Genomic DNA, 144,179 nt, shown 5'->3' on the forward strand with positions numbered 1-144,179 from the left:
AAGAGTTTAAGAACGATCATTTATTACAATATAATGCATATAATTCACTGTATAATAGTCTTTGCATTAATACAAATGCGTTTGTATCATTTTCCCTTGTGTTTAAAGAACTATACGTACAATACAACAGCAGTAATTTTCGTAAGATTATGGGAGACGGTTGAAGAGCTGGTAAATGTATGCAAAAATTCAATGCTATGCAGGTAGTGCTGTTTCGCATTCATCGCTTTCTTGGACGAATTTTGTAAGCTTCTATCAGTGACTGAGAGAATGTAACATGAGGTCTGTTAGAGCGGTTAAATAAGTGCTGCGGCGAAATTGGAGGAGGAAGAGAGAGAGAGAGAGAGAGAGAGAGAGAGAGTGGAGGAAAGAAAGGAAGAGAAGTGGAGAGAAACAGTATATAGAATCAGTAATTTTAGACGATACCTGAATATACACATATATATATATATATATATAATACACACACACACAAAGAAGATTTTTAACATTATTTTATTAATAGCAAAGAAATATACATTAGTCATAAAAACACACAACATGCAAGTTTTATCTTCTAATGTTAAATTTAAAAATAAAAAAATGTTTTCATTTACTTTTATTTTCTTTTATATTTTTAATTTTTATCTAAACGCATATAGAAATATATGTTTATATATATTTTAACAATAAAATGTTCTACACTTATTTATGTTAATCTAATTATATTAACTAAAAAAAAATAGCACCTTATTATGCTGTAAAATTAACATAAATGTATATTTTCTATTTTGAAAGGAATACGAATAGTGCACGTAATTATCGAATACAACATGACATTTTGTTTGAGGGACACAAGACAGTTCGTAAATTTGCGGTCATTTGTCAACAATGCGTATCAATATATGCAAATATGTGCATAGTAAATTGCCCTATCATTTATTGTTTTTTTTATGTGAGACGACCAATGTGTGCTTTCGCAGAATTTTAATATTATAACTTTACAATCTTCACAAATGCTTAATGTAGTAAGATAAACCGTTTATCTTTACTGCTTTAAGTCTTATCTAGCTCACTGCGCAGTCTTAAACTATTAACGGTTTATGAGGGAGATACTTTCGAGTGCACATAGAAACTCACGGAGTTTGTTTAAATATACTAGAATAATAGAAATAAATAGTCGCATATAATATAAGATATACAGAATAATAAACGAAGTGTAGCCAATAAAAAATTAAATTTTTTTTAATAAAAAGGAGAAGGAACATTTTTATCATATCAAATATTAATGATGTAATATCTTATATTTTTGATTTTTCAAATAAAAATATAGAAATATATTTGATATATTAACATATATAATATAATAATGTCTGTTTGTTTATGTTAATCTAATATATAATTGTATTAATCGAAAAATAATATCTCTTTATTATAATAATGCTCGTATTAAAATAAAATTGAGGACAACGAACTGAAAATACAAATTTTAGAAATTTAAAATTTACATAGCATAAATTATTTAATAACAATATATTAATAATTTGTTCGTTTGCGATACAAGACTTATTATGCAACTAATTTTATCAATATTTAATTGTGTAGTTATAATAAAAAAATACTAATTAACATTCAGTGATTGAATTAGGAAATCACTATTTAGCGATAAATGCACTGCGAATGCAATGCTTTGCTGAAATTAAATAATATTGCATGTAATTATTACATCGAGATTTATAACGGTATTTCCACTGATATTTATAAATTATAACCTGGGTTTGCGAGAGAAGGCGATGTGAATAATCGTAACTTTTAACTTAATATGATATTATCGTAAAGGATATGTACGTTTTAATTTTGTTTTTGGTGTGCAAGTCGTTTCGTAAATTGCACCATAAATTAGACCAGGAAAATTTGTAATTAGCATAAATACATTTTTGAGTGCATAAAGATATAAAAATTGTATGTTGTGTTGTACGTTATAAATGATATAGTGCACAAATAATTAATACAACAGACATAAAACAATTATGATTCTTATTTATAATACTATGATAAAAGTACTATAACTTATAAATTATAATCCAGGTTACAACCGATTAGAAACAATGATTAGAAATTGTTTTGCATGAACGATTTACCGTATTGAATCGGGCATATCGTGCAAGTGATAATTGCGTATCATCATTTGGCCATAAACTGCAATATGGATCGTACTGTTATAACTGTTACAGTAATAATGATAAGACGTTTTAAAAGCTAGTGACACAGATAGTAATATTTGTCAGGGTCGTGGAGGGATCATTCAAAAACTATGATATATGTGTACGTGAGAGACTTGATACAATAGTGGATATTTAGTCGAGAAATTTATGAGGCTCATCTCTCTTTCGTGCTTGCGCGAGTGTTTATCATTTATATTGTAAGATGTAAATTTATATGTGTAGCCTCTCTCTCTCTCTCTCTCTCTCTCTCTCTCTCTCTATCGTAATATAATTTCCACTCGAAAAATACGCTTTAATTTGTATGATATCGTACCGAAAAAAATTTAAAAGAATTAAATGCAGATTGCACGAGTTCTTTTCGCATCCCAATGATCGTGCACAGCTTTATTACGTCCGACAGACAAATCGTGCAGTGGACGATGTGACCGAAATATATTTCTATAGTCTCGAAAATAATTTACGAGACTTCGTAGTGTTACACTTTAACATATTTTGTGTTGATGGACACACGTATACACGCACGCATTTGCGCATGTGTGGTACAAAATACGATGCGACGAGATCGGATACGATCTGATCGACGACCCGCTATTTCTGCCGGTACAGTCTTTGGCAAAAGATTGGTGAGGACCAAACTGACGAGCAAGTTCGCCAGTGTCCCTCGACCACGGTAATAAAATAACATTTTATCGCTGGCCGGTCGTACAGTGGTATTTGATGCGTAAAATGTTGAATCAATTGCCTTCGTTAATAAAGCTTAAAGGAATCCCAACGTAAAAAATTTGATTTCCGCCAATAAAATTTAAAATCAATAAATGTTAAAAATTTTTTCTTGGAAACCTAATTTTATTAATTTATATCCGAAGCAATTTGTTGTGCAATAAATATAAAATAAAAAGGAAAGATAACGTTTTTAAAATTATCTTTAACAATTTATCTATTATGAAAAATAGTAAAAGTTCTTATAATGTGTGTGTGTGTGTGTGTGTGTGTGTGTGTGTGTGTGTGTGTGAGTATATTAATCTTCATTATCTTGTGATGAAAAATACGATATACTAAAAACTATATTAAATAGAAATCTGAATTAATTTATACTTTTTGTTTAAAGATTGTTTATTGTAAAAAAAAATTATAGGTTGATTATTTTTTATGTTGCTCTATATTGCATGTTTTAACTCTAAAATAATTAATCATTATGAATAACATAAAAATAATTTTTTTTTATAAGCACACATTCGCTTAATAGAATAGTTTTTCTTACAAAAATATATTTATATTAAAATAATATGGTTAGTAGCATAGCATTTTGCTGATTTATTCTTTACAATTAACAGCAAAAAATTTTAGATATTCTAATTTCGTAAGATCGGATCGTTGACACTTTCAATGTTTATAATTTAAGTATATAGAATTATAGCTTTTTTGCATTTCTAAGGAATAAATTGTTTTTAAAAGATGAGAAAAAGTCATATAATATTATCATTTCATGTTCTTAATGCTTTCTAAGATACTTTCAATTCTTCTGAACAATGAGTAAAAATATATGCAACTGTGTGATTGTAGTTATATATGTATTAATATTCAATATTAAAATTTCTATCATTTATTATCTAGAAATTCACATTTCACATATCTACAACATATATTTGTATCTTGAATTCTGTACTAAATTAAATACAAATATATCCTAATGATCTTGAATATAATAGACATCCGAAAAGTAATTGCATATTAGAGGAAGGGAGGGCAAAGCGGAAGGAGAAGGCAAAACGGAAAATATATGGCAGTAAATTTTTTAAATGCCTATTCCAATATCTGAACGTGCCGCGGTCCGGACCTCAAGTATGCGTACGAGTCGCTATCTTATTTCGTAAGATAGCGATTTGTAAAGTCGCTCGGACATTTGATAGGTACATGATATTTTTCGCTTTGCTCTCTCCTTCCATCTTGCTCTCTCCTTCCTTCCCCTATTGCACAGTTGCATATAATACGTATTATATATTGGTAAATTAATAGAATGTAAATTTTACGATAATCTAAAAGATATTTGTATGTGTACAATAGTAAGTCACGATCACATATATTGTAATATCGTATAGTATAAAATAAGTCGAGGACGTTTTGTTATAATGCGCGTGTGTACAAGAAATTGATCGCATGAAATTTCAAGCGACTAATATTCAAGCAGCTAATATTCATAGGAAGTGAATTTAAAGAATTACGTAGTCAGTCGGTATATCTATTTTCTTGAAAATTATATAAAAATATATAAATGATAAATTAATGTTCTTGTATGTCTTACAATAATATATTACTTCCATTAGAACATCGATCATTACATAAGTCTAGAATATCATTTTCTTTATACATTGAAACTTATTCCGTAGAGGTTTATACAACGGAGAGTCCGAGATTTTTAATTAATTTTGAAATATAAAATTGTCTCTTAGGGGGTAACAAAATTTATCTGTCGATTTATTTGTTAAAATAATCAGGTTGCACTTGTACTGAAACATTTTGCACGCGCGAAAAGGTATCTATTAATTATGTTATTATTTACGTAACGTTGTAGTTTTTCAAAATAGTTCAACTTATTTCTTCGAATGTAAAAAGGAAGAATAGACAGAGAAGATTAAAGAATGAAATAAATATGTTAATCTTATTAACTAATATTCGATTTCTTTTCTCTTTTTATACAGAACGTGATTTGAATACGTAATCCATATACAAAGTACATTATGTAAAAGAAAGAAATTAAAGTATCAAAATTACATTTTAGTGTTAGAAAATGTCTTATTCAAATATTGCTCGCAAGCACGCTTAATTGGAAATTGTGTGTAAACATATTGACATATCGATTGATTTGTGAAAAATACATAAGAGAAGTCTTTCCTTTTTTATGGAAGATTCCGAGAGTATAAATGATACGGTTGATCAAATAATCGTATTACGTTTATGAACGTTCTTACGTTTATGAACGTATTAATTATACGTGTATTCAATCGTGAAAGTTGACTTTTTCTTAGATACTTTGCCGAATTAAGAACAACTTCGAACGTGGGTATACCGCGTGAATATCTTTTGATGGTATTGTTCGAGATACGATCTCCGATACAAGTTATTCACAATGTACCGAAACGTCTATCAAACACGCTTAAAGGTGAGCAGAAAGAGCATATATTCCTGGTCGAAATTCGTCCTCGAGCGATGCGCGCAGCACGCAGAGCATCATGCATACGTGAGTGCGTGCGGGCATACGTGATTGTATAGCGGTTTACACGCACGTGTACATGAAGCGGTGGTAACACGAACGTGGCAGAAACACGCGGTTCGTTGCGATATGCGTACACCCGAGGAGTTGCATGCCGGTCGTTTATGGGTAACTAAATACGGCTGGGAGGAACGGACGAACGGGAGTAAGAAGGAGAGCAACTCTGTGGAATTGTAAGGAGTAGGGAGAATGAACCAGATAGAGAGACAGGTAGAGAAATCGGGAAAGAGGAAGTGAGACGGTAAAATCGGGCGAAAGAGAGAGAGAGAGAGAGAGAAAGGATAATACCTAGAAAGAAGGTGGAACACAGAAGATGAAGGAGAAGAGACGAGAAGAGGTATAACATCGTATTTTTCATTCTTTTTTTTTCCACTTCTTTTTTTCATATCGCCGCAGAGGAGTTTATAAGCAGCGAAATGCCAAAGTAATACTCGGCATGCACGCGAGAAACGCGATAAATCGAAGGATATACCAATGCACGAAAGAGTTCAGGAGCAGGTTTGTCGAGGGAGAATAGAGGCGCTCCATTTTTTTTATCATCGCGTGTCGCGTCGCGCCAAATGCGATTAAATCGCTCTCGCGCGTTTTCTACCGAGAAGGATTTCTGCTCAAGAGGAGATATTTCGTACGCGGCATATACAGAGATATGCAAAGTGCAACCTTATTTTTCGAAGGAAGATAGTCTCAGATGGCTTTACGGTAGCAGTTTTATTAATTTTGAAAGATTGGAACTACGGATGTGTGTTTGCATTTGTCGAGAGATTGTTCAAATTCCTCGCATCTTTGAAATAACACTATTGAAATATTTTGAATCAAGACACAATATTAAAACCTGATGTACACATTTTACCGCTCGATTTACATATTTTTCAGATAAAGATGCTAATCTAATTATGCTAATCTGAACAATTTTAGAACTGACTAGCATACATTACGTCTCCTTATGTCGACGTAGCATTTGCATAGGGAACTGCAGTGATCACATAGTATTCGCTTACCTTAGCGCACGTGTAATAGTTCCATCATGGGCAGATAGTTACCGCATTACAATTTAGAAAATCGCGAGTGGACATAATAACATTGTAGTTCGCGTCGTACGCGTACATTTATCGCTATTATTCTTGTAATTTTTTTCTCTCATTAATGCCATCGTTAATGTGATACTTTCGAATGAAAATAACCGATGTTATTATGTGACTGGAAAGAACAAATGGTAGGAAATTTATATATGCAGATACGGAACACACACACACACACACACACACACACATTTCGTCGCTCTGCCTTTTGAGCAGCACACATTGTTTTTGTTTTAAAGTAATTAATATATTCAGGAATGTATTGCCACATTTTTTTAAATTTAAAATTTCAAGGAGACATTTGTCTCGTGATTTCTAAGAAATCATTTTAGAAGAAATGAATAATATAATATATTTTTCAATGCTACTAAAAATTATCGTTCATTCAAGGATATATATAAACAATCTCTGTTTAAACTTTTTAATGTACTGCTTTGTTATTTATGATTTGCCATAAAATTGCGCAATGTGAGTGCATAACTCAAAACTCAGTTAATCTGTTTGATGTTTTTCATTCAAACTTTACTGATAAAATTAACTGTCGCCTGTTTATCTTGAGCTTCAAAGATCAAGGTTAACGGCTAATTATCAAAATGCTTAAGTTATCCGAGGCTCATTCATTCAGGAGACGAGAAGCAGCTATAATTCGGCTACTTTCTTTTAAGTGCTATCATAAAGCAAGTAATGTTCAGCCAAGGCCGTCGACTGGGGAAATTACAGGGCCGATATACAGTCGTCCATACTGGCTTGTGGTGCAACGTTGACTCGCTTTTGGCCGAACGGCACTTACCTATAGAATAGTCCCGGCATTCTTTATCGTTCCTCATGTTCGTAAGGTTCTCCGCTTCTCCTGAATTTTACGTAAATGATGGTGTGCTAACCGACCTGGTAGCAGAGTCTGTTGCCGAAGGCAGCGAATTAAACCATTGACGCCCACTGGCAACTCCGATTACTGCGCACGATGTTAGGCGTCATCCACACGCAGAATGTCGCTTTAAATACGACGACAATTCTAGTAATTATTTATTGCTAAGACAATATTTGTTTTTGCATTTTCTATCGAATGATGTCGGGTCAAACGGCCTGTATGGTAGAAATAACGATTTCTATATGATTACGTATTTCATGTGCAAAAATAAACAGTTTTGCACGACGATTGAAGATCGATATATATATATATATGTATATATAATATAATGTGCTCAGCCCGCTCTTCGAAACACAGCCCGGATGATGTTAACATTAATGGGAGCTGTTATTAATGCAGATGAAGTTTGCGAAAAAAAAGCCGATCATTTTTCATTCGCTACTACATAATCTCTCAAGAGAATCTAATTATTCACGATTCTCCAACTTGCATCGCAAACTTATAGTGGCTAATGACAATTCTACCAGTCCCGAATGCTGATAAGCGTATCCGCATTCTCTGCATTAATTCTGCTAAAGATCACTTTTCAAATGATTTTCGTTCGATATACATTCTTGATCGGATCCCTTCAATTAGTCACACATAAAGACGAACCTGCCTTTAATTAAGCGCCAATTGAGAAATCGTCGTCGAGAGGGACGGCTGCAAGAAGCGATCGTCTGCAGGTGCAGGTCACAACAGTTACGGAGGAACCTGTTTCACGTGTCGAATTTAATGTAAAAAATAATTAGATCTTCTTCTCAAATATATTTACGGATTGCGTGTAAATGGCTGCGTTTTTCGTTATCAAGATTCGATATGCGTGCAACTTTCTCGCCGCGCTACGACAAAGTCTTGCAAAATATTAATCTTACACTTAGATGTTTCTTTGCTCGATATTATTCTTACATTGTGTCTGCAAAATTGCTAAAAACTATCAGATATAGATTTATATTTCCGAAATTGTATTATAATACTTGTGTTGATAAATATTAATAAAGTTATTATATTGCTTAATAATGCTTGAAAGTTTTCTGAATAAATATACATTTATGCTAATACGTACATGTATATTTATTTGTGCATAAATGTATACTTATTTATGCATGAAATCTTTATTTAGATATGAATTCAAAATCAATTTTTAATATATTATGTTCATTTGTAAATCGAAGCGTATATTGATCTGCCTTGATGGAATCGCTTGCTTGTTAATATTGACCTTGCGTTGTTTTTCCTGAACAGAAATGCACGTTAATATCACGTTCGAGTATTTTACGCTGATCATATTGCAGATCATGGAGCAATTTAATCGACACATATGCACCTTCTTTTACTTAATTCAGTTCTCTTACGCTTATGTATTTTATTGCCTCGCCCTCTCTGGCTACTTGCTTATCCTGTTTATATCGCATCTTTGAGAGTGCAACGGTTCATTCTTTTTTATTTCTTCTTCCGCGAGATGGTGTTTGCTGAGTTTTTTTCTCAACGTATTTGCTCACGTAACGTGACATCGACAAGAATTTAAAAAACGCAATGTAAGTTTTTGCTGCATTTGTTCTTCGAAACGTTTCTGCAGAAATATTTATCTCGTATAGTAGATATTTAATATTAAAATATTTTTTTTACAATATTTTACCAAAATAAGTATATATATAATATATATGTTTAATATACACACATTTTTTTAATCTTTAAATAACGAGGATCTATTTTCAAAATCTTTTTTCAGAAAAAGTTTTTCCTGTAATATTTGTTACAAGTTATTCTTTCAAATTGTATTCCTCGCCTCAAAATATGACACTGTTTCAGTAGTCTCTATAGTGACTTTATTTGTAAAGATTAAACGGTATATCGAAATTTTGATAAAGTAACTTATTGTTAGTCATATTGATTGACAAAATAGAGCCGAGTGCTTCTCATTTGATATATGATATAATTGTTTATACATATCATGCAACTGGTATGTACACTTTAGAATAGATAACGGCGAGATGAAAATGGTTGACAGAATTGTTCCTGCGACTTAAGCGAACAGGCTTCGAGAGTCGAGAGAAAGTTCTGAAAGGTTGAGAACCGCAAGTATATAAAGATGCGAAAGTCAGTATAAATATGCATGCTGCTCAGTTCGGAAGGAAACATTACGAGTTACAAGTTTTGAAGGTGGTCGATAAAATTATGCATTTCGGCCGATTTTGATTCGTATCAGCCATAATAAAAATCGATCTTGACGATGATTATATGATTGAATACGTCCCGTTACATCCTTGCTCTTCGTGTAATGCTCATCAAGTGTCTTAAATCGAATTTACTGACTATAGGTATACGTATCTTGCAAAATGCCACGTGCATACAATTCATAATTCCTTATCAGAACGATTCGGTCTCCGTCCAATCACGATGTGACGTTATCTTTTTTGGCTGTCTTCCTTGTCGCTGTTATACCGTATGGAATGCGCTATGCCATCGTTACAAGCGCACAACATTTTCAATGGATCTCAGACCATATCGCGAATCCGCTGTCTTGATAACTTGACACTCGGCTGGCGTGTACAGTTCGATATCTTTTATCACGTTTTACTCTTGTTACCTGTTTCTTAGTACGAAACTTAACTTATTACGAACCTAATATTCCGCTTGTCACGCAATATGCTGTCGAGCAGTGCTCTGTTATTAAAAATTACACTGCATATCGTGACAAAGTCTATCAAGTTTGTCAAGCTACCATGTGCTTCAAATTTTCTTTTTAGCAACAGAATTGAGATTTTGACAATTGTTTTTCTAAGTGGTCGTAATGTGACATGTCGTTCCAAAATAAATAAAACAAAATAGATTTCTAAATCAAACATTTGAAAATTTACTTATATAAAAATATAGGTTATTGGAATAGAAAAAAAAACAAAAAGAGAAGAGAATGATATAATTTAAACAGATTTATCAATAGTGTTTTAATTAAGTTAGAGAAATTCTATTTTTGTGTATTAATATTATAATTGTTTGTCAATAGTAATATATTAATACGCATATCAGTGGTAATATTAATACACTGTTCATCAGTTCAGTTAAATTGCGAAACAGATTTTGATTTTAACAATTTAAATTTTCAAAGATTGTTTCTTATTATGTGTCTTTACCAAGAAAATGAACATAAATGTGGTTCGATTTTAACATACTTTATTATTAACGAAAAGTAATTTATAATCGCGTATACAAAAGATGTAAAAATGTACGAGACATAAAACTTATAAAGTATAATAAGAATTCTGTCACCATCTTAATTACTCGAGACATAAAACTCAATAACGTTTTTATGAGAGAGACACGCTAAAGACGTGAACATTACTTTTTTTACTGTCGCATGCCCAGTTTCAGCGAGATTAGAGTCCTGATTTCAAACTCACTCGTTTTATATCGAATTGAGCTCGAGAGATTTACGATCTTTTCCCGAAACAATTCGGTGCTGTCGTCCCATGTGAGAACACTTCCGGTGCTGCGCCGGCATCTCCGGAACGCGTAAAACCCGTTTCTACCGCAAGAACGGTCGCCGCGGTTCAATCAGTAAATTCAGTTGCAAGTGGAGTATCAACCATGGCATCGCATGTGTCTGTATTTATTCTGTCCAAACGCTGACTATCGCACCCTGGATCTATTTTGTCGACATTTTACGATCATTCTTATCCCGCTATACGTCTCCTTCCCTCATTCTACGTTTGCTAATAACGCGGTACTCTCTCTGAAGTTTTTTCTCTTCGATAAATAATCACGACGGAGATTTTCTTGACTGCTCTCTTTACGATTGAAGACAAAATATTTATTGCAATGAGATATGACAATTAAACGATAAAGAGAGTATTAATAAGAAAGAAGAATACTTTATTTGTACATAATTTTTTTCGCGAAAAATACGAAAATGACATAATAAAAAGTTTAATTTTGTCATCAAAATTAGTTTACAAATTGTATAGGGTGTCCCAGAATTTCTAACTTAAAATATTAACAAGATGGTTTTCAAAAAATTAAGTAAAAATTATTTGTAAATTTTTATTTTAGATAATTTTTTCGATAATAAGGATTTAAATGTGGCTATTTAAGACTACATTTAGAAAAGTTTAAATGGTCACATGTCCGTGAGTTGCGCGTGTGATGGATTAGTGAGCGCTGGTGAGTGTGAACTTCAGCACTCACTGATACTCTCAAGTAATCATCTAAACCCCTAGTCTGTAATTAGTCATATTTAAATCCTTATATTTCAGAAATTGTTGTTTAAAATACTTAATTTTTTGAAAACTTTCTTACTGTAGTATTTTGAGTTGCGAATTTTGGGACAGCCTACATAAACTTTAAAAATTTTATAATATTACTACATATACATGTGTACATTCACATGTGTTATGTGCAGAATGGAACCGATTTGATCGTATTTGTTCTTAATATTAAGATTTAAAATCATCGCAAATTGGATGAATTTATTATGTTTTCTTTGCTATGGATATATAATTAGGACACTTTTCTATTTCAAGATTGCGCGATATTTACAGACAAAAGTAAATATTTTTTTTATTTAATGTCTGAGGCATTACTTCAAGAATTATTGCTCTCTGAAGTGTATATTGATTCATATGTGTGTTACGCGTTGAAGAAAAATAATCGATTTTTATTATCTAACTTCTAATGAAACAGTGTGTATAAATTATGTTGTCGAAGAAGAAACTCGTTGAGGAGGGATATGCTTTATATTTTAACAACATGTTACTTTCAATATTATCATTTCAATGACTGTTATAACTGATCCTTGAAATTGTCTGGTAACACCTAATAACGGCAATCATAATGCGAATAATGCGAAATAAAATATTCAATGAATAACTACGTAATTGCTATACAACGGCTGAGAAAATCAATAATGGGCCGTAAATTCAATAGATATAGACGTGGGGCTGGCGTGTTTTACCACTTATCTAACCATTATGGTGGTGTCGATCTCTTCGGTTATATTTGAATAAAAAGAATTTTATCGGAGAGAGAAGCCCACAGTACGCAAATACTGTATGTAAAGGGTATTAAACACACACATACGCACACACACACATTTATATGTACTCACATATATATGTATATATAAAATTCTTTTCCACGACTAGTTTCGTTTTACGACCGCGAGTTATTCTCACGAACATGTCGCACCACACGCACTTTGAGTTTCATTCTCTACGTATTTCCGTATATGATATACGTGCTTTCAGTTATTCAATTTGTATTGTCCGCATATGCTGTACTTAGTACGTTACATGACAATTTTTAGAATGCTCTTTGTTGTTAATATGACGAGTCTCTTGAAGATAAAAGTCTGGGAATGCGTGAGGAATAAAAAAAAAAGGAAATATTATAACTTCTGATGTCACATAATCGAAATATATTCGGGATGTAAGTGTTGTCAATAAACTAGTGTAAATTATTGTTCGCCCATTATGCAACGGAGAAAAAAGTTTACTATGGACGCTAATCTTATGCCGCAACGGCAACAGGGATCGCAAATTATTTGCAGATGCGTAACAAATATTTATTCTTTTTTGTACTCGCTACAAAAATTATTCGCAACAAATGCAAAATATTTGTCAGATATATGATGTTTGCTTATAAACAGCAAACGAATTTGACAATTTAATTTTGCAATCTTTTTGTGCGTTCATAGCAAAATCATTTTTCTCAAATTCGTATGGAACTTGGAACAATATAATCGGTATACAGTTTAAGTCTCCTGTTATTCTTCGACGTCCCCCTCCCCCCTCCGTGCATTTCATTCATTTATAAAGACAGCACTATAACCTCAGGGAATAGTAACCCAAAGTCAGGTTGCGACGTCAATCGATTGCTGTGTTCGCCTGCAGTATCGGCAATCACGAACGATGCATTCGTAGGCGCGAAATAATGTTTGATAATATAACAAACTGTTACGGGCAAAGTTCGCAAGTGTCGACTTTGGCCATGCGATTGGATTGGGCAATGTTGACATGGCCCGGGCAATGCTGACATTGTACAGTAGGCAACTCGGGCAATGTCAACACTGCCCATTAAGCGGACTTTGCCCGTACCAGCTTTCCGCATCTTGCAAGTACATATAGAAATTCTGAATCTTTTATCGAAAATATTTCCGCTTTAGATTATTTTCAATCGGCTTTTGCTTGCCTCAATGATATTCGGAACACGAACGTCAATGATCATTTTACTGGCGTTCCACTTCTGAAAACAGTGTCGCAAAAAAATGACGTTTGTCATCGTTGAAGTCATCTGACGGTGCGCTCTGTGCGCTGTGTGTCGGCTGTGTCGCATAAGTGCAATATAATCTACGCGGTTGATCGTTTCTGTCGGTTGAACGAATTCAATCGTAAAACCTCAACGTTCCGTTCAAAGCCGCGTGCTACCTCCATCCGGTCAACCACTACATCGTCGCGCGAGAGCTATCCCTTCCCTTCCCAACCGTTCGTTTCCCGCGCGTCGCGCACCCCTGATACGACTGTCGTGTCCGCTATCCTCACCGTGACGTACTCCCACCCGTATGTCGCCCGTGGCCAGCACGTATTTCGCATCGTGTCGTCGCTACCATCAGATCGGTGGGATAAGACAGAGAAACTTTTTTACGCATGCGCAACCGTGTTATATGACGTACGCGTAATACCCAAGTATATGATCCTAAGTAGCGTACGTGCTTCACAGAAATACGTGGTGTTATTTAGGCCCCGTCAAGGAAATAGGAAGTATCAGGGTGACACGCGCAGGAGTTGCTAATGACCAAATAATGTAATTATGACTGATCTGCAAAGTCATTTGAGTTTATTATTAGCAAATCCACGAACTCTCGAACTCATATTACATTGCGAACATTCATATATATATTTACACATCATGTTCAATCGCATATATTTTTATACGTGATGATGCAATTTAAGAAAAATATAAGCAAAACGAATAGGAAAAGTTAAAATTTATTTTTTAATTATATTATTTAATCTTAAAAACTTGTTATATTATTATAATGACATTATTAATTTTTTTGAATCTACGTAATAAATTTCACATCTAGACGGATTAAAATTAAAATGTAACGTTTGTTTTTCGTAGCTCATGCTTTCTGAATTTCTAGTGTATAACATCCATTTGAAAAAAATCTTATTTAAAGGTGTTGTGTGAAACTTAGGAAAGGTAATATCAATTTTATGTGCTAATAAAATAATAAATTAATTTTATTTATAATACATGTGTACGTATTTATCGTTTTTTATATACTTTTACAATATAGTAAAAAAAATTGTCGAAAAATGTATACGGGGCCCTAATAGCGCCCTACATTCTACTTAAGTACGAGACTGTCGAGCCAGTCACGTGGTCTCTGCTGCACTTGGTTAAGTGGTGGGAAAAATCCCTCCGTTCACTACCCCTGGTTACCAGCGGTCTTAGTAAGTTACCGACTGCATGCAAGTGCACATCGATCGTATTGACAGCTGTCTCTCGGCTGATCCCGACGGTGTGTCTCGTTTCGCTTTGCTGTTTTTTTTTTCTTCGCCTCCGCGTTACAATCTCACGCTAGTACCGTTGGAGTCTCACCTCGCGCAGCGATTTCCCGAGAAATCTCGAAACTATAAGTTCGGAGTTTGCGAATTTGTCAAATCGCGAAGATTTGTTGACAACGACGGATAAAGAAGAAACATACACGTATTTAAAGAACGATCCAACAGCGATAGTCCAGTATGATATGCGCTACGGAGAAGAAGCGAAACCTTGGACGAAGTGCGCCTGTGCGACAAGAGTACCCGCGGTTTTGCCGCCCGCTTTAATTGTTGCGCTACTACTTATCTTTCGCCAGCTTGCACCTTCGTGTTCGTAGATTGTATCTGCATGGTACAAAAAAAAGAAAAAGGTTATTCGAAGGACGAAAAAGTATTCAGTGAGGTATACGCACGTATCTTGCTTCCAAAAGAATAAAGCGGAAAAAAGACGCGCAAGGAGATACGAGAAAGCGTGCAAGAAAAGTGGAAAAGAGGAAAGGATTGTTCATTTCCGGAGGCGGAGACTTCCTGCCGCGTTTTTCCCTTCCCTCTCTTTAATTCCCTCCTGCTCCCATTGCTCGTATTGCGTACGTGAAATGCCCTCGCAACGTGAGTGTACTGCGAAGCACACGTAACGAAGTTAAGCGGCGCCACGATAAAACGCTTATACTCGATGCATGTGTGATTCCACCTAAGGTGCTGTGAACAAATTACGCGAGAATTCCACACGCGAGATACAAACAGAGTAGAGGGATTCTTCTCGATCAAGAGTGCGCCGCGCCGAGCCGCATCGGCGAATTTCGCGTGATTACTAGATACAGTGTTGCTCGCGTGTGACGAGAGCCAGTGGACCCTCACGCGAGCACCGTCAATTTATCCAAAGCCTTCATTATACGAAACAGCCAGGGAGAGCCAGCGAAAAGGGAGAAAGAGAGACAGGGTGAGTTCCTTCTATCGTAAAGAATTTGTTTTTGCCTGTCTGCTTATAATTGAATGTAAATGCTGCGCGCGCTTACTTTTGGTATAAAACGATATAAGCTATTATCAAAGGAAAAGGAGTTGCCATGAGAGCAACGCGTACTAATAAAAGAAGTAAAAAAATAAGAAAAAACATTTAGGTTAAGAATTAAATTGACATTATTATTTTCAAAAATCTTTACACGTGTTATCGAAGTAAGTTTCTTTATTTTTGCGCGCGCAGCTTCATTCGAAGTATTAATATATATAGTACCGGTATTAACTTTCAACTACTTTTCTCATGGAATAATTTACAATGAAGAAATTCATTTTAGTATTTTGGCATAGTTCTTCTGTGGCAATATATCATGATATCTGGCAACGATATTATAAATAGGATTATTGAACAGAACAATTATTGACATAATATTATTGAAAAAAATTATATATTACATACATTCGCTTATAAATAAAAAAATATGCTTTTTTAAATTATATACTTTTTCTTCTATAGAAATTTCAGAATTGTTTATAACAACGAAAAAGAATGAAAAGTATTCTATATTGTCATCAACGAGAAAGAATCAAAAATATTCTATATATCTTATCTACAACTCGTTTATTTTTTAATGACTGTGCAATAGCAAGTATTGGCATATTCACATAAAAATATACAAAAGTCGAAGGCACGCTTCAATTCGAATCAAGCTTCAATCTGGAGAAATCTCGCGCGCAAATTTTACGACGCAGTCGATGTCACGTAATGTTGCCAAATTCAGTGACGCGAAAGTTTCAATTGCTTATATGCAAGAAAACTTGCGAATGTTATATAATTCCGTTTTATTTTGCACTTTTGACTCGTAGTTCCTAGTTTATGAAATTATCTCGGTCTTGTCACGTTTTAATTATCGGTTGTTCGGAGTTTTTTTTCGGTTTTTTTATTTATAGCCGTTGACATTTGTATAAGAAAACTATATAATATTCGCAGATCAACGATATTTGAATGTCGACATAAGAAAGATATCCTAAAAATGCATACGCAATTCGCGTTTGTAGTATCTGATAGAATCTTCCTGTTATCTGCAATGTTTTACGAATATATGCTAACGCGACTGTCTTGGAAACTTTAGTTTTTTTTAAAGAGAAATTATATTAGGTTATATTAAAAATGCATTAGATAGGTACATCTCTAATAATCTCATATAATTAGCAAAATATTTTCTCAGTATATCAAGAAATATACTGTATCGTATCATATTCTATAATTAACCAACTGGTATTAATGCAAATTAATATATGTATACATCATACCAGTAACCTCAGAGTTAGGAAAATTATTTTGTAAAAATAACTAGTTATCGTTACAAATTGCCAACTCTAAAAAGTAACGAGTTACAGTTACTCAGAGAGTAACGTTTTAGTTATTTCTCTGTTATCATTATACTTATGTTGACAAGTAACACTTTACTACTAGGATTGACAAAGAAAAGGTTTGATTTACGTTTTCACATGTTATACTATTTTATTTAAAAGATAGAAAGTGTTAAGTCAAAAACACATAGAAGAACGTAAGGTAGTAAGATGTAAGGAATGAGCGAATCGGCCAATCACAGTAGAAAATGTAAGCCGTTTTTACTGCAGTAATTGATCGCTTCGCTTACTGCTTACGTCTTATGCCTTACGATGTTTATACAGATAATAGCATTGACAAGCAGGATTAAATTATAAAAACGCAATTATTAAAACGTAATATTTGTATAGATTGTAATTTGCTTACGAGAGATAAATTGAAAATAAGCAAAATTAAATTACTGTTTGTCTTCTAAATGTAGCCTTTATCTTCCATAATCAATAACCAATAGCGCAACTATTCAAATTCTAACCAATCACATTAAATTGACATAAGTTTAAAATGCTTAAAGTAACTGTAAAAATAACTCAAATTAATTACTAGTTGCTATACGAATTGTAACTAATAATAAATTAAATTATAGTTATAGCGAGAAAAAAAAGAATGAAGTTAAGTTAAAATAACTGGAAAAAACTTTAAGGTTTAATGAATGGAAATCTCTTGGTAATTTTTAATCTTTAGGCAATCATGTATTGTGAAAACAGAACTAACTGTAACTTATATAATTACAAGTAACTAGTTTTTAACCTTGTTAGTAACTACATTGGAAAAGTCCAATTGTATTAATTAGAATTTTGGTTGAAAATATACAAAAATCAGATTTTTTTGATTGAATTTATTATAATTACACTTGAGATAACTAGAATTCTGATATGATCAGAATTTTTTGGTTCGTCCATTTTCAATCAGATATTTTTCTCAGTGCAATAATAAGTACTTTACTCATAACTAATAATGATGATGGTAAGGATGATAATAGTAATAATAATAATAAAAAAACATAACAGAAAATTTATTAGATAAAAAGCTTAAACAAAATAAGAACAGTAAATGGAAATAAGAACAGATCAACAGGTTAAAGTGTGACGGTGACGACAACATTAGAATAAAGAAATCTGAGTTAGATTAGGCGAGATCTCTCGCGCGATACAGTCATTTGCGAAAGTATTGAAGCAAGTATTAAATAGATATATATATATAAAATATATATATATATATATATAAACATAAAAATGAAATTATATTTTAATATAATTTCAACAGTTTTATATTATCCGAAATGTACATTTAAGTTAAATATACAATATAAATTAAACATGTAACTTAAATGTTCTTTATATTAACACACACCTTATTAAACAGCAGATTAGTATAAAATAATTAGACAAGAAAGTTCAGGAGAATGGTGATAATACGAAAGTAATATGTACGAGAAACTACAAAAGTTATGTTAAAAGGATAGTTTTTCATGACTCGTAGTTTGGCTGAAAGTACGACTTTTGCGAATGACTGTACCGATGGCATCTCTGTCGACGTGCCAGGAAGTCATCGTTAGTTAAAAAGTTGCACGAACGAGATACAATATAACTAGACGGGATATATTCGCTTCCTACCACAATGTGATTGTGCTTCTCGCTATATCGCGAATCTATTCGCGGAGATCATGTCCGCGATGATATCCCGATAACACAGCATACGCATAATTTATCTCGAGCTTTTCTCACACTGCGTATAGTTTGAATATATTATATATTATAATTTTAGCACAAGATATGTTTTCAAGAAAGTTTAATTTTGCAGATGTCTGCATATTATTTATATATGCAATGCTAGTTATGCGTATTAATAGTCGTGTAGGACACATCAAGGAAGCGATGAACGGACAACACACATACACATGATGCACGTACCTAGCCATACATAAACAAACAATTATGAAAAAAATCCGACAGCTTATTGAAATAGAGGCTCGACGTCTGTCTGTCACCAGTTCAAATCTCAGGCGCTATTATTTCCATAGATAAAGGGGCACACCTGTGTTCTTTCACGTTAAACCGCGGGATTCGCTACATCTTTATTTTTCGGGAACCGCCAATCGGGAAACGCACTCGGTCGAGCTCAGTCGTAATTTTGAAGTCGTTTGAAATCGTTGATGCCAGTCAATCGTTTCGCAGTCGTAGTATCGAGAACACATATCGGAAGACTCTAGGCAGTACTTATGTTGCAACGACCCAAGGCGATGGCCTCAGGCTTAGTCGTGTCCGTCCAACTGTTAGGTGACATCCCCAGGTGTTGCCATAGAGTGGCTCAGGGTGTTTTTCACTCAAACGTCTATGCAGAAAACGCGTTGTGAATTGTAAGGCGGACATCCCCAGGCGTTGCCGCAGTGCTGCTCAGGGTATGCATAGATAGATCACGTGTCGCGACATGAACAACATTTGATTGACATATGCGAATGAACTGAGTGTCAGAGACTTTATACTGAAATAATTAAATAATATATACTAGATTTGTACTGATGTGTTTTGTGAATCGTAATATACCTTCCCACACAGACTTGGGTGACTTAATGTGAATAACACGCGAAAAGACAATACGATCCTTAACGCCTATTCTACAATATGGTAGCAAGCCGTAAGCCATAAGAAATTAACTAATCGTAATCGATTATTTTTTTCATATTCAACTATGATTGGCTAATTTCTTACGGCTTACGACTTACAATTCTATTGTAAAACAGGCATAAATGGCTCATGTTGAACTACATAATAGTTAGACTGAATAGAAATGTCATAAATCTCTTTGATAACAAAAAAATAAAGCGTGATTGAAGAAAGAATGATTACAGAAATATTTAGAATTTCAGAAATTTTTCTCTAAAAATAGTTCCTTTTAAAAATCAATTTAAAAATCACGCAGTTAGTTACATAATTATTTAACTTTATTAACTAGATAGATATAATAATAAATATATCCTTTAATATTATTGCAGGCTCAATATCGTGATATTAAAACTGTTAGGCTATTGGAGATTTTTTGCGATTCTATGCTGAATTGTGTTGCCTCAAGTTAAAACGGACCGATGTATATAATTGATTGGTTGAAACATCGCGGATATGTGAATTATTTAACTGTATGAGTGATACTCGCGTATCAGTACACATGAATTTAAAATTCTCGCAGCCATTATTATTATCGCAAAGAAAAGCAACGATCATTACCAATATAACTTGTGCTAGTTGTGTTATAAGAATTATATCATCGCTAACGGTTTTCTACAACGTTTGTAATATCAAAATTTAAAATTTACAATGAGCTAAATGTTTAAAAATGAGAAGCAAATACGGGTAGCAACGAAATATATCACTAAAAATGCTGTTCTTTTAGAATTACGAGAGGAAATATAATATAACATTTATATATGTATATTATAAATTGAAGAAATAATATAATTTTAATCTCCAATATTGCAAAGAATATCTGTCATTTAGTTTGAATATTTATCACTGGATTTTTATGCATAGAGATACACATTTTACAAATATGGTCCAATTGTATCGATATTATAATTAATTGAATATTAACGATTTACTATATAATCACTTTTTAAAGTTGTCAATTTATAACATTTTGTAATGATTTATACTGGAGAAATTGAGATATAACCACGCATGAAATATACAATAAGAGGTATAAGAAAATTGTATATAGTTGTTCGATATCATTACAATTACGTACATATGACGTATTTCTAAGCGACTATAAGAGTCTCTTGTCTTGTGGTGTAATAGAAAATAATTTTTACAAAGATTTTTATTTTTGGATGTTTTATAAACATTAACATAACAATTACGTGTATATATAAAATAATAAATTTTTCTGCAATTATTATTTTTAACAACATGATTTTATTTTCTTGCTTTCTCGGTAACATATGACATAGTGATTTGCAACTTAGTTATTCTTTAGTTTCAATAGGAACATATATATATATGTTTATTTTTCTAAATAATAAATACCTTCGTGATTCCATGTTTCTTAGAAAATGTAATAAACAATTGTTTATGCACTGCGTTTCTGCATAAAATATGTGTCTTCTATGGCATTTTCGCATTCGAGAGAGCCTATATTTGAAGTTAGAAATAACTTATTCTGAGAATTGTGCTGAATTGTGTCCGAATTGCTAGGTTTACGCCTGAATAATAAAATCGTAATAAACAATGCGCTAAAGAATATTTAAAAAAACGATTTTTAGAAACTAACTCCTTCCAACTTGCGTTTTTTTTTTCATTTTTGTAAATTGTGCTACGTTGTGTCATGTCGTGTTAACATTATGCTGAAGTATTATCTTTAAATAATAGTAACAACAGAAGTTATAACAAAAAATAATTTTTAACAATTCTGAATCAATCAACGTTTATGTTTGCATCAATTATTCAAATATCATAAAACTGCACACTTAAGTTGAGCTAGCTAAAATCTTCATTATAATGACATTAAGCGCATTTTACTCTTGTGCTTTAAAAGGCCGCTATGCCGAGGACTTTAAAGGTTATATTGACTTGTGTTAAGCTAGCTTATTGTTAGATATGCAATTTTATGCTATTTGAATAACTGATGAAAATTTGAACGTTGGATGTATTCAGAATTGTCGACAATTATTTTTGGTCATGATTTCTGTTATTATCATTATTTAAAGTAATGCTTTATCACATACGTATTTAAATCGATGTTTCCATTCAAGCTTTCTACATTAGATTCTAATATCTGTAGATGATCTCTCATGGTTAAATACATTAAAATTATTATAACAGAATTAATAAGTTTTAAGTATCGCGCCGTGTCTTTCTTCATTATTAATGCCAACTTTTCGTGAATCATGCCGTTCACTTCATCAGGGAGAGGGGAGCAGTATCAGTGCACGAAACGTTGGCATTAATAATAAAGAAAGACACGGCGATAACCCGTAAACCTTCTGATATAATTGAAGAAAATATCATACCTGTGAAAGCCTCAAAAGCAAAAGTTTTAAGTAAGTAACACTTTTTTGCAACGCTTTATAAAATCTGGATTTTGTTTTATTATTTTGAATAATTAAGTTATTTCTTGTTTATCTTAGATTTGCGATCTTTTATCTTTAGATGGAGTTACAAATGTTTAATCAGACAGGTTTTGATGTAGTTTCTTTAGTATAGCGTATTTTTTACATGACCTCACTTGCCATGGCTATTTGCAGCGATGCCAAGAGAAACATATCTTTACCTTCAAGAGGTCGTGACTCCCTGTCCTTCATAAGTAGCTGTAGCTGTGTCAAGATTTATCATGACTTTTATAGAAATGCAGAACTTATCTATTACCTATTTTAGCCTATCTTTTATCTCGAGACTTGAAAATATGAGTAACTAACCAATAAGTTTTGCCAAATTTCGTTGTTGCGCTTGTTTAGGACAGATAAGATAAAATATATTTCTATAATATTTCGTCAATTCTCTAGCCAATATCGACAAGTATGTAAGGTTTAGGTAATTTTGCTGTTTAATATTAGAATACTTATACGAGCACCGCTAGTTTGCTCTCAATATACTATGTGCCAATTACAATACACATAAATTCATGCGATTTATTGTATTACGTTTTTTTAATCAAAGATTTTATTGTCATCTGTTTCAATACTGACAATGAGCATTATATTATATAAGTAATAATAGGTATGTTTTTGTTTTTTAAGTGACGTTTGTTGTTGCATAAGTTAATCAAATTACGTTAATAGACTCTTGATTATTATAGTTATAATTATTGTAAAAATAAGTTGTAGAAGTTAAACATTGCATCTTGAATTTACGTAAATAGGGTATGTCATTGATTCTTGACGATATATTGTATATTGATCATGATGATAGAATAAAGACTGGCATACATAGTTGATATTATCATATTATTATGATTATTTTGTGAATTTAAATGTATTAAAAAAATCACTCTTCATAAAATCAGTTTTCATGAAATCGCCTTTTTTTATTTTTTTCGTATCTGCTAGAACATGATTATTGTCACAATTTTTAACAATTCTTTAATTTAAATTATTCGTTATTATTTAAACCATCAAAATAATTTATTGCGTATTTCAGAAAATAGAGTCATCTGGATATCTGGATGGCGATACAAAGGATTTACAATTATGCATATAAAGTAATGGATAAAAATTATCGCCGTTATCTCATTTGAACGAAACCAGATTCGTTCGAATCTATTTCTTCGATCTCAATAAGAAATCCGATCACAATCATTGTGACAAGGAGACAGGAGATCGGTTTTTAATCCATTAATATCAAAAAATTCTGTGAGCGGTATGGGCAAGGTCAAAAAGAGTCCATCTCCGTTAAGAGAGGCAAAAATTCCTAAAACGATGACTGGGCGGAAAGTCCCAAAATGCGGGCGATGCTATATTCATGGAGTGGTAATTTTGCTCAGTGGACATAAAAAGTATTGCCAATTTCAAAACTGCGAATGTCCACGTTGTTATATTTTTCTGGCGGAACAGAGATTAGCGGCAGACAAAATAGCTCAGAAACGAGCGTATGAGTTGAGTAAATTGAAAAAAATTAGTCATTTAGAGGTTAGTATCTCTCTTTTCTGTCAAAGCATAAGATCTGTTAATAGAAAACTTGTGATCATTGCGGTTGCAAAGATTGATTAGATATTCGTTGATTTGATAATTGGAAATATATAGGGATTTTCTTTCCTTTGTCCATATCAATTTAGACAGCAAAAAAATGCGTATTTTTTTGTTCTCATACGTAATATTAAAATGGAATTTTTTATTTTCATACATAATATTAATGCAATTTTTTGTTCTCATACGTAATATTAAGATATATATTTTTATCAAATTTTAATATTAAAATCATAACGTTTTTCAAAAGATAAGTGTTTTTAAGCGATCTCGTCATTTACATTTATCGAAATTGTCTTTATTTACAAATGACACGCATAAAAAATTAATGTGCATTTCTCGCCTATGACGTTACAATTTCAACATGGCCGTCGCGATTACTCCAGAGCCTTAAATAGCATAATTTTTTTATGATATATATGTTAAAATACTTTTTAAAATTAATTTTTAATTTTTTCCCCGGAAAAGAAAGAATTGCAAATTATAAAAAAACGTTGTAATGTTCTTCGATTTAATATCATTAAAATGAGACTAGTTAGAAAATGTAATATCTTTGGGAACCTTTCGAAAAAATAGAATAAAGTATTATATATATATTCAATATTACGTATAGTTCTTCACGCACTAAAGAGGCTTGTCAAAAACTTATTGATCGACAATACATGAGTACACTATTAATTAAGGATTGGACTAAATAATTGCTATTAATTTTTTATTTTTGTTAAACCTAATTTTAATATATATATAATTTAAGAAATCTAAATCTATATTTATGAATACATCAGAAGCTTTATTTTGTTACTTTGAAAAATTGCGCAAATAAACTTTGAGTTACACTGATTTATATTTTTAACGTATTTTTATATTGAAACGGAACCATTAATCTGAGAATAAACAAACTTTTTATTTTGCTAATATGCTGCACATGCAACCGTAATGTAGTTTTCATTTATGTAATATATACATATATACATATACACGTATATAGATTATTATTACTTAAATATTATTGTTCTTTTTCAGCGCGAGGTATCACCGACAACTTTATTTTATCCGACCATGAAAGAAAGTGAGTATAATATTAATACACACACACACACATACAAATTGCATGTAATATATTAGATTACATTAATATTAATTGCAGTAGATATCATTTACATTATCTTAGAAATTTAGAGATATTCTCTTCTTTTTGTGTCTCAATACGTTACAACATAGTCAAGATTAAAGTCATCCGGCAGTTGCGCTTTTTTTTGTGTAATTTTACCGAAAATGTTAATATAATCATTATATTATAACATAATTAGTATTGTGAGGGAGAGAGAGGGAGAGAGAGTGCGTGTGCGTGCGTGTGTTTATGTGTATGAAATTATGGATAAGAAAAACGAATAAGTAGAAATATTTATTTATAAGTGTGCTACGACAAATTAAATTAATTAAAAATAATTAGCTTATATCTATGTTGAACTCATTTTTATTCGCAATGAAATTCATTTTTATTTTCACGTTGTTTTATATTGTTTCATATTGTTATTCACCCGATCCTTTAAATCATTCAACGCGCTTATATACAAGATTTGTCTGACATTTAAATATTTCACATAGACCGTGGCACAAATAATTCATCCGTGCGACGCTATGTGAGTGTCATTAGTAGGAATAAAGAAGCTACAATCACAAAATATTATGATTATAAGATTATCTAGCACGTGCAGAATCATCGAAAGTCCCCGTATAAAGTTGCAAATCAAAATGTACTTGAAAATATACGTTTTGATCGGATCGCAAGTTTGTTCTAGAAAAGTGAAATTCCTGTTCTTACCTATTGGCAATTATTTGCGGTTTAAACATATTTTGAATAAGATATAATTTTGAAAACTTACGAGTGTGTGAAACTTATAAAATTAATTATAGAGAAATAAATTTATGAAATTATGGAGAAATGAATGATTGATAGTCCTGTGTATTTTTATATTAACTCAATCAAAATGTGTCTTAACGAGCATTTGTCGAAATTCTCGAATAATTTTGTTAAATCTATATAATGTTCTAAAGAGAATTAATTTATTTACATTTTGCATTTTTGTAAAAACATTCTTCTCTTTGTCAAAGCGAGTTTTAGATTTTTTAACGATTAATTTTCTCGTATGCGCAATTATTTATTTGTAATTTTATTATTTATTACAATGGCGTAATAATCGAGTAATGTATCATAAGCAGCTTGTTCTACTTCAAACTTTGATTTCTTTTAAGAACTATGTATTTTACATGCGCCCTTTTAAATCTAAAATTTTTTATTTATTTACGAAAAGTAGTATTTTTTTTTTAATTAAATGTATTTTATACTTGCATCGCAGAAATATGTCTCGATATGCATGCTAATCGCTTATTTATTATTATATATCTACATGACAAACGCACACACATATACGTTTATACAACGAAAATCGAGATTGCCTACCTGTTGCACACATTCTTCTTTGATATCTTTCATCTTTAGTGTATTTGAAAAATGCAGCCCTTACTGGAGGTAGCACATTTTAACTCTGTTATTTAAAAATTCATTTAACATTAAAAAATTGCAAAACTTTTGTGTTTCTAATTTCTGAATGCGATTTCTAAGAGAAGCTTTTGTCATCGTTCAGCGCGTTTTTAAAATTAGGAATTAGTATATATCTCAGACACAAATAAATAACCATTATTTAAGGAAGAAAAGATATTTAACTGTTAACAAATATCATAAATTATATAATTTATGTAAGTACATATATATATTTATTTGTAGAGGTTTTGACTAGCGACGCTGAACTAGCGTCAGTCTGTCTCTCTCTCTCTCTCTCTTTCTCTCTCTCTTTCAACGTAATTTTACAATATAAATCGTGCTTATATATAACTGTTTATTAAACAAGAAAGATCTAATCATTGCAATGCTTTATTGCGAGAAACGGTGATCCATGAATTTTGTTATTTATTCGCGACATTTCCTTTGTACACATAGTGCTATATGACTCTTTGCGGTTGTTTGGCCTTTTCCCAGATGATTCCTGCAAAAATGATAGAACGTTAAAGTTCACGAATGGCGATAGTAGTTGGCCGCATACTCCTGGTACGTACAGCTCTATAGTTATAATCAAGCGAAATAATTATAGAATAAATTATAGTAACGAGATAGTGAGACCTCCTCCGTTGCAGAATTTAGGAACAAAGATCGGCATTCAGTGCATTCAAGCAAGGAAGGTTGTTGCTTACCCCCACGCGTGCTCTTTAAACCGTTATATGGTACACGAACATTCAAATGTCATTCGATGAAGAAGAAAGAGATCGTTTTTCGTGGAGAAACAATTCTTACATTGTCTTCGAGATTGCCTAATCGATCAGTGCTTTCAACATTCTCAATTTCTTTGCTAATTTTTTTTTTTTTAATAGATTTTGAATAGAAGCTAGAATTTTTCTCTTGCAAATAAAGTCATATATATTGTAAGAAGATTGAATTACAGCGATTCATAAATTCAGCCGAAGGATTAAGATTATAAAATTTTTTGAAAAGCGATTTTGCCGTTTTGTCCTGTTTGTCGGTGATAATACATCGCGTTTGTTATTGTCACCTTACGCGCAAGTATTTAATGTATAAGTGAACGAGTGTACTTATAACGTCGTTCACAGGGATTCCAACGAAATTCAAGCCACTCTTTCACTTGACAACCCAACCGAATGTTAACCCTGGTTTTACGAGCGTCCCCATTGGCCTGCGGGCCATGCGAACTCGGCTAATATAATACGAACTTATAACCAAAGCCGAAACCTAGGAGCTTGCTCTCGCTTTTACGATCTAGCTCTCGTTTTTAAAAGTTATCGTTATTTTGCTCATTTTTGGACGAAATAGTTTGTTCCCAGACGTAAATCGGCTAAACCTAAATTGACAACACATTTCCTTTCCTAAAGAGAGAGAGAGATAGAGAGAGAGAGAGAGAAAGAGAGCATTGCATACATCTGCATCTACAATTTCCTATAGAGATATAATCATAGCATATAATTATAAAGCCTTTTTACAAGAACAAATGTGATGAATAAGAAGAAAACATTCTAGTAAATGATATGTTTTTCACTGCATTCATTCTTTCATTGTGGTATCTTTATTCGCATAATTTCTTCTGATGCACAGCTATTGCGAATCTATTATTTTGCATTGTTTTTGAAAGTGATTTCTGAGATAAAAATAATTTATTGTGTTGTATTTGAGTGTACTGGGAAATTTTGCTTTTCCTTATACGTAGACTCCGAAGTACACTGCCGTTCGAAGAACTAATCATGAATGTGAATTAATTAATTTACAGCACATACTCGGATTAACCACCGGGGTTAACTATCGAATTTAACACATCTTCGTGGTATCGGAATCGATGATAATGTAAAAGCAACACAGCATCCGATAATACGAAAAGTCAGCTCTCGTTGTAGCGTCGTAGAGATGTTATGCCTCAACTCCACGGGTGATTATGACGAGTACATGGTTATAAAGGTTATTTTTACGATCTTGCATTTCGAGACATTGAGTACAGGCTTTTAATAATGTATCGCTCGTCGTTATTATAGAGCGGCTACGTGTCTTACAAAAGTAACGCGTGCTCATTGCTTCACGATAATTACCTAAATTAAATAAGAAATTTGTTGGTTCTTGTGTGCTTGATATTTTCAGACATTAGAATATAGATATAATAGAATTTCTTATACACGATAGTCTTCCTCATATATAAGTATCTTGAATTATTGTTTTATTATTTAGTTCTGATATAATTGTTTTATTAATATTTTAAAAGTATAATTATTTTTGAATTTTTTGCATTAATGTATGTGCAAATATTAAACACATACAGCCTTTAATGCTTTAATACGAGATAAAAATTGGCAATACATATTCAATATATTCTTTTTTATTACTTTATACTTTTCTATTCAGTTAGTAAATATAAAACTCGAAGATGTCTCGAAAGAAGAGAAATCTAAGCCATAGATTTTTAAGTATATGTTTTACGAATGGATCTAGCATCGTTCTCAGAAAGTTAATCGAAGGAAAATGGTTGCGGTTACACTGAAAGACGCGGAAAGAATTCTTGTATTCCCATATTGATCATCACGAGACTTTTATGATCGTTAATTCTCTTTCGGTATAGACCTCACCGAAAATCCTACTCATAAATCTCACTTGGACCCTGGTGTTGGTTTCCTTTCTTGCTTAGCTAGCGCGTGATGACATTTCGTTTAGACTAATCATTTACAAAATTCGTTTCTTGCGGGTTCTTTGATGAAACCGAGAAAAGTAGATTTATTACGTGAAACGTTTTAAAAATAGAACTGTGAATAACACATACACACACATAGATATTACTAGTATAGAAATAAAATTATATCGTAATTTTTTTAAATTTCAACACAAATATTTAAAAAATCCTTAAATAATAATGTATTCAATATTCATATACCTAAACTATTTTCAAATATTTGTGTATTTTCTCAAATGACATATAATGTCAAAACATATATCTCATGGAATTCTAATTAAGATGTAATTTTATTGTCACTTTGTGTTAAATCTAAAGATATATCAATAAACACAGATACTGAATTTACGAATAATTGTTATATCACTTATTGGATCTTGTATCGGCATTGAGTTAATTGATAGAAATCTATTAGTTATGATACACAAGCGGATTATCTCTCATTCCAGATAAGTATATAGTAGCGATTGTTTTGAAATTTTCGTGAACACAAACAAAACTTCGTGTTTTATTACTTTTACTATTTTATACGTATATTAATTAATTAATTTATATTTTTATTTTATCTGAGTTATTAGTCTCAATACTTTGATTTCCCTGCAAAACACACACGTATTATTCTCAATATACATATATTTATATTTTCCGATAATGATACAACTTTTATTGATATTTTTTTATTATTATTTAAAACGCTAATTTATACACGTACATTCTTATAACCTTCCATGTCAAAATTAGTTTTGGGTTTGATGCTATGCCATTGCGATGAATTACTTATCAATTCGATCAAGATATCTGTAGTCATTGTACGTGCAAAGTGCTTGCTTTATGACTTTATCGTACAAACACTATTAACAGGCAATAAGTTTGTGATTAGTTTGAAGTACACAATGACGTTTTTACGTGCTCAAAACGTAATTATGATACAGAAGAAAACGTCTTGATGTACACCGCTGAAGGATAAAGAAAATATAATTCGCGATTAAAACATCGCCGAGGCATGAACGGAGTATATTGCGCTATATCAGTTTTCATATGACGTTTAAATATGATTGATTCACTATGATTTCGCAATAATGTAAGTTGATAATGTTAAAAATGACAGAATATTGCGGGCGTTACATTTATTTATATTTATACATATTAAAAACATGTATCATAAAAACTGTTTAAGACTTTATTCTTATCAAAATATTATATTACGTTTGATTTTAACAAAGAATCTTGTCTCTTTAAAATATACGTATAATATATCATTAAATAATATATTGAGGAATTTTATATATTTTGCAAAAGATTCATTATAAAATGATTTATCAAATATTAAAATTGCGTATTATTTCAAATTTGTGAAATAAAAGTATTATATAAATGTACAGGATGTGCGGTAAGTTTTGACAAAGCGCTTGTGTAGATAAAGCAGACTAAATTAATTGTGTGTGTTATGTGAGTCAAAAAATTCTCTACTTTTTACAATTTTCGCAACTTTTTTTTAATTATCTAATGTGCACTGTATGCTTAAAATCGACGTACAAAACAACATTAAAATATCTTTAAGAGTTCTTTGAGAAACATCTTTAGGATGTTTTATTAAGAACTTTGAAATCTTTTAAAGTTGTCTTATGTATCGATTTTACCGACAATTATTCGATAATTTTTAGAAACTAATATCTCGTTTACTATTGCGAAAATTGCAAAATATAAGTAGAGGATTTTTCGATTCGGTTTAGTCCGCTCTATCTACACACGAGTGCTTTGTCAAAACTTATCGGACATGCTATGTATACAATACATATGTATGCACTTAATATATTTTAAGGACGTCATATCCATGACGAAAGTACAAAATACGATTCGACAAACCAACACGTCGCATGGATTACGATCGTGGAATTTTTGCTTCGTTGACTTTACGATTATGATACAAGCGTCAAAAGCCTGTTAGGCGAATTCTTCGCGTTAGCAAGTCGAGTAGTTCCCGCATCAGTTTGACTCATCTCTCCTTCTCTTTTGAAACCACCCTTTGTCCCGATCTTAGTTATTGCCATCGTCGTGTCACTGATGCGAAAGTTACGACTCACTGGCGACGATATAATCTACAGTATAACCTACAGTGCACACCGACAAAAATTCAATCTTTCACCTTCGCTTAACGTTAGGCATTGTGCCGATTTATTAATGCTACGAAGATTTTTGTCTTCCTTTCGACTCTGTTTCGTTGCTTTGTTGTTGTTGAATCTTTATCCTGTAGGAAAAGAAACTTCAGGTGTTCCTTACGTTTTACGACTACGATGTCTTTGCCAAACGCGCCCGATTATGATGTTCTTCCATAGTGCAGATTGATTTATCTCGTTTAACTGTCTGCAAGTAACACTCTTAATGCGTTCCAATTTCTTATAGTTCGCGATGCTCGACAGATGATTAATGACAGATGATCATGCTCGACATGATGGAGCAGAGAAAGCTGTAAAAGCGATCTATTCAATCTGAAATATTTGTTATATTCGTGTAGAGCAGAGTGTTGTTTTAGCAACGTCGTTTTACGCGTTGAGTTTTTATTTTGGTTTATTTTGATTGAATTAATCAAATTATTCGAAAACCATTTATGTTATGAATTTATTTTTTAAATTTAATTTCGTAACGTGTATAATAATGCTGTAGTATATATCAGAATTAATTTTATTATTATTATATTTTTTTTTAACTTTTAACAGATCTTTCTAAAGATTTTAAATGAAAAATCAGGATATATAGAAAGAAATTTAACGTGTCAAAACCTTGATATGCGATATCTTACTATTAGGTACTCAAATGTATAAACTGCATGAATTAAATCAGCTCTTAGGTTTAGCCACGGACAGCGGGGCATGCTTTGGCACCTGATAGCAGGGTATTTCAATAGGCAGGAGGGTGCGGAGGGTGGGTAATAAAGTTGGTCACAGTCTAGCGAGTCGAGCCGGTTCTCTTTTACGAGGCATAGGGTTAAATGATCTGTCACTTTCTCTCCCTTCTCGTACCTCTTTTTCTATCCGGAGCAGTCTGCTACTATTACAAAAATGTCGTAAAAAAAAATATTATGATGCCCAGCGGTTGACAGCGATCTGACGACAGTGTACACACTTGCATACAAACGTTCGTTGTAGCGCGATGCACGCTTTTTCTTTAACCACTCCTCTCGATCGATGCTTACTCGATGCGAATCGTGAAATACGTTGAAGGAAAGAATTTATAGTGGAAACGGACCAGAATGCTTCATTTTCATTCTCGCGAAACGCCACGCGAGCCAACTTCGCGTGTCCAAAGAGTCCTAAAATCTTTACGACCTTCGCCTTCTCTCTTCCGAGAGGGCAACGATCTTCGCGACATCTCGAGCAGTCTCCGGGTGTGTTTATGGTTTCTTCGTCTCGTTCTCGTCTGTGTCACTCTTTCTCTTTCTGCATTGTACGCCGTTCGCGCATCAGTAGATAACGTTGCTCTGTGTAGTAATACATACGTGCACGAAACGCACAATTACTTCGTCTCGATACTCGTGAAACGTGTCATTATTTTCTTTATTGAAAGTTCGATGATATGCAATAATATTATTTGCAGTGGGTTTTCTTCTTAGAATTCGTTGTCATTTACATTAACCTAATTTGTTCTAATTTTATAAGCTATTAAATTATGGAATTAACAGATATTGATAGAACTAATTTTATTACGAGAATGGATAAAATTTCTCTTTTAAATTTATTCTTAAACGCAGCGCGCGTGGGATTGAATTTTTTACTGCTTCACTACTTCATTTATTTGATTCCATTTCTACTTTAATAGTACAAGTCTTTACAAACGAATTAAATATTAATTATAACTAGAGAGAGAGAGAGAGAGAGAGGGAGAGATTACTTTAGACAAATTTGATATAGTATTGTTTACTTATTTAATTTTACAACAAATCAACAACTAATTGTAAGAGGCATGAATTCATAGCATGGATAGGCTGTGTAAAACGAAGAATGTGTCTATTTTTTGTAAAATGTGTGTCATATATGCATAGTTATATAAAATAGATCAGCTTGCAGAATATATCATTGCGGAACATTTGATTAATATAGACAGACGTTTGCCTTACGTATTCGGAGGAGGGAAGCGTTTATTTTAACGAGGGGTGTTTTTATGGTTGTAAGTAATACGACGTATTACAAACGTATGAGTGACATTAACGAAGAAACGTCATCCTCTTCTACGCCACCCACATCGCGGTCGTCTAAGCGATCGGCGAAATCACGATTACACTTATCTTTTCTCTTTTTGTCATTCGCGAATCGAGAGTACGCACGCGTTACTTACTCCCCTTGTGTTTGCGCCACGGTGGCTGACGAGCAAGGATTTTATGCGAACGCTTGACAGGATAGAATTTTACTGCTTCCGAAATGTCGTGTCTCGTAAAAGCCGTTGCGTTCACGACCGTTCCTTCATTCGACTCTTTCCGCTGGAACTTATTGCAATTTCGCGTTTACTATTTTTATAGGCGACGCGGAAGAATTGTTGTAGAGTCTTTGGTTATATTTATTGAAATAATGTAGCGCTCGTGAAACGAGGATGGTATTGACAGACCGAAGATCTGTGTCTATATACTGTTTGATACATATATGTTTTAATAATCAGACATTTTCAGCTCTCCCGTAAAAATAGTTATTTGTTTTAGTTTTAAATATTTCGAATGGGTATTATATCGTTTAGTTTTAAATTAATGAATTAATGATAATTTACATGTGCTTGTATAGGTTGCTGTTATACGTCCATACGGTAATAGTGCGCCTCTTTTCGACGAAACGAAACTTTAGTTTTAAATTAATGAATTAATGATAATTTACATGCTTGTATAGGTTGCTGTTATACGTCCATACGGTAATAGTGCGCCTCTTTTCGACGAAACGAAACCCTCAGTCGTATCATGACGGCGACGCGACGCTTGGTTTCGATTACGCGCGGTGACACAACGGTATCATTGCTACAAAGCTCGTATCAACCCCTGTATGCCTCGTGATACAACATCGTGTTCAATGCTATGCTGGACCGTGATCCACATGTGAGGGAGGCACGTTTGACTGTGTAATACGAGCTCCTCGTCCGTGACAAGCTCGAAATATGCTGATACTCTCGACTACTCGTGTCAACGAGTTAAAAAAACGAGTCGTTACTGCTGTTATAGCTGCTGCCGTTGAACATCTTTGCCGTCGACATACCGGTTTATATTACGATTAGAATAGTATCTAGTCTTGGAAATACTTTTCAGTCACTTAAAGAAAGTAAAAAAATTAGATTAAATGTTACCAACTACTCTTATTTTTTCTTGCGTTTTTTTTTTTACTTCCTACAATCTCTTGCGCTTTATATTTTCCGTTGAGTCATGTAACTTGGAGGTAGTTTATGTTGAAATTGTTCGAGCGCGAGAATAGCAGGATTTACGACGGCCCGGAGGTCTTACGATCCTTTTATATGAGTCGGACGCACGATTTACATTCGATAGCAACAAGAAGCCATAATGACTTTGGGGATTAAAGTTTGCTAGCGGCACGATTCACCACATAGACTCAAACTTCCAGATCTTTTGGGTTAACGTTCATACTGGTCCCGTGATATTGGAAACAGTTTTACGAGCGGTGTCTTTCATAGTTAGTTTTTTACAACATACATTTCGACCTCAAGAAATTTTTCGTGGCATAAATTGAGAAATACGACGTTTTACGAGGATCTAACAAAGTCGGCGACACTCTATCTTGGTTAGGGATGAAACTGATACGGTACCAAATTTAATGAGCTCTCGTGTAATCAAAGAATTCATTGCTATAAGACTCACATAATTATCTTTATTAGTTGAACAGATTAAAGCTAATTATTGCTTTTTTATGATCTAACGCTAATTACGATATATCGATAAAATAATTACAGTGCTATTTTATGATATTATTTGCTTATTATAGGTTAAACTTGTGTATGATATATTGGTTAAATATTGATTTGATATGACTTTAAGTTAATTACTTTTTTATCAATTTTTTGTTGATTCTGTAACACCTTCCCAGTTTTTCTGATGCGATTATAGGAATCTAATTCAAATGGCACTTCTCTGACAATATTTTATACTTTTTGTAGAAGGTAGCAAAAAAGTAAATGTACATTATTTATTTATGATAACATATCTTTATAAAGCCGATAGTACTCCGATAAGATTATGTTTTTATATTTTACACACACATGCTGCTTTTATTGCGTTTAATAATATCTTTATTGTCTTAAGATATCCTCTTAAGATAATATTTTTCTATTTTAGAAATGCGCGCTTTGTCGTGGGCTTTAAAAATAATATATTTATTTATTTTACTATATTTATTTATTTTCTAAGGATATACATGAAAATACTTATCTACTGGTTTCAAATTTCGATGTTGAGTATGCACTTCCTTAAAGCGACTTCAGACAACATGACCAGTATATGTTGACATTAGCAAATATATTAATACACATACGTACCTTTGTGTCTAGATGTCGAATACCTCCTTTATATAGAACAAACATATATAATATTTATATTATATATATGCGTATACTTATTTAAAAAACATTTTATAGATATTATTTCGAAAATATGTTACGAAATGAGATTTTGTTTTTTTAAGTGACTTTCCCCCCTACTTGTAGCAGTATTTATTATATGAACATTAATTCAATAAGCTCCTATATGCATGACTTCTTCCTCTTTTGTTATACAGGAGAGAATTGCTGAATGTGCGTTGGAATCATCCCTTAATATTTTATTAACCCTATATTAATTAATAGGGATAATAAATTACTTTTATCGTTATTTTTTTTTATAATAAACGGTTTGATAATGACATTGCAATTTTTTATAATGTAACGATTGTAATGATAACTAATTACACACTAAAATTGTGCTAAGATTGGAAAAGTCATTTTAATAAACGGAATCAATTAATGATTCCGTTTATTAATTTCATATTCTTAATCATATTTATTCAGAAATTTAAACTTTTAAAGAAAATACGATTTAAAAAACCTACAGGTTTTATTTAGGTAACCGGTTGCCTAAATCTTATCTTTTGCAGTATTTTACAAAAAGACATAACAAATTATTATAATTTGTATAAGACAAATTGTTATATTAAAATTTTGTCATTGATAAAAATTTAAACATGTAATTATATATAAATGTCTGAAATATCAAATTACAATCTAATATTAAAAATTTAAAAATAAAAATTAATAAGAAGGCTCTAATATTAATTTGTAAACAAAGGATATTGACTCCTTTTACAAATCATAAATAGAAAATACGAAAAAATATCTTAAACAGTATGCATTCAGCAATTTTCTACTACTTTGTAATTCTCAACCGAAAGGAAGCTTACCTTATCACGGGTTTAAATTCACTCTGTTGCTATGCGATTCTCATTGTCAGTAATCTATGCTCTTATTATCGGCAGGTTCGATTACGTAATATGAGGAGTGTTACGAACGATATCATTTGGTTCCGTGAACGACACGACAGGATAGACAACTGTTATGCATATTTCGTCACGAGACGTTTATATTCGTTTCTTATCTGACCGAATCCTTTCGCAGAAGAGAAACCGAGTAGTGTATATTAGTTAAATGCGGGACTGTTGAAATAAGACTAATGATATTTGGATGTGTCTTTATAAAGTGTAGAAAGAGTTCTTATATCGCGCGATGATGACAACTGCTATAAATGACTCTACCCGTACTCTTTGATTATATATTGACTAGACTCTTACAAAGAAACGTGATCCATTCATGAAACACTAGACGGCAGAGATAATTTCATATTGTAGTCATATTTAAAATTTTAAGTATCTTTAGTATTGGTCAGCTTTCTTGCGTTATTCTCGTAAATCTTTCCATATCTTTTGGATCCTATCGTTTCGAAGTTAAATGGTATATTTAAAGTCAAATCTAGCAAATAAGCGCAAACGAACAACTTGCCATGAATAACTTAATTGTTTTCAATATAGAATTGAAAATAGTGTAGCTTTAAAAGGACGTACTAATATTCAAAGATAATGTAACGATTAGTTCCTAATTACAACTTAATTAAGTGAAAAATTATCACTAAAATTATTTATATAAAATATATTATCATTTGTTTATTTGTTAAACAAAGTTACAACGTTTGATTGTTTAATTTGTTAATAATTTTACAGTTAATTTCAGTTATCAATAGAGATGTGGTATAATATATATAAAAACATGAAATATTAAATTTCATAAAGATTAAATGATACATCATTTATGTGATTGCTTAAAGTTCAAGATTGATTGCAGAGGATTAATAATAGACTTTTAAATGTTTGTTATATTATATTACGATGTCCTCCTTTACGCGTATTATAGTGCATTTAATGTAAAATGGCGTCGCATGGAGAAAGTTCGTGGTAAGCAGTGTATACTTGGAGAACGGAAATAAGAGAGTTTCCGGGTAACAATTTCTTCTTTGCTTCGTTCTCTTACGACGCAAGACGAGTAAAAAATGAAAAAGAAACCTTAATTCTTCAATCGCCATGTCATGACGTGGTCACGAAGTAATATATTGATAGGAATATAAAATCTTTTTTTGCTCACACAAAAAATTGTATCATTTTGTATTGCAATACGTAAAGTAAAAAAATCTTACAGAAGTAACATTATATACGATGAATATAAAATCTATCTAGCATATATAATTGATATCGCTGATATATCATTGATATCGTTGATATAGCATATGATAAGACTTCATAGTACATGAATCATCAGTCAGCCAAGAGAAAAGATGACATTGCCTCTCTCAATCCTAGTCAAAAGCTTGAATTTTTGTTTAAGAAAACAATCTCTCTTGTAGTAAATTTTAATACACATATGGGATTAATGTTCTTTTAAGTAGTATTGTAGTTCAGTGGGCCAAACGCACCTGCGCGCGAACTTACGTAAAAGGCACGTTGCACCCCTTCTCCATATCGACGGGCTCCTCGTCCTTTTCCCCGGAACCCTTCCCGTCTCGGCTCCTCCCCCATCGCTCTCTATTCTTCCTCTCTCGCTCTCATCGTGTGCACACGCGCGCACAGTAGAATGTGGTTGGCCGGGTACACCTGGGTGCGTAAAAGGAGGGAACCAACACCAAGCGTTCCAGCACTTGCATCGCGCCGTTGTCTATTCCGCTGGGTCGTACGGTCGGGTTCTCAGCGGTAGAGGGAGAAAAAGGGAGCTATCGACATTAACTACGAGTAGGACAGTATTGGTGTTCAAGAATAGACGATTGTCGAGGGCATGAAAGGCAAGGGGCCATTTCCTTATTTTTAAAACGATCCGGGACTCTTTAGTAGGCGGAGTCACAACTACCAGATGCGCTATCATTGGTTGCCGTAATGTCTAATATGTCATAACGTAACTGTCGGAGAACTGTTGTCCGCGATTCTATTGGCTTTAAGACTCCATTTATCTTTAAATCCATTATTAACCCTCTCCACAAATTCTTTTAGTTCAGATATCCATGCATATATTTATTCAACACGTATTGATCACATAACATATTTTTCTCACGTTTGAATCTTTTTTGTATTTCAGATGGTCTCTCGAATTTACTAATATACACATTGCATGAGATGTACAAATCTTTCACAGTGTGGCGTAATCCCTCAAAGATAGAGCGAATCTTACGCATTCTCATCAAGTATGCCTGTGAAATAGACTCGAGGATCAAATTTAATGGTTTTTTGGAATCTGCTAAAAAGTGGATTCTTCAAGGTAAGACATTTTTTAATATTTTTGTTAAGTGGTAAAGAAATAAAACACTTTTGAAAAAAGTACTATCAAATACATGTTAATTTTCTATTTTAATTTTTAAATTAATTATATTAAGTGAGATCTAAATATTTTTAAAAAATGTGTTTTATTATATAGCAATAAATGATAAATATTATAACATATAATGAGATGTTGAGTATAAAATATTTCAAGTTAAATGAAGATTTTTTTATCTGTTACTATATAGTAAAAAGTAATAAGTGTATGATAAATAATCCAATATTAAAAAATATTAACTTGAATTTTTCTTTTTCATAGCCTCAATAATTCGTCATTCGAAAATTATTCACCAGAATTTCGCGCAAAATGTAATTTTACTATGTATTATATATTTAACATATCCATTTTTATTTAAATATCATTTATTTCCACCTTGAATTATGTATAATTACTAAATTTTCGAAACTTAACACGTTCTATTAATTATTGTCGAAGTTCGTAATTAGATTTGATTACTTCTTGACAATGCTCATTTTGAATTCCATGGAGTAGTAACGAAAATTGATTATGCTTAAATTAAGTGAAAATTCATTTAAAAATTGATACAAACTTAATTGGAACCAGCGCAACAACAAGAAGATATCTTAAACATTTACAAATGTCAGATGTAAATCATATTAAAATTGATGTATAAATACTAAAAGTCTAAATACTGAAATCGTAATTTTATTAAAAAGTTGAAGCTTTATCATTGTTATATGTAAAAGGTCGGAACAATTTTTTTTCAAGAAAGAATAATTGTCTTGCTTTATAATGTCAGTTTCATACAATACATTAAACTGTACTTAATGTAAAATAGAAATATTTGCAGAAGGAACTACAGTAAATAATTTATTCTTCATTCTTAAATTACTTAAATTTTGACTATGAATCGCACGTGTTTATTTCTTTTTCTCAAGAGCTTTATCAACTTTAATATGAACTCTGTTTCTGCATATGCGGAACCTGACATTTGTAGGAAAATATGTTCTCGAAAATGATTTACGAACGTATGTATTTTGATATAAGCTGACGCTTGATAAGTATTATAAAATACTCAATAATTATTGCAAAATTAATAACCCAAAATCAGTAACACGTGAAGACAACTTTGAAAAAGATATAAAGAAGATCGATGAAAAATCTTGGGTTTTTCGTCTTAGAAGAAACATTTACGATTTCATCATTGAAGATAATGCCATGTGGTGTCATGGAAATCACGTAAACATGTGAGAATTTGTTTGAAGTCGCGATGGTACATTTAAAATACCATCACAATATAAAATACAATTTGCAAGTTCCATCGTACTTGCACACCCGATATTTTTAATTCCATTTTATTCTCGAAACGCTTCACGGAAAAGCTTCTCGTCTTCAATACCAAAGTGGATAATATATGAATAACATTATTAATGTGATTTTTTACACCTGAAGATCTTTTTCTTGCATCGAAAGTCTCGTTTGGAACAGTGTGTGATATTGCTAGAGAATAATTGATGATTTTACATATATAAAACTTTACTCTGAGAAAAGTGGTTTGATTGAAAATTGCTAAATCAGAATCTCTTTTGGTTTATTCATTTTTAGTCAAATCATTTTCCTAAGAGAGAAGTGAGAGAGTATTCACGATCAAAAGAATTAGAAATAATATTACTCACAAGTGAGAATTACCTGCAGATATAAATAATGAATAAATAGTTTAGATGAACCTATTTACTTTCCATTATTCACTTTATTAATAAAGCGTTTTACTAAAAGATTTCATCGGTAAATATTTAGTTTGTAGGATCTAAATGAGGGGAGTTGCCAATAATATATCTTACACATACGACTATATTAGAACGTGCCTAACGTACAAAACTAACATATTATCGTTGCCACTTAAAATACTCCGCAGTAAATATGCGAACTGTCGTGCCAAGCAGGAATCGTTACTGGATATTTCTGCAGTTATAATGTATGTAGTCATTACATACTCGTCTCAACTCTCCAACGACTGCTAAATTTTACTATTGGATAACAGCCAGCGTAAACGAAAATTAACTTCGCCACTACGTCTGGTTTCAGTACATTCAAGGTCGATATTTTATTTCCGCTTCTTAAAAACATATACTATACGTAAAAATGATACCTACAAATGGTTGCCTAAAGGAAAACGAGAAAATCGATTAGGGTTCGTTAAACCACTTCAATATTCTGATAAGAATTTTTAAGAGACCCGATGTAAACTGGCGATGTAAAAAGATACAATTAATTGGCTATTAAAGTATGCGCCGCAGATCCTGTTTTATCCCAAAGAGAGTAAGAAACGATCCAAGGCGTCAAAGAAAGGTACGATGCTTTTTTGCTAACTATGACCGTGGATAATCGATACTCGAACAAACCTTCCTTCCTCCATCGTAAATTGCCTCGGTTCCGGATCACTGATCATTCGCCCAGAACCGTTGCGAGATATTTAACGATTATCGACCAACGATTTGCGGCAGTGTTAAATTTATAACATCACTATTGCATCGTGTCGCATTTAACAGCAAAGTTGTTGACGACTATAGTATCATCGCCACAGATCTCGCAATCAAGTACGTGATGTGCTATTTAATAAGCTCGTGATACAGCCTCGTATAAATACCACTTTGTGTATGACGTATTTTTGCGTGAGGCTGAAGCCATTAGTTTCAATCTATGTGTTGGTGTCATAATTACGCCTTTGAGTAAGTTTGCGTGTGTTAAAAATAGAATTATAAAAATTAATCTTAATATTGTCTAAAAATTAAATTTGCAATGTATATTTTTATTGCATTTTGAGCGACGACTAATTAGAAAGTTTGTAAAATCGTCAAGTTATTGATCTCAATCACGAATTTTCTTACACATTTGGATTGTTCTGTTCATAAAGAAGATTTGAAATCGTCATCTGTAGCTTCAATAATTTTACAGTTTTTAATTTTTCAATTTTATAATAATAATTAAATCTTTTATACCACACATATCAGATATATTTAAAAGGTATTTTCAATTAAAGGTATGTATTTAGTATTAAATTTATGAAAGTAGTTGAAAGAAAAAGGAATGTGTGTCATGTGTTAGCAGCCAATTGACTGATGTTTGCTCTACCTAACCATTATAAATTGCTTAAGCCTCTTATTTATTCAAAAGATAGAGTTCATAATTCAGAATAGATTATCATTTTAAAACTATCTAATCATATACAATACTTGTTGCAAATGATATTCAAAATTAAATATGATTTTATGAATTTTATATAGTGGAAAATTTTATCAAAACCAAACAAATGTTTGATTATTATTTATAGTCTATAAATCTCTGATTAACGAATTTACATTTATAATTTTATTATTTTCGTTATAATTATAACATAATGTAATAATATATTATAATAATATTATAATTTTATTACAATATAGGATTCTTGTTATATTCTTATTATTTTTATATATTTAGATCAGTTATATTACTACTATTAATATTTTTATTGATTACTGTTGATTATTGTAAGAAAATCATATTCATAATTTGTAATGAAATTAATTTATTTTTTACAAACTTTCTAATTAGTCGTCGCTCAATAAATATTTTATTGTCATTGTATCGTTAATCCCAATCACTATCGTTTCGGAATAAACATCACAAAGAATCAATGCAATCTCGATCTCGTTTACCCGCTACAATACATTTAAGTCGACGCGAAAAGCGACATTCCAACCACGACGGTGGTATGAGCAAGAAGATGATTAATGGCTTCACATCTCATTGAGCACATGGTTACACATTGTTACTAACACTTGTATGAAACGTATCAACACAAGTATCAAATACTATCTGACAAAAATAACGTAGAAATAATAATATACAATATTAATATTAGAATATAAAATGGTCGGTCAAGATTGAAACATAAAAAAAACTATCGAGAACTTATAACAATCAAGGTGTATATTTTAATTAAATTAATTAAATTAAAATATTTAATTACTATATAATTTAATTAATTAATTAATTAAACTTAATGTACAATTCTCAAACGTGATTTAATTATACGAATTTTACAGAAATACATTTGACAAATGAGAATATCCCAATTGATGCGATCGTATTGTCTTTCTGGAAAAAGATATGTGCCTTTTGTTGACTAATTTGACATATAACCAGTATGCACGCGTGTGTCTGACAAGTCTAAATGCATTGGAATGACACTCACTTAAATAGCGGATGTCCACACCTTTGCGCACGTGTCAGAGATTAATGATGCTCTTCGTGGAGAAGTAAGAATGCTTTGCCACATAAGAACAGTAATTGCGGCAGAAGTAGCGGTCTAGTGTAAATAATGAATCAGCAACACTAATGTGCTTATGGTGCACACTAATTGCCTGCTACATATATCGATGTAGTCGCTGCATATATGTAGTTAGCACGAATGTAAAATAAACACATTAGAACGATACCACTTTTGTCGTGTTTGAGATAACTTTTTATGTGTGTATTTTTTTATCAAAGATAATTATTATATATCTCTTTTTTTCAATATGAACTTAATTTTTTCTTACAATTAAATTAAAAGTAAAATAAAAATAAATTAAAAATAAGATACTTAATTGATTATTTGCGAGAAATAATTAGGCTGCAACTGGATTGAAAAGAAAAATTATAATGTTGCTTCAACGTGTAAATGCTCTCAAGATCAAGTCGTGAAATGATTAATAGTTCGTTACCGCGACTGACATAGTTTTACGCAGTTACAGTGTAGCATAAATATCGTAATTTAATGATAATTGCGTGCCGATAATAATATCGATAATAATATCGAAAAAAAAGATGAACTCGCTATGTTGCGTAATAAAAATGCATTCGATTGCTCTTTAGTTGCCAATTTATCAATTGCTGTTCCAGTGAAATAAATCGGATCATTTAATGTGCGATTAATACAATTGCATAAATGATAATTATATAAAAATAATAAATAATTTAGAATTTGTACGGAATAAATATCGATCAGTTGCTACAGTTATGATTACACTGCATAAAAAATGATAACGCGATCGTGGTACCGCTAATAGGAAAGTATTTGCGTATTAGTCGCACTTGTTCTTGCATGCGAGCGAGTAGTGATCGTCTCACGCTGCGCCACGAAAATATATTTTCATACATCTCAGACGAGGATACTTTTGGCACGCGCTAGGCGGGTACTTAGCGCTTACGATCGGACTAACTTGACGTGATATAATTGAGAGACACGCAACGTGTACCAACGTGATGTGCAAATAATCTTGATATTGCTATTCACCGCATTGCTACTAATCTTTCCATTTACCGTGGCGTATTTGATGTAGTTATCATATCATATACGTTTTATACATATCTGAACAATAATTTCAAAATTTTATAAATTTGAAAAGACGAAAAAAAATTAGAAGAGAAATACGTATTAATCATGAAAAATAGAAATAATAGATATTTTTTTCAAAGAATTTTTTAACACTTTCTTTGGTATCTAAATAAAAATAAATATTATAAAAGAGTTTTCAATATTCGTGAGCATATGTTGGTTTTTTAACAGAATCAATAAAGTTTATTGCATCAAAAAAAAGAATGAGTCTCGTGTTTTATTGAGAATATGTCAGTTAACGTCATTACAGATCGTTAATATATCGCGAGGCTATTGCGTATCACACGCTGAATCTTGACCACTTATGACGTACTAGAATCACTGGAGATACGATTGACCTTGCAAGTGCACTCTAATCATGCACTGGATATATCGTTAACAATAAGTATTACACGCACGTGTTTACAATTGTCAGAAGTAAAATAGAAAAAGTTTAAATATTGTAACGCAAATAAATGTTCGAATAAAGGGAATGATTATAAATTGTTAAAATCAAATATTAAACAAATAATGTTGCTATGTGCAAGTTGCGAATGTATATCTTTATGGTACAATTTTGTACCATTATGCAACATATTGTTTAACATGCATAAGCATTATACAAATTAAACAATTTCAACAATTAAGTTACAGAAACTATATTAGCAGATAAGAATCTGTAATTGCAATAATACGATGTAAAATTAGGTATGTGTTAATAACATATACATCAGCGGTATAATGTTCTCTTCAAGCGATGAATCAAAAATTAGAAATCGGTTTAAATGAGTTTAATAGCCTTAAGGGCTATCTTATATCAAAGTAGAAGGCGGCCTTTATATATCCAGACAATGCGTACAAAGATAACGATGATGTCCACTTAAATAATAATACCGTATGATTAAGAGTTTGATTGTGCTGATAATTATTAAATTAAAATTGAATGTCGTTTAATAATCAAATATAATGATTGAACACAGAAGTATGACTAGTAAATAGAACAACGTCGTGGTGAATATAATTTATATCAGAATTATATTATCTTGCTCTAACGAAAAATTATAAAAGTGCTTTTTATAGCAAGCAGGCGAAAAATTCGCGTAGTGTTGCATGGCCTCATTCAAGTCCAGTATTTTGCCTGGAGAACATGCATGTAATGGTTTATTTAAAACTGACACTACCAGTTCCGTTAAGCACCTTATAATGAACCGAATGATCTTTGAATGTGAAATTCACGTCGAGAAAGTAGGAGCGACATTAACACGGATTATGAAGATGCAAAAGAATAAAATGTAGCACAAACGTATATAAATTCTATACACTTTACCAGATCCAAATTGTTGAAACTGCACTGATTGTAAAAAAAAACTAAGAGAAAGTTTTTTTTAGTATTTGTCACTTATTAATTTTGACAAAGGTCATTAGCTTTAACATATAATATTTTTGACGTACTTTAAATTCTGCTAATTTACAGTTAAATAATTGATATTTTTTATAAAATATCTTAAATTAATGTTATATAAAAATATGGCAGCACTTGTATCGCGCATATCTAAGCAATGCACGGTTCATCAACACATCACGTATTGCGACATTACTTGCATAATACGATACACGCGCTTCGTCTCACGAAACATTAATACGCGTGGAAAAATTGCCTTTTTATACGAGCCTGACGATTATTGCTATTGACTTGCGTGAAAAAGTCAACATGTTGGTGATAATATTCCATACTTAAAAAATTTTATATCGACGCAATCTATACGACTGTTTGAAAGCCGGTGAGTTTTGTTTCCCAGTGAATTGTATCCGCCCTTTTGCGCATGCAAGCAAAAAAACGAGCACCGACAGAAAATGCCGTGTCACGCGGAATAATGCACTGTTGAGTAGGCTGAGCAATGGCGGCAATACCGGCCAATTAACTTGGGTAATTAGATTCTCGCGCTTTACTGTCGTCTTTTTGCTATCAATATCGTCTATCGACATCAAATTGCACGACGAAAGCAGTATACAAAACGCAAAATAAAAAACGCAGTAATGTGAAGTAGGAACTACTTACATTATAGTTGCATATATTTATGAAGAAGTATTCTTTACGTTGTGTTAACATTAATTGATTATCGCGTATACCGTGTATTAAAGAAAATCTAACACTAAATTTTTCTAAATCTGCAAAGAGAATAATTTTGTAAAAATTGAATGTTATTTTACGAATATTTATTACAAGCTGTTCGCCATTTTTTTTACTTATGTATACAACTTTCTATTATAATAGAGAATATGATCAATATTATATTTATACTTATAATCGCTTTAACCTCAACGATCTTTTATCGTGAAAAAAGAAGCGATTTTATTTCTACTTTTATTTTTACGACATATTCGACCTGCCAAAGATATATCGTGCACGATTAATGCTTGGCAGTACTCTAATTGGTGTCTATAATATCTTCCTGGAATGTGCACAGTCACGTGAGATTGCTTGTTCCAAGTTCAAGTTATTACTTGCGTTAATGAATTTCTATCATAAATGCATTGTCCATTGATGAGCACGGATGAGTAATGAACTAATATATTATATTATAAAATCCAGTTTTATAATCACATTATTTATTTTATTTAATGATATACAAGGTGTCCTATTTTAAATAATGCATTAAGATTTCTCGAAAACTATGATAGATACGGAAAAAAATGTTACAAGCAGAAATCGTATAGTTCGGAGGGGTCATAAGAAGGCATCATTAATTTGACTTTGGATGGCGTCGTTAAGGTCAAGTCACGTCGATTTTTTTAAATGGAACCTCTCATTTTTTTCATTATATATTCTTGGAGTTTACTTTAAAAATTTTTCAAATTACTATGATAAAATTCTTTTTGAAAGAAACGAGAAATCTTAATGTATTATTTAACATAGGACATTCTGTATATATAAATCAGATTCAATGCACATGTTATTTCGCTTTTAATTGTTATTTATTTCATATATTTTGATAGTAATTGCTATATGGCACATACAATTTTACAGCATAAATAGTTGATTATGATTTTATGAATATTTATATATTCTATATAAGTATAGAATATTTTATCTAGAATATATGTATATTTTTCTCATGTAAACTTATACATGACAGCTATGCATTTTTTTTTTTTTGATAATGAATACTCGGAATCCTCTTTGATTATATTTATTGCTAACTCGTGTGTAGTTCGTGTTCACATGAAATTTACACAAATAGCATATTCATTGGCGTGTTGGTTATCAGTAACCTGTGATACTCCTGTATATGTCATTGGTTAATCAATATGAACATATCGGTTTTTTATCGGTAATCACAATCCAGATTATTTTCATTTTCTTGCAAAACCGGTCTTTTTCCAGTAAACTTAATTCACGAAATGTATTCGCAGTATCTTCAAATTGTGCACACGTAATATTTCTATTGAACCTGACTTTTTTTAGCATAGTTCAAGAGTGCAAAAGATTTCTGCATTGAATGCATTCGTGAACGAAGACCTTGACCATGCTGTTAGACAGCAACCAATACTCGCATCAAATTTTATAGTTATTAGTATTACTCTTTATATTGCAATTGCATGGAAACATTTTACATACACAAGGAATGATGTTATACAAGCTCGAAGTTATTTTATTTTTTTCAACATTATTTATTGATCAAAAGAAGTAGGATACTGGAATAGTACATATAAAAATTTTGCTCATTTTATCTAAAAATTTGGAACCCGCTTACAGAGAAAAATCATGCGACAAATTGTAAAGCATAAAGAGTAGAAACTGCATAAGTGTCAATAGTTAAAGCTGCTTAGTTAAACAGATTAGTGTCAAAGGCTTATCAATGAGGTATATTAATTTTGCTATTTACGCTTACATGTTTTTAATCGATTTTGTAATTATATATTAATTGTAGATACAGTCGTTTTTCAATTAAAAATACTTCTAGAATCTTTTTATTTTATCTACCTTTCTTGCTTTATGGAATTTATTTTTACGTCCAGGATATCTCCTCACAGTAACGGCATTATAAGAATGGTTGCCCGCACTCTGTAGCTGTTCCCACATTATGTTACTCATTTAGTATCTAATTATAAAGTATATCAAATATCTCTTGCTAAAAACATTTTTTGAAAAGGATGTTAGTAACATATTTTTCAACTGTGATAAACTCTGATAAGCTACTAAACGAGTAAAGCAAAGTCTTAAAAAGTGTGGAACTGCTTTCGATAGAGATTGATGATATAAAATTACCTAATTTTTGATATTTTTTTTTCTGATGTAAAATTATTTTCTATTGTTATTATCTAAAATAGAGTTATAAATAACACAATTAATAATTCTTTGATAACACGTTTGCTGGCTTAAAATGAGCACAGTTTTTAACAAGTTATGAAGACGTCTTGTGGTAATTAAATTAAACTATTTAAATTACAAATTATTACAATTTTGAAATTATTAAATTTGAAATATTAAAGTTGTGATTTCGCGATTAATTGCAGATAGCTATCAGATTAGATTGGTTATTTAAATTTTTTATAATTTACTATTTTAGCCTTACAGGTATTTAAAAACTAGTCAACTATACGTGATTCTTTAAATTATTCTGATAAATCAAAATGATTTTTTTTTCATAAACGGAGTCTAGAAATTACGTTTCCATATATGTCATTTAAAAATGCTTATGTAACAGAGTTGTCATCCAAAGAAAATATTTGAATTGAACTCTATAAATTGATAATAATTTTCATATAAATTTTTCGCGAACAATTATCTTTATAACTGCTTTAATGCACGGTAGAAGAGTTTATTATTCGCATTAAAACAGAAATGTATATTGCAACGATAAAAGTGGCTGTTGAAAAGCTAATGTTTGTTTTTATCTAGAATTGCATGTCAGTGGCTTATAATTAACTTTAATAGCCCAACTATGCAATTTGAAAAAAAAAAAGAAAGATAGTCAAACTTTTTAACATTGAACAACTATGACGAATTATTTACATAATAATGTGTTAAGTATTTTATTAATTTTTGCTACTGTTATTTATCTTTTCGATAAATACAGTATGATAAATTGTCATTTATGTATCTTAGCTCTACTTTGATATACATATATTTTGAATTTTAAATTTAATCATATCTTAAGATTGTTTGCAGTTTATATTTTGAAAGTATAATGTGTAAATGATTTTTTTTTAATAATATTGTTTCCTTTTTATAATGCTACCGTTCTGTATATTTTATAGTTGCAAATGTATTTTTAAAATCTAGATATTTACAATTATGTGAAATATGTAGAATGTAAGAATTTAGGAATAAACTTTCTTCTTCTGTATTCGTTTTGATAAGATTTTTTCATGAGAACAAAATGTTCATCATTGATAAAATAGACAGAAATTACTTAGATGCTGATTTAATCATTTACAGTTAATTTATTAAATTGTGAATATTGAGAACTATATGAATTTAGAAAGAAAAAGATATGAAGTTTTTAGGATAAAAAATATAATGTGAGAAAGTTGTATCCTCGGTTATATCTCACTGATTATTTTGATTTTTATATATAATAATTATATGAAGGACAAAGTCCTGAATCACGGATTTTTCTCAAATATGTTACTTCAAAATTTTTTACTTTTTAAAGTTTTGAATTTAAATTATTCGTACCACCTATAATATACACTTGTAAATAAAATTAATAATATTATTAAAGGGGGAGGGGATTACATATATTATTTTGGATAAATATTGCGAAGAATATTATTACGTCAACCCGCCTGTGCGAAGCTGGCCCCCCAATATTAAAAAATCGATTTTTTTCTTCATGCATTCATTTGCTCATTATTTGCTCACGAATGCTCAGTTGAAATTTTCGTTTGTTCACCCTTAGTTCAAAAGATAGACGAAAATTATGTTTTGGGGGGCCAACTTCACACTAGCCCCCCAATATTAAAAAATCGATTTTTTTTCTTCATGCATTCGTTTGCTCATCGTTTGCTCACGAATGCTCAGTTGGAATTTTTGTTTGCTCACCCTTAGTTCGAAAGATATAAGAAAATTAAGTTTTGGTATCGAATTAAAAAATCGATTTTTTTCTTCATGCATTCGTTTGCTCACCGTTTGCTCATCCTTCAAAAGATATACGAAAATTCCTCGCAATCGCTCGCCCCATTTGAGAACTTATCTAGAGAATTAGTATATCAACAAACGACAGCTAAAGTCTTTTAAATATTATTTAGGGTTATGATAGCATATGTCAAGTTCATCGAAGTTGATCCCTTATTCAGTACCTATATTTATATATTATATTAAAGCAAACTTTGAAGTGTTATTATATATTTATCTTAGAGACCAACGAGTTCGCAATATGATTCAAAATGCGCATGATTTAGGAATATCCTCTAGATTATATATAAAAATCGAAATAAAATCAATGAATGTAATCTTTTCGCAATTTGTACTATTTTTGGTAAACAAAATTTCAATAAAGAATGAGCGATATTGAGTTTTTCAAAAAATTGCAATCAATGTAGAAAATGTCTAACTTGTGACAGCAAAATATTACAGTAAGACACCGAATTTATATATATAGAGAGAAATTAATTTGACGCGGATTTGAAAAGAATGTCAGAACGAGGAAGGCTTAGCAAAGCGCGTAGGCGAATTTCCATCAGCGAATTAATGCTGACGTCTTAATACGTCTTCGCTAATTCCTTCCGAACAGCCGCGCATTCCTCGGTTTTCTTAGATTCTCATTCGCGATCTGTTACATTCGTGATGTGTCTTCGCTTTCTTAGTCTGTCTAGCAACAAGCGGGACGCGGTCATGGACGAAATTAGACGGACGGCGGTGACTTATTCGGCCGGCTGTATTCTCGTATCCGGATCTCCTTTGGTATTGCTTATAATGATTCACTTGACATGAACGACTTTTGCATATAAACAGCTCTGTACGTTGATTTCATCCAACACGAAAACAGAGGTGGATATATAATTATACTGGTAACGTCAGATGATAATGTTATCCCTATTTTGCTGATGTTTAGAGTTCTATCTAAAATTCACCAAGTATGTAGAATTAGCTAAATTAATAACGGAGAAAATGTTTCGGTAACTGGAGATGATAATTCTCGTCCATCAATACATTTTGATTGTGATAATCGTAAGAGACAGCATAACCATTAAAATATTAATATCTCAATCTTACAATTATCACACACACAATCGCACTATAACCAAAAAAATTTTTTAACAAAAAATGTATTGATGAGCGGCTTTTGGTCGTGGCAATCGTATATATAGCTATTTTTTTTGTGTATCGAGTTAACGTTAATTTTCAATGAAAAAGATTTTATTTATGTATACTTGATTCTCGAAACTTTTTCATAAAATACTTAATGAATTAATAATATAAAGATATATTTTTTATTTATAATATATAACAATGTGTACAGAGAGTATCCGATAACAACGTCTAAAAGTAAATTTCTGATATAATTTGAAACACTAATACCAAATGTGTGTGTTGTGTGTCAAGGCTATAATAGTTTTCAAATTATATAGATAAGCATTTAAAGTTATCGAATATTATGCTATTCAGATATAATATAACGGAAAATCCAACCACACCTGAGCGTGCGAATCTTTTAATTTTATGCGATCTAATTCGCTAACATTAAGTATTATAAGTGCTATAAAGATCTTATATATTTTCTTATGTCTTTTTTTCAGTTTGTTATCTTTTATCACTGATGACTTCTTCTGCACATATCCACTGATATATGAAATTCTATAATTTTTAACGCCAAATCCAAACGACTTTATCAGAAAAGGTTGTCGTAGTAATTACTCTCGAAAGTTTGTCATTGCCTTTCGATCGGAAATAACGATCAATTCTGATATATGCGTGTTCTAGATTTGAATCAGGATCTTTAGCACAGAGATCAGCAACTCTCCACGCTCAGCAGTTTTCTTATGTAAAATAGGATTTATTTTTATTTTATTGATATTTTTTTTTAACCTAGAATGGATTGGAAAAAAGCATTATCGTGTACTTTTGTAAGAAGTGTTCGCGAAATAGAGCAAGAGATTTGAAAAGAACGAAAGAGGATGGAAAAAGAAATGAGATAAAAAAAATATATCACTTTGTATCTCCTCGAAATTTCTAAAATTTTGAGACTATATACGATGCGTCTATTCGTGATATTGCAATTGGTATTAAGAAGATGAGTTCGCATTATAAAAATACATGCTATTATCGAAAAACCGTTAGAGCTAATATCATTTTTTTCTCTTGCTATGTTTCTAACTGGATCAAAATCGACTCGGTCGTTTTCGAACACCGATACATATACCGTTAATACAATTTCTCATTTTATCTTGAAGTATACAAAAATTACGGTAGTCGTTTTAACTTTTTCCCGATAACGTGATAACACAAGCTGTGTAACTATCGCATATCCTTGAACAAAGAACTCAAGAAGTAAGGCAAGTTGTAAGAAAAAGCTTAGTATAAATGATTTTATGATTATTTGGCAAAAGGTAAAAAAACATTCTATTCGTTTCAGTGTTCATTTGTTGTATTTTAATAAATGTCATTTTTTGACAAAATTTCGAAAATGTTATTTAATTTAAAATATGTCAAGTTATTATTTATATTTCATTATACTGCATAATATGCCGTGATTAATTTGATATTAAATTAGTTTCTTCATTATTGGGAAGTAGCTACTTCAATCTACTTTATAAGAAGCGGATTTAGAATTAGCCAGATTGATTAATTTCACAGTACTTTTGAAACTTTTAGTTTCTCATTTTTTTTTTATAATATGTCTGTAGAAAGATTTATACACGGAAAAACGTTGCTATAATAAAAAATAATGATATTTTTCGTTCATCAATACAAATACAGTAATGGGAAACGGGGCCTCTACGGAAAGTTGCAATGAGTCTCCCAGAATTAGGAGATGTGGCACGAAGTGTTAATGAAAATGTTTCCATGATACTAGCAACGTTATTTTCTAAAGCTATCCTGTAATTAATTGATTCGTTCATTGTACATATCAAAATTAATAGATAAAAATTCTGTTGATTAATTAATCAACGTTATTTCTAGGCGTAAAAACGTAATGGCATAAAACTTTGAAATTTTTATGGCATATTGTTAATTTTATTGTGCAGATATAAATTATGCAAAAGTAACGCCAGTTACTTTTATTGCGACTTGTTCTAATGTGTGGCAATCTCCAATACATTAATATGCTTTCGTAATCATTATCGGTTTGTCGAACATTCAGGCAGCATGATTATAGATGCAAATTGTACAGTATGGACGAAAGTACATATGTACATGAAAAGAATTTTTTGTTATATTTTACCGCAAAATTGGCTGCAGATACCATATTTAGTGATAAATGTAGAACAATTTGGCAACCTATTAAATATTATTGGTAATGTTAGAAATGTTTTAAATATACAAAACATTTTATGAACTGCATAATATAAATTAACAAGCAAATTGTACATTTTTAAGACAAAATATTTACAACACGATTTGTGAAATTTACATTTCGTTACAGATTAATTGGCATTATTTTGTCACATATAACTTTTGAAAATCAGATCTCTGAATTAATTTTTGTATAAAACTATAGGTACTCTTAAAGTACATCTCTTATTTACTTTTGTATTTGAATCCAAGGTGAATAATTTTGTAATGCAGCGCCTTCTATGCTATATTGTTTTAATTATGAAAAATTGAACACCGTCGCATTTATCAGTATCGGATACTGTTCGCTGATAAGCAGCTAGTATTTTTGTAAAAATACCAAATTAACTAATCGGCTATTGTTATATTCGATGGTGATACAATGTATAAAAGATAAAATGTTAATTTTAACTTAAAGACGTATAGTGGACTTTCTGAAACATGTTAAAATTAACATTTTTGTATGCTCAGCAGGTTTACTATACTTCTTTAAGTTAAAAGTAACATTTTATTTTTTACGTTGTATCACCATCGAATATAACGATAGTCGATCAGTTATCATGCTACATCCTACATGCTATATACAAATAAAATTATCATGAGCGATCATATTATACATGTAAAAATTAAAAATATGTTTTATTATAAAATTCATATAATATTTTATATGTATATTTATCACTTGGTATCTATATATATTCTAAAAAAATAAAGAATCATAAACTATTTAACTTATTTTAAACTTGCTGAAACTTTTATCATATCTTTCAGTAAAATTTATTCAACATATTTTTTATATTTGTTGTGGAAATATTAATAAATCATGAAAAAAGAGAATTACATAAAATTCTTTAAAATGTCATGTTTTGCTTACTATGATTTTCAGGATAAATTCTAATTGAAAATTTCCTCGATGTGTGTGTATGTGTTTGTTTGTGTGTGTGAGTGTGTGTACATATTTACGCTGCGTGAAATCTTCACGGAGTGGTACGCAATAAAATAAGTGTGTTAGCCACATGACAAAAGAAATCCGCTGATTTCTATGTCGATACACTGACGTGACGTGAGTAGCGGTTGCGGATTCATAACGGCTCTGTATCGCATGTCTCTGTGTGCAAGTAAGATTTCGAGAGGTGTACAGAAAGACAGAAGCCACGCCAATCAACAAAAAGATCTGAGACCCAGAGAGGTTCATGGCGGCAAAAAAGAAAAGACGAACTTGGAAGGCCCGAAAAAAAAAAGAGAAGAAAGACGGTAGATTCGTGTTCTGGGTACAGAAAGGAGTGGTATGAAACGAACGTAAGAAGCCAGCCAACGGAAGTAAAATAAGAGGAAAGATCATTATAATCTCTACACAGACGAGCTAATATGTGTAACTTAAATACGATGCTAGCACAAGGAGGAAGATTGTCTTTTTATTAAAGAATGACGCGAGATGGGAGCCGTAGTTGCAGGAAGACGAGGCTGCGCGAGAGGATGAGCTGTCGAGAGTCTACGAGCAAGCCGGTCGAGAAAATTGGCAATGCACGCTATAAGATTGCATAACCGCAAGCTGAACGCAGAAAAAGATAGGGAAGAGGAAGAGGGACACGACGGAGGCAGGATGAGGCATTGGTCTGCGTTGCACTTGTAACGCGACAGAGGAGGTGGAATGACACGTGCACTAACACTAGCGTACGAGTGTGTCTCAACACGCGATGCAGTGGCAAGCGATATGCGCGAGGCGTGACTCGGTTTTCCTTGACATTAGCGACTACTATATGTGTAGCATTTGAGCGGCATAAGCGCACTGCGCTTATCTTATCTAAGCAAGCGACTGCCTGCTCGGTAACGCGAACCATGTACATACGAATTGCGCGAAGTCGTTCGGTCACATTCGGCAGAATTTAATTTGAAACATATTTTTGCAATACACAATACACATGATAAAAATTGCGAAAATTCTCTCTTTACTTAATTTACATCTATTAAAATTTAAGATTGCTTAATGTATGTCGCGTGTACGTGTATTGCTTTTGGGAAAATTTACTCTAAAAACACCTTAAAAAACATACTAGAGAAAATTTTCAAAAAATATGAAAAATAAATTTGGACATTTTGAACTTTTGTTTAAAACTTAAGAAAAAAAATCTAAAAGAATAATTTAAAGAATTATTTTTTTATTAACTTTTTCCAAAGAATAAATTAACCGAAATTATTACGTTTTAAATTGGATCCAGTTTTGTCGATCCGGAAACAATCACGCGCTTACACACAAATCCAAGATACTATTATATATGTGACGTGTAAAGCTTTTTTTAGACAGTGCTTTCGAAACTATAACGTATTCACGTCAAGGCTGTTTCCTTTCAATTGTATATCTACAATTAAATATAAAGTTCGTTTTCCTCTTGTTTTTTTTTCCATTTGCAAAATGAAGCTTAATGACGTATGGTTGTAATTTTCGAATTTAATATATGTATACTCTTAAAGGATTAGTATAGACTTAACACTGCTGGTGTGGATATAATATGTCCATATGGTATAAGTATAATTTTCACTTTTTCAATTTTAGTGTGAATATTAATAATCCCTGATAATCATATCATCGTGGAACATATGGATTCAAAACCCATGATGTTAAATCTAAATAAAAATGTTGGTGCTTATATTAACACCCACATAGTGAGAATTATTGTATATAAACATCGCATGCTGTCAAATTCATACAGCCATTTTTTTAGAATGTGTACGACTCTTTGTAATTAAATTTCAAATATAAATTTTATTTAATTTATATTTTAAATTTGTATACATATATATATAATATGTATATGTATATGAACATTTATATGATTTTATACAGCGTGGCCCATGTAAAGTATTACACGCTACTATTTCTAAAAGTATGTGTCAAATGAAAGATATGTTTAGACAAAAATTTTGTGTCTTCGAAAGGGAATTAAAATAGAGCATTGTAACACTCTTGCGCTTAACCGAATTAGACGAATACATAAAGATGCTCCTGTTTTCAGACATTCTATTACACAATTTCCACATTTACACAAAAACAGGAAAATCAATTTCTTCGAACAAATTGTATCACACCATGTCACTTAGACCGTAAGATTATGCTTTTATCTCGATGACATTGTAACATCGATAAGAATCGCTGAAGATCCGTAAGTTCCAAAACGTTCGATATTATTTTTATATTATATATTTTTTACGTATTTTATATAATTTATTTTTATGTTGTATTAACATTGTAAACTAGAATTTTATTTTATAAAAAAAATCTTGTTACCGCTCGATTTAGACCATTTTTCCTTTATACTTTGAAAAAACGAGCAAAATGTAATTAAAATGGAACTATCGGTTTAACCTTGAGTGATCTTGTCAAGATCAGGACAAGTCAATTTTAATATTTTAATGGAACTCCCCACTTTTCATTACATATTCTTGTAACACACTTTGGGAGCTTTTCAAAATACTATATACTTTTAAAATATTTTTATAAAATACTTTTTGAGTTATAAGACTTGAAAGTTACAATATTGCCGGCAATAACATTATCCAAGATGCCCACAAATAACGGATAAAATCTCTTGAAATCTTGGGTAATGCAAATGCCAGCAATACTGTAACTTTCAAGTTTTGTAATTCGAAAAATACTTTATGAGACAACACTCTTAAATCTATAGTGTCAAATAAACTAATGTGATCCGCCACTGCTCCTACTCCATTATGTCGTTATTTCATACTAAAACAATGATTATATTTGACACTATACAGTATTAAATTGAGACACAATATAATTGTCAAATTTAATTTATCGTTTTATCCTAAAATAACGATATATTTAGTAGGAGCAGTAGCAACTCGTATTAGATTAAATTTAGACACTATAAATTTAACAGTGAATGTTTTATTATAATGCTTTGATAAACTTTCGAGGAGTGCTACAAGAGTGTTTAATGAAAAGTGGAGGTTCCACTTAAAAATTTTAAATTAATTTTGCCCTGACCTTGACAAGGTTATCCAATGTCAAATCAATGTTACATCTTATGCTCCTCTCGAAGTCAAAACTTTTGTCTGAACATATTTATCATTAACACGTACTTTTAGAAATAGTTTGTAACGTTTTACGTGGGCCACCTTATGTGTGTGTGTGTATCAATACTTGTATAATAAGATGCGAATATTCGTTACGTTGCATATAATACGCACGTGTACGCAACGTGAATCTCACGAGTTCATCGAGTAATGCGAATTAAATAATGATCTCATGCTCCTTGAAGAGTTACGTTCACAAACTCAGCTGAGCTTTGATGTATTGTATGAGTATCGCGCTTCTACGAAGATAGATAATGCTCACTTTATAACGAGCATGCGTCTAATATGCGTAATTTGCGTACGTTATATGTGCATTATCATATACATCGTGATAAATAATTTATCGATATTAAGCACGGACTCATACAGTTTTTATCGCAATTAATGCAATTCATTTTTTCTTGGCGTGAAAATAAGCTACATGCTCTTATTAAAACGCGCGCACACATACACTAACATACTTGCTGCTTTCAATTTAATTAGTTTTTAAATTCAAATACGAGCTCTAGACATTTAATAACAGTATGCGCTTCATGGTCAACTTATTCAAATTAACAGCTACTTAATGTGAGATTTGCACGTCGTTTATTTCTCATTTAGAAACTTCGCGTTTTAATGAAAAATATAATAATAAAAATTATTTTTTATTTTCTTATATTGTGTAAAATATTTTCGTTAATGATTTACAGAAAAATATTATATATATTAAAATGCATATAATCTGATTGTTTAAAATATCATTAAATATCTTTTTGTATTATTATCGTTGATCTATTTTTCTTACATGAACATAATGTAAAATTTTCGCTTTTTATGATAAGATTGTCGACAAAAGTACGAGCTTAATGAGCATAAAATAGTAAACACAATCTGTTTGTGATCATACTTTTATAAAATATAGATAATTATACAATATGCTCTCTCTCTTTACAGATATACACACACATACATTACCATATATGCATATAATATATATTTTCATAACATTTTCTAGATTATTTTTTTTAGAATTGATTTTATTCTTTAATAAAATATAATTTAAAGCGAGAAATACATTTTTTTAAACTACATGTACAATTCCAAATGTGTTATTATTGCAAGATGATTATAATTTTGCCTTTTCTTTTCAACATCAATTCTTTCATCAAAATTCTTACAAAAATGTACAATTTTATTATGACTTTTATTCTCTAATGGTTTTTTTTTTTTTTTTTTTTTTTTTTTAGCAGAGAAGGGGACCGGAATTGTAGACTTAAAGGCTCCGAGAGCATAAAATGGTAAACGGCCCTTTGCACTCGGGAGACATAACAGCAGGCAAGCCGATTTATATGCGCTCCTTAGCTCGCGCGTGCACGCACTTTACGATATGTAAAACCACTAGGACCAGCATTGTGCGACGTCAGTGCTCCGTCGTAAAACCGGCCGTTCGAACCGCCTCAACTTTGAAAGACTTTCGAATAATATTACAACTTTTGCATCACGCTTGGCCGTTCACTTTCAACGCTTATAAGGGGGTTGTATGTGCCGTTTAGGACGCTGACTTTTCCTCGTTCACTCCTTTCTGCTTATTTGTTCTTTTGCATCTTAATATCTTTTTTGTATGCTTTTCTTTGAATTTAGAAATTATTTTGCGTGCATTGTTAAAAAATTAGCAATATTTTTGGACTGCTATATTGAAAAAAAATTACAAGAATTAAATTTTATTTATACGATAACTTGTATAATAATGAAGGATCGCACGTTAATTAATTAAAAATATTACATTTCGATGAAATCACAGTTAGTTTTCACATATAATGTAATAAACAAAAAATGTCATAGTTTTTGAGCTGTGATGTAAAACATTTTTTGTTTATCATTATATGTGAAAACTATAACTATTTCACTGGAACACAATTTTCGTAAAATTAATATGGAGTTCTCTTGATTATTTTTTAATACTTTTAATTTAACATATCTCTCTCTCTTTGAAACTCATAATTTTCAATACACGATATACATCTTTTTGATTTATAAGCAGGACTTCAATATTAAGCGGAAAAGTAGGTATCTTAATTTTTTATTTACTAAATGTGAAAATTATTTCCCGTATTTCCTACTTTATTATGGTAAACTGATTTGAAAAATTTATGTGAGAGCCTTCACGTATTTATTGCTATACATTTCCTTTAAGGATCTATAATTTGTTACTAATTGGTCTTAGTTGTTCTGTAGTAATTAATATGAATCAAGCCAGCGACTGGAACGGTACAATTTGTGAGGATTCTATAATTATTTTAATGAATTACGCATATATAGTTTTGTGCATATGCGCAAACTCATGCGATAGATGGCTCCATCAAGAAGGATAATAATATTACCATCGAGAAAACCGGTATTCTTAATACAAGTAAAATCTATGTGCTCCGTAAGCTTATATACGCATAGTTCATCATCGATGAATTACAGAGATTAAGTTAAAAAATAAAGAAAGAATGTTAAAATGATATACTATTGAAAATATTACAGTGAAAAACGGCAAGCAAACAGATGATTGATATATAGAAAGTCGATATATACAGAAATCATTTATTTGTAAAAGCAATGTCGGAGAATATAAGATTTTTTTATTAATTTGTTTGTTCCATACATCGAGGACATTGAAAGAAAAATTAAAAAAAGGAAGAAGTGAATGTATCCTTTTAAGATATGTGACTCGTAAATAAATTCCACTTTATATACGTTATTACAATTTTCACGTTGCGCTTCGATTTAAGTATGATATTTTTGTTTGGACTGCTATTATAATACACACATGTTTATACTTAAAACGCAGGCTCGATTTTAATACCCGACAACATCGATAAGTAATAAAAATGAAGGATAAAGATTGCACTTCCAGTTTTTCGAGCTTTATATTTGGCATCATTTCGATCCGCGATGGAGGTAGGTGACGTCACGTAATTCTAAGGCAACCGGAAGTTGTGGCGATTAAGTAGGAGCGAACACGCAGCTGCGAATCCTATTTCTGAGCACGTTTGATCCGTATCCGTTAATATTCTGTTACCCTTAATATGTATCGGTTGAAGTTACTATAAAACAAAGAAAATTAAAATCGGCCAAATCGGAGTCGGCGCGGTAGAATAAATATTTACTAAAACATATAATATACGTAATTATATCAACGATTAAAATTTCCATAATTGAATCGATATTTAATATTTCCGGACGTTTCGGCTATACATTTTAGCTATCCTCAGTAGAACATTAACGATCAATCACACAGTGTCCAACAGGAAGCACAATTATCCTTTGATTTGAATCGCTTTTTTACACAGTCGGTTTGGACTCAATAATCGAATTTTGTGAATTTTTCTTTAATCTCTTACTCTTCCTCTGTAAAAAGTAGTATTATAAACTGCGTGAAAATGTAAAAATCTCGAATGTGATTTCGTTTACAAGCGAGAATGTGGCGTTAAAAAAAAAACATGCGATTGCGGACACATCTCTCGCAGCGAAAGGATCGGGCGAAACGAGCATGTACGCAAGGCTATGCTGTTGGATGTAATTTACGAGGCAAGCAATATTTTTACGGCTGACTTACGAGTATTCTCTATGTTGCTTGGATTCATCTTCCAGATTGCATCTGGAATAAATCATTCCTATATCGAGTAGTGTCGTGTCTGAAAGGTCACCAACTTGCGCCTTCTCTAGTCTCGCAATTCCCACGTAATATCAAAGAAAGCGTTAATATCCTAATTAACAATATTGAACGATTATTTTTCGCAAACTTGTATAGTTAAATCTATTGCGAATGCAATCTTATATAAATATACCCGATTAAGTGTTACTCAATTCTTATACTTGCCATCTTTAAAACAATACATTCGTAAAAAATATGGACAAGTATTTTTTGCTGATGAGTACATATATATACATATGAAAATTCCACAAACAATCTTTACTGAGAATTATGTAATATAATATATAGATCGTTCTATTTTTCTTTTATCTATCTCTTTATATAAACATGATTACTACTGAGTATTTAAATGATAGTAGTTAAAAAGCAAGAAGGTTTTTTTGTATTTTTAATACAAGAAAGAAGAAACAAATCAGAGAACATTGTGCTTTTTGATAAATATCTCTTTTTTTGCTATTAACTGCAAAATTTATAGTGTCCAATTTTTTAAATCTCTGTATTTATATCTTTCCGTAATAAATAAATTTTTTATAATGTATATCGCCTGATATCGAGTTATCATTCTTGCATGCGTATTGATAACTGCACGGATGATATCTGCGCAGATGTGCCTTGGAAAGTTTCTTACTTACGACGCACAGTCCTTGATGGGAGTGAAGGTACGTAGAGAACAGAGACCCGTAATAAATCTTGAGAATACGCTTTCTGCGCGGGCACAAGTTGCAGTTTGTTGATAACCGCACCGCTTGCCCGGGGTGTACGGCATAAATATTAGAGTGGCCGATAATGTTTCGGACGTGCATTTGATGCAAAACACCAAGACGTTACTGCTAAGAAAATTGTTGCCTCAAGCATGATCATCGTACATAATCATTGATAGACCTAAATCGGAACTGAGCAAAATATTATATAAATATGTGCATGTGTGTGTGTGTGTGTTAAAATATATGTGATTACACACATACACACACATATTATATACACATATTTAATTTTCTTGTTAGGAAACAAAAGAATAAGTAAGAATTGTCAGAGCTCTATTATATGTGCTTTATTATTTTTTTTTATTCGGTTCTGGAAATATTAAATATTATTTAAAATTATATGTTCATTATTGTGTTTTTTAATATAAGTGCAAAAGTTACGTATGGATTTATAAAATAATAACCAAAAACAATTACAATTCATAAGTACATGTTACTATATTTATATATGATGCATTAAACGAACAGGTTATGCAATTGAAAAATTGTATGAAATATAATTTCTAGATCCGAAGTTTACGATGGTGTAAACTTTAACTGCGATTATTTGCTTCAAGAGTATTAATAATAGACGAAATCACTGATATGTCGTAAAACTCACTGATGCTTTTAGTATCAGAAGCATTGAAACTTCTTAAAGACGAGCTAATATAAAATATAAAATAAAATAACTATGCAGAGATGTTATCCAAAATTATGACATGTATTAGATGCGTTACAAATCAGTCTGCATAAAATATCAGCAGAATACATCTCCACAATCAAACAATATCACTTGCAACAAATTAAATATAAAATTATTGGATTTAAGTGAGAATACTGTCGCTTTGTGAATTGAAATTGTTTCACAATCTTCAGTATATAATAAATTCTGCAATCTTACGCATAATTCACCGTAATTTTCAAGTACCCTCGTAATCAGTATGCACGCGTAGTAAGAGCCTACCGCAATTAAGTAACTTGACGTAATTTACGTCTAAGTCATACAAAATTTATGTCTCAAATTAAAGGATAAAAACATATCGTGTTACAGATTTACGATATTTTTTTTTAAAAGCTTATAAATCTAAATTATCCCTTTTTTTAGTCTTACTTTTTTTTTAATTAATTTTGAAATAATAAACATTGGATTAGCTTTGAAACATCTCAATTAGTATCATCCTTGCAGTATATAATAGATAAATATGAATCATCTTCCGAATTCACGTAAATGCGCGAAGTGAGGATTTTTTAAAATAAAGTACGCGATGTCATTTTAATAACGTTATAACAAGTTTAATTCAGTTCAATAGATACTAGAAGTCTATTTCGACAGTTAAAGGGGTAACTAATTTATAATAGAAGAAAGAGAGATCACTTATAATACTACTAACATTATGTTACAAAGAAAGTTTAAAAAAAAAAAAGGAAGCTCGATATTTTCTCTCTTTAGATATAATTACTTATTAAATACCGTAACCAAAATCTCAAAATTTAGAAATGTTTTTTAAATTTGATTGAACCTAGCAATTAATCTAAAAATTAATGAGATATTTTGTCATACATTTACAATAGGAAATAATATTATAATAAAATAATCGGAAAATACTAACTAAGTAAAAAAAGAAAACTTTCCTCTTACGTGACACTTTTGTGAGATGACATAGTATTATATTGCTATTGTACTAGCGAATAGTTTTTAATCTGTTAAAAAATTTAAAGTTTCTTGTGAGCTTTTTCTGAATTAGATCAATTGTTGTTATTTTTCTTTCTTAAAAACTTATGTTGCGAATTAATTACCAACAAGAGTAATTAATTCACAACATAACCTGTAGGTAAGATATACGGTTTGCATTTATTGTAATTATCTTTATCATTATTAAAATAAAATTATTTTAATAATGTAAATCAAATTATTCTTTTTTTCTTCTTTTCCAGTCATTTATGAAGAAGATCCAATGTCATTCATGACATTCCAACAAGCGACATGCTGTTATGTCCCGCCAACAAACGTCTTGAACACTCCGTACAAGGAACAGCTTATTGGAATAAGCTCACAGTATCCATTTCAAAATTTGGATTACGCATCCCAAAATTTGCCAATTTGGTCCTCTAATTTCTTATCAATGACAGCGACAAATACGTCTCTTGAAACACTTAAATCTCCTTCTGAACTATCTACTGAATCTTTTAATGATCCTTTTATTAATTCTCCTACTGAACCTTCTACTGATCCTCCTAAGGAATCTCCTCCTAATTCTCCTACTGATCTTTCTGTTAAATCTTCTACATACTGTTGGTAAGTCTACTTTGTTATCTTATTTTTTCATAATTTTGATAAAAAAATATTATACAGACATAATTAGTTATGCTAATTTAAATATTGAATATTTGGAATACTGAAAAACTATCTTATTATTTGTCAGTTACATGCAAGACGTCTGATGAAATCAAATTTGCTATAAGCGTTAAGTGTGTGGAAAAGGATTAGTTTTCGGTTTAGAACACATAAATCGTGGTTTCCATTATTTCTGGTGTTCTTCCTTTGTTTGGATCGTCAAGAGACATCGAAAGAGGGTCGTATTTGCAAATCCAGTGCACATAAAACAGAAGCTATAAAATTTCCTTTCGTCCGAGAGTTAAGCAAACCGCGGCATTTAGATCAGCAAAGGGCTGCTCATCTCCGTCCATTACTCCACCTCTTTTACTTTTTTTTCTTTATTACAGGACATTTTTTATTAAATTTCTGACTTTTGGCATCTGTAATTATTATATCAAAAGCAATCATTTTTTATTTATCGCGCTAATATAATTGTTACATAATATTGTCAAAGATCAAATTCATTGATATGTTAAGAATTATAATCAGTATTAGCAACTGATTTTGAAAGATTATAAAAGATTATGAAAGGCATTGAAGCCGTCAAATTGCATCAACTTACATCTTTAGAATGAATGGCAAATTATACTGTAGTGAATTTTATATTACGTTTTCTTCAAAGAAATCTTTATTAGTATCAATTTTGCTATCTTCAAAGCAGCCGCTCAAGAAATAATGCATAAAGCGTGCGGGAACTCAAAGATGCGTCGCGTCGGTTGTTCCACCTTCCCAGTTCCAGCTTAAACGGTGGCGACACTATAAAGAATCGAATTTATGAGTGTTGGCCAGTTTTCTCCATCCCATTTTTGTCCATGACGATACTCGGTTATCGTCCTTATTCGCCAATTTGAAGAAAACAACTTTTGCTATATGTGAGAAAGCAGGACTCAAATCCGACGCCAGTCGGCTATCTGGGATTACGCGTGTTGCCTTAAAGATAAGCTGTCTACGGTATTTACATTTAATTCGTTCTCGTATATTTGCTGGCGCCCCAAGGAGATTGCGGCAAGTCTTGATTAATTACTGATACATTCTAGAAATTCTCGTATTTCGCGTAGTTTGCATATTTAGATAAACTTTGAATGAATGCATGTACATGAACGTATATATTTATTAAATGATTAATTACAAAATTTATACATCCGGGAAAAAATGAATTTCAAATTGTAAAGGCGTGAATTTAAATTATTGCTTTTCATTACATAAATATATATAGAATTACTTTAATCAATTTAAATTATTTTTACCTTTTACATTTACTAAATTTAAAATTATGAAAATATTGTTTTAGACTTTAAAAATGATATACTACTTGTAAACTTTGTATTATTTTTCAGTAAAATTTACTGAAAAGGAACAATCTTGTGCTATTTATAAACGATAGTGATTTTTTATTTAAAAAAGAGTTAATAAATTCTTAGTTATATACACGATTTTCTCACATTAGGAGTGTTCGATCTGTATCGAAAAAATGTGTACGCAATGCAAAGGAAATGAAGAACAAATTTAATTAGACGTTCTTCGAACTAACGTAATAAGATACGTCACAACAGGATGTATATTTTTCTTTTCTTAATCTTATATAGAATTGACAAGAAAAGTGGCGTATTAATTCGGTCACGAAATAACGCATGCTCTGATATGGAAATACAAGGGAGTAAGATGGTGACAAGTTGAAAAGGAGTCATAAAATATCGTCATGCAAGATGTCATTAAAAAATCTTAATATTGACGATGCATTCTCCTGTTTAGAGAATAATGTTAATAGGAATTAGTATTCATTTATGTTTAAAATAGTTCCTCGAATGCTCTAGTCACTTCCGGCAGGATACTTTAATATGCAAATATAATAACTTCTATTTGTTTTAGATATGTTTAAACAATCGGTATCGATCATTTTATTATATACACAAAAAATCATTTTATTGTAAAAAAAAATAATGACTCAATTTATTTTTTTATTTTCAAGTAACGGTTATCTTAATTATTTTTTTATAATAATCTTAAAATGTACTATATATATAAATTTTAGAAAAATTATTATTATGTACTCAAAACAAAAGATTTTTTTTGTGAGGAATATTACAAAATTGATCAAAGAAACTTTATATAACATGCAAATCGAGTTTGTTTTATAATAAACTTACTAGAGAGAGAGGCTTTATAGAATATATTTTGAATAAATATGATGCTTTTGATAAATTTATGATAGATTTGCGGATATATGAACTTTCGAAATATTTGAAACACGTAATTATTACTTGCATATAGTATGTGTATGATACTGTACATACATATACGTGTCTAAATTGAGAAAAAATGAAGATACTTCTTCGTAATATAATATGTGGTTACATTTGTGGTATGTTTCCGCAAACCGCAGCATCTTCATTTTCGTCATGATAGAAATGCAGTTTCACCATGCTATTCATGTATGCGAACGTCTCAATCTTCCGCATGGGGTAGCGGTTATACTTAAACATTCATAAATTTTCACGGTGAAAATCACTGATGTATCAGTTCGTGTCTAAAATTCTGAAAAACTTGTACGGCGCAATAACTAGTTGTCCTTATCATATGAATTATTTAATAGTTGATACGATAGAGTATACAGAGGAGGGATAAATCCAGATTTATCGGATGCATGCGATCCGTCGTTAGAGTCAAGAGGGCATCAACATTGCGGCGTAATGTGATCGTAAAAGAACCTAAAAATGCACGGCTAAACGGCACGCGGCGATATCCGCGATATGAAAATGGAAGCGGTAATTAAAATGTCGGCAAGGTTTGTCGGCTATCTCGGATACTGATTGCTTCCAGTCTGTGATTAGGGCTGTTAAAAATGAGTCGGTCTCTTCATCGAACGCTCGCTCTTCGTACTGACTATGGCCGAACGATGGAATCTGGTGATCAGTCGCGCACTTGACTCTTTGCTTACACTTGTATAATGTAAACACACACACACACATTCATATATATCTCTCTTTTCTTAATGTAGGCGATAAGCGATGCTCCGAATTTTTATTGGTTTTGTATTAATTCTTATCGTTATATATTTTTAAAAATGTTCGCAATATAATTTATAATGCAACAGATACAATTTCGCATTATGATGTTTTTTTTTCTATATATAAAAATATATAATCAAGCGATATATTCGTGTGATATACGATTTTTCTTGATGTTTTTATTTTAAATTATAACCGTGAATCGATTCGGCGAAATATTCTCGGCAACCTTTGCGTGCAACGGACTCATTAGAGCAATTACATACGTTAATACTCGTTTCTCGACTCGTCGGCGCAAAAAAATCGATCGTCGTCGATTTAATGTCACATATACGACAGAGCGAGGATCGCTTCTAATAGTTTCGTGATCGCTTCTAATAGTTGCAGCAAGCGTTCGGCGAATCGTCGGAAGAATTAGTCCCGCTTTTGCAGTAAGCAGCATCAATGTAATCAGACAGGTTGCTCAGAGTGGCCTTAACGACGGTCGTAAACGCGGTTCTCTTTACAGCTCGGTGGGTATTTTTTCTTTTTTTTTTACGGTCTTCTCCTTCTACCTCGTCATCGTCGTCGCTGCCTTCTTATTCTCCTTAAAACCCTTTCTACGTTTACCATTGCCGCAAAGCCGTAAGTGAGGCAAACTCTTCTGCTTATTTTGCTCCGGGTGCAGTAAACTACCAAAGTTTATGTGACAGATGTTAGAGAGAAGTCGAAGTAGTCTTACGGAAAGTCAATGATCTAACTAAAATTTTCACAAATCTATTTTTAATAAGTCATTAATTATAATTATAGGATAAAATTGCTATATTTTACTTTCAATTAAATGGTTGGTTAACTAAACTTGAGGTTAAATAATCATATTGAGTGTTATTGATGACTCTTACATATAATTACATTGTTGCTCTTATTAAATTTTTTAATTCTTTATTTTTATATAATTTTTTCAATCAAATTGTATGTATATCGTGATGCCTCATATATAATTTTTTTTTTTAATATCAAATAAGTAAAATCTCTATATATATATGTGTGTGTGTATGTGTAGGTATATATAAACTTATTATTATTATTAAATTCATAATTTTCTTACATGACATTTCTATGTAACGTATACGTGTGTAATATATCATATACTCTTACACAAGATAATCAGACTTAATAGAGACGTGTATTCAAAACTCTCCTCGAAACTCTCTATTCCCTATTTAAAGACAATCATGACTAATTAAAAAAAAATAGCAGTAATAGCTCTTGTAGATTATCCGTTTGTATTGCAGTTTATTGTTCAATTTGTTTATTTTATTAATCATCAATAAAACAAAACGCGTCGTGGTTGTGATGTAATATTTTGTAGGTAAATAATTGCTTCTTTTAATTACTAAAAGATAGTTATTAGTTTTAATAATTTATGTTATTGTAGGTAATTATACTTTACAACATTATATATTTAGTTTATATTTTTTTCATAACGTCTTGTTTATAATCAAAGAGAAGAAACTATTTGCAAGATAAAATTCACATAGCCAACTTAAGCATACCAAATATACATACATCGATTGTGATATTTTTTGGATTTTTTGTTGCTTCTTGTTATTTCAGATCATAAATTCTAATTTATCTGTTAAATATCTTGAAAATAAATAGATTATAAATAAATAAGTAGATAAATCCATGTTTGGAAAAATATATTTTTCAATAAATGTATTTTTGTATGTCAATTAATATGTCAACATGTTAATAAGCTTATAAAGTAAAGACATTGGATCATTTTGGGATCTTCCATTTAATAATTTAAGTTGACACACACACAAATAGTTTTATCATTACTCATGAAATGCAAACAAAGGTAAAGAGGCATTTATGTCACTAAATGAAAGGGATCCCTTAGTTTTCATTTTTCTAATATACTCGTTTACGAAAAAAAAGAAACATATAGGTACTTAGGTCATATTAAGTATATTACGTGCGGATTGCTACTTTTTAAAAATCTTATCTCATATTTTTTATTAACGTTCAGAATTCTTTCTTTTGAATGTGACCGCAAATTTTCAATTTTGGACTCAGTAAAAAATTAGAAAAAATTTTTTTACTCATTAAAAAATTAAAACAAACCTTAAATTATAGATATTCATATTTTTTATTAACGTTCAGAATTGTTCTTTCTTTTGAATGTGACCACAAATTTTCAATTTTGGACTCAGTAAAAAATTAGAAAAAATTTTTTTACTTAGTAAAAAATTAAAACAAACCTTAAATTATAGATGTATACCACATGTGCATAAAACTTTGAGAAAAATATTGCAATTCTTACAACAAGATTTACTACGATGAATATTTACTTCGTTATTTGTTATTTTGTATCCCAAAATTTCCATGAAAGCTCAATGATAAAATTATATGTAGTTAATGTTTATTAATCTATGTGTGTGATTGATAAGTTATTGATTTTTAAATATTATTTTATTAAAAAATATAAGTTTTATGATTATCTGTGAAAAATGTCTTTTTTCAAAAGTAAAATATTACAGTTTCTTAAACGCAGAATATTTTTGCAAAATTAATACTTGCTGCATGCAGTTTATCATATACTTCGACAACGCACCTGCTGCAATATATTTCATAATTGCTACTACATATTGGCACGCACAGTCCTCTCATTAATAGCACGTCTGTACTGACACCGCTGAAATTATCGATAGCGATTAGCCAACGATCAAATTAACGAGACAAATATCTCTGGCCTTGATGGAACAACTATCCCATCAAGGCTTATTCTTTAAGGACGGATCCGCAATTTTCGAGACAAAGCAATAATTAGTAGTGCCGAAGTGATCCACTACGAACACAGCGGCTGCTTCTCTTTCTCATCATCGTCTTTCTCATACGTAACCAAGAACCGGGGAGCGTTAAGTAGTGTAACAGACTCGGCATGGTTGGCAAAAGGAGTTTTACTACTTTCTAACCACAGTCGTGGGGTACAATTAAACCTCCATAAACCTCGTCATAACTTTTTTAAAAGCGACCGGCTGTGCGCTCGCGCACGCTCCGTTCCCTTTGCTTGCTGAACAAAAGCCCGCCATATTGCATCCTTAATGAAGCCCTGAGACGATACGGGTACCGGCTTCTTCCGGTCGACCTTAAAACCTCCTCGTCCGGTCATGTCATTCGTCTAAGATTTTTGCGAAAACGGATCATCTATTTTGAAAACTACAATGGTCGTCGAAGGCGTATGCCGCATAATTTACGCGACCTAGATGAACTTTAAGACGACTTTCTTATAAAAGCTCCATAGCTAATGACCGGTAATTTACACGTGAAACTTTCCTTTCCTTTCAGAGAAAAAAGCTAATGTCGATATGCTGTTTACAAGCTGTCCTAGAGCTGATCGATTCCGATCGATATACCAAGTTTAGCGTGACATTAGAAGAACGGACAGAAGACAAAATGTGACTGACATAATTCGCGTCGTGTAATCCGCGACGAAACTTTATTTCTTGAAATATACAAAGGGAACAGGCGTTGCCTTCTCATGTAGGTCCCTTTCGTATGCTTTCTCATCGGTGTACTTGTCAAGAATGACGTCCTTCAGCGGTCATGCCAACAGCTCGGGAATCGTCGGATAAGTTCACATAATGCTCACCGAAGACCTCGACTGCTCGAAGGCAAAGGCAGAGCGAAAGGAGTTAGAGAAAATGAGAAGAAGAAGAAGAAGTCGACGGCTAAGCGGGAAGGTTGAGGAAGGAACCCTGGCAACCCGGCATGCGGGACTTTAGCGGAGACTGACGTTTACGGCTCGGAGCGATCGACCTAGCGCCAGTAAAACTTAAGAAGAAATACAAGCGAAGTCCACATCGACAGTTAAAGTCATACGCGCGAAAATGCAACCAGGCTTCTATGAAATACGACGTACTTGCCCATCTAACTCTAGTGAGCGAAGCCACCGGGGTCCACCCGGGATACGCGTCTCGTTAATGAACGAGAGGCTGCGCCTCTTACGGATCTGAGATCGCGATCGATAAACAAATTCTTTACGCAAAACACTGGCAGAATAGTTCATGTATTTGCGAATAAATGAGCCATTTAGTTCCTCTAGCGAAATTATTGAATCCTATAAACATAGGAATGTCTTTATTTTGAAATGGTTAATGCTATTTTTATGCGTTGCATAATAACGATGTAAATTAACAAATTAGCACATCGTTATATTCAGCAAATCATTTTTTTCCCTAAATGACGAATTAATTTTTTAAATACAATAACATGTGTGAATTTAATAAAATTTATATTACCTGCAAAAGTGTTATTAGGGGAGATGCAATTAACAGTTAAAAAAGAAAAATTACAGTGTAAAAAATATATTAATTATTATAAATAAGAAAGAATTTCAATAAAAGAGATAAAACAATCGCTTATTCGTTAATATTCGGAATTGAACGAGTTGAGGCTAACGTAGAGTGAATAGGTATTTCAAGCTTTCGCAGTGATTTTACGGTCTCTCTTTCCCCCCTGCCCACCTAAACCCTCGTCAAGGGTGGTAGCGCACGGGTGGAGGTATGAGAATCCGCGAAGCACACTTACTAGCAGATGATAAACTTCCACCCACCTCATCCGCAACCGCCGCGACCGTTTCCATTTTAGTTATGTGCTATAGGATGTCTCCTCCTTAGACCACATTTACGACTTCTCGAGCAGTCACTGTTCGTCTTGGAATCTGCTTAGATCATCCGGAAGAGACCCTTTATCGATGAAAGCTTTCCTTCCCGATTATGCGGATGCGCTTGCGCAGACATTTTGTATAATAACACAAATATAATAAAGGCTATCTTATTGTACAGATAGTATTTGATCAATTTAATTGATCATAGTCAGTGATGTAAATTAATGAACGTAGAATGATTTTCAAAATTTTATTTCTATCGATTTAAAGAATTATCGTTGATGGATCGAAAGTCTTTTCTTGTCGTACATCATGTATTGTTTAAACCGTCTGATCAATAAGTTCCAAGTTAGTCTCCACTAAAGTTCATCAAATTACCTAGGTGCAGAAATTGTTGAATGGGAACAACGTGGATATATGTAAATCATTGGAACATAAATAACGTAGATTACGCAGCTAAGGATATTGTGAAGCGGTATAGCTATAAATCATATTTTTACGAGACACTCTTTAGTCGATTAAAGCAAAGGGTCTTTTGGAAAAAATGCAAATATAAATTATGAACCGATGCCTCCGACTCATTAGTATACTTCTTTATCTTTTTTGTCGCTTTTTTAATAGTAGATATATTACTATTAGAAAAGAAGGTGGTATTATTATGGCCAGTGTAAATATAATGATCTCTCTGAATATCTTTACTTAAGTGACGAATTCTAATGATTACTTATAGAGAATTATTTGTTTAATTGCTCGCCATTATACCATGATGCTAATGACAATAGTCAGCATTTATTATAACACATTTTTACTTTCAAGCACTTTGAAACGTTTTTAAGGTACATTTTAGCATTTAAGTACATATATTTTCTCATTCTTGTCGAACTTGAACGTATTATATGAATACATGTACCTTTGAGTGCGTTCTTTGTTATTTAACATATTATTAAACTGTACATTTTGTGTTATGCAAAATTAAATAATAATATGATATTTTGTTAACGTAACCTCCTAAACGGGTGTTGATTGCTGAAGGCCTTTTTTCAAGATTTTTAATATCAAAATAATTATTTCATAAATCGATTGCTTATATATTACATAAGCTCCATTGTTTATATATTACATATACACAGATTTTTAGTACTAAGCAGCCTATATGCGAAAGTAATTATGTGTAAATACATATATTTTTTTGCAGAATTTAAATATATACACTCTAAAATATTTTTTTCTGTTAATTTGGTAACCAAAAATACACACTGTGTGTTTTTGTAAACAAACCAATTTTTTATATCTATTTTTGTGGAAGGCCATATTACCACCCCTATTTTATTTTGAACCATTATACATAGTCGCTATATTTTTATAAATAGCATCGCAAGCAATAAATGTTTCGTAACTTCAAGTCTAGAATTGATTAAGCAACATTTTGACAAATGTAGGTAATTGTTAAGTTTCAAATTGTGATTATTAATTAAATTATTGTATAATAATGTTGTACAATAATTATTATATAACTGTAAATAGTGTACCATAATAACCACTCTCTCTTCTATTTTATTATTATTATGACGATTGTTATAATTAATTATTGTTAATAATATGGAGAAAGTGCATGTTTTGCATGAATATTTCTGTTCTCAATGAAGAATTTAATATATAACTTTATTTATAACTTGGATATAAAACTTTATAACGTTTTAAAATACATGCAATTGCTACGAGATACACTTGCTAATATATCATTTTTTCTTTAAGCAATGACGCATAATGATACATAATAAAAGGGTATTAGAGTTTTTTTTTAGAGAGGAATGTATAATGAGTCGGTAAATGTACTGGCAACTTAAAATACATGCAAATCTTACATTTATAATGTGCAGTGATTGTCATATCTGAAAAACTATATAAAGTAAATGCAAATACGGTCACGTATAGACTGTACGTAGCACGATAAATTTACGTCATTCGAGGCAACTATTGGCTTTCGTGCTATTTGCAATCGGTCATCGAATATTTCTTGAAAGCGCTCACATCCTCTTAACACGAGTAGATCTTGCGTTCGTCGTAACGCACCGTTACAGATACGTGTACTTAACAAAGTGGTTGGCACTTTGACGAAGTAGTCGCTCGTAAAAAAAGACCCAGGCGCGGACGGTTAAAGCCTCATGAAAACGAGATGACGAATCGTGTACCGGCACAAATCCACGAGCTCTAAAGCGAGAGGGGAAGAATGTGTATTGCAACACGACCAGGAACGACATAACACCCGGTCTCGCCCCTGAAACGGCATCAAAGTAACTGTCGATCGTTAGAGGGATCGTTTTACGAGTGGAAATAATATTCCAAGCGTCGTCAACTGGTTAAATATGTGTAACAATGATGGATGACTACGATTATACCATCGCACGCGTATCAACAAAGTCGGTTTTTTTTATTATTTTACTTAAAAATTTCTGCTTGAAAATGGAAGATTCAGAAATCTTCTGGTTAAATTTAATAAAATTCTAGTTAAGAAAATCAGAATTTTAATTGACACAATATTTCTGGTAAAATCCATTAGAATTTATATATAGGGTAAACTCGGGTATTATGGCCATACGGAAAAGATGGCCATAAGTCATAATTTCCCCAATAATTACTAAATAGTGCATTTTTCTATTCTTTCTTATAAATAATCAATATTTACAGTAGTTTATGTAAATACACTATTCAAAATAATAATATTATAAATATTATCTAATATTTTTTCTTTCGACTATCTGCAAAGTTTTCCAAATGTCTGCTAAAAACTGTTATAATATCAAATAAATTACAGTTAAGCTGCTGTAATCGACATTACATACACAATAAATGTACGTAAATTTCAATGTAACCTATAATTAATATTTTTATCTTCACTATTTATTTATAAATACTATGGCTATCTTTCCGTTACAGTTAGGGTAAGATGGCTCACTTTTTTTCGTAGTAATGTGAAAAGGATTATAAGTTCACAATGGAAAAAGTAGATTGGATTCAATGCATCCGTTGCAAACGGTGGTTACATGAAACCTGTACATCATTTGTTGATGTTTGTCAAACGTGTGGCAAAATTATTTCAAAAACTGATAAGTAATAAACATAAAAAACATTGTTTTTTTTATTATAAATCTTTTTTTATTATCAATGATAAAAGTCTTTGTTTGGTTTCCTTAATAAATCTTTGTTTGATTTTTTTTAACATAAAATATGTATGGTCAGCTATCCTATAATATCATGGCCATCTTATCCCTAAAAATCAGATAAGATGGCCAATGCTTACTTTGTAATATTTTGATAATATTAAAGTTCTGTTAAGTGTTTTCTCTTTAATTTCGATAGTATTTGTTACTTTAAGCTTCAATGAAAGTAATATCCCAAATATTATTAAAAAGTAACAGGAATAAATGTATGTTTTTTGCATTTTAAAAAACTATGGCCATCATACCCGAGTTTACCCTATTAATATATTTTTTTTTACTAGAATTAATCAGAATTCTAGTTATCTCAACTAAAATTTTAATAGACTTAATCAGAAAATTCTGATTCATCGCTTTCCATCAGAATTACTATTTAATTTAATCAAACCTTTTGTTCTCAGTGCTTTTGTCATGTTCTCTTACGTATATCTATCGAAAATGTTTTTTTTTTTTAAATCATTTTTCTTGTGTTGTTGGCATATATCCATTATTTAATTCGACAGTTTACAAGTTTGTCGGTTTCTCGAAGCTATAAAAGTCGATTTCGCAATAATATATCTACCGCGTAATCGTATTTTCGCTGAAACCACTTTTGCGTTTCTCGTGTATTCTTCATTCAAGTTAGAGCACGATTATGTTTTATTAACGAATCTTTTAGACACGCTGAAGCATTGGCGGACAAAGGAGTCGATTAAAATGATTCTAAGAAGAGGTTCGTGCTATCTAACGAAAGATCCTTTCAAAGTCGATCTTCTGGGATGTGAACTGGATCTTTATCGCCTCTACTCTTTCGGGACGTATATCTGCGAGACGTACGTTTTACGAGGCGACCAGGTTTTAGTGTCGAACGATGTTTTGCTTGGTCAAGCTTTTTAATGTCTATCTTGTACCGCTCTTTGTTTACAAGTTATTGCTTCGTGTATCAATCAAATAAAATAAAAGGTTCAATCAAAATACTATATAGTACGTCATCGATCAAATTAAAAGGATCGACTTCTTGATTTTCCACTTTCCATGACTTTATATCTTAATCTTATTAATTCTCTTGATTTATTTGTATTTATTTTTTAGACGGATAAATTTTTGAAACTGATGACGTATTAAGTCGCAGCGATCTTGAAAGTAAAACAAAATTGTAATGGAAAACCGTTGAAAACGTCATGATTGCGAGGTTTCATCAAACAAGATTGATTCGACAGAGATGTCCGATCTAAGTACCAATGCGTCTAGACTTTCGAAAAAGTCTGTTACAACCTGCTGTCGTAGCGGGCAGGAAACCGGGTCTGCCATTGGGTGCACGTATGAAAACTAAGTCCGGGTTTCATTTGACTGGCTTTACGAGGGAGACATAAAATGGATTTTACTGTCGGCTAGTTCGCCAGTTCTCGAGTTGGTAACATTGCTTTAGCGAACATAATATACTCCTCCGCGTCCTTGTCGCTTCTTCAGTCCTCTCCTCTTTCTCATCCGTTCTTTTCTCTCTTGCCATCTTTCCATAGTGGATTTTGTTTTACGGCGGTGGACCTCGTCCGCCTTCTTCCCCTTCGCATTCGCAACTCGACGATCTTTAAAGCATCGCGATAAGTTTTCCTCTCGTCGGTCGTCTCTCTGAGAAAACTTCTCGAGAATGAGAAATGTCCCGCTACCAGATTTAATATCCGCTGGATGAACCGACATGACGGTCGTTAACTTCTCTCCATTTCTTAGTCGGCGGTTTCCGGCATTCGGTAATTTTTTGCGTTAGTACTGCCGCGTTGTTGCTTATACAATATTGAACGATTAGATTGGGTTCGATTTCCTTAGGATCGCTTTAATAAAGACTTGAATGATAACTTTGTGATAATTTATAGCTCTGAGTAGTAAACATTGTTTTTATATTATAAACTTTTGATAGACGGACAATGTGTAAAATTACGGGAGGAAATTCTCGAAGTGTAACAAAGAATGCAAATAAGCGGTGTTTTCGTTGATGCCATAAGTGCAGTACATTCTTGAACGTAGTTGAATGTAACGCTGCGTTTTTACATTGCATGTCAAGTTGTTTGGCAAACGTGCATTTATGTCAGTAAACGTTGTCAGCGGCAATAAAACAACGCGATTTACCTGGTATTATTACGAATCTCAAATGGCATAGAAAGATATGTCTATATATTTTTTATTCCCTCATTACAGCTGGCACTTTAATCACAGCTGTGGCAAATAGCAATTATACTTCTTTTTCCTATTGCAGTAATATACAGGCGATAATAATTAAAAAGCGATTGTAGATCATAATTAAATCGGAATTATTACTATTTTGAAAATAATGACATTTTTAATAGAAGGATGTGAAATTACGTATCTAAATAGATACGATATTGCATTGGTTTTATTACATTTTCAAGCAAATTACATATAAACTACTACGCTACTTCTTTGAATCTCGGAAACTGTGCGTCGTAGAATTACACGTGACGTGTTGCGTAAATCTTATTGCATAAGGCAGAATCAATTTGTTTACGTTATTATTCTTGTGATGTATAGATATGATCTTAACATCTGACAATTGTTATAGCGATTTATCACAATAATTACTTTGTGCTTAAATCCTTTAAATTGGGAATAAATATTGAAAACAAATGTACGAGGAGGTAATCAATGTAATCGTATGTGGAACAGTTCCAAAAATCATTATAAAATTCGTATAATATCCCCGCATGTATAATCCGATAATTACATATGCAGAAATTATTATGTAATATTGGTTTTTTTATTTTACCAAATGACTTCATGTGTAGTGAAGAAAATTATTTAATTTTCATGTGAAAAATCTTATGAAATTAAATGAAATTATCTATGTAATAATCTTTATATTTCAGATAATATTTTAGCTAGTGATTACCTCCTCGCAAAAATATCTAAAACTTTAATCTAAATTAATAAAGTGAAAGGAAAAACATTATACACAAAAAAAATAAGAGGATGTCTTTATTTGAACATGTCACACTTATTATAATATTTATTATTGATAAAATACTTCTATAAGATACAATACCTCTCGATGACATATTGATACTTTATTAATTAAAATTAGAAAAATGAATATTTTATGACAGGTGAAATTAGAACGAACATGTGTATAAAACACGATTGTGTAAGAGATTTTGGAAATGAACATTAGTATTTGCCATTATTATTATCATATTACTGTTACCATCCAATTTTTCTGCTTTCAGATCGACCGCTAACAATCATTGAAGTAAATCGACGAGGAAAACGTATAGAATCCAAAGAAAATCGTGTCGCCTCCAAAGTGATAGGTTGTCGGGACGAGCACTGAACCTGACTATCAATCATTGCCAACTCGTTTCGAACATCGCTTCGCAAGGTGTTCAGTCAACGCTGCTGCATATTCAGTGGACTGAGCAAATCGCAGTCAATCAAGAAATTTTTTTTTAAATTCGCGAAAAATTATTGTGTCGATTTCGCAGCAAGTTTCCAGACATTTTCCATCCTTTGCTTTTAATCCCCGACCGTGATCGTGATCCTTCGTGAAAGAACGAAAAGTTAACGTTTTATTACGAACAATCTCATAATAGATCGACGCCATCGCGATAGTAGATCTTTTGCGATAATGGATCGAACGTTCGTGGACGGTGAAGCGAACAACAAGATCGCAGAGCGTAACTTCGTTCATTTTTCAAACGATCACTCGCGTTTCCTCGGTAGGCGGACGGTAGGTTGTATAAAATCGCCGCGTTCGGATTTTCGTTTCAGGCGAAACGAAATCGACGGACCCTGACGTTACGCATGGGCGATGCAGCTCCCGCAAGGCAGCTTAATCAAGCATAATCTTGGAGAATGAGAAGACCGCGACGTACCGCTTCTGACATCCCTTGAGCTTGTCCGGCGAGTTCATGTACCGCGTCCTCCTCACGTGTGTCCATTTTAAAATTCGGTACGAGAACGCGATGGCAAGATGCCGATCTGCGAAGAGAAACGACCGTAAGCACGACAGGCAAATCGTTAAGAAATCTATCTGATCATAAACGCGACGATTTTATTTGCTGGCTTCTGTTCAACGACGCGTGTGGCCAATATTGCGTGTGGAAAACCAAACACAGAGGATGACGGCGATGGCTGCGCAAGCAGGCGAAGCGTTGGTCGAATTAATCGATGGCGGACATAGTTTGATGCTTTCTGCTTATTCATATATATTATATAATGCTGACTTGCTGTTTTCTCAATTTATACGTGTTATTAAATATTATTTGAAGATATGAGACTTGCAGCCACACGCGCATGATGGAGAATGGTAAGACATTCATATACACAATATTAATCATAGATTGATTACGAATACTTAAATTTATTCGACAAATTTTTCAATTTTTCCTACTTCTCAAAAGTAAACAGAAATATCTCTTTCTAAAATGCGCTCATAGAAATCATGTTTGTCCAACGCTCAAAGATCGGATACATGACATTTTTTGTATTTAATATATTGTAAAAGGTAAGCGCACACGATAGATAAAATGTCGTCCGACTGTTATATGTCGTTTATGGAAAACAATTAAAATTGTTTTCCATGTGTCATACATGAGTTACATTATACGTTGCCAAGGACTTTCCATCCATAAACGACACAATAGAGGCATGTTAAGATTCCCATCCGAGTGCTCCCCGAGTGTCATATCATCCTCGTTTAACATTCGGTAAACAATAAGGATGGAATGATATCTGGGTGGCACTCGAGTGGGAATCTGAACATAGCCCAGTCGGCCGACACTTTGTCTATCATGTGCTCTTACCTGAAGAAGTATCATTATATCGTAACGATTAACATGAGTAAATCTTTAAATCTTGATGACGAGTAAAGCGATTAATCTTGGAATACTGTGAATTAATTCAGTCTATATTAAAATTCTTTTTTCGCGCCGTATACAACGAATTATCAGCCGCTATTCTATGATAATTATAATTTTTCACACAAAGGCGAGTGCATCTGCGCGCAAAATCGCAAAATCGGCGGTGTCAGATACGTGGTGCAATGAAATAACCGCTCAAAAACTGGTTGCTTCAACTTGCAGCAAATTAATTTACAAATAAGAACACTGAAAAACACTGTCCCTTCGATATGCAGTCTCATTCCCTTCTGTTTGCTTCTTTTCTCTTGCATCTGTCCCATCTCTCTTGCTTCGTGCGAAACACGTTTCGAACAATTTGATGCGTAGCCCGATCGAATATTACCATAGAATACTTAATAACTTGTTTCCGTAAATGAATTTGAGTTTCAGTAATGAGCATGTACGCCATACTGTGTCAAATTTATCATCATCATCGTCATTAATTTGTAACAGAAGAATTAATTTGCATATTAACCAAGCTTTTATGGATACAAAATTTTGCTTCAGAATTCATATTTTATGTTTAAATTTTATGACTAAATTTTCTTTTGATTCGTATATAGGGGTATATTATGTCTTTTAATGGAATTCTCTGCTATTTCTTGCTTTTAAGTTAAGTTATATAGTATAAATTTAGAAATTTAATTAACAGTAATTCAATAATTATACACATACTTATGTATATACTATACGTCTACATATAAACGATACACGATTATACTCTCATTATACATTTGGTATTAGGCGTGTAAGAATCTCGTACTAAGCATGGTACTAGGTATATTCTTCAGATTCTGCCATCACATTCTACATAAAAAACACCGCACATTCTGTTTTTTTTGCCTTGCGAATGTCTGAATCGTGAAAAGAAATTCTTATGGACGTTATAACAGCGACTCACTTTTAATTAACCATCGGACGTTATTACACAAAGTGGACTCACTTCGTGCAATCCTTTTGTTACATGTGAGACTCACGTCAGATGTCCATACAAAGAAAACATGTACATGGCGTTCTATTGATGATGGCCGATATCCTGTAATTTTCGGAATCTTGGTGTTTATTATCACAACTCGCAATTTTAGTTTAGGACAGTTCACTTCGACATTGTTATACGTACGATTAAAGAAATGCAATTGGAGTGCAACACTGCTTTATCGTGTTAAATCATCCAGCGGGAAAATGAATAGGCAAATCAAATTACATAACGCAATCTGTTGCATTTGATAGAGCAGAAGCTTCTATTTTTCCGCGCAGATCTTCGAAGTTAATTATCAAATTCGTTAACAATATTCTGTTTTTTATGAAACTGTGAAGTATCAACATAATGACCTTAAGGGGATTTTAAAACTGTCTGTATACTCTATTACCGATTCAGTAGGACTTACACAATACGATTTCTGTGTCATTGATACGTCAATACTACATCAATATCGCACACGCACATATATGTACGTACAAATTTTTTAACTATTTAATCTTTTATATTAGGTATCAAAATCTAATTCTAAGGCCACAATTGCTCATATAAGGCCAAATCAAGATTGTTTTATACATACAAAGTATAAAACTTGTATATAAAGCAAATATTATTGTGAGTCAACATTAGAAACCGATGACAAAATTGTAATTTTTCAACTTTTTTTCACTTTTGACATAAAATCGACCGATTTGAACTGCATTATCATTTATACTTTAATTAAGGAGAAGGATTTTTAAATCTGTGTGTATAAAAGCAATTAGACAAATACTTATTTAAAAAGTAATCGATAAAACAGACAACTTTATGATTCCTTTAAACGACGTGTATTGTACTCACGTCCGTTATCCTTGCGTGTGAAACTTATGTATTGTAAGTCGCATATATCTACACGTACATATGTCACCTATGCTTCTAAGGCGTGTTCAGATTCCCACTCGAAGGTTTCCCGAATGTCATGTCATCCTTGTTTACCTTTTAAAATAAAAAGGATAGAATAATATCCGGGTGCCACTCTCTCTCGGGTGGGAATCTGAACATAGCCCTAGTAATCCTAGTATGCGTACGTATGTCAGCACGCAAAGCACGACACGTTGAATTTTTTAAATCTTCTAGAAAACAGGAGGACCCATTTATGATTTTCCTATATTCTCTGTTGTGGAAAAAATTGAAAAAAAAATCGTATATCTTAGAATAATTATGATTAGATATCAGTTCCTGATGCTTATCTTATTTCAATATGATTTCTGTTTATAAAATATTCGAGAGATTTGAAATTAAAGAGGGAAGGCTTAATTTTTAATCGGTAATTCTATTATATTGTCTGATAAATTCCGCTGTGATGTAACGCACGTCTTAGATTTTGAATATTAATGTCCACACGTTTCGCTAAGATAATCCCTATATTCGTCGATTAATGCACTTTCTTAAGATATACGATTTTAGGAATTCTAGAATTTTTCAACACGAGCGTAAGGTGCTGCGCTGAGGTGCTCATAGCAGATTCGTTCGACTTTGCAAATTTTACATACTATCGCCATATTTTTCTAAGCAATAACTTTTAATGTAATCGTAATATAATCTATCTATCATATAAGTGTATTTTGTTAGAAGCACACGTCTTTTCACTTTAAATAGAAACATTTGCGCCGTAAAAATAAGTGTGCATAAACACGTACGAATCTAAGCGAGTGACGATCAGATTGTTGATGTAAGCAATAGCGTTAATTCGATCTTTACATACCTTTATCGATAGCTATCCTTTTTTTTTTAATTATAAGTACTTATTGAGGGACTTATTCGCAAATCACTTTCTGCGAAGCCAGCTCTCTAAAAAGATGTAGTTCTTAATTGCTGTTCTTTCTTTTTCCTAAGGGTTGTTCGTTTCAGTTACAACAATCGAGGAGAAGGGTAATGTGTTTGATATTTGACGTGTATATTCAAATAGAGTAATTCCTAGCACATGAAGGGTCGTGAACTCTCTCGTGGTTGTAAGCTGGATCGTGAAAAAGAGTTCTTCTTTAAAATGCGTAGTGTTCGTTTTTTGATCGAGAAGACCCTTCTAAACGTTATCTACACTTGATAAGATTTTTTTTGTTAGAAAAATTGTAGTAGACACCATTCTCTAGTAATCGACAACTACGTACTACATTAGGATACTTCATTGAATTATTAATCTAAAAAGTTAATGTAATTGTGTACGCGCTATAACACGACTGCAAAGTTATTCTCTCTAATGAATAATGTTATTTAGACTTTTCAAAACCTAGACCTAATGGTAAAAGGCACATACGCGATTCTTAAACTATTTTAAAGAATCTGAAAAAAAAAAAAATAGTACATCAACACTCATATTTTCGTAAGGAACATCGATTTATACGTGAAACTGCTAGATCGCAGTTGTTTTTCATGTCTTTATTTTTGCATCGAACAATGGCAGACTAATATTCCTAGAATGCAAAAAAAGTGTGAAATTTTGCAAATCATTTTTGTTCAATCGCTCATAATCAGTGACAATTAAGGAAAAGGGAACCCGGGATATCTACTTAATATCACATATTTACTTGTTCTGTTCAATTTGGCTGTTATAGTTATTTATGATTTATAGAAAAAGATATTGTGTGTCAAAAATAAATGCGGAAATGACAACAATCTTATGATGATTATGATTATGAAAGTAATAAAAATGAATAAGAACAACTTCGCATGGAAGAAAATAAGGAAACGAAATATGAAGTGTACGCGTATTGTTGTCTATTAAGTGTTATGTTATACGATATATAAATAAAACAGTACTACTATATATAATCATAGCGACGCCTAATGCACTTAACTTTTAAATTTCCTTTTTATCCAGAATTTTTATATTTTTGTAATCATCGAAATTTACAGATGCGGTCTCTTCTCTAACATATTATTATAACTCCGTATCTTCGATTCTTCTTACGCAATGATGCTATAGGAAAATTAAAATCATTGAATAACTATATCTCAGCAAATGCAGGTAAGTGCTGTACATTTTTTGCATGTTTATATTATTAATTTCACTTAAACTCACACATGGGAGGTAGGTTTTATAAATGAACTTATCAGGGATCCAACAGGAATTAAATTACATGTCAGAGTTTATTTTATGAGAATACAAGAACTGACAAGGTTACTCACTTGGCGACAACTAGTATATGGACCACTCGAAAGAGAAACGGAGAGAACGATGATATTTATTTCTTTTATTTTGCGATATCGCCCAGCTCGTTTTGCAACTCCGCAGGAACGGACGCGCACATACGAGACCGGATAAAATACTGATATTTTATTGCTCGCGTTAAATAATTATAGTAATTACAATGAACCGTTTTAACGTTTCATTGAAGATCGGTCTTTCTGCAAATGCTTTTTAATGCATTATTTCGTGGATGTTTCGCAGTTTTCTCGTTCTTTATAGTCAATGCTGCAATTATTCCTGATTTAAGGCGACATTAGGAATTACGATTACATCCTTATTAAAGTCATCCTGTTATATTAAGCTTTAATTTCCTACCGTATTGCGATCATTTTTGCTGCTACCGTTAACATCTTTAATATGCGTTCGAAACTTTCGCGCGATGCATCCGCGTGATTATAGGCTGAAGAGAGCGAGAAAGACTGCTGCTCCATAACGGGAAAGAAGAGATCGCCTGGTTATAACTTGGTATCAAGATTGCAGAATGTTTTCCCGGATAATACCCGTTATGCATAAATGGTATTTATAATATCACTTGCCAACAGGTGATATGCAAATATGAAAGAGAATAGTAATCGCGACGTCAAAATCATGTACTAATACGATTTATCGCTGTAGCAATCAGTCAACAGTAATCCTTGATGAAATATTCTAACGAACTATTGATTTCGCTAACATATAATCGCGCTATTTTATTTAGAGATAATTAAAATTTTCAGAATTCTCTCTGTAATTTTATTCCATGAATATACCAGTGAGAAATGAAGTCGATTGACATTATACCTTAAAAATTAATTCGATTATTACTTTGTTGAAATATTATAGATAATAAATTGTCAAAGCGATTCTACGATAATAGCTATTATAATGCGGACGTCATTCACCGGAGATATCGACAATGCGGAACAACGTAATCATCTTGCGCGATCGTGTTGAAAGTGAGCAATATATGTAATCGCACTAACACTAACGTGTCTCGTAACACCAGGTCCTATGCAACGATTTGCTTTTGGTTCGGGAGCGAGCAAAAGTCACACATTTGAGAACTGTATTCAGCCGCTCCAACTTTTTCTTCCTGCCAGAAGATCACACCTACTATTATGGTGCATTCAGCCGAGGTAAAATATCCGATGCACGCAAGCAATCTTTTCAATCGTTCCTCACGAAACAAAGGAGCACTTTGCAACGATCTTCGCGTTTCTTTTAAGTGTAAAAAAGATCCCTGATGGGTACACACATCCTGCGTGCGTGCTGAAAATTGTTCGAATGTAAAAGATTGGAAATAATGAGTAAAAAAAGAGAGAGACCGCGCTATTTACTGCGTCAGAGGGTCCGGCTGTAGACTATCATCAATGGTATTATCAATGATGAGCGATGCCGAAGAAATGTTACTGTTGCGCTTTCTAATACACATTTCTGAGGTTTCTTTTTCAAGAAAGCAATAGATGAAGGTTATTTTATGCTGTATAAAAACGTCACTTTGGAAATGTCTCAATGTTGGGTACATAAATGAATATATAAATGTCTGTAGGACCTGACATCTACAAAATACATTTTTTTGCAAATATACGTTGCAAATATTAAAATAAAAAAAAATTTTTACACACTTATAGAATAGAAAATATGCATAGTTTCAAAACATTTTGCAACAAGAGTCATGTTTTTTTTTTTTTTTTAACTAATTATAATCTGTATTACATATTGATTACAAATTTAAAAAAGGTATTAACAATATATATTTTTTAAATTTATCTTTATGACTGATTAGATGTATTCAAGTCTGCTTCATCACTAATTGTAAGTATAATATATATTCTTTAATTCTGAGTTTTTTCAGGTAAATTGTGTAGATATGTATATGGGTGTATGTGTGTTGTGTGTATACGTGTGCGTGATAGATGTATAACTGTATGATATGCGATGCATTCAATGCATATAACACATTCTGTTATTATTCTTCTATTAATACGCTTTACCTAATTCTCACCGCATTACAAGGGAATCTATTCTAATAGATCCCCTCATATAGATGAGATAAATCAATTATGGGTTGTATTACTACTAAGTTTTTTCTCGTCGTGAAATTACTCCCAGTGTCCATTCTCTTCAAGGTCACCAACTTATCTCGTTCCTCTTGTTTTTCCGTCTCCACCTTATTCTCTTCCGATCTATCTTGATCCTTATCTCCCATCTGTCAGATGCATATAACTTCTGCCGACAGTTACGTTAAATATGTGCAATATGGAGATACCATCAGCAATTTTTTTAAGAATCATATATCTTGTATATATATTTTTTTAAGTATCTCGTAATTGACTTGTAAGAAAAGGAGAAAAAACAACAACAATCATTGTGTAAGAACAACAATCATTCCTTTTTTCTTACAGACGATTTATATGTTTATGTCTCGAAGTAGTACATAGAATCTCTCTGCTGTTAAACTTTTTTAATTTTTATTGAGGAAAAACCAAATTTTAAATCGTGAAATCTCTCATTGATAAAATTAATACAATACAAACTTATTTATTCACTCATTCATTCATTTCCTCACGTATATTCTCTTTTTCTTTCTCTCTCCCCCCCCCTCTGTATGCGATATTTTTAAAGTGTAATAAAATTAGTTACTTTTACAGCAATAAAATTGAATGGTACAAATGTCGTATAGGGGAAATCATTCATCAGCGATAGTTTCCGCTTAACTTGTATCACACTGTGTAATTTCTTGATGTTATCGCTCCTGCGTATGCAGACTCGATGTAACAACCGGCGACGGTCCATGGCATATACAGACAAGAAAAGAAACGAAAAGAAAAACTGACCGCACCGTCCGTGCGAACATTTGCGAACCGAAATACCGGATTCCTGTTGTGAGATGAATCACACTGATGTTGTAGGACTGAGTAATTTTATATTGACGGCGCGCCTTTTGTCGCGGATTGTATGTGTTTATGTGATAATATAGCTGCAATTTACCCATTTACTATGCAGAGCAATTCCGTATGCACCGACATAAACCTGTAACGAAATGTAAAGTTCTCGTTCTCGCTATCCTTTGTGCCGTTCGAGAATTTTGTTTTTCCTTATCTTACGTGTTCTCCACATTCTTTCCTTATGTTTTTCGCAAGAAGAACGCTGATGCAAGAAATTGGAGAATAGAATACTTAATTATTAAATTACAAGTATATTTTGTAACTTTGATCGCTAAATTTTTCACGTTGCATATTTTCACATATAGAAAATAAATCCATTCATTGCTTTATTTATGATACTCTATTGTTACAGTATGCTGGTAATATTTTTAACAACAAAATATTTTAACATCATTTTTATTATTACGAATACGAGAAATAAGAATGTTAAAACGGCTTGATTTTTAAAAATTAAGAAATTTCTTTCCAAAGACCCGCTCTATATGTACGCTCTTTTGAAGAATAAGTAATATTATGCGTGAATCAATCAGATAACCTACATTCAAATTTGAATAACGAAGGGAAAGACAGGTAATACAATCGCGTAGTCATGTGAATGAGGTTCACGAGGCTTTTCGAATAGCACGTTACTTTCTAATTCTCCGTAATTACAGCTGTGTATACATGTATGTGTTGCCGACACATACAATATGCAAGCATGGAACGAAGCTCCAATGTCAGAGCAATGCAATGGGAACATCGTTCATACAATTAGCTATTATTTTTTTGCAATTATTCTATAGCATTTGAAAAGAGCGTATAGAGTATTAAATTTTATCGAGAGACTCAGTAGCGTTTCACATCAAATTTTTTTTCTCAAACTACATTTTTTCTTAAAATACATTTTCTTATAAGCGAAACGCTAGAATATCTTTTATTAAATGTATATAAACGAATAAATTGGCCTCACTGAACGGATTTGAACCGGTCACATTATACGTCTAATATATTAATTCTATCGTCGGACAGAAAGAAAATTAACAATAAAATCTTAATAATGTATTCTTAAGGCAATATTGAGAACATTTTGGCATATAACTTAATATGATACGTGCATGAAGAATGCTATTAAGAATTATTTAAAAATTAAGCCATTAGATTGAGTTTAGCTATCCCCAAGTTAATTCAAATTGAAAAGGAGTTGTGTGACTTTATATAATATATTTGTTATAGTAAACAGAATTTATATAAATATTACGTATTATCTGAAATTTGAGTAAACTCAAGTAAAATGGCATCAGACTTTTAGAATGATTACAAAAATGTTCTAGTTGACAATTATTGAAGAAATTACTATAGCCATCTTTTCCGTATAGCCTTAATACTCGAATACCTATACATGTTAATTATATTAATCTTTCTTTTTTTTTTTGCAAAAGATTACAAATGTAAAATTTCAGCGAAATGTCTCAATAAAAATGAAATATATATTTTTTTTATAGCTAGATATTCATCGTATTAAATGAACGAACGAAAAGAAATATGTACGTTCGGATTGTTATAGGATTCTGACTGAAACGAAAATGATAATAATTATAACTGATTCGTGCAGAAATTATCTGCACGCGACGAACTTACTTCCTTCTCGTTATTGACTTAATTATGTTTTGCTTTGTTGCTGCACATAAAAGTACGGGAAAGTATCTGTACCTGGATCTCCTTGAAATAAAAGCACGTAGAATGTTGTTTACTAAAAATATATATCGTATATTTATCGTTACACAGTAAAATATGTCGGTAATGTTGGTTTTACACGATTGATTCGTTTAAACTCCTTTTCATTTTGTTTATCGAGCAAACTAAAATGATTCGAACTAAGATGATCGTCTAAAACGTGAATTCGAAATCACAAAAGTGATCTTCTGTGAAGATACTTTCTTCTTTGCAGGTTGAGCGTCACTCATTTCCGATTTATAATATTAGAAAATAATAACAAACAAAAGAGCCAAGTTTAAAAAATATGAGCAGAAAAATTTTTCACTCATCCTTATCTTTGTTGCCAATCTGAAATGTACGTCGAAATATATGTGAAATCGAGCAAAATGATGAGACGGTTCTACATTTTTCTTCAAAGGGATACAGGGGAAAGAAGTACAGTGTTTGCAAAAACGCCGATGGAGGCTACAGAAGACATAATTATCAGTCGAAAATTACAGATCCCAAGTGGTAGATACGCAATGAGTAGAAGTTCGTATGGCTGCAGGGTGGGCCGAAGAAACCGGTTTTACCTAATGACAGACTACCTACTTTGTAGCCCATGCCGAACGTATTTTAACGTGGTTTTCTGGTTTCAATAATGCCGAATTTTTGATTTAGCCTCACGTTAAATGATTATTACTTTATTTATTATATGCACGATTCCATATTAACACTAAACTGCGTGTATTTCATTCTTAGCTTAACACATAAAAGTTGTTAAATAGTTAACGTTTAGAAATACATATATATGACCTACACTCCAAACATTATCATAAATAATTTTTTAATTACTTGAAAAATAAAAAATTATTATTTTCTTTACGAATTATTTTATTTTTACTTTTTTTTTGTATTTGAAACGATCTGACAATGAAAAGATATAAATGCATATCATTCTTTAATTAATATCTTGAACTTTATGTTTTATCTCATGTGAATAATCTCGTTCTGGTTTTTAGTTTAAATAATCTCTGGATTGTGTGTTTTTTTTTTAAATAGAAAGATAATTTTTTTGAATTATCTCAAAGTATATATTTCCATATTGAAAAGATTATTTCTAACAGGTATATAAAAGTAAATTTCTTATAGCTAAATACATACTATACGTATATACTAGAAATCCCAGATATCAACTTTATGTTTTCGTGCTGTCCTTCATATTTATATCATTATCTTACCTGATCAGAGAACGAGAGAGAAAGTTAATAAGAAGAATTAAAACGATAAATTGACCTCGTTGCCACACGCTCATGTGTTTTAAATTGACCACACCATAGTAACATTACGGTGTCTAATTTTATTAGACTTTGTTATAAACACACAGAATATTCTCTATGTTGTTTGAAACTGCTTATACCGACATTACAATTGTTCGGACAGTCGATATCTCTAGCAAATACAATAACATCGATAATACAGTTTTATAGATATATAATATATTAACTGTTGTATTCAAATTTTAATATTCAAATGTTATTTAAAATTGCGCACTTTTCCAACAATGTGTATGTGAATTGAGAAATAATAATTGCAAGAAATTATATCGATCGTCGGTTGTTATGCCACAAGTTCTCTGCTGAAGGAAACAGCTTTTACGTACAGTCAGTATATATATGACTGGTGAGGAACACATCGCCACAATAGTATATTTTACGCAGTGCGGTTGTTTCCCGTCAGTCGGTCTCCAGCACTTCCGTTTACCGACGATAAACGAATGGTTTCAGCTACCATGCTCCAGGATCGCTGCGTACGCCTGAACCAGGCAACCATTTGCGCTCGTCTTGGATGCTCGATACATCCTTCGAAGGGGAAGATTGTTTCTACCCTTGTTTTCTCCTTCTCTGAGATGTAGACCTCCGTCAGGGGTGGAGAAAACTCGAAGGACCCGAGAGAGGAGAGCCCACGAAGATGCGTGGTAGTCGAGCGTAAAAACGAGTTCACTGGTTATATATTTCTCGGTTCGTCGGGGCGTTAAAGTGTTGAAATTTCATTGAGGATCTAATGAAGCGCGTCGGATAAGGTCTCTTCTTCTCGCGCGGGCTGTTTGTTCGTAGGGGTGGATGGCCCTTCGAGATGCGTAAGCGAATTTACATGCTTCAGGGTGGTTCTCGGTTACTCCGTCTCTCGGAAGACCGGAGTACTGGCTCGAGCTTTTCAGCTAGAACGTCCGCTCGCGTTTGAGAGGGACAACCCCCGCCTTGCATTTCATTAACTTTCCGTTAGTATTTCCTTCGGTATAATGTACGTGTATTAATAGATTTTTTAATTTTACAGTGGAGTTGAATAATAAAAATCAAGAAAAAAAATTTTTTTTGCTTTGTTCAACTTGGAAGAAGGTCGCGTTTTAATAATAGTGCATTAAATCACCCAGACAATCTGTTACGAAAATATGTAGTTGTGTAAGTTATATACATTAATCATTTTTTAATTTCAAAACTGATTCTTAATAATAGTCATCATATCTCTTTTGTATTATAGTTTAAATTATAAAAAAAGAAAACCATATATATAAGAAAATAGTTGCTTCTATAAATATGCTCATCAAAAAAAAATATATATATACGAGGATTATCTGTAGAAGAGATCATTCACATCGCGTCCCTTATTAAATCGATAAAAAATAATTGCCGATATTATTCTCTTGTAGAAATTATAATGTTACAGCGATTTATGATAGATTATTCAACAATCTTAAGAATAAAAAAAAACTTTTAAAGGAGAAAAGAAACTGTTTTACGTAGATAGTGCTAAAATGTATACGTTAAACGAGACTTGTAAAACTTTTAAACAAATATGAAATTAAATTGCAAAAAAAAAATTATCTTTATTGTAAAAAATAAGCTGAGGAAAATTCATTTGACAATAAATACTATATTGCTTTTATCTGAAATATACATGTATCTATGGAGCGCCCTTGGGATTTAGGTGCAACTTCAGCGGCGTGCTTATGGGTCAGCTTCCGTTCTGATTGCCCTTTCGAAAGTTTTTACATTGAAATTTCACACACGTGTAACTATCAAAAGCTGCTGGTGTAATTGTGAGAAATAGTACGCGACATTACCCCGAAGGGTGCTAAGTTGAGAAGACACCCTCTGCAGGTTTCTCCCGTCTTCGAGTCGGCCAAATGGATCAAAGTAGAACTTTGCTTCTCTCGCTCGTCTTTTATCAGCGTGTCGTACCGTCCTTGGGATATATAAATACGTTTTTCTCGTGGGGCACATAATTAAGTAGGTGATCGACATATGTTAGGAATATGGAATTGTACGTATAGGAATCCGTTACACTCGAAATTTTCGATGTAAAGTCGCAGGATATCAGGGATTGTGAGATTTTTATTTTGGGACACAAAATGATTCTTTGAAGGGAAAATAATGGTTGCTAGACATATACCGCATGATTTATTTTTTTTTTATTAAGTTTATTTTATATATCGACAACAACACGTCATACATTAGAAAACAGAAGGTTTCTTGAAGCAAACTCGAATGAAAAGTTTTGTGGAACAATCCGAGAGACACTATGTGAGTGTGCCGCGCCATCATCTATGGAGTCGTATATATATAATATTGCGTGTTCTTGTGTTTCATATATGTCGATGTGTATGTATCTGTATGCATTTCCATTGTGTTTGCACGTGTATGGCTGTGTATATGTGCGTGTCTCCATGTACTACGATACTCTCTCTCTCTCTCTTTCTCTCTATCTTATCTTCTCTCTTAGTTTCTCACTCCTTTCACTCACATCCTTTCGCTCTTTTCTTCTTCTCCGCTCTTTCTCTCCCATTCTTTCGTGCTTCTTTCACCGCACATACACGCGCACATGCTCGTTTCCGCCCGCCTCTCTCTCTCTCCATCTCCGTCTTTGCTTTCTGACATTCCGCGTGCGCTCTCCTCTCTCGATGTGTACCGATACATAATTCTCGTATTTCTACGGAACTTAATTCGATCCGGAGCAAGAGGAAACCACGCGAGATCGAACGAAAATCATAACTGTTCCTCGTTCAATTCCGCGTCTTGAGTTGTTAGTCGATAGCTTCCACCCTCCTTTGTGTCCCCTCGCGCGCGTCTATTGTCCTTCTCTTTCTCTCATCTCTTTCATTAATCCTTTCTTTTCTATCTGTTTCTCCCTCTCTTTCTCTCATCGATATACATTTGCTCTCTCTCTCTCACTCTCTCGTTCTCTCTTTCATTCTCCCTTTCTCTCTCTTTCTGTTTCTATTTGTGGTGAATCGTCTCCGAAAATACTATATATGTGGTGTTGCGGTAAAAATAAAACGTATAACGATATATAACACGCCAGGAAAAAGACATCCCATGTCCAAGATAAACGAAAGATTTCGATATCGGTCGCGAGGGGTGCAAACTTAAATCGAGATTCTAAACGAAAGAAATTCGCACGAGGCGCCCTCCGCGTTTCATCTAGCCGCGCGCGGAATTTCGCACGATTACCGTTCTGCCATTTTTGGTGCCTCTATCTCTCTTTCTCTTTCTATCTATCTATCTATATATAATATAATATATTTATATTTATATATATTATTTTGTTTCTTTGCTTCAAAAAGCGGCAGTGCATCGTCGTCGAATTCACTCTCGGGCTTTGAGAAGGGAGGGCGATCGTTCTTTCTCTCTCTTTCTCTCTCATTCTCACGCTTTTTCTCTTTCACTCTCTCTCTCTCTCTCTCTTTCTCTCTTTTACTCTCTCTCTCTCTCTCTCTCTCTCTCTCTCTCTCTCTCTTTTTATCACTCTCTCCGTTTAATATTTTTCTAGGTTTAATTCGCGACGAAATAGTCTCGAATCACTTTTTGTCTCACGGCCGCGATATATATCTAGGAACGTCCGGGGTTTCATCCGGCGGCCTTTCGCAGCGACGAGATGCGAATTTTGACTCCCGTGCCGAAAGAGGTGTCTTTTTTACGTATCTCCCTCTTAATATTTAGCCAAAGATATACAAGAAAAACTAGCCGCGCAGCGCGAGCCAGCGATGCAACCCACCGCGCCTCCTCTTGCAATAATTTATGTACAATTTTACAACCTACGACGCCGCCGACGATATAATTTTATTCTCCTTATAGTTCACTTTTAAGTACACGAATAGGACCTAGACATCGTTAATTTTTTCATCTTTACACTATACTAACGAAATCTAAACGTTCAATTTTCATTTTCACCACACTAGGAATAATAAATTTTGCCGTATCGTTAGTATACCTTTATAGAAATATGCTTACAAAAATAGAATTTCGTGAGGCGCGGAAAGCGCGTCGCTGCCGGATGCGGGCGAGCTTATAGGAATTTCTCTTTCATCTTCACTTTGATTCGGAAAATAGCCTCGTGCTATCCCTTAGCCCTAACTTTTATTTTCATCGCTCGGCGACCGAAATATCGCGAGTATGTGATTTTTCCCTTTTGTGCACGCTCTTCTCCCTCTCTCTCCTTCTCTCTCTTCTCTCTCCCTCTATATATATATATATATCTTTCTCTCTCGAGCCGCGCAGACCACTCGGACGTTTGCCCCCGTGCGAATAATTTTTAGCGTGTGAATTTTCTCCCTCGCTAACTTTCGTCGCTCGCACACTGTCTTTCGATTTTCATCACTTTTATACGCTCTCTTTCTCTCTCTCTCTCTTCTTATGTAGTCTTACATTCGCACACGCATTCACGCATCATCGTCTTTCTCTTCTAGCACGTCCTCCTCACATTCATTCTTTCTTTCGCATCTCATTCTCTCTGCGTCTCTTTCTTATCGCAACTTTCATTCTTTCGCTTATGTGCTCAACCTCTCTTGCGTCAATCGATCTTAGTATCCTCTCACTTAAATCGCTCGAGTCGATCTCTTCGTTTCTTTTTGTATAGTTTGCCAAGAACGTATATGTGTCTCGAAATTGTGAACAACTTATATATCGTTTCGCTGTCAACGCATCATGTACATACAATAATACAATCTCTAATCGCCGTAATAACGGTGACAATTATAATCATGATAGGGTAGTATAATAATAACATAATGTATACAGTATGGAGGAGGGAAATGGACTTAAATCGTCAACGAACAATGTCAATAATAGTAGGGTGGTGGATGACTGACAATAGTTAATCGCAATAATAATAGTAATCATACCGATATAAAGATGTAATTTGTCTTTTTTTTTGTTTTCGTATGCACAATAACCTCTTTTGTCCTCTCTCTTTTTTTCATTCACGTGCACTCTCACGCGCGCTCCTAAACTTCAAGGTAACATCATCATTTAGACTCGTCATTACAATATTACATTATTAGATTACATTATATCATAATACGCTAGCGTTTATTCAATAAATTTTACATACTTTGATACGCAGTATGATGGTTTCAAAAACGGTCATCGGCCAACCAAATTTTGTTCACACATCAATACACCTACGCTCAGTAGTCGAAGTAATTTGTACTTGTAGCCATATATTATAAATATTTTTAGTAGTTCGGCCTCTCTTTCTCTCCTTCGCTATCGTTTCGCAACTTTTTCGTATCTCTCTTGTTTCATTCGGTCGCCAGTAGTTCGAGGCCCTACATTTTTTTCTTTTGATACGAATATTTAAATATTATTTTACCACCGTTTTCCTGTCTCGCGTTCTCTCCCCCTCTTTCTCCCTCGCATTCTCATTTTCTTTCTCATACGCACGCACACACACAAAACTCTCTCTCTCACTTTTTTCGTTCTCTCTTTCGCTCTTTCCCTACCACCCTATCTTTTCGTCACCGTAAACTTCTGATCTGACGAAATTTTTACAAATCACGGAAGTGATACGCTTCCGAGTCTATCGATTTCTCGTCATTTTCGTTTACGTCACTCTCGTTATCTCTTTTTTTTGTTCTCTGTGACGCCTAAATGGTATCGACGTATCTTTGCCAAAAATATATAAAAAAGACATAATCGCGATTTTTTTTTTCGAAATCGAAACAAGCGTGTTTCAGCTGGAATAAACGGGAGCGCCAAGTATTAGATACGGACAGTGGGACAGAGTTCGTTTCCGCTTTTTTTTACGCGCATTTAACGTTCGCGATTTTGTCCCTTCGACTCTCCTCTCCTTCCTGAGAAATCCCGCGAACGTCGCACGCGACTTGTGGACCGCGAAGTGAAAGTCTAAAGGTGTGTCTTTGTGGATGCCGTCGCGAGAGGAGAGACATTCACAATCGTGGCCCTCGACCGCCCGTTGATAACGACGAGTGAAAATTCTCGCTCGAATCAACCGATGTCTCTCTTCGCGCGCGTCACATCCGCGTTTTTGGCGCCCTCGAAATTCCAAGCCCGCATCGAGATCGAGGCGCGGTCACCGGGCGACCGAGAATCATTCCCGAAAATGTACAATAAATTTCTCTCGGTTTTTCGCGTCACCTCTCGTTCACACAAGACTACTCGTACTCCACCAAAGTACACACTGGCACAAAACGCTCGTTAAGACCCGCTCGATTCCCAATGCACTCGTTTATTCCTTTCCCCTCTATAACAGTTTTTTTCGTCTTCTCTCTTTCTTTTTTTTACAATAACTTTTTTTAGAACATCCTAAAAACCACGAGAGGATAGATAAAGTCGATATCTTTTAATTCCTTTTTATACACCTAAACGTTACTTGCATCCATTACGGACGGGACCGCCGGTGACCAAGCCGTCAATCGCGATAGAGTATATAGGATTCAACCTCTGTTGACATTTCGTCATTTTCTCCCTTCATCTCGCTTTGCTCACGTCCTCTATCGCGCTTACATTCTATTCACTTTCTCACTGTCGCACACCTCCGTATTCTCGCTCTCGACGTGTCGCTTTCGCTCTTTCTCTCTCACTCTCTCACACACTATCACGCTTTCACGATCATCTATATATCTTTCACTCGATTTTCCCTTTCTCTCGTTTTCTTTTTTTTTTTTCAAATTAATATTATTATCATGAATCCTCGCTACGAATATGTCGCCCCTTTATTTTTGTCTGCCGCATATCTAACGTATTTCTTTTTTTATCTTTCGAAATGCAACCGCGACCTTTATAAAAATGTACACTTACTACGTTTAATTGTCATCATTTTCATCATTTAAGATACAACAACATACTATACGTATATGGCTCTACAGATGTCCGCTTGCACTGTAACTCAAATGTGTGTCGTGAATATCTCCTCGATCATCCGTCGACGCCAAAATCGACCGATCGACGACGAGAGCGGTTCTCCATAGGAGGATCGATGGCGCGCTGAATCGCGGGAGTACCGTACTCTCGTCGTTTAGGCCCGTGTACTTTGCTCTTTATTTTTCTCGTTGACAGAGAGGCATCGATCGCCGTCGTGTGACACGTCTCGGAGCCGTCTCTCGTCGATACTCGATCGATCGACCGCGTAAACGCGTCGACGGATCCTGGGAGTATGGATTTTTAGTGTTTATTATTCTTAAATTTGTTTTATTTTATTTTATTTTTTTGGAAAATTAGGACCTTCCCGCGTGCCGAGTTGCATGGCCACTCGGACACGTCGGGAGTTCATGTTTAGAAACTCCTACCCGCGTTATGCTTCTGTCGGGGTACCCGCAAGCAACACTTCCCGGGCTGTGTGATCGTCTTACATCCCTTCGCAACCGTCCCTCGCAAACAGCCGACGGTACGGTTCGCGCTACCGCTTGCTACCATTGTTTCTTTTTTTTTTTGTCTTTCTTTTTGTCTTTTAACACGAGTTAATAGAGCTCGATGGACATAACGGCCTAATGAGAAAATCAGGATGTTAATTTCCACGGTGTGTAAAACGCACGGGTTATCGCGAATTCGTGGGCCAATTCTGTTTCTTCGTTTTTGTTTTCTCCACCTACGCCCGTGTTACGCACGGCTTTCACGACATTGTAATCGATACGCCGCGCCGATTGTTCGATTCGAGAGGCCGCTCGACCCGCGCATCGGGGGGGACACGCATCGATCGTGTTCGATCGAATTTTTGATTTTCACCAGTGAGCCACAATGGGAATTTCCCATCCGACTCTCCGATCCCGTTCCGCGGGTCGATCCCTCGAATCCGGCATAGTCTCATCCGATTTTCTGTGTTGCGAGCGGGCGGGCCCCAATCTCGTTGACCATGGCGTGTGTGTTAAACTGGTCGCCGTGTCGCGGCGGCACCAGGCGGTATACTGTATACAAATATTATTAAGTTTTATCATTACAATATAGGATCTTTTTTTCTTGTTAAGTTATGTGGCATGTATATACGCATTGTCATGGGAAATGAGAACCAGTCTTATGGCGCCTGTCTGTTAAGCGCAGGCATATTCTGTAACGTAAAAATATATACATCATCTGTGTGGTATGTATAGTGCTGCTCTGTAACTCAAGATTTTACATCCAGTTAATTGCATCTCGTTTAAGTCCTGTACAAAAATGTTCAGCTACGCTTTGAGGCAGATTCAGCCCCGATCGGTAAGCCCGAGTCGCGCGCATCTCCCCGTAATTGCCGTCGTTGATTCGTCGGCATTCTCTGAAGAAGAGAGATCCGCGGCGAGACGATTACGCGAGCTACGCGGACCGCTTTTTTTTGGAAGCGATCCTCTCCTTTCTACGCGCGCGGAGAACGCGCGACCCAGTCTCACGGGGCAAGAAACGAAGCGGACCCGCGGGTAGGTTACCATTGTTATTTTTTGTTCACAAACTGCACGGCAACTAGTGTTCTGTTTATTTCAATTTTATTTCTGCTGTTACGTCTGTCTATTACTGCTGGTACCTGTTACTGTGTTACGTATGCGTATGCGTGTGACAGTGTATTTATACGTGTCCTCGTGTGTAAAATGTCTCTGTCCCGTGTCGATCAAATGGTCGTGTGAGGATGGCGTAATCCGTGTGGTGTCCTACTAGTGTGTGACCAAACGTCTCCCATACCTTATCATCGTCGTATTATCATTAAATATCATTAGTATACTATATATAATATTATATCGAAAATAACGGATAATACAACACGTAGGGAATCGAGGGGTTGCGATTGGATAAGGGGGCAAGGGGGCGAGGGGAGAGGGGTGGTGGTGGTGGTGGTGGTGGCGGCTAGTTGGGGATAGTTGGTGTTTTCCGTGGGTGGATGGGTGGTGAGGTTCGAGGGTAGAGAGGACGTCGAGGGACATTGGGTTATGGGGGAATCGAAAGGGGCGCTAGCTGCTAACACCAGCTTGGTGGTTGTTATTTCGGGGCATTACGCGCGTCCGCGCTCGCGATCGGTGCTCGGAGACGGTGGTCGTCGCGGGAGACGCACCGATCCACGTGCGTCCGATGTCGTGGTCTCCTGCCCACGGGAGAGAACGACCGAGAACGGTCGTCGCGATCGTGAGATCTCGACCCGATATCATCGAACGCTGGTTCAACTCATCCGGCGCGACTCGCCGATCGCGAACGCTTGGACACGGCATTAATGAGCGGCGGAGCTAAAGTTACATGGTCTCCCCACACGTGTGCGTACAATCGTAAACGAAGTCTTTTTTCATTACAAGTCTGTCTACTAAAAACACTAATGATAAATACGTTATCCGGCGGGTTTCTTTATACTGACTGGATTATATTCCGGAGGATTGATTGAATGGGTGTTCGGCGGGATGAGGCGGGGCGGGGAATCGATGGTGACGGCTCGCGATTAGATCCATAGGTAATTACCGGGGGTAGGATCTCTGCGTAATCGATAATCGGATTGGGACAGTTATCGTGGATAAAAAGAGGTTAATTGTATGATCCACTGAAAAAGGGTGATCAGAGGCGTTCAAGGGAACGGGAGGGTGAGTAGGACTTAAAACCGGGTACTGGGTTACTTTTAATCGCTTGCTTATTAGAACTGGACTGGCTGATACAACTGGTAGAATACAAGTTTTTTTTCTTTCCTTTTACATACGGCTATTACTTCGATATACGGTAGGTAGTTAGTTATGTAGTTGTCGACACACAATTCAATGATTACTGGGTGTTTACTGTTTATACTGCTTTACTGTTTGTTTAATTGTTAATAATTAAGTAAGTTTAATTGTAGTTAGTTAGTTAGCTCTTACGTAGCTCTCGTCATTCATAGTTAATGTGGTTAAATTCTACGCTTGTATTTGGGAAGTCTTAAGGGGTTTCGGGGATCGGTGAATGTGAATAGCGCCGAGTGTCGAGACCGTATGACGATACGGCGATCGAAAGAGTCAGGATACATTCGTGTTGCTCGATTCCAAAATGAATGTACCCTACATTCATCGGATCGGAGCATCACAACGCGCGCTCTCGATGAATCGTCGATCGCCATAGGATCGACACGCGACATGCGGGTTACTTTGATGGGGAGTGGGAGAGACCATAGTACACATATATATTATGTAATTATACTTATCGCATAGTAATTGCATTTAATCAATACACGTGTGTATTATCGGTGCAAAGCAGCGTTCCGAACTCCTTGCACTAACAAAAATATTTTTGTAGGGCGTGGATAGGTATATAGCGTGTGCATGCGATTGTATCGTATATACTTGTCTGTGTCTCGTGTGAACGTGTGTGTCGTATGTTGGTAGACGTCTTCGTCACATGGACGCATGATTTCTCTCCTTTTTTTCTTTTTTTTTTTTTTTTGCGAAAACCGTTTTGAGCAGACGATCCTGTCAAGAGGACAGACGTTTCCGAGGACGCGTTTCAAGCGCGTTTCCCGGCGAATTGTACACGAAGCTTTCATACGTCGCGATACATGCGTTACTACGGTGTGTGCGGCACAGCTCGTGCACCTGGTCTCGGAGGTATCTTATTAAGCGTACGCGTGTCACGCGAGGACGATAATGCCCATGGGATAGCCCTGGCCTCGTTTAGCGCGCATCTAATTGCGCGCCAAGACGAGGTCGAGGCATCGTGGTATTGTGCGCGGATTCGTCCGGAAACGCGCGACGTTGACCACTCTGGATGTGCTCCTTTATTTTTGTAGTTGAATTAATAACAGAACGTCTCACTACAATTTGATATATTTTACGCATGGTCCCGATACGAGTTACAGTAATCGGCGAACGCTTGTTATTCGCGTGTCAGTGTACCGAAGGTAATTAGAGGACCTCTCCTCTTCCGCGACGACGTGCTATGCTCGTCGTTTCGTTAACACTTTGAGCTACGGCGCTGATTTTAGTGGCGCCGATTGACAGTGGCGGCCCTCTCGACGGCGATCGTCGCTCGTGTGAAAGTGTAAATCTGTTTCTGTCCTGTATGTGTATGTTAGATGGGTGTATGCATAGCCGGCTTAGGATGAAAGAAACGGGCAGCGGGCGAGCACCAGTCAGGCTTTGGGTGGGCGTTCGGTCTATGTCGGGCCCCTTTGTATAATTTTAGTATTTTTTTCGTATAAAATCAACACTGAAGGCACATTCTATCGGACGAGTCGGCCCAGTGTGTGCTGTGAGTGAGAATGGGCGCGGGACCCGAATCCATGTGGTCTACATGGCCGCGGCACGCCTGGCCATTTTGGCTGCAGGCCCACGGGGGCCTTATGCACCCCCGTTGCTAGCACGGGGCAATCACGGGTAATATAGGGTAGGAGAGGGCGGGCTAGGGGAGGAAAGGGAAAACAGGGTATAATCTTAAGCGGAGATATTTGGTGGCAGCCGCGGCCGGGCCCCGCGCGAGAAACTGTTGTTTCATGTGACGGTTATTTTGATCCGGTTGCCTTCGTCTATTGCGTCGGGTTTTGGGGGTCTGTTCATTTTTTTCGCTTAAGTCGAAATGGCTATTTCAAAATTGAGAGCCGGCCCGACGCTCGCCTAACTTTGCCCAGGCCAAACACAATGGTCTTCAGGGTATTTTGTGCCCGCAGTTGCGCGCGTGTGTCTCACGGTGTCCATCGATTCTCGATTCCGACCGAGGATCGCGTTGTACGTTTGCTGTAATTTTGATAATGAAAACCGGCGATTCTATCGAAGAGAAATGTCGAAGAATGAAGCAGATGTAGTTTTTCAGTTTATTGCAGCTCGCAAGGATCAGCGTTAAATTATTGAAAACATGTATGATATATATCTGTAACTAAGACATTTTTTATCTGGTGAAAAATATTAAAAATATTTCCCTGAGTATGTAGAAGATAATTGCGAAATCTTATGTTCTTTGCTGTATAAATGTTTCTTTTGCAACCGCCGGAGTCGTCGACGACGGATCGCATCGGAATAACTGTTTCTTTGCTATATCCTTGCGAGAAGGAGGATAAACTTAAAACCGGTATGAAACGATCGTATAATCCTGAGTGGATTGTCTACGATCGAGTCTCTGTCACGTATTTGTTGAGCCACTTGACATTAATTATCATGATTTAACGTGATCTTCGACGAATGATCGAACCGTTCACGCGCGAACTCCAGGCACTGGGATTAAAAACGTGAAGAGCCTGCGTGTATCGTCGTGCGTGTGTAGCGTGTGTACGTATATGTGTATCACTCTTTTATCCTCTGCATTTTTAAGAATTTCGTCGGAGAAGGAAACATTGCTCACTGGCGTGGAAGAGCGTAGAACCGGAAGCCGTCGCTTCGATCGATTTTGAATGATTGAGATTGAACAGCTTTGCGTTCTTTAAATATTATACATAGTGTATAATATTTTGATTTATCGACAAAATGTCGACGTGAACAACGATAAAATTCTCGACATATATAAGAAACGCCAATCATTCTCGTTCGATCGACGCGTTTGTGTTACAGTTCCGCGATTTATGCGTGGCTCCTAGAGGTCGTCCTTAAGTAAATTGATATAATACTGCTTTTCCCTACTGTCCGTGGCACCCTCTGATAACGGCGTAATCTATACAACAGTCGGGTGGATTTCTCCGAACACGCGGATTTCTCCAAACAGTAATGAGTACCGTACAACGCGCGCTTCCTTCCACGCGCGAGTTAAACTGGTTTCGAGAAACAGAACGAACGAGCAATGAATTCTTCGTCATAATAGTTCAGCCTCGCGGCATTTAACATGTCAACGATTTAAGTAACCAAGCGAGAGAAACAACGGAACACAACTAGCTACTTTATTATTTGTACAAAACGGGAGGCGTCACGACGAAGAGCTGTATCTCGGAAGCGGAAGCGCGCGGTTGTATGGCGGGCACTCGGTGTGTTCAGAAAGACTTACTAGCAATAAAACATCGTAAATACGAAAAAACACATTCTAATTCGATAATTCGAAGCGGCACTTAAACTATTGCGGAATGTATAAAAAATCTTGGCGATCGGGAAGCTCGTGAGAGCGGCGCCGTGCGTTCTCTGAGGTTCTGACGATTTAAGAGAAACAAATCGTTCACCGCGGCACGAGCACCGCTTCGACACCGAGTCTTCCAATCGCCCTGCATCTACATACTCACTATAAAACTTAAACTCAACAATCAGGCGAACCTATATAGTTGGGGACGTCGATCGAGAAGAATGTTTGTTGCGTCCACGACGCGCTTACTGGCTCTTTTCTCTTGCAGCAATTTTATTATCTTTACAGTGTCCTGGTTGCGTGTATCATCAATGAGAAAGTTCTCGTCGATAGACGTCACATATGGTACGCGTGCTAAAAACAGAGGCAGAGGGCTCGGTGGTGTTTCGTTCACAGAATTGTCCCTTCCAGGCTTTACTTTCTTCTGCGTTATGGGCCTTCGCTTTCTTCCAAACGATACTTTACGCGCGGAGGGCATTTGTCTTTCGCATTCTAGCGAAAATTTTTCCGAGTAGATTTTTTTTTCTTTGTTTTCTCCAATTCCTTATATTCACGTGATTATTATATGCTACTGCGATGCTACCTGAAATGTCGATGGGGGAGGAATATTTTCCATTGTAGCGATTATGTTGTACATATGTATGAAATATTAGCTCAGGAAAATTTTGTCCATTGTCAGTTAGCATATATCACGTGCGAGCTTTAAATTATTTTCTTCTTTTATTTTAGTGGAAGCTTTCCCATGTCTATGATCTCAGTATAAGAGACGAAGGAGAGAAGCTGTTTGGGTAGCTTCTTCGTCACTGTCGTACTGTGGCTGCGTGGATTTATCGAATTTAGAACTTAAAACCAGTGTTGCCGGCAATATATTATGCAATTGCATCCTGTGTCCATTTTTGTTGATTCGGGGAATAGTGAAACTGAAAACCGGTTTTAACGATATTGCGTCCCTTACACCTTTCATAGAAAAATACGCTTCGCGATCTACAGAGACGAATTATATATACATCGTGATAAATTATATTCTCTTTCACTTAAGACGATCAAATTGCAATGCACCTCCGCGTTGGCTCCAGTTTTCTCGTTTTAACGGAGGGTTATTTTATCCACTCTATACACATCTTTTTTTATATTTTTGATCAATATTTAACTTTGTCGAATTTAACGGTTTAATATTGTTTTTCTTTTTTTTAGTAGCACCCAATCTTGTTTTTATTTTAAATATGGGATTAATATTTTAAATATGGGATTTCCGGTCCACTTATGTTAAGAGTTTCGTGATGTTTTGGGTGGGTTTGTGAATTGGGGGGTAAATATGGGGTAGGAGGAAAGGTATCGAGGAATATGGTGGATTTGTAAATGGGACTCTTGATGGATAGCATAGAGTTCCAAACGCTCCGTGATCTACAGACATTCAATATTAAACAGATCAATCAACTATGTCGTCGTATAATACCACTAGGATAGTTCATAATCGTTAAGTTATATCAATAATATAATCATATCATTAGGTATCATTAATGCTGTGTGTGTGTCTTTTTCGTGTGTGTCTCATTATACTTAAGTCTCAAGTTACAAGCTAGCGTATAAATGATGGGTAAGAAACGATCACTCCGACAGCGGTGGATCCTGCCGGTCCGACTTCACGGAGTGTACCGATCGGCTTCTAGCTACGAATTCGCACGTTCGGACCAAGGTAGTCGAATACAGCCGCCATAAAAGCGTCCCACGCACGGTCGATACACCCCTCACGCTCGACGAGGCAGAATCGGTCCCGTCTCGGTGGATGGTTTTTTAGCCACCATGTACCGGGTTGCCTCGTACCGTTTATACTATATATCATTAATCGTATTATCGTTATGTATCATTACTCATTAATTATTTAATTAATCGTTAGGTATATTTCAATTAATCGATACTCTTAACCCCTTTATCGTTTAATTATTATTGTTAGGTTTATAGTTTATTAGGTTTCGATAACGCGTACGGATTGGAAGCAAACCTTATTCACGTGGGGAAGGATCACGGGAGGGGCGTTGGGAGGATGAGCTGGCTCCTGCGGGTTGTCACGGGGGCAGGTTGATGTCTCGGAAGGGACGCACCTGTTGTCCCGCGCGAAAATCTGCGAAAAATCAGAAAGTCGAATAGCGGATCTCCAGTGATTCCTTTTCCTTTATCGTGTCACTCATTCTCTCTCTTTCCCTTTTACACTCCTCTTTCGCTCCCGTCCTTTCTCTCCTTCTTACGTACCCGCTCTATTTCACTTTCCTACGTTATGCGAATTGCTTAGAACGCGTCACGTCTTCAACGAATTGCAAGTGGCAAGGTCTGATTCGTTTCGCTAGTCAATATCTTAGGCGTTTTTAACCTCGCCTATGTCGGCTCACACGATCGTGTGTAGAATTTTATTCTATTTCTTTTTTTTCTTTTACTTCGTTTTTTTGTTTTTGTTTCGTTTTTCCCTTCTTCCGTACTGTACGCGTTCGATCGCGTCGGTGTACGCTCCGCTCATCTGACGGGACCAGCGATCATTTCTCTCGTCCCGGCGTGGCACCTCATCTCGTTCTTCGTGTTTGTGCGATCTCGTCCCGTCTGTTCCTTTCTTCCGGTCCTTCCCAGTATCTCGTCCTCGGAAGTACGATGCGCATCACTTCGAATCGTAATGCCGCCGCACTACTAAATCGCCGTCCATCGTAGGATATGTACTGCGTGTACAGCGTATTTTGGCGTATTGGAAACTTAAGTCGTTACTATGGTATCGTATTGAGAGTTCTGTTGCTATTCTGCAATCGACATATACTATGGCACTCTGCAACGAGGAATCGATTCGCTTGTGTTGTTGAAAGAAGGTGCGTGTACGCTGCAAAAGTAGTCCTCCTTTTTTTTGCACGACGCATCGCATATCGTGCGGGACGCGCGTAATCGCTGCGTTAATTCTGTCCTGCATAAGTCTTTGTGTTTCTTGCGGGGAAAACTGAGGCTGGACGTTTAACGAAGGGACATCGATACGTAAGTAGCGTGTGCAACAGAAAACCGGTGTCGAGGTTGACTATCGACGATTGATCTATCTGGTGGAGTGGTAGAATGAATAGAAAAATAAGTGCGTGAGAAAGTAGGATCGTCGGTGAAGTATCGATAATATAATAAGCCGTGTCTATCGATTGGTGATTTTTTTTTCATTTGATTGCTATTGTTGTCATTAACGTGAGAACGTATAGTTGTTATCGTTTCTTAAGAATAATCACCACGCTGACGATATCCACGATTAACTGGTGGATGTGCAGTAGCAGTTTGTTATCTGCTTCGGATACGATTTAACGGACAGTCGCTATTTTGCGCGAGGAAAGCTGCGAATTTGCGAGGCGTTACGGGCCGGTCGAGGCACATCGTATTTTCCGAGAGCGCCTTTCGACGTATTCGTTGCGATGCTGTATGCGTGTAACATTAATCGGTACGTTATTACCTCGCGTGCCCAATTCTGATCTGTCGATTACTCCATATTTCTATTTCATCTTTCAACGGTACTATCTTTCGGACCGCCATGCGTTCCTCAGTGCTGGAAAGTATCGGGATTTATGACGTCGTCGTGCTTATCGTAGTAATTGGATAATTCATCGGAAGCTGTCGTCAAAACGACAACAGCCCATATACTTTATCATCGTCGTTTATATAGTTACATTGAACTCTGTATATTATAGTGATCCGCGTGGCTCTGGCTGGATAATTAAAGTGACCGCGTGGAAAGAAGTGCAAACGCGTATAACGCGAACATTCTTGTGAAAGATTCGAAATAAATATCAATTTGAAATACTTGCGCTTCACTTGCTCCTTTTGTTACTCAAGCGATGAGAATATATTGCTTTTAAATGATTTTTTTTTTTTGTTTTTTGTTTCAATACGGTTTCATTTGTTCGGAGTGTTTCAAAGCGGTTTAATTTTCATGTGAATTATTCATGCAACACTGTGATAGTATTTCGTTTTGCTCGCGTCGTATGCATAGCCTCGTCGAATGCGTCGTTTGCGCTAGATTGTTCTCTGGTATACAACATCAAGATCAATTACGATCGCGTTCCGTTCTTAGCTCTTCCTCAGTCGTCACAGTCGAGTCTCACGAAGATACGCTCGTGAAAAGAGATTATGGATGGCAAGGAATACCGCGGATCTGCGCGACGAGATAATGATACGCGACCGATCCCTCCTCAGCGCGTATGCCTGGTTATTCGTGCATCGCTCTTCGAATCTCTCGGATTTTCTGCGAATTTTCTGCCATCGCCCCGGTCGCGGGGTACGGCGAGTCGACAGTCGTCCATCTTCCACATCAAAAGTTGTTCTCCGCTTCTTCCTCTCTTCCATTCCACGTCATCGTCTTTGCTTTACTTAGCAACGAGCGTCCTTACACTAATCCCGGGTGACCCGTCCACTCGCGTCGTCGCTTTAATTACATGCAGGAAGTGTTTTTCTTCTATGCGCGAGAAAGGCTCGCCTTCTCGCCGGATAGGTGTGTTTCGCTTCGTTTTTAGCTTTTACTTCTCTTTTTGCATTTTCTTTTTTTTATTCTTTTGGAGGGGAACACCTTGCGGGGAGCGTGGGGTACAGCGGGACGTGCAAATGGGGACGGGCGACTTCCCGGGTTTGGGAGGTAGGGACTTGGAGGACGGGTTGCGCGTCCACGTCGTACGCTTTGCTTTTTCGTTTTCTTTTTTTTTCACTCGTCGACGTGGACACGAACCGCGAAAATTTCGAATCCGACCTGACGCGGCGGGAACAGAGAGATCTATTAATTTTTTTTTTTTTTTCTTTCGATGGTTCGGTGGTTTGCTGAGTTAGCTGCGAGGTTTCGAAACTTCCCACCGCCGGCGGAATATAATATATCGTGTATATATATTATATATATTATATATTTATATCATTTTTTTTTATATTAATCTAAAGAGTGAGGATTGTGGAAGTAGGTCGAGAGGGAAGGTCGCCCGTCCTGTGCTTTCCACGTGCCCTGGAAAAGTATATACTAAGGCCGATTTTGGTTAAGAATACGCTTCACTTTTTTCATCTCTTTTGATCAACTTTTAATTTTAACGTTAAGGCGCAACGTGATAAACTTGTACTTTTTTCCTTGATGTGTCTTTTAGATTCTGGCCGAAACTGCGTGTGCCCGTGTGCATGTTCCTGTACGTGTGTGTCCCTTGTGTGCCGCGTTCGTGTACGTGCGTTCGTGTACGTGTATGTGTGTGAATGTACGCGTATGTGTGGATGTGCTGCATCGCGATCGATGTTCATCGCCTTGCTGAGCACTATCTGTTGTGTGATTTTAAGCGCGCGCGAGAATACGCGCGTCACTCGCCACGCGTCCTCTCGCGCGTCGCTTGCATTTTAGGAGCTGCTTTTTTTTTTTGGTGTCTGCCAAAAAACGGAATTTTTCATTCTTCGCCGCAATAAGGCGTAGGTAGGCGTCGCACGTGTGCACCGAGGGTTTTCGAAAAAACTTTGCCATCAACGCGATCGCAACGCGGTACACGCGTACACGCACATACGCCTTCTTGCTCTACTCTCTGTGTGTCGTCTTGTGCGCAACCGAAGATTAGCAATCAACGAACAGAATTATTCCTCGTGCCAAAAATCAACCCAGAAAAACGCCGGTAAAAGGTACGAAAGGAATTCTCGCGTCGAAAGTGGTATAGTCATCAAACATCGTAATGCATGTATGAAAGTAGTCAGGTTTTTCTTTCGCCTGAAGCTCTGTCTCTCCTGAGAGTGGGTGCAAACGTAACGATGCGCCAGGTGAAAACCTGGCGAGATCGCGTTACTATGGTATTAGCTGGCTATTGCAACTGAATCCGGTTTGAAGAGTCACGTGAACAAAGTAGCCAATGCAAAATTTGTTAAGACAAAAATATGATTGCCCTTTGCAATAATTTGTGCGTTCAACAGTCTGCTCATATATTATATTCTTCTTTTTGTCTTCCCTCAAATATGCCCATTTTAAATATTTAACTAGTTTTCTTGGTGCGTTAGCTGTCCCAAGAGAAATTTTATTATCTAAATAGTACTAAGCAGCAATTTAAGCTTCTTCTATCACGTGACTTTTGCATAAATGAACACTGATTGTAAAACTGTTGGTATCGGCCACGCGTGATGAGCCTTTCTGTAGACTGTGAAAGAAGGATTTCAAGTACGGTGCTCGATGCGAGCGTCAGAGCTGGGTAGAGACAGAACTTCCGGCCTAAAATGTACTGGCTTGTGTGAATGGTGCCCCGTCTTGGACCGAAAAAACGGACTCGCGGGGCGCAGAAAAACAATTCCCACAATATCTTACAAGACATTCCGGCCGACCGAGCAAGTCGCCAACTTCGTCAGTCCATTTTGTTCCCCGTTACGTCGGCTAAGTCGCTCGTAGGAGACATTATTAATCGTCCTTCGAATCTTTCGCCCGTGCTACTTTAATGTAGAGGAAGAGTTTTCGTTGCTGCTATCTACAGAATTAATTGACGCGAACGTTCGACGTTTTTTGATCGTCCCGATCTAGACGAAGTGACGAAGATGGCCGACAAGGCTGACAGTCGTGCGCCTTTTCACCTCATTCTGGAGGGTCTGCGTTGTACATCTCCGAGGAGTTCATTAGACTCAACGCGGCGATCTAGCTCACATCCTCACACATCAACGTAGGTTTATTGTTGTTTGTTGCTTGCTGCTAGTCCTCATCTCTCTCTCTCTCTCTCTCGCTCTCTCGCTCTTTCTCTCTCTCTCTCTCTCTCTCTCTCTCTCGCTCTCTCTCTCTCTCTCTCTCTCTCTCTTTGCTTCTTCATTATTAAATAAGTTATTCTTTTTTTGTCTTAATACACCTACGATTCCCTACACGATAATACGTATAATCTAACACGACTGCTTGTTGAGACGTATGCGCAAGTAATATACTCCAGGAATACAGGCATTACATGTTCTCATTCTCATTTCGTGTGTGCTTCTCTTGGTACACGCGTGCATACAATTCACACTCTCTTCCTTTTGTCTTTTTTTTTTTGCCACACTCTCGCTCTCGCTATCTTTCACTCTCTTGATTCACGCGCGACGCAGGGTCGCAATAAGAATTGCAGACGGTAAGAAGAAATATTTCCCATTAAATACGGAACGTGTTGATGCTCTTTTCGAAGGAGCTCCGCGCATTAGCGTGGGAAACTGTCGATAGATGATAGATATGAAATGAGCATGGGGATACTGCGGGCATGTTGCGAGCGATTAGGTAATATATATAATACGAAGCCGTATATATATGAAAATAACACAGCGTGTGGAAGCGAAGGCAGATCAGAATAACCCAATTTTCTGTCAAGCAGGATTTGGTCAAGATTCATTGTCCTACACTCTTTGTTCCTCATACTCTCGGTGGCCGAAGGGTTGGATGGATAATGACATTTTGTGATATCTGCCATTCTCGATGGTTGTGCGCGTTTTTTTGCCTGCTTCTCGATTTCTTTTCTATTCTGTATCTCTGAGTCGAACGTCGGACCGTGCTTGGACCATTTGTCCAATGGCTCCTTCTCTGTTTCTCTCTCTCTCTCTTCCTACCTCGATCTCTTCGTCCTCTCATCACACGTGTCACACGTAACGTTCAGATTCTCACGCACATGTATAAATAATTTCTCTGTCTTCTCTCACACATTCGCGCTTACTTTCCCGCATTCACGCTCGCGAAAGATTTGCCAAAAGTATCGTGCACGAAAGGGTGGGGAGGGGAGAAAATTCCGTAATAACTTACATTTACAAACTGGCCTAATAATTTCTCCTCTTATACTCGCTTTTCCTAATTTTATCATTTACTAGTCTTGACTTTACAATACATATATGCGGACCTCCCGGTAGGCAAGGAGGTCGGCTCTCTCTGTATAATTTCTTCACTTTTTTTAGCAATTTTTTTTAGCACATTCACTCCTCGTCTCTCGACTCGACTTTCATCCCGTCCCGTTCGCTCGTTGTTCTCTATTGCTCCATCTCGCATTCACTCACTCTCTTTCATACCCTTTCGCTCTTCATCTCTTTCTCTCAGCTAGGATCGGTTTGCGCCGAACGTCTTTTGCCCGTGGCTCCGAACTCAGTCCGAAATCGCAATTCGCATAGATTTCTTCTCAGTCGTGACTTTTTTCCTCGTGCATGTTATTCATATGCGTCTCTTTTATTATCTTCGATCCGCTTTTATCTCCTCCTGCATGGTTCAACTCGTCCGAACAAAAAAGATCACCTGTTGAGATCGCGAGATTTCGTGGCTTCAACGACGGTCGCATCAAGGACACTTGGCTCCCTACACGCTTCTACACCATCCACAATTTCGTCGGTTTCCATCTCTCTCTCTCTCTCTCTCCCATGAACCGCCATCCCTTCCATCCCTCGTCGCCCACCCACCCCTAAACACCCGACTGTTACGGATTTTCCGAGAGGTGCTCTCTTCGACGCTCTTGAATCTTGAGCGAGATTATTGCGACGTAAATTTCTGATGACGATCGACGTTCGATTCAAGACGAGAAACGTAAACGTTCGTTGCATTATGTGAATTACTGCTAAGACGGGAGCTGGAGTATGCACAGCCTCCCGACGTCGGCTTTGTAAAATAAAATCTGTTGAGTCAGGGATATTAACTTTTCACGGTTCACGATATATTAATATTATATAATAAACGAAATTATCAAATGCACTACAAAAGTTAATTACAGCTAACAAGTGTGTTGGTATTAAAAAGCAGAAAAATTATATTAATAATTTAAAAATCTGATATTTTAAATGTGTTGATAAAATAATTTTTAGGATAACAATATAATGCAAAACTAATATTTATTAAATTAACATGTTATTATATAAATTCCGATACACAAAGGGATTGCTTCCTTTAAATAATGCAAACGTGAGCCGTAAAAAGTTAAGAATTGTTGCGAGAGACAGGAGTATCGACTGTCTCTGTTGAAGTCCTGTAAATAAAAACTTGTAGTTGTTCACGATTTCTCGTCTTGCATCATAATGTCGGGGGCACAAAATTATCGATTAAAAGAACGATTAAATAGCTTTCGCAGCTCATCGAGGAAACTTAACGATACATCTACATTAAATCGAGACGCCGGAGTAGTCGACGGCGTTTCGAGCACCCTGTAACTTAGAATTACGAATTAACGATCCATATATACGCGGTGATATGTTGATCGCCGGAGGCGACGGAGCCTCCGACAGATTTTTAGAAACATCGTTGGGAGGTAGAGACTCGGAAGACCTCTCGGATTCCTCGGTCGGATTTTACTCCCCCGTTCTCCTGCCCGACTTTTCGAAAGTCGCTCTCACCTTTTAATCCCCTACCAAACGTATTGTAGACTTAACATGCTACGTGTACTACGAGATTATCACACAAAGTTTGCTCACTCGGTGTCAACAATCAGAGTTTCTTTTTTCTTTTTTCTCTTCTTTTGGCTTACGCACGCGATCTCACATAGAAACATATGTAGTTTACGATCTAAATCTCATGCTCTCCGTCATTTCTCCCACATCGTTTACAGACTCTCACTCTTTCTCTTTCGCTCTCTCTCTCTCATTCTCACATTCGGTCGTTTTCTCCCGGGTTCGCTCCTCCACTTCGTTCCTATCGCGCGCGCGAAAATTCGAAAGACGCGATTTCCGCCTCGCTGAAACGTCACGGGGGAGATAATGTATATTTTCTGTCCCCCCTTTATCTTCCCCCTTTTTTTCTCTCTGTATACTACCGCGCCATTATCGTAATCGCGCATTCGCCATAATAAATATACCCTAATTATGCTCCTAATAGTTTGAGGAATTATTATTTCTCATTGAATTCGCTTTGAATTCCCACTCTGCCTCCTTCGCTTTCTCTCTGGTATCTCTTTCGCTCTCTCCCATTCTCACTGATTTCTCTTGTTATCACGGCTTAATCTCAAACTCGATAGTAATGATCGTAATAATAATAATATAATCATATAATAATAATTAGTTTATTAGTGTGTGTTTTTTTTTTTTAAAGTAGGTATCCTCTTCCTCTGCAGCGTGATACGACCTTCCGCTCCTCTTTATCTTTAGTTAATCGTTTATATAATAATTAATAGCTTGCAAGTGTTAACGTTAAATACTATTACTTACTTCTGCTTACGTGTCCTTAAAACTTACGCGTTTAGGTATGTACGTATGCTTATTATTTCTTCCATTCTCTCGTATTTCGTTTTCTCGTTTAATTTCGTTCCGTCCCGTGTACTCGTTTCTCCGTGCGTCGGCCCCGCTGCATAAATGTAGTATAAACGGCGAGTCGATAGCGACTTCCTATATTTACTTTTTTTTTCGTAGGTGAACGACTTTAATTTTTCGTCTTTTCGTTCTTTGGGAATGTGTGTCTCTTCGTCACTACATTCTTCTAGTACATCTCGTTCGATCTCGCCGTCTGCCCTTCTTACGTTCGTTCCAGTCTCATTGTACGCGCATCCGTAAAATCGTTGCGAATTTGCCCCTTTTTTTTTTTCGCGCTCGTGCTGTTCATCGCCAGTTCCGTCCCACGATCTATGTCGCGTCGGTAGATCGAGATTAGTTAGCATCGATCGGGAGGTAAGGAGCGCGGCTGATTCTCCCATCGATAAGAGAAATTTCGGCGATCGCGATGAACCACCAATTGCTATTCGTTACCATTGTTCAGATACTTTTCTCCCGAGTCCCGAGTCTCTTCGTGGCTCGAGTACGTCTGCTATAACATCTATAAGAACGATTTTATCCTTTGCGCTAGGAGCTTCGATTCTCGGTCGACGGAGAAATGAAAGAAGCGGACTCTTATTCTTACATTTTGAATTTGTAATAGATGGCCTCGAAGGATCATATATGCGAGAGTTATGTGTCATAATAGTTCCTAATTTTCAGACTTTTGCGAATAAGCGACCATACGAAAATTCCTCTGATGTTTCAGCCTATCTCCTGGCAAAGGTGACTGGGGATTCAAATTGGTCTTGAAGGTTATTTATGCTTGTCAATTTTTTTGCTTACAGCTTTCCAAAGCCTGTAGTCATACTTCAGTAGCGAAGAATATGCTGAATCGAAATAGTCAAGTAATCAATTTAATTCATTATGATACGTACAAATTTACGATTTCTTTGATAAAAAATTGCCGAAAGTAAGAAAGATTAAAATCTTGTGATACTGAATTCCATTGTAGCACAGTTATGATTTAGAGAACGTTGTTTTATAATGTTGCAGTGATAGTTATTTTTTTTCTGAGTACGGATAATGTTTGAAAGAGCGGAATGATCATTTACAGTATGCTGAAATGATTGTAGACATATTTCAATAATACGTGATTGCCGCTGAAGATACGAAAATTATTTTAGTTCTCGTATATCCAGTGCAATCGAAGAAAGGAGAATGAGAACGATAGTTAATATCGATTTGTGTCTTATTAATGGCGTTGATATTGAAGTAGCGTATTCTGTGTGAGAAAAGATTGCATTTAATGCTGAGATCTAACGTAAAAAATTACGTAATATTGTATCGTTATTAATGATTAACTGAAATTGCTATTGACGCGTATCGACGTGAAAGCGCAAAGCTTGTAGGATCGGAGGTACGATGTGAGAAATACATTCAATATTCACAGGGACTGTTAAATTAGATTTTAAGTGTTGTCTTTGCGTTTAATCTGGATATATTATATTGGAATGTATTATATCTTGATTTGTTTTCTGTTAGTGAAATACCAATCATTATACAAAATATTAATATTATAATTTAATTCCGAGTATTGCATTTTACACAATTCTTTGTATACCATTAAATTGAAGCCTCTTAATGACCTTTTAATGTATCATGACACATGATAACAAAAAAGGATAGGGGATGTATTTGATTGAAATAATCTCAATAATGCAATCACAGTCAAGTTGATTAAAAAGCAAATGAAAAATATAAAAATAAGTTTTATCAATCATTATTGGGTATATTATAAATTGGCTCTCCGAGAATATTCTTCTAAATCACAATTTTTTTTTAATTTAATGTAAGTATAATTATAATATAACTTTCCAAAAAATAATTTTATACTTGCATCTATTGCCATGACACGAATGTTAAGTTACCCCAAGATTACGACAAGCGAGTCATCGAGTTCAGATAACGCGTATCCTACAATACTCTTTTATAAAATATCCAAATCTCCCACACATTCCTTCATTATTCATATTCGCCATTCTATACTTCTCTCTCATTATAAATGTTTAGACCAAAGTCTTAGGCCAGTGCCGAAGGAGTTGCTACTAGTTTTAGGCCAAAGTCTAGTGTGTATGATGTAATCAAAGTTGAAATTTTCAAAATTTCGTTCTCCCTTCTATCATTCCACAATGCATGTTCAAATTCAGACGAAGAAGGCTACTCGCCTCAATTCTCGTTGAACTCGCCGATCATATATTCATGGGTGCTTATACATTCGGGTCTTTTCATGTACTCCTATGAAAAAAAAAGCTAGATCTAGCAGGTAATCAAGAATGTTCCAAATATGTTAAATTAAATAAGACTATTTTTTCTTTTTTTATATATATAATAATTTTAGATTCTCTCTTTAAATATAGGAAAGGGTATCGGTTAATAAAGAAATAAAAGTGAAATGACGCAAAATCAAACGCAAATAAAATTTCAATTCATTTTCTCATTTTATTGTCGTAATTAATAAATAAAATAATAATCAATAAATCGACCATTAATCAATTAAAAAATAGTGACTCGTGACTAGGTTAAGACTCACCGCTTGCAAAAAGATATGTGTGTACGTGTGTTTTTTTTTTTTGTGTATGGCCCAGTATAAACTACTCAAGGGCATAATTTTAATAATTATTATTATAATAACTAAATGTATATAATAACTAAAAATAGAGCGTAATGTCAAGCACAGAATAAATAAGCTTGACAAAGGAAACGGCAAAGTAGTAGAGGAAGAGAACTTGTAAAAATGAGATAAAAAGAAAAATTAGTAGCATGAAAGAGCGGCGTGAAAATTGCATATGAAAAAGAAGGCAGGGTTAATTTTAAATTAACTAAATGTTCCATAAATGACAATTTCAACAATGACAATAATAATATTAATTATAATAATTTCGTATTAAAATTGTCATATTGATATAGATAATAGTGAGTCTAATAATAATATAATAATATATTAATAATAATATAATAATACAATAATAATAGCAATATATAATAATGATAATAATAATAATAATAATAGTAATAATAATAATAGTGCATGTAGTAGCGCGAATAATGATGAAAAAATAAGAATTAAATTATGTGCATTCGCTACTACTCGAATTATCCCTAATATTTTTATACCGTCTTGTAATTATCTACAGAAAGTTCTAGCGAAAAAATAAGGTCACAAATAAGAGTATAGGGGCGCCGTCCTTGATTTCTCGCATGTTCGCGCGCATGGTGCAGGTTAAATACATGTAAGTGACGTGCGTGTCCGTAAGTCTGTACGTATAAGATGGGTCAGAGATTAATATAAACGAAGAAAAGGAAGCGCGGTTATGCAACCCTCTGGCGCATGTTTTCTTCACGCTACTTAAATCACGCCAGCATCCGTTTCTTTTTCGCTTTAAAAATCTAATATTTATATAATTATCGCATCGGCGCACGATTATATAGCATTTCATTCTTTTAGCTTTCTTTTCTTTTCTTTTCTTTTTGGACTTGCAACGCTACAGTTTGAATGCTGCCGGCGCACGATTCTCATACATTGCATCCGACCTGCAACTTCGTCGCCCTTACTACTCCTAATCTCGTCACTACGACTAGCCTAATCTCATTTATACAATCAACCATTAATAAAAACAGCTATATATATTGACCCGTGCACCGATTCTCTTAATGCAACATCTCGACAAACGTACTCTTTATCGACTCGACAAGTAATGTTCAGCGAGCGAAAAGAAAAAAAAAGAAAGAAAATGGAGAAAACAAAAAATGGAGGAATCTCTTCCTCGGCAGATAGGAACAGGTTCTTTGTGCGGAAATTATTATGAGCAGTCGCTCAGTTACTCGTACGACGTTACGCATTTGATTCTCGTGAAGTCGATTCTTTGGTATCGATGTGTGCACGATCATTTCATCGTGCCGTTTCCTACATGATTCTCTCATGCGGTGTAATTTAATAGCCAAGCATTTTCACGTCGATCTCAAACCTCGTTGATCAGTCATATGCGGTAAAACGAAATTTGTAATATAGTTATTTATAATATAGGGAAAGATTGATATCTATTTTGGTAACGGATAACTCGAGGTAAACCTCGTATTTTTAAATAATGCATTGGAAATTTTATTTTTCCTGAAAAAAAGAAGAAAACATGTGTATGCTGCAGAATTGCCTTCTTATCGACGTATGAATTGTAATTAACGGTGTTCATCATACGGCGATAAGAAATTTTCCAGAATTTTATCAGAGAATATCGATCTTCGCAAAACCGAAGTTACTTGCAGAGTTCAAAATAGGATTATCCGAAATAGTCTTAGCGCAAGGTTTTCTCCTCATCCACAAATATTTCTCTACAGAAACGATGCAGGACAAGAAGCTGTTCGTCCTGCATTGCCTCTGATCGACGAAGATTCCACTTCCAGGTCTCGCTCGAACCAGAAGAGGAATCGCCGTGCGATGTTCAGACTTAGTCAATCTTTGGATATGCTCGCAAACGTTTCAAAAGTTTCCATTTTTCTCTGTTAGTATAACTCCAGCGGTGTCATCGTCTTTAAAATCCCTATTCTTATCGTGTGATGTAAAATTAGGCGGTAACGAAGTAATTACTCTACGTTACAAACAGATCGGACAAAATCGACGCTAAAAGCTATTCTCGCCATTCGTTGACCACGCATTCGTCGTGCTTCTTCGTCTCATCCCAGGAATCACCTTCTCGTGCTCGTACAGTTGAAACAAGAGGAACGTCGATGAGCGTTCGACATTTTGGCGACTGTCGAGTTTCGTCAGCCGTAGATTCGCAGTATTTTTTTAATGGACGTATGTCTATGTATGTGTATGTTCGTGTGCACATGTGTATGCGTACGTTTCTTCTGTCTTTCCTGTTTGATTCGTGATTCAGTCACAGCCTGATCCTTCGTTGGCATCTTGACGTCGACCACGGACGTCGATGGTGCCTCTGTTCCTTGGCTTTGTCCGTATCTCCTCTCCTTTCCTAGCCCTCGTTCGTTTTGCGATATGTTATTTAAGGATACCTGAACACGCACTACGTGAAGGACGTGTACCTCCTGGCGGATGCGATCCTCCCTCGTTGGTCGTTCCTGATTATCGGGAGCCGACGAGCGCGGGCGAACCCGCGCACCACGAAGAGCAAGAGCCACGCGACCTCCTGATTCATTCGAGCTGCTCCAGGAAGTTCGGACTCTTGAAGTACTCCGGTACTGGATCGTCCAACCTCGAAATCACCTTGTAGATGGACTTCTTCCAGCTTTGCTCGGAGTCCTTACCGCCCTGAATCGCCTTGAAAAACTCTTTCAACGTCTGTTCCACAACGTACCTAAAGTTGCTGGGTACCTGAAAATTCCACGTCACTGTTAGCAGTCGCAGTTGCAGATAGCAAAGTACATATTGATTTTACAACCCAAATATTTTTATAACAAGAAACATCACTGTGAATGTCACAACGTATAATATTCCGCATAATGCAATTTTATGAAAAATGTATTTCTTCTTTAAATTTTAGTCATATACTCTTTATCTTTGATTCGTTTTATCCCAAATTATCCATCTTCAAATAAATACGAAAAAAGCATAATGTATTACATAATTTATTAAAATAATACTAAATTAACTATTAATTGAAGGGCTGCAATAGAAATATTACATACAATTTAAGAATCTAAGAAAATTAATGTAAATTAATTTTTTCCAACGTTGAGAGTGATTTATTTAGTTTATTAAAGGAAATTAAATATCTAACATGTGCACTGAACCTTTCAACTAATAGTGTTATAAGTATAGAATTTCATTTCAGGCAATAAATATCTTGCGTATATACTTTTTATGATAAAACGTGCAAACACAATCATAGTTACAGTGAACCACAAAGACGCACGTAAAATATTTTATGTAAACGATAAACACTAACACCGAAAGCTTAATTTTATAAAATCAATCGATCGACAAACCGACGTTCGATCTCTATGTAGCGAAGATATATACATGCTCGTCTTTTCTCGCAATTTACGAAATAATATCGGTAGAAAAATAAAATAAAATGTAGCGTGTGCGTGTTCGTGTTGCGCACCTGGGGACCCCATACCTCAATGTGGTTATTACGGTTGTAGTGAAGGTTGAGAACCCGGTAGATTTCGGAGTCGCCACCGACTCGGAGATCCTCGGCGTTCTTCACGCCCTCCGAAACTGCTTGTCTCGCGTATTTCTCCATTTGGATATAGTAGAACTCCCTGAAATAAAATAAAAAAAGCGCACACTGTTAAACAACGCAGATTGCTTCGTTAGTTCGCAGAAATGTGTATAAATGCTAAATACAATTTAAATATTTCTATATAATACGATTTGGCACATGGATTAGTATGAATTTTAATATAAGAATGGCTGGCTCGATGTACGAGGTTGTCAATTAATAATAAATCTTTCTACGTCATCGCGGTTGATTCTTGTCTCGCCTGGTTTCTCCGCGACAGACAGTAACAACGCTAATGCGTCATCGATAATTAATTAAAGATCGATGCTAACATTGGTCTGACGTAAGCGGAAGAACATGAAAAAAGAAGGAAGGGGACGACGCACATGGAGAGCTCTATGCGAAGCTCTTCTCGACGTTAAGCGGACAGAGACGCAAAGAAACGATGAAAAACCTATCGCGTCAGCCACATTAAAGACACGATGCTCTCGCAATTCCAGCCAGTGACGTATAATCAACGCAAAATTACGCAATCTCTTTTCGTTCAGTCTACGGCAGGAAAAATCGCTCGTTTCGGAGTTACCTTTACGTTCATTAATTAATGCGGAACAACAAACGTGACTCGTTAATTGATGTATAATTGATATAGAAACAGCGATCCGAGCTTTCGAACGAGAAAACAAACGCGAAGGGTATAGCCCTCCTTGCAAACAACGTGCGTGGAAGGAGAAGAAAAATATAAAAAATACGAACGCACTGTACGCGTCGAGGAAAATTATTAATACGAAGTTCAGACCATTTTTTTCGCAGATATTTACCGTCGTTTTTAATTCCGTTTGGAAGCTTTTCAAGCGCTTTCGTTAAATTCCGAGTTTGCAATTACATTGCTTATGTATGTAATATTTTTAACATACCTTATTCACATTATAAATGTGCAACTAGAAAAATGTACAATCTAAGTTTTTTAACGTCAACGATTGTTTATGCTTTTTTATTGATTTTCTGCTTCTGGGCTCATCTTTAGGTGCACATTAGCATTAGTCGAGTATTTTCGTAGAATCAGTAGCGCAGTTGTTGGCTCGATCCCTCGGGAATGCAAAAGTGAAACAGTTCAATGAGAGAGCACGATTTGTGTAAGTCATCGTCGTTGAATACTCGACAATGTAAAGCTGCAACTGCTCGTTTAGCGTTTGTCGAGAGTAATTTTTAAGATTGCTTTCGCCTGACGGATTGAAACCTTATTTGCTAGAGAAAATAGCAATTAACAAATAGGATGCTTAGCGATGTAAATTAGTAAAATATTGTTCAACCATGTCGAGCTATTCAAATTCCGTACTCGCACACGAAATCTGGATAACTGGTCCATACCAAGCATCGTTTTTTATCCGTCATGCTTATAGAGATTGAGGAAGGTCAGGAACCTTTCTCTTGTCGAAGAAAACAACGCGTTCTTCCGGAACGTTCACTCTATTCAAAGCCGTTGAAAGAAAGGAAGCGGCGATAGACGAGAGAAGGACTCTCTTCTCGTTCGATCATTCCGAATTGGTTTTACTGCCAATTAAGATAATTTCGCGTGCTCTTATCAGCAGTCAGTCGGAGAAAGTTACGTACGCGAGAAGAATCGGAAGAGGAGTTCCTCCATCCCATCCATACCGTCTCTCTTCATCTCCTCGAGCCATCACCGACACCACCCATCGGCGAGCCGCCCCGACTTCGCCCTATACGTGTGTTACCTGCGCCTATAATCCTTACTCAACCACCCATCGACCGCATTCAAGCTCGTCGGATCGCCAAGTATAGGCGGAATGTGGCGGAAGTAGTGGTAGACTGCGTCGCTTACGTATCTACGTTAACGTCGTATATCCTGGCGCACACGCGATACTTATATACGTGCGACACACGTATCTACGGAGTGCCTAATTAAAACAGACACCCGCGGAGACATAGAGAGAGAGAGAGAGAGAGAGCGGGACGAGAGACGAGACTGGCCGCATAATGGGGTGCGCGAGGGCGTGAGGGAGACGACGTTAGTTCCGTAGTCTGTTTGACAAAAAGCCCGAGTGCCAGAATTGCCACTCTTCGACCACCAAGTGCAGAGGATAAGAGCAACGGTGAGCGAGAGAGAAACCCGACGGCAAGAGGGAAAGATAGGGAAATGGATGCTACGGATGACGGGGGAGGGCAAACAAGCGAACGAGTGAGCGAGAACGTATGCTAGAGGGTGAGCCGCGGGATCATTCATTATAGTATTGTATAATTAGGATAATAATAAGCTCTCTTCACACAGGGTTTTCGTGCGCTCCATTGCGATGGGGCGATTCTCAAGCGAAAATAAAAAGGAGAGAGTGAGAAAGAAAAATAGCAGAAAAGAAAATAAATCGATAAGAAGAGAGAGAAAGCAAGAAGGCACAAGTCTCTGTGAAGGTGTTGATTATTAATGTTTAATTACGATGCGCTTCATCAACCTAAAAGAAATGTGGAGATCGTTCCAGATTCTTCGAAACAAACGTGTCTATTTGATCTCTTATTCTCTCTCTCTCTCTCTCTCTCTCTCTCTCTCTCTCTCTCTCTCTCCCGCTTCTCTTGTCGTTTTGTTTCATTCTTTCATTCATTGGAATAATTTAAACTAATTTAAAGCAAATTGTATTCGCGACATTTGAGATAATTGTATTTAGAAGTTTTTTTTTTCAAACATTTTATCTGAGATATGATATTTAATTGAATAAGTTACACTTCATCGTTTATTTTATCTTAAATTTTATCATAAACATGACAGAAAAAGAGAAAGAGACAAGTGAAACGGACACAGAGGTGTCATGTATTGAGGCAGTTAATGGTAACAGCGTTTGTCGACGACGCGATGCCTCCTTCCGTGATCTTCATCGTTGTCAGTCGCTTTTTCAACGCGTCGCAGTCGCTTTTATGGTGCGTTGCTCCACGGATATGCGAAAGCACCAATTAAAAGGGGAACTCCCGACCACTCGAAAGTTTGTTTTTTTACAACCGCATCATTCCGTAATCATTCGGTTTATTTAAAATAAAAAGCACATACGGGTCAACATATTGATGAAAAAGAATTAAATTGGAAACAATCGATAATTCTCATATGATATTTTAGAAAATATATCGTGAAACTTATTTCTTTTCAGACGAAAAGAATCGATGAATTAAAAAACATTACATTCGTTATAGACCGAACGAGAAATTTTACTAGAAATATAATACAGAGACTGCATAACGATAAAAAGCACAGTCATATTTTATTGCAAAGAAATGTTTTTTTTTTTTAAACAAAATGCTGAAAAGTTGCACTACAAATTTAGAAATTAAATCTCGATCCTTTAAATGTGTCAAAGATGAAAAGGAGAGATGGAGAAAGAAGAGATACATTTCACATTCTAAGCGAGAGCAAGATTTGCATCGCGACTTTAAGAAATAGGGCGGGCAAGGACGCGACGAGAAGTCGTATGCCTTCTGTCGGTTTGCAATATACATTGCGGTGAGCGTCTTCTCGCCTTACAATCTCCCTCTTTTCGATGTCTATTCAAGAAACGTGCTTCTTAAGCTACCGAACCAGCCAGCCAAGCCCCCTTTAACGGTTACAACCAAGTCGGTAGACCTTCGACAATAGCGAGCGCCGCAGCCCTCGAAGACGCGACTTGACGCCGAACGTTTGAATCCCTATAACCATCACGGTTTTCTTGGCGAAACTTTCCCACGGCATTCCCCCTTACAAACGCTGGAAGAAACTTACGAGTCCATTCGCTATTGGCAAAAATCCATAAAGGAGAAAAATTCTAAAAGACCCCTTTTTCATACGATTATTCCCAACGATCTAGAATTTCTACAATCTGTAAAGTTATCAACGGTTACCTTGAATATTATTAATAAATATGTTAAGTCAACGCGTCGTATGATTATTTTGCGCGTATAACTGACGTTGTCAGCTGATAAAGTAATCGTCGGCCGTAACCACATCGCCGGCTGCAAGCAGCGGAAGAAGCCGTTAAAGAATTCGAGAGGAACTACCGTCGTCTACCGGCGCGGCGCTCACGCTCTACTTTATCGCCGCGACGCGAGACAGGAGGAGGTCACGAGGCGTGAAAGTGCGTGTAACGAGAGAGCATTAAGCGTCCGCGCGTTAGAATTCGCGCGCGAGCGCGTCCATGCGCGGGTGGCCGCGCGTGGTAGATGCGTGTCGCGTCTTCTCGCTCGTGCGTCGATGAGCGTGGCGCGGATGGATGAGCGACTACGCGCGTTTGCCCGCTGGGGCGTAAGCGTCCATTCAGAGGGCGCGTTCAAAAAGGTGTCGCGCAGGGTCTTGATGTTGTGCCGCTCGCGTGCACCCTTCTTAATTAGTAATTAACACTTTAATGCTGTCTGCACTCAGAACCCGCGCTCGCGCCGGTCTCAACTTTAAAGTTTTCGTCGACGTCACGAAAAATCATGCGACTAATACAAGTGATTACCACTTTTACACGCGTCGCTCTTCGATAAACGCGATGCAGAGTGCTGAGGATCGTCAAATACATCGATCGCTGCGCCAAAGCTATCCCGCATCGTTTTTTCAAACAATGGTACTTAACATGTTTGACGATGATCGAACGATTAGTGAAATTGCTTACGAGGGTAAATCACTTCATTGCAATCGCTATCGTGCGATCTCGCGTTGATGTTTCATATCGTTATGTGTTGCCTTTAGAATATATCTCACATATTAATCTTATATATTCTATAGTGAACACAAGTTAATAAATAAATATCCTCGACACTTTAGAATACGTTCGTTACATTCGTCGTATACGTGATTTCAATACACGTTACTTCGCAATCGCGCGTGATGAAAGTGGCGCCACTACTTGGGGAAGATCTTGCTCTATTCTCGCCGGTGGACACGCGTGTCCACGTCCCGCACCACGTGCATCGTCACCCCGTCGGCTAAGCCGCCTTTTTTTTTTTCACGAGCAAGTTTCCTAAGCCTGCGAGACAATCGACCGGCGATCGCACGGCAGATGTGCCCCCGACAATAAGCTTCTGGGCCCTCGCCCTTCATAAAAGAGGGAACTCGAAGAACGGTGGCACGAGAAAAGGGAGACCGGAGGGGACAGGCGGGTACGAGCACGGGGGTTCTACGACTGCGAGGTACGACGGTATCGAAGGTTCCGCGTGCCGCACGCGCCGATCTTACAATGCACACTTCTCGTGTGCCCCTTGCTTTTCGACTGCTCGGCCCCTTCTCATCTCTTCTCCCCTTTTGCATCTGCCTTGCCTTAGACTCGTTCCCTATTTCATCCCCGGCAACTTCTGTCTTTCTCCTTCCCAGCTGGTCTATGTTCTTTCCCCGTGCCCCCAAGAGGGGTGCAAAGTATCGGCAGAGACAGATAGACGATAATTTTGTCAGCTACGCGCCCACTTCTGGACGTAGAAATCTGTCGCGCGTACAGAACGAAATTCATTATGCAAAGACCGCGAATAATAAGAAGGATCACAGTCTGTCGTAGGGTAGGTACAGTCTCGCTCGTTCAGATGAGAGAAAACGAATATTACATTTCATTCATATTGTAATAATAAAAGATCAATAGCCCGCGCGCGATAAAAAACTGAAAAAGTAAACTATATTTTTTGTCTTCGATAAAACAATTAAGAAGTTTAAGTTAAATTGCTGGCAAATCAAATGCGTGTTCAACTTGCAGAAAATGTCGCGCACTTCATCTCAACGAAGAAGATCCCAACACGGTGGAAAAATAAGGGGAACGTGTAACCACATTTCTTGCACTTATGGCAACGAGCGAACCCCTTGGCGTGGAGTTTAGGCTGACCGCCCCCTTCAAAGTGGAAGAGGAATAAAGAAGAAGAGAGAGAGAGAGAGAGAGAGAGAGAGTAGGAGCTTTACAGGGTAACTTTGCAGGGGTGTACCGTCCGACCAGGTTGAGGTAGGGATGGTTTTTCAAAGCTATCGAGGAGTAAGAGAGAGACGAGCTCCTAGGGTCGGCGCACAGGCCGAAGCGGACGAGGACGAGGGGTGCGGAGGAGAACGGTAGCTTGGACGAGGGGGCGGGGGCAGCTGCTTTGAGCGGTTTCACTCTTCAATGGTCCCGGACTATCCCTCCTTCTGCTACCGTGCCGTGCACCCCTGTCCCCTTCTTCGCCTCGTCCGTTCATCGCCCGCGATTCGCGTCCTCGTCGCACTTCGGCATCGGCCAAGCATTTTTTTATTCGATCGATTCTCCCTGCCGGCGGCCGTGCTAGCGCTGCACTACCCATTTGCTGCACTATGCATGTGCATCCTCGCGTGCATAAGGTGCGAAGGCTGGACTGGACTAGACTATTTGGATACACGACAGCCCAAAGAGGCCGAGCTCTAACGTGCCGTGGTCTAACATGTTCCAATGTAATAACAATCGAAGCAACGTTGGACACCTCGTGACCAAGCTCGTGTGTTAAATTTTATCTCGGGTGCTCGTCTAGGAAATTCTAAATTTTTGCTGGACCCGATAAATAAAAAGTAACTTCAAGTAAATAGGAAACGTTATATATAGAGATACATTCAATATTTGTATTTAGTACATCTTATTTACAATAAAAGATCACTTATCGATGCATAATGATCTGAAAAATAAGTGCATCATCTATTAGAGAGACGCGTGGGGATTCACGATCGTACGTCAACGATGACTTCTTCAGTGTTCTAGCCTTAAATTTTGCACATCTGTCTCGAAGCTTCGATTCCTGCTGGGATGACAATGAGGCAGTTAAGTCCTCACCACATCGGCTCAGTACACATGGCACACGAATAGTGAGACGCGAGTAGGGTGACGCGAGGAAGGACCGCGAGAGAAAGCGAAAAAGGGAGGCAAAGTTAGGACGGACCCTTTGCACATACGTGCACGTACACAGACGGGGGGGTTATACACCCACAGTACGGAGGCAACACACGACAGGCATATACGGGACGTCGAGCGTAGGAGAAGGGTTGCCTAGGTTAGGGACTCGGAAAACATCCTTTGTCGAATACCCTACCGGGACCGCTCAACCGCCCAGCAACTCGTTCAACCCGCTGAGAAAAAATCAATAATTCTTTGTTGCCAAGTTTATCTCCTGTCATACCATGCTAAACTACATTACGAGTGCAGCACGACTCTGGGAAGAGTGCATGCGAGAAGACGAGAGGATTTTCGGAAAAATAAAATATTGATTTGATAAGGTTTCTGCTCGATAAAGCACAAAAAGTTGAGAGAAAGGTGCAAAATTAATTATTGCTACAATGTACAAATTAATTATTAAGTATTAGTGTAACATTTCTTCACGTTACGCTGTACCTTTAGGATATCACTTCTGCTATACTCTGCTAAACTATTTTACACGCGGATACGTTTTCCAATGTATCGTTGATAATGACTATATTAAATGACATGATGACGAATAATTTTATCCTATGCCCGATACTCGTCATATCGTATCGTTGGAAAATCATTCACCTCCTTTTCTACAAAATCACGAGTCTGGTCGTACTTAAGAGCTATTTATATCTACATGCGTGGACTTTATAAACTAAGGGAGAACAAAGGGAAAAAAGAACGTCGGCGGTGCGGAGAACAAATTAGCGTGGCGCTCGCATATGACCTACGGGGAAAGGAATCGATACTTCTTATTTGTTATCGACGTGTTGGAAATGTACAAATCGAAGAATCGATGAAAGAGTGACATATTTTATCGCGTAAAATAGGACCGACACTTTTATAGGATTCATTCCGAAAATCTCGTAAAAATGTTAGCCTTTCCACGATCGTGGCGAGAAATGGAGTATTCCATGAGATCATCGCGCGATTTGATTTACAAAGAATTGTTAGCACAAACCGATGGTAGTTGATACGATTGAACGTAGAAGAGAACGAATTAGGTAAGATAGAGGATAAGAGAGTTGGAGTACGACGGAGAGAGACGCTTTTAGGGGTGAGACTCATGGCAGTAGGGCAGTAGGTTAGCTAGGGACGATAGTCACCCTCCCAGCATCTCTAGTGTGTATAGCACGTTGGGTAACAGTAAATAGGATTTGCTAGACAACTGTCGACCACCGCGGGGAGAGGCTACTGTAAATATTCCATAGGATTACGTTCATGGCTCTTAAACGATCCCGGTCTGTTGAGTTCAGGTAAATGTAAGCGCAATCCCTTCGGACATTATACAAAAGGCCGCGCGTGTGCCAGTTGTGAGAATATGCGTAAAATCACGTTATCAATGTTACACACGTATCATCGACGCCATAATTATCGTCAAAGAGAAACAAAATATTCGTATAAATTGCCTTTTGTGTTTTAATTATTCGGTGCGCACACAGATACGTGTCACATGCAAAGTTTCATGCGTACCTTTATCCGCCGGTTGTTTCCCCGCAGAAAGATACCGATAAACAAATGCATGCGCACACATCGATAATCGAAAGTGGCTTGCGTTTTTCCTCGTTCCAATCGGGGTCGCTTCTCCTTTAACTAGAATTGTATTTCGACGGCCTATTTGTGTCGCCCGTATGTCACGCCACTAAGATAGTCGTGCTTGCTTATGTCGTTCGCCCGCATGCTTCCAGTGCACTCAGAAGGTGACTTGGTATATGGGCGATTTGCATACGATGCCAATAAGAGTACCGTTCGTTTGCGACGTATTGTTCGATACGATCGCACGAATTCTTCAAAAATGCGTGTCCGGCCCGTATCGATCTTGCCGTCACCGACAAATTTCGTATCATTTAGAATTCCAGACGCGTCATCGACATTACGTACGGCTTTTTGTCCGTAAGAGGCTGCAAAGTTTTCAACGACGATAATTGAACGATCGGCGACGTGAACAATTGCTCGTTTCTACCAATTAATTCTGATATTTTGGTACAACTTACTCTTTGTCTTTTTCTAATTCTTAGAGCTAGAAAACGATGAAGAGTTAGTTGATTCAAGATTAAAATTAAACTGCATTGAGGGGTAGAAATGGGCATAAATCGGATAAATAAATGACGATTGTAGATAGCTATGCGAAAGACTGATCTTTTTTTTTTTTTTTTTTTTTTAACTCGTGCGTACCCTCTTTCGATTTAGAAAGTACTCGATCGTCGCCGACTGCTAGATAGAAACGAGAGAGTGGTGCCGGGAACCGACAATATCAAGGGAAGAGTAATATCCAGGGCCGAATACTGTTTGATCTGGCTCGGCGCCACGGTGTAAAGGACAGATGCAATTTGCCTGATATCGTTTTACTGACAAAAATATCGAATGACGTGGCGCCGAGAACCATGACATCGACCCTTTCTCCCGTCTTCGAGATCGCGACGGATATTATCGGTCGATCCAACGAAATTTTTTGGATCTTCTTTTTTTGCACAAGACTTTTCCATTAATTCCGCGATTCTTTTTTTTTTGCGAATTGACCATAAACGCGCGTTCAGCAATGTTTTCGCGTCTTCCATCGCTTCCTACGTTGATTCTCTTCCGCTCTCCTCGAAATATGTATTTTCAAATGCGTGTACGTGTGTAGCATATTATTTTATTATATATTAATTCTCTGTTATTCGGATTTGATTAATTCACAAATATAGTAAATAATTTATAATGCGATAAAATACTTAAAAATGGAGTTTATTTTTTTTTATATCTGTATTTACGTAACTCGAACAAAGATCACGCTCAAAACAAAAGAGCGAAAAACACAAATACCAATTTTTACATCGTAATCGTTTTATAGAATTATCGTCAGCATATCGCTCAACACGTAAATCGCTTTTTACATAAAATCGACACCCTCCGAGAGCTTTCGTTTCATTCGTCCGCCCACATGACGCGTTCTCCTTTCGCGCATTTCCGATCGAACCGGCCGGCAATTAATTTTTCGAACGTTCGTAAGCGGACGATAAAAAAAATGGCGAAGGGGGAAATACATTTGGCGCAGTCTGCAGCGAGGCGCCGTGGTCCCGGATGAGATTCAAAAAGAGACGGAGACGGCGAACCATGGCGGGAACAGGAGAAGGAACGAGGATGTGAGAGGGTTGAAGGACGAAGCGTCGGAGGCAGAGGAAGGACGAAAGCGCGTGAAAGAGGAGAAAGCCGAGGGTGGTGAACGGCGCGGCGCATCGATGGAAGGGAACGAGCCGTGGACGGCGGAGGAGGTAAGCGGGGTTCGGTGAGGGGTAGGGATTTCAAACGAAATCAATTCGGAGTCGCTGTCCAGTCGAACGTTACCCTCGCGGCTGCCGGGGTAAATGTTGGCCGAAACAGTAATTTTACGCCCGGTCCCCGGTGATCGCGAACCCGTCGTTTCGCTACGAAACGTCACGGCCGATATCGGACTACCATCCGACGAAATTCATGCGTATTTCATAACCACCGTGTACGATTGCGAAGCCCACATCTCGATCAGTTGGATATTTTATGAAGTCGTCTTCCCCATCAGCCGATGATAAAATCTCGAACGCAGGAGCAGTTGTTTACGTTTCTATCCCTGGACGCTTTTCCGAAATTAAACTATGTTGGGCGTTTTAATCCTCGGTTAATTACATGTATTTCGCCGTATTTCGCAGTTTAAACGACATTAGCATTTATTATTCGTTACCATTCCCGTTAAGAATAATATAATCAAAAGATAATCGCGCATAACGAACAGTCATAATTAATTTGATTTTTATTCGCTCGAGCTGCAATAAAAGCGCGTGTTTTAGTGTGTTTGTTGATGCACAATAATTGACGGAAGCAAGTAAAGACGATTTAAGAATTTTCCTTTTCGTAACTGGTTACATTTAAGTACCGTTTTAGAGATATCGAATAAGCGTTGCATCCGGGCTTCGAATATAGAAGAATGGATATATAGGCAAGGCGCGGGGAGAGAGGGAACGAGAAAGGAAAAGAGAGGATTGGTAGGGGAAGAGCACTAATGCGAGGGCATAACGAAGTCGGCGGTAATCCATGCACGGACAATTTCATTTCTGCCGTCGTGTAACCCTCTTTCTTCCGTTCCCTCGCGTCCTGCGTTTTCTCTCTCTCTCTCTCTCTCGCTCTCATTCTCTCTTTTCCTCTCTCGCTCGTTCACTCTAGTCTGCTCGAGTCTGCGCGGTAACTTTTTTGATAAACTGTTTTCCGCGTTTTTCGCCGGTGGATGTAAATTAAATCCTTCATGGAGGCTGGCACAGGCTCGCCTCTCTTGACTGCCCCCAGGATCCCGACCGTATATCCCCCGCGTTCCGCGTCCCGCTGCGCCAGCCGTCCGTTTAGTACTTCCGATATCCCGCCGCAACCCCTTCGTCCACAAGAGCCGTCACAGGCGGATACAAAGCCGATTAGAGCGAAACGCTGGGAACATTATCATATCGCATTTTTCGCGGAGATTCGTGCGGCGCGCGCGCGCGTTGTCGCGCGTGTCTAGGATCTCACGCGCGAATATATGTGTGCTGCGTGCACACGCGAATCACACACACGCCCACGCAGAGATCTTCCGAATCGCGGGGATGAAAAACAGTGGCGGCCGTCTGGATGACTGGCATGGGGTCGTCGCTGACTGCATGTGAGGGGCAGATGGGAGGGACAGGGTGCAGCAAATGGGTGGCATTGGCGATGGACGTGACGTAATGGATTACCGGTTGCAGTTTCCCGGGTAACTCATTTTTTAATCTTTACCCACGATGATTTTTTTCAGCCGGTCATCGCGACTGCTAAAATTGCAGGAGTGATAAAATTTTGAATCTCGAACGGATTAATTTCACGTTACGCGCGATTGACATTGTCGACGTATATTAAGATTTTCTTCGTTAAAATTAAATTATGATAAAATCATTAATCGATCTAAATCTTCGCATTTACGACGATTTTGTATTTTCGCATTTGGATCTTCTACATAAGTAATACATCCTAAATAGCACGTTTAAATGAGACTGTCGAAAGAAAAGCAGGCATTGTGCCAAGTAGTTCTTCCTAGTGTTACCGAACTCGAGACTATAGTATATTTCTTAGAGATATTAAAACTATATATCACCAAAGAGATAATTTCAATGTAATTTACTATGAAGGATTCTATTCTGTTGAACAATAAGATTAAAAATCTATGCCATCTATTATGATAATGCATACAGAAAAGAAGTTCGCCAATATTGTAAATATATGAAATAATTAATATTCTAATGATTATTCTGTAATGTGTTGGATATGCAAAGAGTTTGGTGAATTCGATGAAAACTTAAGCGTCATACTTAGCACATTTTAAATCTACTTCTAATATAGAAATGCAAATTACATTTAACATAATAATGATACTTAACATAATAATATTAATACATTATGTAACACAATTCGAAGCTAATATTTTTAATGATTTCTAAATACACTTTCTATTTTTCCTTCTCTGTTTGCTCTTTACAATTTCAGTAAGATCGCTGTTTGTATCACGCTAAGAACATGGAAATAGAAACTCGGACATTTTAATTCACAATTTCGAAAATACATTTATAGTCGCGCAAGGTTCAATGAACTCTTTTTAATTGTCCAGCAACAACCGGAAAAGAGATTCGCTTTAGAGAAATCTTTGACAGAGAGTGTACCGTACTCATGCTGCAAGTAGCAGCTCATAGCGGCGGATTAGCCTTGCAGTAGCGATGCTTACATCCCCTATAAAGCCTCCGTTGCCGTCACCCTCCCCCTCCCTCGCTCTTAGCTCCTGCTCCTTTTTCCCTCCCCGCATGTCACCTCAATCTCCCTGCCGCCTCCCGCGAAACCTCCAGCCTACCCCCGCCTTCATCGTTGTTCCTCCCGCGATAGCCCTGCGGCCACAGTATTGTCTGCGGCTCAGCCAATACTGGTCGTATTTCTCGTACTTGCGTTCATTATCAAAAAATTCGAGAAGAACCGACACTACATCACCATTGCCTGCTGCAACGCCAGCGGGAACCCCTTATGTTACGATACTGACATTTCACGAGGATGGGCCTCGTAAGCCCGTTCCTCCGCGTTCATCCGTGCTTATCAGGATTTTCATTCTTTCTGATCGTTCGTGTGTTAAATCATATGTGAATGTTTAATACGAACAATTTCAGTCAATTATTACCGTAACTACCCTGCGTTCATCGGAACGAAGAAATGAGAATGCAATCCCGTAACGCATTATAATTTAACGATCTGTACGTGTATATATATATATATATTAATGTCGATATATTAATCGCTACGTTTCAGTCAAATATTCAGAAACATTAACAATTTGTTCGCGAATAAAGCGTAAGTATATTCGCAAAGTTGAGTCCGTGAGAATATTATAGTAGTCGGCGACTCAGTTGACGACACATGGCGGTATTTGAAAAGTTGTTGAATCTACCGGTAGTTCAAGAAGCAGTCCAACGTTACTCGGGATTTCACGGTATGCATGCGCCGCAGGAAAGTTAGCTTGTCGGTGATTCGATATTCGTTTAAAAGAGAAAGAAGGTTGAAGAGAGAAACCTCTCCGAGAAAGGAGCGACTGAAAAAAAGAGACTGAAAACTGCAACCAAGACAGAGACCTCGCTGACGAGTAGATGCGAACGGAGTGTAGAGACGGAAGAGGGTGTTAAGAGATGGTAGAAGAGGCAGCTAAAGGGTGATGTAGTTGGAGGGGTTGGGATAGAAGTGAGATGGGCAGAGAGCGGGAGAGAAAGAAGTAGCTGTGGTGGTAAGGTAGTCGTGGTGCACGGCTAAGAGAGAACCAAGCGTACCTAATTAGTGCCAAGAACGTAATTAAGTAATTTTTAATTAAGTGACTACCGTTTACACGCACAACCACCACGTATGGGGTATACCTCGTCCGATGCAAGGTGCTTCATCTACTTCTAGCGGCAAACCAAATTACTTATTCTTTAAAAAATCAATTCTCTAGGATTCTTAAAAATCGCAAGCTGTTCATGTCAATTAACATATTATCGTAATATTAGATTTAATATATTATAATAAAGTATAGAGGTAATAATATAAGAAAAAATTTCGATACGTCGTAAGTTTAAAAATTTTTTAAATTATAAAGCTTGAAATTTTTTTAGCTTTCTATTTCCTTTATATATTAATATTATATATTTAAATTATTCTATACGTGGGAATCATAAATAGATACAAAATTAATGTACAATAATTATAAAATATAAATCTTAACTATTTTTTATTATATCAATAATGTATTATTGACGATATAATAATATTTAATTTTTTCGATGCATATAGTTTCCAGCGTGCAAGATTCATTGATACGCTGATGAAAGCTTATTTTTCAAATATGACATAACATTGTTATATGCTGAGAATTTAGAGAAAGGAACATTTTATCTCGAAATGGATTTTGTAAGTACTAAGTGTGTCGAAAGGAAACGGAAATGATAACAGTTCGTTAAAGTATTTTAAAATATAAACGTCCGATAAAAAAAAAATGACAAATCTAATGACATAGTTTATCTACATAGTGTACGATTTTAATATATAAATTTTTACAAAGACGAGATTGCGATAACGATTTTCTTGTAATTTAACAAGAACGAGGTTGCTTGCATAATAATGAAAGGAAGTGAAAGTCTACCACTAATTGTATATAATGCGTCGGTATTGTGAATAACTACGCGGAAAGAATCAGAGGCGAGCAAAAGGTAAGAACAGCAAGGAGCTATTATTCTGTGTAACATGATGAACGCTGAAACCTTAATCAAGAAACTGCTGTGAATTTCCCCAGTTATTTTCTTAATGTACTCTGTGTACCTTACACGAACAAGTTTATATATTTGAATTTATTCATACAGGCAATCTTGTTGCACGCAAAGAAGCATACACATCTGACTGTGTATTCCCTTGCGGATATTCCTTTGTAAGTACCGAGAGATGCAGCATTTAGTCTTCTTCCTCAATACTTCTTTTTCTTCGAGGGTCTGGCTGCAGTGCTCTCGACAAGACTACTATAGGTACCCCTAAAGTCAAAGACCAAAGTTTCTTTCTGTTCATTAACGGGGTAGAAACGGCCAAGATGTAGCCCGCTGTCTATCCCCTTTCTCTAAATCACCCTCCTCGACTGCCTTCTTCATTTCGATGCGTACCTTCTGATCCTACCACCTCGCGGTAACTTTTGTCTCAAAGGATTTTACTTGCTCATTTTTCTCAGAATCTCTTGTTTCCTCCGTATTTCGCTCTCGCTCGATTAGCTTCTTCCTTTTCTGACTTTCCTTTTCGAACGATTATGCGAGGTGCGTAGTGCTGGAATTATTTAGCTAAGTGTACAGAAGTTGTCGAAAATTCGGACCTCGCATATTTGTCGATTTGCCACGAGATTATCATTTAATGATACCTGGCAAAATTTCTCAAATGGAAAAGATGTAGTTGCCTCAGCAAAATCTCAGATATTAATCTAATCCTTTATATCAATCGTAAAGAGATGATAGTAATCACATGGAAGACATATAGTGTTTTTTTCATTTCTGTATGTGTTTGTGTGTTTAAATATACATGATAGAGCGATCAAATATTTAGAAAAAAGTTAAATTTTTTTGTATATTAATCTATTATATATTGAAAATAAATTTGACTGTTATGAGCATATTATTTTAACGACCAATACGCATTCACTCATAACTAGAAATTTAATATTATCTTCTTATTTTGTGTACTTATAATTATTCTAATTGTTGATCGCACATACTACGTAATAAATAAGTAAAAATTTTTAATGCGGGGGCCTCTCGATAATAGCATGTCACTAGGTGAGAAGATCATGCTTGATATAAGCAAAGTGCGTTTTACTTGGAAGCGTGGGAGAGGTGCATGTCGGGGTAGCCGGTTGTTACTAAGAACGCGCGGACAGACCGCACGAAGGAGGAAAACGAACGCTAACGACCGGTCACGTGTCCGACGGGCAAGATAAGGGTTGAAAAAGGAAATTTGTGTTTAGAAAATTACCGCGTCATTACCCCGACCACGCTACGACGTACGCTCCACAGACGAGCAGCGACACGGTAATGTCCGCCTACGAAACGATTGTCGGCTGATAAGAGTGAGTCGAAGAAGAAATTAGAGAAAGAAAGAACACGTGGAGCCAGCCGTGCTCCCTTTAAGAGAATTATTGAGTATTTCGCGGCGATAAGCAACCCCTTGAAAGCGTGACTGGGTAAATTTATCGTGGACTTTATTATTCGACACTCGAGAGCTTTCGATTCTTCATTTATATCGTGTACTTTCTCCCTCTCGCGCTGTCTTCTTCACTCTTCCCGCAACATTATGTTATTCTGTCCGTGGCCGAGCTATTAGCTCGCGTTTTCTCGTCAACCGCCACCACTTGGAAGCCTCTTTATCGAAGATATTGCTACTCTCCGCAGTCTCCGCTTTACAGTTTCCCCGAAGAGATGCTATTTATATAGTTAACCAGATTAAATTCCGTTTATAAATTTCTTCTCAATTCACGGTCCATAAACGATACGAAAAAAGTATTTTAGCATATAATCGAATAAATCGGAAAATGCTCGGCAGATGAATGAAATATTTACAGTTATTTATCAGAGATATCGCAATAAAAAAGTAACTTCTTTTGAAGCAATTATTCCTCAAAAACTAAATTTTATGTTACGAAGGTGAAGAAATTTTCAATTAAGTGTCAAGTGCAGAACTTGTAAAAATGAACGATGCGCGCACCATCTAAAAGTGGAAAATCGTTGCTCGTACACGTTCCGAGGTGATCCGGGTTTTTCGCGCGAAGTAGATTCACCGTCCGGTTAGAACCGTGTCGTGTGTGTGTGTTCGTTGTCCATTATACGACATAAAATTTCTTCCGTCCTGCAGATAGGATCTGCTACCTCAGTCGCGTGTCCTACCGTAGGATCTGATAACGAACGAACCCGAGTCCACCCGCACATCTCTCTTTCTCTCTCTCTCTCTCTCTCTCTCTCTTTCTCTTTTTCGCGTTCGCGGGGGTGGAGAGTAGGAATGAACCGACCGATCGGTCGACCGACAGACAGACGGACGGATGGACGGACAGGGAGAGATGCGAGGTGATAGAGACGGGTACACGCGCGCACACACACCGCAGACGTGAACACGCGCACACATTGTACCCTGGATCGTAGACGACCCCAATCATCCCCCACGGCGTGCTTCATCGAACGAAGGCTGTCAATATCGTCGGTATAAGCAGGTCCGATGATGTACGCGCGACGTCAACGAGTCTCCGTAAGATATCGGACGTGCTTTCGATTCGACGCGAGCGTGAGCGTGAGAAAATAGGGTGCGAACGATCGCTTTGTGCTCGGCCACCGTCTCTCGTTGCCGCTCTTTTTCTATCACTCTACTTCTCGCTCTATTCTTCTTTGCCTCTCTCTCTTTCTTTTTATCTGTCTCTTCTCTGATTTTCTCCGACATCTATTGCGTCGAGGGATGTACAATGATAAATGATATCATTGAAGAAAATGTTATGATTACAGAAATTGTTGTTATATGCGTTGTCATTAATATATGACCCTATTTATAAAAATCACGTTTACTATATTATGTCAGGTATTCTCAGTATTTTCTGATAAGTATGCCCCTTGTATTTTTAGTTAAATACCAGGACGGCGATAACTAATTTCATTGCTTCCTTTTATAAAAACTTTGCCAACAACCGTACGCGAGGAATATCCATAAATATTGTAACTAGGGGGAAACAACATTCGTGTTACATTATCGGAGGAAAAAAATAGAATTTTTGCGCTCTTTTTTCCTTTGTTGTATTTATCGTGCCTTTAATATCAATGAATCAATAGTTGGAGATTGATCAATCACTAAGAACGCGCTTAGCCATCTAATCGACGATTTGTATATTTTATAGAGGGAACGAGACAACGATATAATAATCGACATAGCAGGTGGCAGCGACGATGGTCTCGGCCCATTCTCGTGACAAAAGTACAACGACGATCTAGGGTGGGAAAAGGGGTGGAGGATCGACCGCGCACGTAGGAGCGTAGAATAATGTAGCGAGGCATTTCCGCATAGGAAGCCGTGCATTAGGCTATCAGATCGAGCACGCGCGACAACGGCTGGTAGAGAAAAAGAAGGAAAAAGTTACGGGACAAACCTTTACGTGATTAGCTGGGAAAAGAAAGAATTCCATGCAGAGACTAGTGAAATAAAATAGACATCTTCGAAATTTCTTTTAATTAACTTTTCTTAAGAAAATTTTCAAGCACGTCTCATGCCATTTTGATTATAGGAATAAATATAATAGGAAATTATAAAGAACTCTCCCGAATTGTTTTAAAACTCTCTTATTAGGAAAATAATATAAATTAAAATCTTGTCTTTTTAATAAATAAAAAACAGAAATAGAATATTACTATAAATTATCAATATGTACTTTCAAAAATTAATATATATCGACAGATATATCTTATACAAGAAAAATAAATGGAAACTATTGATCATATCATGATATGACTAACATGTTCTATATATTTAGAAAGCATGTTCACAGTTATAATATATCGATACAAGCAAGTCACATTACGCTATTCAACATACCACTTGAAACGTATGATTTTTTGGATTTTTGATTTTTAAATTAATAAAGAAGTAACTATTCGGTTTGCTTACGAAAATTTTAGTCTACAGGGAGTTTTAAAGTGCAAGACACAACAAATCTCATTAAGAAAGACTTTGGAGATACTAGCGAGTAGGTGGATGGAATGGCGAGGGGGCAAAAAAAACCCTCGGGCCAAATGTACCGAAATATGTCGAAGCGGTAATTAGCTTTGTGCGTACCGTGAAATACGAGCGTGCAATTTCACCGGACATTTGGAAGTTTCGCAAACAGACCACGTACTTGCTCTTTTATCCGCGATTTTACTCTTTTTGGATAGGCCCACTGAATAAAGTTGCACAGAACAATAGACTGATAATTAACAACGATGTTCGCGTCGTTATCAAAATGAACAGAATCCTTCTATTTTTTGTTTTCGCAATTTCACGTGTATGATATCCCGCTTGATTATCTTGGTACAACCGTACGATTCGTACTCCGCGTACTTACTTGAAGCCAAACGACATTAAAATGAAAGTGACAGTAAAAGTTACTCTAGAAACGCTTCAGTCGGCTGACGGTACGCAATACAAGATATTGTAATTAACTCAACTACTCGGCACAACTAAGCGCTTGCTCGTTAACGTTTTATTTATCATCGCATATGCATTTTTCATTTAGAGCATATCCCAGACACGTGGTGTCTCCATGCCGTAATTATGAAAGCAGCACACGATGCCACCGCGCGAAGGACTTACGATTTTCACGAGAGTGGACATATCTCGCGATAAGAAAGCGGTAATAATGTAACGACGAGGGCACGCGCGCGATCCGCCTTCGACCACCTTGTATCTTGGATCTGTACTGTACTCAGCCTAATTATAATCAGACTAATGCCTGCCGGACAGTATGCGTCGGTACCTACCGGCCTCCTACGCTTCTATACCTGATGCTATGTAGGTAGCGTTACTTATCCCCAGCTGCTCTACGAGAGAGGGTAATTAAGATTCGGACACACCCATCGTGACTCTCGTCTCTTGGGCTCTGACCGCTTCTGCAAAGGGAGTGGTCGATCCCTCGAAAACCTCGTTCTCGTTTGCATACACGAAACGCGCCTCTGTTATCAGAAACGTCTTCCACGATTTCATTCTTTCCAGGGAGTACCGCACGAGATCGAAAATGTCCGAGGTTATGTAGGGGGTGTGGCGACACGGCTGTCCACTAAATCCTTGAGATTTTCTACATGATCGTCTACTCGCTCTTGTGAATTTGGTTATCCGTTCAATAGCAGTAACCGCATCGAAAGCAATCCTCAATTTAAGATCGGAATGACGTTCGCGAATCAATTGCATACATCAAGATTTCAATCTGGATAGATAAATAATTTCAGTTTGGAAGAGAATGCGCTTTATCATATATTCGTTTATTGAAACATTAAAGTGTCTATAAAAATACCTCTCTTGAATACGAACGTATCTCGTGATAAGATATTTTTAAGATTTTGATTTCTCGCGTACGCGCTATTTGAAAACGAGAACTATATAGAATATTGCTGGAGAGACAATCGCTCGCGTAAAATGATGCACAATTTAGAAAGACTTTGTGTTATTATAAATTCAGAATAATATACATTACTCACCGGAAGTTGGAGAACCACTTGACCAGCTGCGCTGTATTGTTTTTATTAAACTTGATGTCGGGGAAGTACATCTTAAGGACGGCCGAGGATGGGTACCTGACCCAGAAGAACATCAGCTTCGCCTTCCTCAGATGCATCGGCGTCAGCGTCGACGAGTTCACCGCGGTTAAGGATATACCATTTTGCAATGTACATGAATATATATAAACATATAGAAATACAAGAGAAATGTGAAGAAGAAGAGTTCCTCGCAATGAAAAAAGGATTAAGCTAGAAGAGAAAAGTGCCGGAGAGAGAAAGTCGATTCGTTTCTCGGACGTCTGAGTATCTCAAATATAGTCGTGTTTTCTTGCGTATCGAATCGGATCAGAAATCGTACAAATTGCGATTATCGCAAGGGTAGATGAGAGATAGAAGGGTTCTTACTGGGAAGTTGATCTACGATTGGCCGTATCCTCAGCAGAAGCCTTACCGACTCCTTATATTGGTAATAGGATCTCTACATGTGGTTTCATCGCAATCTTATTCGATTAATTCGCGCGACTCTGCTATGCCATTGCTCTTGCAATTTGATTTACTTAAAACGTGTAACCTTATACTCGATATTATAAATGTGAAGTATCAGCACATAATCTCGCATTAATCTCGAGCTAAAAAATTTGGGATAGATTTTGTCGAAAAGAAAAAAAAAGAAGGAAAAGTAAAGAGAAAGAGGGCGTAGGCAACAAAATGAATTCGGATGCATCAAATGCCAGCGAGAACCGCGATGAGACTAGGATGGTGCGTCCGGAGGAGCGCGGAACAGCAGATCGTGTCACGGCGATGCACAACGCGCTCGACCTACCCCAAGAGAGAGGAGGGAGTGAAAAAAATGCGCCATTGATTTTACATCAAAGGCCGACTAAAAAGGCGGCAAAGAACGGCACGCTACCCGATCGAGCGACCCGGTCCAACACGCCGATGCAGTTCCGACATTGCATCGGACGATCGGCGCTCACACGAACCCGCGCGACACTCGCCTTTTTTTCCTCGCTGCACCGAGGCGAACTCTCGATTCGCAAGCCACCGGATTTCTACACGCTCTTTCGGTAACTCAGAAGCAAGCCGCGACGGGGTGGATCATGCACGATAATCGAGCTGGTGAACCGTTCGATGATCATTTTCTGACGATACTAAGAGTGCACTTTAACCGGATGCAATCGCGGCTATTTTAATCAATTTGGAAAAGGTCAAGAACATTTTTTAATAAAATTTGGACACGCGAATATTTCACAAATATGAGCTCCTTTTAATTGTTACAAATTTATAATGTTTCTCAAATCATTCAGCGAATCTAAAGAATTATTTGCCACATTAATCTATAAATTTTTATTATTAATTGCTATGTCATGTATATTAAACATATTATATTAAACATTTATCATGATTTATGAATATTTAAAAATTGCGATAAATTACTGAAAAATAGCAAAAAATGCGATTGATCAAACATCGCAAATTTGTTTCTAATAAGCTCGATTTTTAGTTCTAATAATATTTTTGTTCTATTATGTATGATACTCTATCAAGTGCTTCCGTACTAAAATGTGATATAAATATAACAAATGAAACATCTTTCTTTCGCACATCGGAATATGAGATGAAAAATTGAGGTTAAAAATCGATGCTTAGAAGTATAGCTTTACAAAGGCTCGTATCGTCGAGATCAGCAAAAGTAGCCTAGCTAGGATAAACCGAGGAGACGCTCGAAATGTAGAGTTCGCGAAATGCTCAGGCTGAATTGCGAAATTGCGGGACAGATTATTGGCTTGCGAAGTTGGGTGAGACTGCAGGCCGAGGGTGGGCCGAGGTAGGCAAAGAACTTTCGGTTCGATGCGTTGTTGCTGGACAAACTCTACTCGTAGGTGCAGCCAACATTAGGCTAACTCCGTACCAAACTAATCTAACATTCGTCCGAGCTTCCTCGCTCGAGCCGCCTTACAAGCGAGCGAGCCATTTTGCCGGCTTTTTCTCTCTCAAAAAACTCACCGCTACAACCTAAACTTTTCGCGCGCGAGTTTCGTTTCTCCTCTATGTCATAAAATATCCCTGAGTATCTTAACTGTTTTCTCTGGTATTTCTAAATTCTTTTCGACACACGAATTAATCTTCAGATAACATTTTTTCATTTTAACAGATAATACTCTTTCATTTTAAATATTAATATTATCTATAGAGATGAATGATTAATATCCATTTTGTTTGCGCGTTTTAATTATAATAAATATATATCAAAATTCTCTCTCTTACAAATATTATCTGAAGAAACTTTTGTAAAATTTTATAGAATTTTGTAAAATTCTATAAAATTGCAGAGCATTATATTACTAAATTTGCTTTTTAGCATATGAGTATTAGCAAAGGATATTGTAGGCTGAATTCCATCGTAGCTGATGTCGCCGGAATTACAGTCGCTAGCTCGGTCATTGCTGTCCATCCTAAGGTGTCCGTAGTCCGGACTGCCGTGCTGGGCTGCCGCCAACAAAGCTGGATGCAACATAGCTGGCGGATGGGGCAGTGGAGGGGAATCCCTGAGTTCTACACCTCCACCCGGAGGACTCGCGGGTAAATGATGTGGCCCCGGAGGTGGTACTTGACCAGGATGACTCGCGTGTGGGTTGAAAAACGGCGAATAGGGCGAGAACACCTGACTCTCGTGGAGGCTTGGATTTGGTATCGCTACACTGGTTGGCAGGGACACCGGCAGCATCGGTGGCGCATGGTAGGGTCTCGGTGGTGGAGGAGGCGGGGGACTATCACTACCTCCTTGAGATCCGTTTCCCTCCTGCGCTAGGATTCGGGATACCGTTCTCGGAGTAATTCTCGTATCCGTCACCTGTAAACCGTACTAATTAGTATTTTTTTTAGTTAGACTTTTATTATCATTTGCACATAATTAATATAAATTAATTGTACTTATAACTATTTTATAAAAGCATATAAGAATAAAAATAATAAAAATTAATTTAATTATTTGCGACTTGACTACTGAAGATGGCTCGGATGTAAGCCGAAACGTATAGTTTTGTATTAATTTTCTCGTTGTTTTTTATTTACTACAATATACTTTTTATATCGCACCATTAACAGCGAATTTACTCTCATTAGCCCTTTTTATTCTTGTAATTTGAAATTTTCGAGAGTCTACTTTTTAATTGAATAAAAATTAAGAGATTGTAATATTTTTTAATTGAATGACAGAAATCTTATATTCGATCAAAACGGATCTTAGTGCTTAAATATTTCCATGCTTAATTCTTTTTCGATCTTGAAACGCAATCATGAACAGAACCAGAGTAGTAATATTACTTATTAATTTTGACAAGTAATTTAATAATTTTTTATGTCAAAAATATCTTTATATAAGAGTATTAAATTTCGGCGCACGGTTTACAGAATCAGCTATATATATAAATTCACGTGGAAATATATAAGCACTCACGCAAAAAGTAGCTATGATTGCCACGATCAAAAGTCACCAATACATTTTTTGGTTATAAGAACTGTAATATAATACGATTGAGATGATCGTAAGATGTTATATCTTAACAGTTATGATATGTCCATCTTACGGTTATCACAACCAAATGTATTGATGGAAAATTATCATTATTTCTGGTTGTGACAATCGTAACATTTTTTCTGTACTAAAATCTGAATATATAATTTTTCTTATTTAAATATATTTATTCTCATCAATCCAAATTCGTATCAGAATTTTTTATAATACTTTTATAATACTTTCGCTATAACTTTATTGTGACTTCAATTTACGTAACATTATTCGAACATTATGAACAACTTGAAGTTA

General features: G+C 35.4%; 2 protein-coding genes across 2 annotated transcripts in view; one reads left to right on the plus strand and one right to left on the minus strand.

The window, feature by feature from the left end:
• Positions 1-14,965: 14,965 nt before the first annotated feature.
• Positions 14,966-79,090, plus strand: dsx (transcription factor doublesex). The gene is made up of 6 exons (XM_018543008.1): positions 14,966-15,945; positions 23,502-23,989; positions 25,070-25,115; positions 38,956-39,135; positions 64,518-64,878; positions 79,055-79,090. Coding segments are annotated over exons 2-6 (855 nt in total). The 5' UTR covers positions 14,966-15,945; positions 23,502-23,722; the 3' UTR covers positions 79,056-79,090.
• Positions 79,091-119,144: 40,054 nt separating this feature from the next.
• The window catches only part of LOC108776515 (homeobox protein prospero), a 28,362-nt gene continuing 3,327 nt past the window's right edge, over positions 119,145-144,179 (minus strand). Inside the window, exons 2-5 of the mRNA XM_018543159.1 lie at positions 142,737-143,216; positions 140,330-140,484; positions 120,073-120,217; positions 119,145-119,324 (exon numbers count right to left, since the gene is read on the minus strand). Coding sequence (XP_018398661.1) covers positions 119,145-119,324; positions 120,073-120,217; positions 140,330-140,484; positions 142,737-143,216 — 960 coding nt within the window. The remainder of the gene's footprint in view (positions 119,325-120,072; positions 120,218-140,329; positions 140,485-142,736; positions 143,217-144,179) is intronic.

Source organism: Cyphomyrmex costatus, unplaced genomic scaffold (assembly GCF_001594065.2).
Source record: "Cyphomyrmex costatus isolate MS0001 unplaced genomic scaffold, Ccosl1.0 scaffold36, whole genome shotgun sequence".
Classification (NCBI taxonomy): domain Eukaryota; kingdom Metazoa; phylum Arthropoda; class Insecta; order Hymenoptera; family Formicidae; genus Cyphomyrmex; species Cyphomyrmex costatus.

Excerpts from the sequence above, each read along its gene's own strand:
- dsx (XM_018543008.1), top strand. The coding sequence starts at position 23,723 with ATGGGCAAGGTCAAAAAGAGTCCATCTCCGTTAAGAGAGGCAAAAATT. Across the intron at positions 25,116-38,955 it reads TTATCCGACCATGAAAGAAA|ATGGTCTCTCGAATTTACTA; the intron begins GTGAGTATAATA and ends TTTGTATTTCAG. Across the intron at positions 39,136-64,517 it reads TAAAAAGTGGATTCTTCAAG|TCATTTATGAAGAAGATCCA; the intron begins GTAAGACATTTT and ends CTTCTTTTCCAG.